The following is a 144,179-nucleotide window of genomic DNA, read 5'->3' as shown; positions in this document are numbered from 1 at the left end:
TTTTTCCTTCCACATTCTAAAAATTCCAGTGAAGCACCTGAAGGGTTAATAAACTTCTTAAATGTGGTTTTGAGCACCTTGAGAGGTGCAGTTTTTTAGAATGATGTCACTTTGGGTTTTTGCTGTTATAGATCCTTCAAAGGTATTGTGGTTCCTAAAAAAATGCTTTTGTACATTTTTTTTTAAAAAAAGAGAAATCACTAGTTAATATGTTTCAAAAATTGTACTGATGTAAATTAGAAATGTGGTAAATGTTATTTATTAACTATTTTGTGTGACACAACTCTGACTTAAGGGCATAAAAATTATTTTAAAAAAATTCTACATTTTTGCCAAATTTCCAACGCAAGTCATATTGAAGAAATTTTACCACTGTCATGAAGAACATGTCACGAAAAAAAAACAATCTCAGAATCAGTGGAATCTTTTGAAGCGTTACAGAGTTATTACCACATAAAGTCACACTGGTCAGAACTGGTCATGAATGTGGAAACAGCTTGGGGGTAAAGGGGTTAATCAACGTTAACTAAAAGAGTAGATTTTGCCACAAAAACAATGAAACATTTAAAGAAGCCAGCACAGTTCTGGAATAGCGTTATTTGCACAGATGAAACTAAGATCAACCTGTAACAGAATGACGGGAAAATGACAGTATGGAGATAGCTTGGAGCAGCTCATAATCCAAAGCACACCAAATCCTCTGTAAAACTATATTCAGGATTGAGAGTCCTCAGTAGTTGATACCTTTTAATGGCTAACTGAAAAGATGGTAATACATTGCAAGCTTTCGAGACTACTCAGGTCTCTTCATCAGGCTAGAGTCTAGCCTGATGAAGAGACCTGAGTAGTCTCGAAAGCTTGCAATGTATTACCATCTTTTCAGTTAGCCATTAAAAGGTATCAACTACTGAGGACTCTCAATCCTGAATATTTTTCTATCCACTGGCTAACACGGTACAAAGATATACATCTTTCCTGTATCTGTAAAACTAGTGTTTATTGATGATGTGACTGAAGACAGAAGCAGCCGGTTGAATTCTGAAGTGTACAGGACTATACTTTCTACTCAGATTCAACCAATTGCAGCAAGGTTGATTGGATGACACTTCTCAGTACAGATGGACAATGACCCAAAACATCCTGTGTAAGCAACTCAAGAGTTGGTTGCAATTATTAAACATTTAATGGGATATTTTTGTTCAACTCCTTTAATTAAACTCGAAAGTGTACACTTCAATTGCAACTCAGATGTTTCATTTTAAATCAACTTTCATACAGAACCCAAATCACGAAGATTCAGACACTGCCCAAATATTCCTGGATCTAAATGTTTATATATACTATACGCATCCTCTTGTTACTTTGACTAAACTGATGTGAATTCAAGAAAACTATTTTGATGTGTTTTTATATAAACAAATATAAACCAGCTACTGAAATCCCTAAAATATTGAAAAATCTTCATCTGTATCTTTCATCCATGTTCCCTCAGAACAAAGCAAACAGACAGATGTTCCTCTCATTTTGCCTGATCTTGTGTTTTTTTGACCATACAAGATATGCCTCTCTATTAGATAAGGTGCAAGTATGTCAATCACTGAGGAGACACAAAAATAAAAATCTGCTCTGGTGTCAAATGTTGTTCACCTGGTCTCTAAATTCTCTCCACCACCAGCACTTCCACCTCCATGTTTTATACGGGTGCAGTGAAATCTTGAGATGCCTCGCTTGCTATTTCAAGAGCCAGGAGAAAATGCTGAGTGTTGATTTAGTTTGCCCTTCACTATTCGACCGACTGCAAAGAAAAATTGTAAAATGTAAATTTATTGAGCAGTTCTTTCAAGGGAAAAAATGTATAATCAAATCAGCTATATAAATTATGAACACACTGTTACCTCACTGGAGTCAGCTTGAATCATTAACCCTATAAGCGTTACTTGAAATATTAGCCAGCTAAATGGCAGATTATTTCAGAGAGCATTTGTTTCCATAAGGTTTATTACAGTTTAATGAAAATCAATGTACTTTACCTGTCTTTATGTGCTGCTTAGCAAGATTAAGTTTAGCTTTAACCCCTTTACTCCAAAGGGTGGTTTGCATGTTAATGCCCGGCCCAATTTTTACAGTTCTGACCACTGTCCCTTTATGAGGGAATAACTCTGGAACGCTTCCATGGATCGCGGTGATTCTGACATTGTTTTCTCATGACATATTGTGCTTCATAATAGTTGTAAAACTTCATTGATATAGCTTGCGTTTATTTGTGAAAAAAATGGAAACTTGGTGAAAATTTTGAAAATTTCGCAATTTTTCAACTTTGATTTTTTATGCCCTTAAATCACATAGATATGGCACAAAAAACTTAATAAATAACATTTCACACATGTTTACTTTACATCAGCACAATTTGGGAACCAAAATTTTTTTTGTTAGGAAGTTATAAGGGTTAAAAGTTGACCAGCGATTTCTCATTTTTACAACACCATTTAATTTTTACGGACAACATCACATTTGAAGTGACTTTGAGGGGTCTATATTATAGAAAATACTCAAATTGATACCATTCTAAAAACTGCACCCCTCAAGGTGCTTAAAAACTACATTCAAGAAGTTTATTAACCATTCAGGTGCTTCACAGGAATTTTTTGAATGTTGAAAAAAAAAATGAACATTTAACTTTTTTTTCACAAAAAAATTACTTCAGGTCCAATTTTTTTATTTTAGCAAGGGTAACAGTAGAAATTGGACTGCAAAATTTATTGTGCAATTTGCTCTGAGCACGCTGATACCTGATATGTGGGGGGGAACCATTGTTTCGGCGCAAGGGAGAGCTCAGAAGGGAAGGAGTGACGTTTGACTTTCTGAACGCAAAATGGGCTGGAATTCAGATCGAACGCCATGTCACTTTTGGAGAGCCCCTGATGTGCCTAAACAGAGGAAACCCCCACAAGTGACCTCATTTTGGAAACTAGACCCCCTAAGGAACTTATCTAGATCTAGATATGTGGTGAGAACTTTGAACCCCCAAGGGCTTCACAGAAGTTTACAGCGTACAGCCGTGCAATTAAAAAATCATATTTATTGTGCAATTTGTCCTGAGTACTCTGATACCACATATGTGGGGGTAAACAACTATTTGGGTGCATGGCAGAGCTCGGAAGGGAAGCAGCGCTGTTATGATTGGGTCACCGATGAGGAGAGCAAGACCAAGCTAAGCCACAGACAACCAGAGAGGTTGGTAACCAAGCGGATTGCAGACCCCTGATCCTATCCACAACAACTAGCAGTAGCCGTGGAGCATACCTACGATGATCCTAGACACCTCGACACAGCCGGAGAACTAAATAAGCCTAAAGCATGAAAAGCCCCAGAGCAGACCCCAAAGGAAGATAGTCCCCAAACATATATTGTCGGTGAGACAAGATGAAAACACAAACGCAGGTAGGAAAATAGGCTGAGCAAATGAGGGGGCCCACACTAACTAGACAGGTCAGGAAAGGAAAGACACTGTCTGCAATCACGCAAAAAACCCTGCAAAAGATGTCCAACACGTCTGATAGAAAAATACTGAAGTCACTTCGACTTCGCCCACTATATCAGCACTCTGGTATATTCTGAAAGCAGAGCAAAAAAGAGGCCAATCTAATAAGGGACAAAAACAAACTGGCACAAGCAGTAACATAAGGATGGAAATTCAGCACAGCTCCAGCTGGAGCTGGATAACCACACAAAACTGAAATAGACAAAACCTGATCAAATGTGAACAATAGCAAAAGAACACTTAGCTGAGCATGCAGGGACTGAGCTGGAAAACAAGACCTCAGGAGGCAGGAAAAAATCACCAGCAGGGATAGAGTGAGTCGGCTGTCTTAAATCCAGTCAGAAACTCCAGATGTCCAATCATCCTCCTCATTTTCAGGTGGCAGGCCTCTGTTAATTAGATCAGCTCCATTACCTCCAGTAACCACCAGAGGGAGCCCGGAAAGAGAACTCGTGACCCCTCTGTCAATATAACCAGCTCCACTACCTTCACTAGTAACCAGAGGTAGGCCAGAAAGCAAATTCACAACACAGCACCATTTGACTTTTTTGGCTGGAATTGAGATCGGATGCCATGTCGTGTTTGGAAAGCCCCTGATGTGCCAAAACAGTGGAAACCCCCCACAAATGACACCATTTTGGAAACTAGACCCCCCAAGGAACTTATCTAGATGTGTGGTGAGCACTTTGAACCCCCAAGTGCGTCACAAAAGTTTATAACGCTCGGGCGTGAAAATAAAAAAATTATATTTTTTCAACAAACATGATCTTTTAGTCCCCAATTTTTTTATTTTACCAAGCATAACAGGAGCATGCTGATACCCCATATTGTTTTCCGAAAGGGTTAACTAAAGGGGTTATCTAGCAGGACAGTTTTATAGGCCGAGTCATTACGGACGCGGCTATACTAAATATGTGCATTGTTATCGTTTTTTTTATTTACAAAGAAAAAATTTATTGGGGAATAAATTATTTTTACACTTGTTTTTTTTTTTTTACTTTATCATATTGACATCACTATAAGGTGTCAGATCGCTGATCTGACACTTCACACAGTGCTGTGTCAGATCAGAGATCTGACAGGCGCTGCTGCAGGCTTCCTCGTGCCTGCTCTCTGCAGGCACTGTGGAAGCCGCCTCTCTGCAGGTCCCAGAAGGCCCCCATGGCCATATTGGATCCGGGTGCCTGCAGACAGGAGACCCTCGGAGCGACACAGCACATTGTGCCCCTCTGCGGGGGTTAATGTGCCGGGGGCGGTCTGTGTCATATATTCACCCTCCGATGGCCCCAGGACTCTTTCCCGCCTCTCCTCACGTGCCCAGCACCTTCTGGTCCCAGTAATGCTTTACGTGAAATACCATTGATGACATCGCGCTCTCGCGAGCGTGACTTCATCTTTGGTCCTTTGCGCTAAGCATTACTGGGACCGGAAAATGCCGGGAGCGCCGCGGAGGAGATCGGGCCATCGGAATTATTATTTTTTACATTCTATCTTTTACTATTGATGCTGCATAGGCAGCCTCAATAGTAAAAAGTTGGCCACACTTGTCAAACACTATGTTTGATGAGTGTGACCAACCTGTCAATCACATTGCAAGCAATGCTTCAAATCATTTGGAACGCGCTTGAATTCCGCACTATTTTTGGAGAAACGCACATTGGTAGCAGACTTCATCCTTTCTAAATTTACATTTAAAACATATAACTCTGCTCTTCACCTTGCAAAAAAGCCTAATTCACCACCCTCATCAGTTCATTATTCAATATCCAAAATAACCCTTTGACACATATCAATTGCTTCTCAGTCCTCAAGTGCAAAACCAAATATCTATTATCTCAGCACTGATGATCTGGCCATTTAATTTAAATTAAAATTTGATAATATCCAAACTGATAATACCATGGTTACCCTTTTTCCCACACTTCATCTAGTTTACTTTTCTGCTTTTGAACCAGTTACAGAATACTTTTCCAGGCTCCTCTCTTCTTTTCGCTCTATTACCTGCACCTGTGACCTTATTCCCTTGCATCTCTAATAATTCCTCTCCACAGCCATCACTACCTATCTAACTAATATATTTAACTCTCTTTTACTTCTGACTTCTTGCTTTCCTATTTCAAACATGCTGTCATAACTATAGATGAGCGAACGTGTTCGGAAAACATTCGACAATCTCAAATTCGGCACAAGCAAAGCACATTCGGATTCGTGTTTGCTTTAAATAGCATTTTTACTCAAAGTTGGGAAAAGTTGCTCACAGTTCGGTAAATCATGGCGTTTCCACTAATGCGTTTATATTATTTTAGCTAGGATAGGGGTGCTCTATGATGAGCAGGGTGTACAGGGGAAAGTGTTTGATGAAGGGAGGGGGTGTAGAGAGGTTAGAGGAGCGTCTGAAGAGATGACAGGAGCGGCGCACAATTTTTTTTTCCCCGTAATTTATGAGTGTTGATTCCGGCAGCCAATCATGGCGCAGAAACCATCCACAAGGTCTTCTGTGATAGACTGCCAAAATCACATGTCCCTGGCCATATAAATAGCAGACATCTTGTTTTGCTGGCGCCATTTGCTCAGTGTCCAAGTGCAGAGAGATCGCTCCTGTGCTAGTTCTGCTGCTGAAAGTGAGCTTGTCAGTGAAAGAGATCGGATCCTGTCCTGTGTGAAAGCGATCTTCCAGCATCAAAGTAGATTGTGCAACAACTGTGTGACAGTCCCTGAAAGACCCATTTGCTACTCCAAATCATGGAAGGCCAGATTTCCACTTCCTTAGGCCTACTATAGTGTTGCAGCCACGAGGCCCAATTACCTACTCCAAATCGTTTGTGCTAAAACTGTGTTTCAGTGGCAAATCTGAAGGCCAGATTTCCACTTAAAAACCATTAGGCCTAATATTGTGGTGCAGCCACAAGTCCCAATTAGCCACTCAAAATCATTTGTGCTAAAACTATGCTTCCGTGTCAAATCAGAAGGCTAGATTTCCACTTAAAAATCATTAGGCCTAATATTGTGACACATCTGCAAGTCCTAATTAGCTGCTTCATATCGTTTGTACTAAAACTGTGTTTCAGTGGCAAATCAGAAGGCCACATTTCCACTTAAAAATTGTTAGCACTAATATAGTAGTGCAGCTATGAGGCCCAATTACCTACTCCAAATCATTTGTGCTTAAACTATGTTTCAGTGGCAAATCAATAGGCCAGATATCCACTTAAAAATCATTAGAACTAATATTGGGTTGCAGCCAAGAGGCATAATTAGCTACTCCAAATCGTTTGTGCGAAAACTGTGTTTCAGAGCCAAATCAGAAAGTCAGATCTCCACTTAAAAATCATTAGGCCTAATAAAGTGGTGCAGCCATGAGGCCCAATTACCCACTCGAAATTGTTTGTGCTAAAACTATGTTTCAGTGGCAAATCAGAAGACCAGATTGCCACTTAAAAATCATTAGGACTAATATTGGATTGCAGCCACAAGGTGTAATTAGCTACTTAGCTACTCCAAATCATTTATGCTAAAACTGTGTTTCAGTGGTAAATCAGAAGGCCAAATTTCCACTTAAAAATCATTAGGCCTAATATAGTGGTGCAGCCATGAGGCCCAATTACTAACAGATCTAACAAAGTGGCAACCCAGTAATCAGCATTATGTCTAATCCTAAGAATACGGCCAACAATCATGTTGCAGATAGTGCAACAAGACGGCGCTCATGTGTCGGCCACTTCCATGAGGTACATGGTGTGTTGGTGCTGGGGAAAGACTTGAGCTTGCTTCCTCCATCCTCTCCCACTAACCACGGTCAACAGAGAGGTGATAATTATCATCTTCATCCCCTGACTGTTGTGTTCCCATCACCTCCTCCTCCTCATCCTCCTCCATTTGTTCCTCACCTCGTACACCTTTATTATCAGTTTGTCTGGTACCTTGAGCCCCCCCTTGATCACTATAATCCACTGTCCCATGGCACCCCCTATACGATGACAGTCCAAAAGTAAGAGATATTGTTATCACTTCGGCATCCTCCTCTGCTTTCTCCTCTTCCTCTGTGACCACCACCTCCTCCTACAGACTATTGAAAGTATGCTGCAGCATGTAAATGACTGGAATAGTGATGCTGACGATGGCAATATCAGCTCTAAGCATCTTAGTGGCCTTTTTGAAATTGTGCAAAAGGATGCAGATGTCCTTCATCTGTGCAACCTCAAGAGTGATTTGTTACACTTCATACTGCGTTGGGCCAGATTGTGAAAAATGTCATACTTTACCAGGGGTCATCGCTGCTGCCACAGTAGTTGCAACATTTGCAGAGTGTGATTTCATGGTGTCGGTACAAAACATATCAACCGGTTAACCTCCTGCTCCCTCTTTGACCTCTTACAATCTGGCTTCCAAACGCACCATTCTACTGAAACAGCCCTGACTAAAGTCAACAATGACTTACTAACTGACAAATCGAAGCAACGCTACTTTGCTCTCCTCCTCCTGAACCTGTCATGTGCTTTCAATACAGTGGACCACTTCCTCTTACTACAGACTCTCATCTCTTGGCCTCACAGACTTGGCACTATTCTGAATATTTTCATACCCTAGACAGGACATTCAGTGTCTCCCACTCACACACCACCTGCTCATCTCACCCCCTATCTGTCAGTGTCTCCCAAGGTTCAGTTTTAGGACCCCTGCTCTACTCTATCTACACCTTCGGCCTGGGTCAGCTCACAGCTTTTAGTATCACCTCTATGCTGATGACACACAGATCTACTTCTCTGGACCTGATATCACCTCCTTACCAGAATCCCATAATGTCAGTACTCTATTTAATTTTTCTTCTCTGCTAGAATTCTAAAACTTAAAATGGATAAAACCAAATTCATTATCTTTCCACCTTTTCATTCAACCCCCCCAACTGACCTGTCCATCAAAATAAATGTCTTGACACTGATCTCCTTTTCAAATCTGAGATCCAAGCCCATTCTCATTCCTGCGGACTCCAACTCAAAAATGACTCCCAAATCCGCAGATTGCTCAATCATGAATCTGGAAAACACTAGTTCATGCCCTCATCATCTCCTGCCTCAACTACTGCAATCTCCTGCTCATGGCCTATCTTCAAACACTATTACATCCGTTCAATCTATCGTAAACTCAGCTGCCCATCTAATTGACCTGTCATCCAGCTATTCCCTTGCTTCTCCCCTCTGTCAATTCTTCCACTGGCTCCCCATTGCCCACAGACTCCTGTTCAGAACCCTAAGCTTGGCATACAAAGCAATCCAAAACCTGCCTCCTCCATACATCTGTGACCTAGTCTCCTCGTACTTACCTGCATGCAACCTCTAATTGTCACAAGATCTCCTTATCTACTACCTTTTTATCTCCTCTTCCCACAATCGCATACTAGATATGATATTTCCAGTATGTTGATGCTGTCTATTTTTGCTGTATCAATGCACTGTCTTGCAATTTCAGTAAAGTGGATGAGATTTATAGAAATCTCATGTCCATTGTACTTTTTTTTACTCAGCGTAAACTTATAAGGAGATAGACAAGTGAGAAGACACACTCAGTTAACAGAGTGTGTGCAATTGAACAACACTATCTGCTGGTCAAAGATGATAGAGAAAGTGAAAGCAGAAAGAATTGCATTAGCAGGATCTCAAGAGTGCAGTGCAAGTTCCTTTGGGGAAGAGTTTGGAGGAGATATCAGGTCAGGGGATAGCTGTGCTGCACTAAGTAAATATAAAAGGCCAAAAGGACAGAGAAGGGGAGGAGTTGGAGCCCAAATTTGCAGCAGGATGGACGTGCCATTACGAGAGACAAGACGAAACCTGAGAGACCAGACTCGAATGATAATCCGAGATAGACCAGACCAGAGTGAAGACTCAAGAGCGACCAGACCTGGGTGATGACCTGAGAGAGACCCGAGCTGGGAGAGCTGAGCAAAGTGGGCAGAGTCAGAGCCGAGAGACAGATGACAAGGCCGCACTGGAAGGACGTTCATGTTATCCGTCACTTCCAGTTTAGTAGTGCAGCTATTTAATGGTAATAATAGAATGATAGTGTGTAAATAGCATTGTGTCAGTATCCTGTGCACATGAGTTACTGTATGCTTCTTGTAACATAACTTGTTTCATTTTTACCATTTGCCCTATTCCCTGATATTGTATCGAAGGCATCCCTTTAATTGTGTTAACTGAAAAAATTGCTGTTGGTTTAAGTACCATTATCTACTAATTTTCGACGTTGTTGCATCCGCGTACCTGTTAACAAACTGACCCGTGGTGCGTGTTTAGAATCCCCAACATGTCAGCTTCTCTTGTGAGTATGCTGAGTTTTAAGTGCATATCTGCTGCACTGCTCATATACAGTAGGAACTATACAAACACATTATTTCTCTAATTACTGAAACTAACATTGAACACATGATAAATTCCCTTTAAAATCCAATATTACATTTGAATGAAAAACTGCAGCAAATGGCTTATTGAGAGTATTGACTAGTGTTCCACATCAAAACACCTCAGCTTAAGTAGGCTTGCTGGTCCAGGTCCAATTATTTCTTATCAGTTTCATGTTTGCACAATTCCTACCTACCAATGTTATAGGGCTACGTCTGTAACAGAGCTCAGATTGAAATCAGACATCTTTGTGATATATTTTCTGTGGTTTTACCCTGTACTGCAGGTATAACTACTTCATTACCTAAAAGATAAGAATTGACACTCTGCAAAATAGTATATGTAAAGCTTTGTGATGGTTATGATGGAGATAAGCAATTAAATGGACTTTCTCACAAGATAAGCTGCTAGTTTATCACAGATTCTAAAGTATGTATGCTTACATTCCCATAATTGAGGATGACCAATCAATAACTTAACTGGGACTGTAAATCAATACAAGTTTATTACAACCAGTGTAGCTCTCTGAGATTAATTGCATATGTGTCCCTGATTTATTATTTAATTTGATCAACTTACCACGGTTGCAGATTACGTAAAATAACGGCAGCAACACAATGGACAATTTATGCATGTTTTATAAACCATAGCGACATATGCCTGCAGAGGCGGACACTGACAGCTTAGGGCCCCTGTGCAAGAGGTGAGTCTGGACCCCTCTCTTTTAATGGCGACAAAGCTACAGATATATATAGAGCCACACACAGACATATATATTTATATATAGACATATATATTTATATATCGGCGCGCGAATTTTGGCTCATCTTTCATCGTTTTTAAGAAATCTCAAGATGGAAGAGGCCAGGAGCCATTTGGTGAGCTGCATTTCTTGCTACATGTTCACAGACTTACCAGTGGAAAAGCCAAATTTCACATGCCACAAATGCAAGCTTGTGTCCCTGTTGGAGGAAAAGTTGCAAAATCTCGAAGAGAGGTTGGCTACGTTGAAGATCATTAAGGAAGGTGAAGAGTTCTTGGACAGAGCAGAATTATCTCTTCATGTTACAGAAAGAGAAGAAATTCGAAGTGCACCTGAAGAAACAGAGGAATGGAGACATGTGACCCAGAGAAGCAGGAGGATCAGGAGGCAGTCAGCACCCATACTGCTCAGAAACCAGTACCAGGCTCTCACGCAGGAAAATGATGAAGAAATACATCAGGATAAGACTTTGCCAACAAACAGCAACCTTGTACGCCTTCAGAGTCCTCCTGGATGGAGAAAGAAAAATGTTGTGAAGAAGAAACGGAGAGTGGTGGTCATGGGGGATTCCCTGTTGAGAGGAACAGAGGCCGCTATCTGCAGACCGGATATAACTTCAAGAGAAATGTGCTGTCTTCCAGGTGCAAAAATTAAAGATGTGTCTGACAGGATATCAGGACTCTTCAGACCTACAGATGATTACCCATTCCTGCTACTACATGTGGGGACAAATGACACCGCAAGAAACGACCTGGAAACCATCTGCAGAGACTTTGAAGACTTAGGCAAGAAAGTGAAAGAACTGGGAGCGCAGGTGGTCTTCTCTTCCATCCTCCCAGTGGATGGCCATGGAACAAGGAGGTGGAATAAGATTCTGCAGGTGAACAACTGGCTACGTCGATGGTGCCGTCAGCAACGATTTGGATTTCTGGATCACGGAGTGAACTACTTATACGATGGACTACTTGCTAGAGATGGGGTGCACCTTACGAAGACTGGAAAGCATGTATTTGGAAGTCGCCTTGCTACACTTGTAAGGAGAGCTTTAAACTAGAACAACATGGGAAGGGAAGCAAAAGACCAGAAAAAGCCATACACCTGACAAATGCTATTGAGAACTCTGCTAATAGAAGTGGAAAGGAAGAACAAAGACGAAAGAATCTAATTAATAAAAATATTGGAGAAAGAGAAACCAATCACAAACTAAAATGTTTCTATACTAATGCACAAAGCATGGGCAACAAACAAGGAGAATTGGAACTACTAACACAGGAAAAGAAATATGATGTCATTGGAATCACTGAAACTTGGTGGGACGATACACATGATTGGAATACAAGACTAGAAGGATACAACTTATTTGCAAGAAACAGACTTGATAAACGAGGAGGAGGTGTTGCATTGTATGTTAGAAATGCGTATATCTGCACAGAGATTGAAGCTTCAGAGACTGGGAGTTCTGTGGAAACTGTTTGGGTAAGAATACAAGGACAGAACAATGGAAAGGACACCATTGTAGGCATTTACTACAGGCCGCCTGTGCAAGCTGAAGATATGGATGAACTCTTTATGCATCAAATGGCCAAGTTCTCCAAAAAATATGACATAGTTGTCATGGGAGATTTCAACTATCCAGACATTTGTTGGGAATCTCTCTCAGGCAAAACTAACAGGTCAAAGAAATTCTTATCCTCTCTTGCTGACAACTTTATCTTCCAAAAGGTAGGGGAGAAAACAAGGGGAACTGCTACCTTGGATCTAATCCTTATAAACAGGGAGGAAATGGTTGAGGAGGTAAAAGTGGCTGGAACCCTAGGAGGTAGCGACCATGCTATTTTAGAATTTTGGATAACTAGAGGCGGAAGACCTGTGAAGACTCAGACGTCAAGGTTAGATTTCAGAAAGGCAGATTTTAAGGGATTCAGAAAGATAATTGGAGGGATCCAATGGCTGGATATCCTTAAAGACAAAAATGTCCAGGAAGGATGGGAAATCTTGAAAAATGAAATTCTCAAAGCACAGTTGTTAACAATTCCGAAAAGAGGGAAGAATAGGAAGCATTTAAGGAAACCAGGATGGGTGAACACAGAACTTAAGCACATGCTAAAAAGGAAGAAAAAAATGTTTATAAAATGGAAAGAGGGAGGCATATCTAAAGAAGAATATAATGCTGTCTGCAGAATCTGCAGGGCACAAATCAGATTAGCTAAAGCTGAAAATGAATTGAGGCTTGCAAGAGATGTCAAAAGCAATAATAAAGGATTTTGGGGATATGTCAAAAGTAAAAGAAAAGTCAAAGATGCTATAGGATTTTTACAGGATGAAAATGATGAAATGGTAAGACAGGATGTTGAGAAGGCTGAACTTTTAAATTCCTATTTTGCATCTGTTTTCTCTCAGAAAGGAAATGTAACACCAACTGTTCTTCACTGTCCTATTAAGGGAATAGAAGAATCCAGGATATCTATAAACAGAAAGCTAGTGAGGAAACACTTAGCTAACCTAAATGAATTCAAGTCTCCAGGTCCAGATGAATTACACCCCAGAGTACTGAAGGAGATAGCAGAAGAAATTTCTGAACCACTCTCCACAATCTTTGAAAATTCTTGGAGAACAGGAGAAGTGCCAGAAGACTGGAGAAGAGCAAATGTTGTTCCTATCTTCAAAAAGGGGAAGAAGGTGGACCCAGGCAACTATAGGCCGGTGAGTCTGACTTCTATACCAGGAAAGATCTTTGAACAAATTATTAAACAACATGTAAGTCAATACCTGGATAAGAATGAAGTGATCAAACAGAGTCAGCATGGGTTTGTAACTAATAAGTCATGTCAGACTAACTTAAATTCCTTCTATGACGGTATCACTGATTGGGTGGATCAAGGAAATGCTGTAGATATAGTATATCTTGACTTCAGCAAAGCATTTGACAAAGTCTCTCATACAATCCTTATTGAAAAAATGACTAAGTATGGAATGGACAAGGCAACTGTTAGGTGGATTCATAGCTGGCTTAGTGATCGGACCCAAAGAGTGGTCGTAAATGGCTGCACATCCAGTTGGAAGAATGTCTCAAGTGGGGTACCACAGGGCTCTGTCCTGGGCCCTGTATTGTTCAACATCTTTATCAACGATTTAGATGAAGGAATTGAGGGTAAACTGATTAAATTTGCTGATGACACAAAGCTAGGAGGGATAGCTAATACTAGAGAAGAGAGAGAGAGGATTCAAAAAGATTTAAATAAACTGGAGAAGTGGGCAGTAACTAACAGAATGGTTTTTAACAGGGAGAAATGCAAAGTACTACATCTGGGCAATAAAAATGAAAAAAGCATATATAGAATGGGAGGAATAGGGCTAAGTGACAGCACATGTGAAAAAGACTTGGGTATACTAATAGATCACAGACTGAATATGAGTCAACAGTGTGATGCAGCAGCAAAAAAGGCAAATGCAGTTCTAGGATGTATTAACAGAAGCATACAGTCTAGATCACGTGAAGTCATTATTTCCCTCTACTCCTCTTTGGTCAGACCTCATCTGGAATATTGTGTCCAGTTTTGGGCACCACATTTTAAAAAAGACATCAACAAACTGGAGCAAGTTCAGAAAAGAGCGACCAGAATGGTGACCGGTCTGCAAACCCTGTCTTATGAGGAAAGGTTGCAGGATTTGGGAATGTTTAGTTTGCAAAAGAGAAGACTGAGAGGAGACTTAATTGCTGTCTACAAATATCTAAAGGGCTGTCACATTGTAGAAGGATCAACTTTATTCTCATTTGCACAAGGAAAGACTAGAAGCAATGGGATGAAACTGAATGGGAGGAGACACAGATTAGATATTAGAAAAAACTTTTTGACAGTTAGAGTGATCAATGAGTGGAACAGGCTGCCACGAGAAGTGGTGAGTTCTCCTTCAATGGAAGTCTTCAAACAGAGGCTGGACAGACATCTGACTGGGATGATTTAGCGAATCCTGCTTTGAGCAGGGGGTTGGACCAGATGGCCCAGGAGGTCCCTTCCAACTCTACGATTCTATGATTCTATGATATTGTATATGTATCTTTCATAGTCTCCTTTACTATGTATATTGTTGTCCCTTATTACACAGTGCCCTCTCTTGTTATGTACAGCACCGTCCCTTACATATTGTATTATTTATAGTGCCCCCTGTCTTTATTACATACCGTCCTGTCTTGTAAGATATATAATGAAATGACAGCTGATGGAGCATGGGAAAGCTTCTTTTCTAATGGAGGAGCTGATAGACCGGTCGTCTGTTCACCAGCTGCTCCATCAGCAGTCATTTTATATCTAAAAAGAGAGGGGACTATGTAATAAAAGAGGGCGCTGTGAATAACAAAAATAACAAGACTACACTATGTAAGAGACAGCATTGTACATAACAACAGAGGATGCTATATAATAAAGGACAGCACCATATATAGCTAGAGAGGATGGTACATAATAAGGGATGGTGTTATACATAATAAAAGAGGAAACTATGTAACTAAGGATGGTGTTGTACATAATATATGAGTACACTGTATACTAAAAATCAGACAAACTGAAAATTTTGCAGTGGTCTCTTAATTTTTGCCAGAGCTGTATATATTTGTCATGATCCAGTCCAGAGTTTGTTTTCTGCTGTATTCTCTTTGGACTGGTCATGCGGGAGTTAATCCCCTCTGCCTCATTCTGGAGCTGGCTGGGCTATTTCAGTCCTCTGCAGCCTGCAGGCCAGCGTCAGCTATACTGCAAGCTTCCAAGCTAGTGCCTCTGACCTGTATTCCTTTAGTGTTCCTCCAGCCCCTGATTACCTGGACCTGTGTATGACTCGGCTTGATCTCTGGACTCTGCTTCTGGTTTTCCGTTTCTGATACCACGACCCTCTTGCTTGTACTCTGACAATGGCTTACGTCTTACATTTCTGATACCATGCTCCTGGTAGGTCCTGACTTCTCGCTCATCCCTGACTACGCACTTGCTGTCTCCCTTGGTACTTCTGCTCCTGACAGTTGCTTACTTCGGCTAGTCTGACCACTCTTTCATTACCTGTGACACCTGTGCTGTTGCTCTGTGTTACTACACGGTGTGTGTGTGTGTGTGTGCAACCTCTCTTCCCTCACCATAGCCCCATGGTGGAGTTTGCGCTGTACTACCCTGCAGCAGCACGTTACAATATTTACATGACTAGTCACTTGAGCCCATACAATATGTACACAGTGCACTGTCCTCTTTGTGAACGCTCAGAGCGGACACGCTGACAAAATGTCCTCAACAGTAAACAACTGGACTTGTTATTCTGACTTCCGGCCACTAGATTTAATCAGCTTCCTAAGCCACTAAATTCTATGATAAAGGTGCAGATCAGTCCCTGTAGTATTTCACGGAGCTCTCCTATGGCATTCACGTTTTTTACCAGAATCTCGATACACAGGAGTTCACACAGTCTCCATCAGTCCATATGCAATCTCAGTAACAGGAATGTTCTTGGAAATGCTGAGAATCCTACCTAATTCTCTCTAACAAAACAGTTGGTGACTGGTCACATATCCCAGTTTACTCACGGGAGCCGGTCCTTCTGGGTCACACTGTCCAATTTGGGTCACTTCAGGTTCCCAATCTCTCCATGTCTCAGGCAGGACTTCTTCTCTCCATTTTACCTCACAAGCTCCAGTCTCTAACACTTCCTGTTTCCAGAACTTTCTTCTCTTGTTCAATGGTGACCTCTAGTGGCCGAACTAAGCTACTGTAACATCATTTCTTATAGCAGGAAACATTAACATGCTACAGAGAGAGAGAGAAAATTTTATATATTCGCTAATTGTGAATCAATTTCTCCTGCTGTCCTGCAAATGGAAAAGACAACAGGTAGAAATGATAGGCAATTAGCAAGACAACCCCTATAAATGAGGGGTTCTGTAGAGGTGACTAATGACCGTTTCTCTGTTCTCATCCTTTTTAGCTGTTATTTTGGTCACTTTTGCATTTTGTCACTGCTCGCAATACAGCAGTATAGCCCTCGTTCTGATAAATACACAATTTTCTTTGTAAACCTCAGGCCCAGACTGTCCAGCACATATAGATGTGTTCACCTCTGCATACACAGACCATTGTGGAGAAGCTCAGCTGCCCTTTTTTATCAGCTGTAGCTCCTGAACAGGAAGATGAGAATGACCAGCTACGCCCAGATCTTCCAGTTGTTCCTAAAGCCCAGATCTAAAATCTATGGCCATTAAAAACCCTCTTAACATTATCAGAGCTGGAGCCTTCCTACTGGGTTTCACGTCACCAAAACTAGCCACCTTGGTGATACATATCTCCCATCCAGGATCTTGCCAGCTGCTTCCTTACGATATGTATATTGTAAGGGATCGGCTCTCTGATAGACGCTGGTGCGCACGCAAAGATCTAGTTTATTGGTCCATCAACCATACAGTTTAACAAACCAAAGCAGCCTCTTCTGTGTACAAAAGGTAAAAAACCTAAGGAAATTAACTGGAATATTAGTTGGTGTGCGTGCAGCGTGTGGGCATATGTTTACCCTGGCCATTAAACAAACAAAGCCTAAAATAAAATCATAGTAAGCAAATCCCTACAGTAAATAAATGAATAAATAGGAATAGTGCATGAAAAACATATAGGGTGCTTAGTTAACATAATTTTGCTTAAAAAAACATACCAGCCATCCCACCACGTCATGGTGACCCTCGTCGGGACTGTCCTAACCTCTAGTACTAAAACCTTACCATTTGTCAAAAGATGTACATGTGGATATGGGCCGAGAAGGACTGAGACCTGGCTAATGGTTACAAATATATATATATATATATATATATATATCTATTATATAATGCTCAAGTGTGTGTATGTATGTATGTATGTCTGAGATTGGCATCCACACCGTCGCAGCTACAGCCACAAAATTTGGCACAGTCACACGTCTGGACCCCGAGAGCGTCCTAGGCTATGTTGTGAGGCAAAATTTTAACCCCGCGTGTTCCAATTCACCAAACAATTTTGCCCCTATCTACATAATGGGGAAAAAGTGTGTGTGTATCAAGCCCCGCCCCTCATTATGATGTCACAATGGTTGCCATGGCGACACTGATGTCATCATAGGTTGCAAGCCCCGCCGCTCATTATGATGTCATAATGGTTGACTATGGTATGGAGGATGTGTGATGGGTATATGGGTACTGGACTATGGGATGGAGGATGTGTGATGGGTATATGGGCACTCGACTATGGGATGGAGGATATGTATGATGGGTATATGGGCACGGGCCTATGGGATCGTGGATATGTATGATGGGTATATGGGCACGGGACTATGGGATGGAGGATATGTATGATGGGTATATGGGCATGGGACTATGAGATGAAGGATGTGTGATGGGTATATGAGCACTCGACTATGGGATGGCGAATATGTATGATGGGTATATGGGCATGGGCCTATGGGATGGAGAATATGTATGATTGGTATATGGGCATGGGACTATGGGATGGGGATGTGTGATGGGTATATGGGCACTCGACTATGGGATGGAGGATAGGTATGTTGGGTATATGGGCATGGGACTATGGGATGGAGGATAATTATAATTTGTTATAACTATCCACAGTTAGTTACTATGCCCGGGCAGCGCAGTGCTCTTCAGCTAGTATACATATATTTCATTACATTTATTTGGTTCTTAGACATTTATGGTTCATTTACTGATATGCCCTGAATGACTAATTGATATGGGTTTTACAAATCTTAGACTCTTGTTGTAACTGGTGAAGTGACCTCAGGCTGCAAATTTCAAGAAGAAGAAAAAAGGGAAGGTGGTGGCCCCTCTGTCTATTTTCTTCTATGTGAGCCATTCTCAACCCTTTCCATGACTCTCATAGAAGTGGATGGAGACTGCAATGCGTCTACTTCTTAATTTCACTTTTGCCTGCATATGGATGACAGAAACTATGCCATCAGTTGGCATCTGGCACAAGAGGATCTCTATTCCGGAGATAGGAAAGACTCCCAGAGGTGAGATCCACATATTTACATTTTTACCTGGTAATTCAATAAAAGTCCAAGATGGAAATATCCCATGGCAATTCTTAAAGGAAACGATTGCAGCCGGGTGTATCATTAAAATATATGAAGAAGATCAGGCCATACTAAGAAGATCGCTCCCTCATGTGTACATATGGTATACTGTACATTTGCCTTTTCAAAATATTTTATTTAGGTCATGTACAGTTTTCAAGAAAGCTAGGAAAACCTAATAACAAACAATACATTGACTATACCAGTAATGCATGAATCATATTTTATTGGCTAACTGTTACTATGAGCTGGGCTATTATTACTGTCAGAAGACTGATTCCGATACATTTGCACGACCCAAGAGCATAAGCTATAGGAGTTCTTGCTAAAGGCAATTAGATGATATGAGCATGTTGAGAACACTTGTTACTTATAAGACATGTGTTGCAAATGAGCAATGGGCTTCCTAATTTCTCGTTTCATAGATCGTCTGGAAGTGTCTGGATGGCTCAGCAATGCACAGCAGCAAGCTCCACTCAACAACTAAGGCGTGCAAAGAGCGTTTCTAGAGCTCATTTTCTAGATTGATGCCTTTGTATTCGGTACAGCGGGATATTTGAGCTTTAGAATAATGATGTACTGATTCAAAATATTTAGCCATTAGCATTCAGCTTTATGTCTCCATCATCCTGTAAGGGGAAATATCATTTCTAAGACATCAGGGTTGTATTATGTTATACATTGGGTCATTTAATTTCTCTACAAAATCTTTGAATTTATGATTGATGTTATTGTACTTTATGAATAAATCAACTGAAGCACGTGAAGTATTTTCTACATTCGATGTGCATTACTGTATGAATGAATTTGCGCATAGTAATTGATTTGTTGTATTTGTATTTGCTTTCTCTGTATTTGTTCTATTTTTTTGTCTCTGAAATGAGATTGTTTTTGAGTGTTGGTTCTGTTTTTATGAAAATCTCTTGATGTCATGAGTTAAATATTGGTTAAAGAGGAGATAATTTTTAATGTTTTTACAACCAGTAAAATTAAAATGGACATTTTGAGCTCCCTTTCTTCAGCCTGGAACACAAGGCTAACCTTACACTACATGGTCTCTTGATGCTTTTTTTTTTCCCATTTTTTCAATAGCACAAAATAGAAAGGAGATTTTGATATTAGGAAAAGACAACATGATCTTTCTGTTCTGTCCATTTATTATTTCCTACGTATTTTTTATCTTAGGAGAGATATATGTTTGAGTTTTAGTTCACTTACTGTTAGTTTTCCAACTACATACCGTATGCTGAAGGCTTGTTTCAAGCATCTATTATATACCTGTAGATGTGTGAATCTGCCAAACCTTATGGTATATTTGGCAGTTCACTTAAATTTGGCAGGGAAATTCGATTTGCATAGAAGTTATTCGATGCAAATAAAATGTTCCTCATTATGCTCTTGGATCTATTAAGACCTCAGAATATAATAAACTTAGAGGGTATAAAAAACCATAATACATCGCTGCTTACCTGTCCAGCTGCCAGTACTCCCCTCAATTTCGGTTTGTCTTTCTTCTTATACATGACGTCCCATCCAGGTGTCTTCATGCTGTACTGAGGATTTAGGCATCATGTAGGCCCCTTTCTTCATGGTGCATGTCAAGGCATCATAATGTGCAATACGTAAGGCTCAGTTTTTGTAAAATTGATGAAGGTAAATAGGCATTGGTAAATGTTTAGCATACTGACATAGGCTAAAGAGGTCAGCTGGTAGGTGCTTTTAAATAAAGGTAAGTAATTTTACTGTATGTACATATGAAAGGGTAAATGTACAATATATTGAATCATCCATATAAAATATGTATCAATGTATACCAACAAGTGATGCACGATTATACTTGTTGCTCGGGGGACTTCCGAGTATTTTGGCGTGTTCGGAGATTTAATTTGTGTCAACGCAGCTGCATGAATTGTGGCTTCTGGGCAGACTGAACACATGTGGGGAATGCCGGTTTGTTAGGGAATCCCCACGTGTATTCAGACTATCTAGCAGCCGCAAATCATGCAGCTGCATCGACACACACTAAATCCCAGAGCACGCCAACATACTCGGAGGACCTGAGCAATAAGTACACTCATTCATCACTAATAACAACCATATAAATACCACAGAATATACAAAAATATACAAAGCAATAAAACAAATTCAAAGTCAAAGAAATAAATAAAAAAAGCTTAAAAAAATCAGAAAAATAAAAAAAAATCATTTAAAAATGCTGCTGGCTGGTTGGAAACGTGCATTGGGGTGGACACACATCCATCCAGGAGACTCTGCTATCATCATTTATCATGTGATATACTGTATAATTATATGCCCATGCTCCTGATTTCTGCGTCCCTGTTTTCTCAGGTTTTTTTATATCTTCCCCTTTTCCCACTATCCTGAGTTTTCCAATAATACAAATTTTTTGTATATTGACTATTACCTGGGGATTTTGATAGTTATTTGTTTCTCTATCAACGATTTGTCCTGATATTCATAAGTACTGCTACAGTAAAACGATGTTGAATATGTTATATATTTTTGGGATAATTTCATGCACATTGTGTTTCAGACATGCTACCTAATCCCATGAGTAATTTCTGTTATATGTTTACTGTGTTTTGCACAGGTCTTGTCATCTCTGCGGACATGGACTATAAGGCCAAGGAAATGTCTAAGCTTGGCCAAATTGACCAGAGATTTGGTGGGAATGTGGATGATCCACAGCAGACCAGTGCTCACAGATGGGACGTTCAAGCCTTCTGACATACAAAATATGTTGTTAAACTGTGATAGTCAACGTGTGACTGGACACACCGCCTCCAGCTGGGCGAATTTCTATGGCACACGTGACCCTGGATACACCGCCTCCAGCAGGGCGAATTTAAATAATATAATGTGCAGTCGGACACACCGCCTCCAACAGGCGAATTTCAGAATTACACGTATAACAGGATACACCGCCTCCAGCAGGGCGAATTTAAATAATAAAGGGAAACACCATGGAAACTGATACAATGAAGGGCCCTGCGATAGGGAACGGGGACGTGGAGACCTCCTGCACTCCCCAGAGTCAGTGTCTCTACACTCCTAACGATCCCTAGGCCGGTTCCGCACCAGGCGCCGATCAGGAACCTAAAATCCCTAGCTCGCCCTGAACCAATCCCTTACTAGTGAAGTGGACGGTGCAGAAACTAATCCCACCAATGCACTAAAACACACATTGAGGAAAGTGACAAACAGGGAAACACGACTTAGCTTTGCTCTGTTGCTAATGCTCCAAGCAACAGAGTCCGACACCTGAGTGCATCTTTTCCTCCAACCGGATTCAACACCTGAGTGCAGCTTTCCAGCAACAGAGTCCCGCATCTGAGTGCAGCTTTCCAGCAACAGAGTCCAGCATCTGAGTGCAGCTTTCACCATAGCTGCCACTCCACCAAGCTTTGCAAGAACTCCTCGCTGACACCATAGCTGCCACTCCACCAAGCTTTGCAAGAACTCCTCACTGACACCATAGTTGCCACTCCACCATGCTTTACAAAAACTCCTCGCTGACACCATAGCTGCCACTCCACCAAGCTTTGTCAGAGCTGCAAGGAACTCTCTCTAGCTCCTTCCACACCAGGGCTCTGACTGAGCTGCCAGGAACTCTCTCTAGATCCTTCCTCCACCAAGGATGGTTGAAATGAGCAATTTCACCAACAGTGATTGCAACACCTGACACTCTTTTATAGCAGAGCCAGAGCAATCACACCTGCTTTATAATCACATGCACTAAACTAAAGGAACCAGAGTGCAATGACCCTAACGGCCACCGGGGGCAAAACTAGAACTGAAACCACCACAGTGCAATGACCCTAATGGCCACCCAGGGCAAAAGTATCTTTAAGCACCACAGCTTAAGGAAAAAAAAAGGTTACTAGTGCATTTTATCTGTAATGATCCAGCATGGATCAAGACATGAACTGTACTAAATTATGGTGGAATCATGTATTCCTAGAAAAATATGTGTCTTGTAAACTAATACCCAGAGGATTACGAGTACGTGTTATCCCCACCTTTCCTGTGGACGATGAGGCATTCGTTACCAAATGGGAGAAGGAGTGCAACAACTGTTCTAATACTTTAATGCAGCTACTTATTGATGTTGATATCAGCACAAACACCAACTTGGATAAACTTATTGATGCAGCACAGACAAATCTCAGATTGGCCTGTCCACCTGAGAGGTTGCAGATTTTTGATACTCAGATGTAGAAGACTTTAGATACGTGTGTCAAAAAGATCCATGAGACACATTCCGCTAAATTCTGTAAGGATCAAAGAAATTTCCATCTTAAATCTATTTATTTTTGGAAAAAATCTTTTACACATGCATCTAGACCCCAATCTACACCTTCAAGTGTGCACATCAATCTCATCTTTCAGTGACCAATTTGATATACCTTCTACATCTATGGTTGTCAGGGACATTACCCAAGATGACAAGGAACTTTGATTACCATCCTTTTAGACACCAACATTTTAGCTCACTGGAGCAAATAAAGATGGATAATAAGGTAATTAATCTCAGCAAACATACTTTTACACCTATTGAAATTCTCTACTGAGCAAGGGACACCCTTTTGCCTCAACGTCTAGATTTGATACTTTCGCAGCAATTAAAGACCTTCCTATCTTTGCACAATCTTTGATATTCAAAAAACATTTTTATTATTATTAAATTGCATAATTTATTTCCTACAGAGGACGATCAGGTAGCACTATGAACATTGGACGATATATCCACCGAATATAACACCTCAGAAGGAGGTAAAGATACTCTCTTCCATCCTTTCACACTCCATGAAATTGCCCCCTCTCTCCACCTATACCAATGTGGATTTATCCATTCAGATTGTTACGAGGGATGTTTTACAAATCCCTCATCATATCAAACATGACAATCTGACGAGATAGGAATGTAGTCGCTTACATATTTTGCAAAATTAACCCTATGTAGTACTGATATCATGCACAGTGTGGGAAGACTAAGTGTAACACGAGGGGAAGAGGGGAAGGAAGCCCAAATGCTAGTGAAAGGAGGAGTGGAGACCCCAAGGTAGATCTAAAAGCACCCTGCCTCACCTTCTTTCCTTATATTGTTTCCACACCAATCGCTGAGAAGCCCTGTATATCCCTAGAGCTAGGCCCTGAAAAGGGAAGGGAGGATGAGCACTGTTCAGTCCCCACTGAACACTAAAGATAAGAAGGGAGACAAACAAGGAAATGCAACTTAGCTTGAGAACAACAGCACCAGAGAGGAAGTATGCCAACTGCTATAGCTTCACACCTTCACAAGGGAAAATATGAATATCACCGACAACTCCCTGAAGCAGACTGTGAGTCTATAAACACCCAGGTCCAGGTATGTCATTTAGAGGCGGAGGGAGGTTGCCACAGGGTCCAAAATTCAGAAGGATTAAGAAGGCATCTCCAATGCCAAACACAGAGACCTTCTACAGCCAGATGCAGAGCGACTGGAGGAAGATCTGGCTAGTCCCGTGTTTGAGACTCTTAAATGAGGCTCCACTGACTTTATTTGCATATTCGTTTTTCCCAGGGAGCATTGCACCTAGGATTTCACTGATTGAGCGCCTTTGCTGGCTGCCGCAGTGTTTTCTTTGACTGGTCTCCCTGAGGTCAGTGATTGTTTTGTGATGTTGGTCTACTAGGCATTGCTCCCACCTAGCCAGAATCCTACTCCACACTGATGAGGGGCAACACCCTGAAACAGCTGTCTGTGGATGGATACCTGGCCTTGGTATTTCACTTGTCATATCTGTAAACTTGTAAAGAGCTGGATATTGACTTAAAGGGCCACTTAATATGGTGGTAATGGTGGTTTCCGAAAGGAGCCACCCCTTGGCTGGGTCATTCCTTGGAGGAAGATCTGGCTAGTCCCATGTTTGAGACTCTTAAATGAGGCTCCACGGACTTTATTTTTCTGTAGCATCTGACACACTCGTGCCAGTACCTCCTCTTCTATGAGTGGCCTCCTGATACTCAGGACCAGGTTTCTCAGGATAATAGATGTGGAATGAATGAACCAGCCTGGGGGCATTCAACTCAGATGCTGAAACCCACATTCTTTCATCTGGGCCATAACCCTTCCAGTGCACCAAGTATTGTAGGGAACGATGTTGAAGGTGAGAATCCACAATCCTCTAAATCTGAAACTCTAGATTTCCATCAACTATCATTGGGGGCAGTGGTAGGGGTGAGGACTCAAGAGGTTCCACATATCTCTTGAGCAGAGACCAGTGAAAAACATTGTGGATCTTAAGTGCTTGGGGTAGCTCAAGGCGAAACGCTGCTGGGTTAATGACAGCGATAATTTTATAGGGGCCAATAAATCTAGGACCCAACTTCCAGGAAGCAACCCTCAACTTGATGTTCCTGGTATACAACCACACAAAGTCATTCACATTCAGGTCCAGACCTGGCAAGCGTTTTCTGTAAGCCATACATTTGTACCTGTCTCCCATGATCTTCAAATTACCCAGAATCCCCCGCCACACTAAAGAGAACAATGAAGCAAAACGTTCCTCCTCAGGAACTCCCCCACTTAAAGTACCAAAATGTGTATGGTAACCGTACGCACCAAAGAACAGTGACCTTCTGGTAGACTCCTGATGATGATTATTAATAACAAATTCTTCCAGACGTAAGTAGGATGCCCAATCCTCCTGACTCTCAGAGAAAAAACACTTGAGATAAGTCTCCAAATTCTGATTAACACGCTTAGTCTGACCATTTGACTGGGTATGGAAGGCAGAGCAAAAGGACAACTGTACCCCCAGTCGAGAAAAGAATGCCCTCCAGAACTTGGAAGCAAATTGGGTTCCCTGATCTGACACCAAATCGTAAGGAACCCCGTGAAGCTTAACAATCTCTTTTATAAACACCTGAGCAAGAGCCTTGGCATTCAGAACTGCCGGTAATGCGATGAAATGAATCATCTTACTGTTACGGTTCTTCAGCACAGGACTAGGGTAGGAGGGGGAAAACTGACCCTGCGCTACGACTAGGCTGATACCCTATGATGGAGTGCGCGACCCATTTCTGCATATAGACCCACTGATGATCCTAGGTTAGTCTCAAGCGAAGACCTATAGAAAGGGGGAAGGGGGACCCTGAAAGATCTAAGGACTGGGTACAAAAACACGTCACCTCCTAATAGAAAACAAAGAGAAGGCTGCAGAAACAAACTGAAAACAGAAACTAAGACTAGCAGAACCAGAGATCCCAGCACTGCACTAATTAAACACACAGAAGGCAAAGCAAAGCTCCAAGCCAGAACTCAAGCAAATTGACACTGTTATCTAGCAAGGAGTGGGAGACAGGTGCAGGTTAATAAAGGGTGATACAATCACCTGGAAAAAGACCAGCAGCCAGAACACTACAAGAAAATGGCTGATATTCACAAACTAAACCAATTCTAACACTTAATCAACCTATCTATAACCACCAAAAGCACAGTGTTGCCTGCACATACCAGTAGGTCAGTAATAACATCCATTGACAAGTGCATCCATGGCCTGCTAGGAATAGGTAGCAGAAGAAGAGTACCAGACGGACAGGTATGCGATACCTTAGAATGCATGCAGATACTGTTCAACCACATCCCGATGCAACCCCGAACACCAAAAGCAACGAGAAATGAGGGCAGCAGTTGTCTTACCACCTGGATGGCCAGCAAACACAGAGTGTCAATGACTACCGTTGACGTCACTTAGGCTGCGCTGACTCCTCGCCTGACACGTGGTGAACTGACAGCATGGGAAAATGTTCAGAAACTTTCCCACGTTAATCAGTTCATCTTCAGTCAGGCGGGGAGGCTGTGCAGGCAGCTTTTCCTTCATTCCTCTGTGGTTTACAGTCAGGCCATTCGCATTACCACCACTCCCGGTTGTAAACTATTTAACCCCTTGAGATGGATTGCGGCGTGGGACTTGACTGTACTGCAGACACGTATGGGATATTGTTGATTTTTCATTTTGGATTTTTTACAGGAGAACAATGGCTTCGATTGGATTGGGAGTTATTTCCCGACCTGTGACACAGCGTATGCGTCATGAAAGTCAGTGCCAATCCGACCCATGACGCATACCCTGTGTCATGCCTTCAAAGCCCCCCTGCAGGTCGGACACGTATGGGATATTGTTGATTTTTCATTTTGGATTTTTTACAGGAGAACAATGGCTTCGATTGGATTGGGAGTTATTTCCCGACCTGTGACACAGCGTATGCGTCATGAAAGTCGGTGCCAATCCGACCCATGACGCATACCCTGTGTCATGCCTTCAAAGCCCCCCTGCAGGTCGGGTGACCGGGGTCACGGAAAGGTCACCCGACTTTCAGTGACAGGACCCTTTGTGCTTCACCACAGGGGTGGTGGCTTAGCCCCCCGTGGCTATGATCGCTCTGATTGGCTGTTGAAAGTGAAACAGCCAATCAGAGCGATAGTAATAGTTTGATGAACTATTACAATCCAGCCATGGCCAATGCTGAAATAGCATCGGACATGGCTGGAGACACTAAGTTAACACCCCGCCGACTGACGGCGCCGATCGGCCGCCGCCACTGACTGACGGCGGCGATCGGCCGCCGCTGTCACAATCTGCCCCCTTCCCTCCGCTTCCCCCCACCCTCCGATCCCCCCCACGATACTCACTAACCCCCCCATGGCCGTCCCGCCGTCCCACCGTCCCGGTCCATGGGCGCCTCCGTCTTGGAAAATGGCGGGCGCATGCGCAGTGCTCCCGCTGGCATTTCCCGGTGGCAGATTCATTTTTTTTATTTTGATCACTGTGATAAACTCTCACAGTGATCAAAATAAAAAAAAAGTAAATCACCGCCCCCCTTATCACCCCCCATAGGGAAAAATAATGAAATATTTTTATTTTTCAATTAGGGTTAGAAATAGAGTTAGGGTTAGAAATAGGGCTAAGGTTAGGGCTAGGGTTAGGGCTAGGGCTAGGGTTAGGGTTAGGGCTAGGGTTAGGACTATGGCTAGGATTAGGGCTAGGGCTAGGGTTAGGGCTAGGGCTAGGGTTAGGGTTAGGGTTAGGGCTAGGGTTAGGGTTAAGATTAGGGTTAGGGGTGGGCTGGGATTAGGGTTAGGTTTGTGATTAGGGTTAAAGTTGGGATTAGGGTTAGGGGTGTGTTGGGGTTATGATTAGGGTTGGGATTAGGGTTAGGCGTTATGAATGAGTCACCGTAGGAGGCAAAAACAGAAATACTAGCTAAGTCCAGAAAACCAGAGAAGTTGGCAGCTATCGGATTGCAGACCCCTGAACCTAACAACAACAACTAGCAGTAGCCGTGGGGGGTTCCTACGGTGTCCTAGACCCCTCGATCACAGCCGGAGAACTACATAGCCTAAAGACAGAAAGGGAAATCTAAACTGCCCCAGAGCAGACCCCAAAGCAATAGGCAGCCTCCAACATATAATGACGGTGAAGCAAGATGAAAAAACACTCACACAGATAGAAAGATAGGCTGAGCAAATGATCGGGCCCAAGCTAACTATATAGGACAGGATAGAAAAGCTGCTGTCTGCAATCCGCCAAAACCCTCTCAAAAACAAAAGCCAACAGACTGATAGGGAAAAAAGCCCTGAAGACGCTAGCTTTTGAGGAGCAGGAATCAGACTGGTCTCCAAGAATCCCTCAGAGAAATCACCCGCAAGGCAGAAGGGCGTCGGCTGCCTTATATCCAGTCAGCAATTCCAGTCACCCAGTCATCATCATTCTGCTCAGGTGCTTTGTAATCAGCCTCACTACCTTCTTTCAACAGAAGAGAGAGTTCATCAGACCTCAATGGTGAAGGGGAAAATGAACTCACAACAGTTAGGGGTGTGTTGGGGTTGGGGTTGTGGTTAGGGTTATGATTAGGGTTGTGATTAGGGTTAGGGGTGTGCTAGCGTTAGGATTGGAGTTAGAATTGAGGGATTTCCACTGTTTAGGCATATCAGGGGGTCTCCAAACACGACATGGCGCCACCATTTATTCCAACCAATTTTGCGTTCAAAAAGTCGAACAGTGCTGCCTCCATTCCGAGCCCCGACGTGTGCCCAAACAGTGGTTTACCCCCACATACGGGGTATCAGTGTACTCAGAAAAAATTGCACAACAACTTTGGGGGTCTACTTTCTCCTGTTAACCTTGGGAAAATTAAAAATTGGGTGCTAATTAGTGTTGAGCATTCCGATACCGCAAGTATCGGGTATTGGCCGATATTAGCGGTATCGGAATTCCGATACTTAGTTCCGATACTTTTGTCATATCGGATTCCGGAATCGGAATCGGAATCGGAAGTTCCCATCATGCTATGAGCCTGCTTGCTTTGATTAAGCCAATGGGAATCCTCCGAAGTGTGGGCACATCCTGTTAGGCATGTAGGCATGTTAACTATTGGCATGGCTGTGATTGGCTGCCGAAATGATGTCATGATGCACTATAAAAGCCACCGCAGCCGCCATTTCTGGTCACTCTGCTGTGAATTCAGTTAGGGACAGGCTGCTGTAGAAGACTGTGAGGGACAGTTAGAAATAGCGATTCCACCAAACATCTAGTGCTTTACCCAGGCTACATAAACCACCACTGTAGCCTTCTTTGCCCTAGCAGCAGTGTTCACAGCTGTCTGCAAGGGCTGTGTGAGTGCAGCTCACGCTGTGGAGTGGGTCCTGCAGCCACGTCAGGCTGTAGGCCACCCAGTGTGATCACTGCTGCCTCATACATCTTTTATTTTTTGAGCTGCATTTTTTACATAATTTCAATCTAGTGTGCTTCCATCCGTATCCATATACGTTGGTTGCAAACACTAGTAGTAGACAGCGGAGCCTTTCTGCAGCCTTTCAGTGCTAGTGTCCACTTTGCTGCACTGTTCACGGCTGTCTGAGAGGTCTCTGACTGTGTGTGAGTGCAGCTCACGCTGAGTAGTGTGTCCTGCAGCTACGTCTGGCTGTAGGACGCTCAGCGTGCGTCAGTGCCTCACACATATTTTTATTTGAGTGCAGCTCATTTTTTCTTCTATTAGTGTGCATCCATCCGTCTCCATCTACGGTGGTTGCAAACACTATATAGGAGTACACAGCGGAGCCTTTCTGCAGCCTGTCAGTGCCAGTGCCCACTTAGCTGCACTGTTGACGGCTGTCTGAGAGGCCTCTGACTGTGTGTGAGTGCAGCTCACGCTGAGTAGAGTGTCCTGCAGCTACGTCTGGTTGTAGGACGCTCAACGTGCGTCACTGCCTCACACATATTTGTCTTTGAGTGCAGCTCATTTTTTATTCTCCTATTAGTGTGCATCCATCCGTATCCATCAACATTGGTTGGTTGCAAACACTATATAGGAGTAGATAGAGGAGCCTTTTTTTCTGGCTTGTGCCCTGCCGGCGCAGCCAGATTAGTATTACCCAATTTTTTTGGAGCCTCATCTTTTGCATTGTAGGTTACCTGCCTGCATTGTAATAGCTCCAAAAAGTTGGTGATACTATCAGTTTCAATTCTTTGTTCACATACTTTGAGTTTGTTTCCAACAAAGAAACCACAAAAAAAGTTCACCAAACACTACATTTTGAACTTGTGTAGGCCACATCAGCTCCTATTAAAGTCTAGTCCACACACACACACTTCATAAAATTAGTGTTTCTTGTACCTGTAACCAGCTGTTCAGGAATAAGCACACTAAGGCCCCCCTTTGTACTTTTTTGCCTATCTTAAGCAGTCTTGCAAGATGAAGAAGGCAGGGAGTATGGCGCGTGGGCGTGGGCGTGGGCGTGGAGTTTCAGCAGGGAGAGGACGTGGGGATTCTGCAGGGAGAGGACGTGGGGATTCTACAGGTAGAGGACGTGGGGATTCTGGGCCTGCTGCGGGCACCAGTGGATCAGCATCCCCCAGTTTTAGCAGGCAACAGTCCTTTATGCGCAGCTTTGTAGGACCTCAACGTACCCCACTGCTGCGGGAGGAACAAATTGAAGCCGTTGTCGGATGGATGGCAGCTAACGCATCGACTTCAATTACTTCCGCATCCTCTCAGGGTCAGAGCACCGAAGAGCAACCATCTGTCTCTTCACCACCTGCCAAAGTGCCCAGGCAGTCAGAGAGACATGGACAGGAGCCATCACAGTCTCTACTTCTGTTCTCGGAATCTGTTGGCTTGGAAAGAGGGGGCCAGCCAAGCAGCATTCCTGAATGTGAAGAAGAGGGAGTATGCAGTGATGCGCAACTTCTTTGTCCCTCTGAATCTGAAGAGGCGAGTGGGCCAGTGCCTATGGTCAGCACACCTCAGTACGCATCAGATGATGACGAGACTCAGTTGCCACTTTCTGGTGCGTACGGTGCTGGCGAGACAACCCCGGAGAAGCAGCTGTTTGAAGAGGGGAGGGAAGATGATGAGGTCCTTGACCCATCATGGCGTGAGCAACAGGAAGGTGGTGGGAGCAGCTCGGAGGAAGAGATTCCCCTACCGGCCAAAACAGGAGGCAGAGGGAGGGGGAAGACTTGGTTGCCTGTACCCTCCACTTCGGCACCCGTTAGGAGCATTCCTCCTTCCAAAGGCAAACCGGGCGCTCACAAGAGTTGCAGTGCGTGGTCCTTTTTTGACACAGTTGCAGATGACATTTGCTTTGTCAAATGCAAGCTGTGTCATCAGAGAGTCAAAAGAGGGAGAAATGTCAGCAACCTCAATACCACAAATATGTGGAAACATGTGCGCACCAAGCACGAGTTGGAGTTGCAGAGACACCTTGAAGACGTAGGCCAACGTACAGCACCACCTACCACCTCTTCAGTTCGTGTTGGGCCCTCTTCCTCCAGCTCACACACTGCTGGTTCGGCTTCCTCACAGGATCGCCAAGGAAGAACCTCTGCCACTGTTGTCCGGAGACCCTGTCAGATTACACCCATAGCAGCACGTTCCCATCCATCACAGCCATCGGTAGCACAGGCATGGGATAAAAGGCGCCCTTACTCGGCAAACCATCCCCGAGCACAGTGTCTGAATGCTGGCATTGCCAAACTTCTGGCAGTTGAAATGCTGTCATTCAGGCTGGTGGACACTGACACCTTCCGGGACTTAATGGCATTGGCAGTCCCCCAATACAACGTGCCCAGCCGCTTTTATTTCAGCAGGCGAGCCGTCCCTGCCCTGCAGAAACATGTTGAGGGCAAAATAAAACATGCGCTACTAAACGCCGTTAGTAGCAAGGTCCACCTGACCACCGATGCGTGGACCAGTAACCATGGACAGGGACGATACCTTTCCCTCACTGCCCACTGGGTCAATGTTGTGGAGCCGGGTACGGATCTGGAGAGTGGCGCTGTACGTGTTCTTCCAACGCCACGGATTGCAGGACTCCAGTCTGTACACATAGACTCCTCCTCCTACTCAAGTTCCTCAGAAACAGCAGAGCAGGAGCCTGTTACGACCGATATGAGCACAGCCGTGGCCAAACGTCAACAGGCTGTACTCAAATTAATTTATTTGGGGAATCGAAGCCACACAGCGCAGGAGCTCTGGAATGCTATCAAGCTGGAGAGCGATGTGTGGTTTGGGCCAGCGAATCTCCAGCCGGGCTTGGTAGTGTGTGACAATGGCCGAAATCTGGTGGCAGCTCTTGGCCTAGGCAACCTCACACACATCCCATGTCTGGCACATGTTCTTAACTTGGTCGTGCAGAGCTTTCTGAGGGACTATCCGGATCTTGCTGCACTGTTGCACAAGGTCCGCATAGAGTGCACTCACTTGCGACGTTCCAGCACGGCAAGATCGCGCCTCGCTGCTCTGCAGCGACGATTTGGCCTTCCGGAACATCGCATCATATGTGACCTACCCACCCGGTGGAATTCAACGTTACATATGTTGGAGCGGTTGTGTGAGCAGCAGGCAGCAGTTATGGAGTACCAGCTGCATCAGGCGCAAACAAGTCGCACTGTGCGCCGTTCACACTTCAGCACCATTGAGTGGGCCTCTATGAAGGACATCTGCCTCGTTTTGCGTGCCTTTGATGAATCCACGCGGATGGCGAGTGCAGATGATGCACTACTCAGCATGACTGTCCCCCTTATCTGCCTGCTTCAACAAACACTGCAAGCACTAAGGGATGAGGTTTCAGAAGAGGTGGAGGATGAGGAGTCCCAAATGCCATCTGCTTCTGGACAGTCTGCGCTACGTGTTTCCTCACAAAGGCCTAGGCAGGGGACACTTTGTGAGGAGGATGAGGAGGAGTCGATGGAGGAGGAAGACATCTCTCCAGAGGAGGGAGGTACACAAACCTCTACTCAGTATGTACAGCGAGGGTGGGGTGATGCAGAGCAGGCCGAGGTCACGCCTCAAACAGGGGACAGCGGTTCTTTGGCAGTTGGGAGTCTGCAGCACATGGTTGATTTCATGCTGCAGTGCCTGAGAAACGACGGCCGTATCGCCCACATTCTCGTCTCGGCTGATTATTGGGTGTACACCCTCCTAGATCCTCGCTACCGGGACAGCGTACAAAGGCTCATACCAACGTTGAACCGGGAGCGTAAAATGCGGGAGTACGAAGAGTCACTGGTGCAGTCCATAATGTTTTCCATTCCACCCGACAGCATTGTTGCTAGTGCTTTACAAAGCAGCTCTGTGCGTCGAGGCAGTGGAGGAAACTCTGCACAAAGAGGGAGCAGAGGCAGCGCCGCAGCACAAGGCAAGACCACTATGGCCCAAATGTGGCAAAGTTTTGTGTGTCCACCACAATTGTCTACACCATCAGCGACGCCTCGAGTCAGCAGGAGGCAACGCTTCCGTCAGATGGTGTCAGACTACATGTCTTGCCCTGTCGCTGTACTCCCAGATGGCTCTTCCCCCTTCAAGTTTTGGGTCTCTAAGCTGGATACATGGCCAGAGCTTAGCCAGTATGCATTGGAGGTGCTGACTTGCCCTGCTGCCAGTGTATTATCGGAACGTGTCTTTAGTGCCGCAGGTGGTGTACTAACAGACCGTCGCACGCGACTATCTTCCGATAATGTTGACCGGCTGACTTTTCTGAAAATGAACAAGGCCTGGATCTCCAAAGACTTTGCCATTCCTCTTACAGACTAAATTAGTGGTTGGCAACTGTATCCAGGTCTGCTGGTGTGTTCATTTTTCTACCACCTGAACTATAATCCCTGTGCTTCAACACAGCCAGTTGTCGCTCAGATGTGTCGTCTGCACAGAGAAACACACTAGCTCCTGTGTTAGTGGGGTTCAGTAAAGCCAGCTGATCCCCTGCTGTGTGGACGGCAAAGTCACCAGCTCCATCAACATTCAAACCACTACTGATTTTTAACCGTGCCCAACTTAGGTCTCTGGCTCCACTGTCTCTACTATTTCCCCTGACCTCCAACCCCGCCATCTACATCTCTGAAGTGGCGTCAGCACAATCTACACTTGTTCCTGTGTTCCTGTGGCTCAGTCCCATCAGTTTATCCCCTGATGTGTGTCCGGCAAGGTCTCCTGCTCTGTCCACATTCCCATAACCAGTAGTGGGAATGAGGACAGAGCTGGCGAACTTGCCGGACAAACATCAGGGGATCAACTGACGGGACTGAGCACCAGTAACACAGGAACAAGTGTAGATTGTGCTGACGCCACTTCAGAGATGTAGCTGGCGGGGTTGGAGGCCAGGGTAAATAGTAGAGACAGTGGAGCCAGAGGCCTAAGTGGAGCATGGTTAGAATCAGTAGTAGTCCACAACCTCCATAAAAACCGCTGCCCATTGGCCTCTGCATGCGGCATGCGTAATCCTGGGCTCCAACAGCGTCAGTTGGTGTTCAGAAGTGTCGTCTCCACAGAGCCAAACACATTCGTTAGAGTGTTAGTGGGTTTCAGCACTGCCAGCTGTTCCCCTGCTGTGGAGATGGCAAGTCTCCTGCTGCCTTCACCTGCCAAAATCCAGTAGGCCCCAGCCTGCTCCTCGCCTAATCCTGGGCTCCAACAGCGTCAGTTGGTGTTCAGAAGTGTCGTCTCCACAGAGCCAAACACATTCGTTAGAGTGTTAGTGGGGTTCAGCACTGCCAGCTGTTCCCCTGCTGTGGAGATGGCAAGTCTCCTGCTGCCTTCACCTGCCAAAATCCAGTAGGCCCCAGCCTGCTCCTCGCCTAATCCTGGGCTCCAACAGCGTCAGTTGGTGTTCAGAAGTGTCGTCTCCACAGAGCCAAACACATTCGTTAGAGTGTTAGTGGGGTTCAGCACTGCCAGCTGTTCCCCTGCTGTGGAGATGGCAAGTCTCCTGCTGCCTTCACCTGCCAAAATCCAGTAGGCCCCAGCCTGCTCCTCGCCTATTCCTGGGCTCCAACAGCGTCAGTTGGTGTTCAGAAGTGTCGTCTCCACAGAGCCAAACACATTCGTTAGAGTGTTAGTGGGGTTCAGCACTGCCAGCTGTTCCCCTGCTGTGGAGATGGCAAGTCTCCTGCTGCCTTCACCTGCCAAAATCCAGTAGGCCCCAGCCTGCTCCTCGCCTAATCCTGGGCTCCAACAGCGTCAGTTGGTGTTCAGAAGTGTCGTCTCCACAGAGCCAAACACATTCGTTAGAGTGTTAGTGGGGTTCAGCACTGCCAGCTGTTCCCCTGCTGTGGAGATGGCAAGTCTCCTGCTGCCTTCACCTGCCAAAATCCAGTAGGCCCCAGCCTGCTCCTCGCCTAATCCTGGGCTCCAACAGCGTCAGTTGGTGTTCAGAAGTGTCGTCTCCACAGAGCCAAACACATTCGTTAGAGTGTTAGTGGGGTTCAGCACTGCCAGCTGTTCCCCTGCTGTGGAGATGGCAAGTCTCCTGCTGCCTTCACCTGCCAAAATCCAGTAGGCCCCAGCCTGCTCCACGCCTAATCCTGGGCTCCAACAGCGTCAGTTGGTGTTCAGAAGTGTCGTCTCCACAGAGCCAAACACATTCGTTCAAGTGTTAGTGGGGTTCATCATTGCCAGCTGATCCCCTGCTGTGGAGATGGCAGTCTCTCCTGCTGTCTCCGCATTCCAAAGACAGTAGGCCTCTGCCTACACCCTCCTATTTCCTGGGCTTCAACTCAGCCAGTTGTAGCTCGGAAGTGCCATCCACACGGAAAGAGATACTTGCTCCCGTGTCTCAGTGGGGTTCAGTAACGTCAGCTGATCCCCTGCTTTGTGGATGGCAGTCTCTCCTGCTGTCACCTAATTCAAAATACAGTAGGCCTCTGCCTACACCCTCCTATTTCCTGGGCTTCAACACAGCCAGTTGTAGTTCGGAAGTGCTGTCCACACGGAAAGAGATACTTGCTCCCGTGTCTCAGTGGGGTTTAGTAACGTCAGCTGATCCCCTGCTGTGTGGATGGCAGTCTCTCCTGCTGTCACCTCATTCAAAATACAGTAGGCCTCTGCCTACACCCTCCTATTTCCTGGGCTTCAACACAGCCAGTTGTAGTTCGGAAGTGCCGTCCACACGGAAAGAGATACTTGCTCCCGTGTCTCAGTGGGGTTCAGTAACGTCAGCTGATCCCCTGCTGTGTGGATGGCAGTCTCTCCTGCTGTCACCTCATTCAAAATACAGTAGGCCTCTGCCTACACCCTCCTATTTCCTGGGCTTCAACACAGCCAGTTGTAGTTCGGAAGTGCCGTCCACACGGAAAGAGATACTTGCTCCCGTGTCTCAGTGGGGTTCAGTAACGTCAGCTGATCCCCTGCTGTGTGGATGGCAGTCTCTCCTGCTGTCACCTCATTCAAAATACAGTAGGCCTCTGCCTACACCCTCCTATTTCCTGGGCTTCAACACAGCCAGTTGTAGTTCGGAAGTGCCGTCCACACAGAAAGAGATACTTGCTCCCGTGTCTCAGTGGGGTTCAGTAACGTCAGCTGATCCCCTGCTGTGTGGATGGCAGTCTCTCCTGCTGTCACCTCATTCAAAATACAGTAGGCCTCTGCCTACACCCTCCTATTTCCTGGGCTTCAACACAGCCAGTTGTAGTTCGGAAGTGCCGTCCACACGGAAAGAGATACTTGCTCCCGTGTCTCAGTGGGGTTCAGTAACGTCAGCTGATCCCCTGCTGTGTGGATGGCAGTCTCTCCTGCTGTCACCTCATTCAAAATACAGTAGGCCTCTGCCTACACCCTCCTATTTCCTGGGCTTCAACACAGCCAGTTGTAGTTCGGAAGTGCCGTCCACACGGAAAGAGATACTTGCTCCCGTGTCTCAGTGGTGTTCAGTAACGTCAGCTGATCCCCTGCTGTGTGGATGGCAGTCTCTCCTGCTGTCACCTCATTCAAAATACAGTAGGCCTCTGCCTACACCCTCCTATTTCCTGGGCTTCAACACAGCCAGTTGTAGTTCGGAAGTGCCGTCCACACGGAAAGAGATACTTGCTCCCGTGTCTCAGTGGGGTTCAGTAACGTCAGCTGATCCCCTGCTGTGTGGATGGCAGTCTCTCCTGCTGTCACCTCATTCAAAATACAGTAGGCCTCTGCCTACACCCTCCTATTTCCTGGGCTTCAACACAGCCAGTTGTAGTTCGGAAGTGCCGTCCACACGGAAAGAGATACTTGCTCCCGTGTCTCAGTGGGGTTCAGTAACGTCAGCTGATCCCCTGCTGTGTGGATGGCAGTCTCTCCTGCTGTCACCTCATTCAAAATACAGTAGGCCTCTGCCTACACCCTCCTATTTCCTGGGCTTCAACACAGCCAGTTGTAGTTCGGAAGTGCCGTCCACACGGAAAGAGATACTTGCTCCCGTGTCTCAGTGGGGTTCAGTAACGTCAGCTGATCCCCTGCTGTGTGGATGGCAGTCTCTCCTGCTGTCACCTCATTCAAAATACAGTAGGCCTCTGCCTACACCCTCCTATTTCCTGGGCTTCAACACAGCCAGTTGTAGTTCGGAAGTGCCGTCCACACGGAAAGAGATACTTGCTCCCGTGTCTCAGTGGGGTTCAGTAATGTCAGCTGATCCCCTGCTGTGTGGATGGCAGTCTCTCCTGCTGTCACCTCATTCAAAATACAGTAGGCCTCTGCCTACACCCTCCTATTTCCTGGGCTTCAACACAGCCAGTTGTAGTTCGGAAGTGCCGTCCACACGGAAAGAGATACTTGCTCCCATGTCTCAGTGGGGTTCAGTAATGTCAGCTGATCCCCTGCTGTGTGGATGGCAGTCTCTCCTGCTGTCACCTCATTCAAAATACAGTAGGCCTCTGCCTACACCCTCCTATTTCCTGGGCTTCAACACAGCCAGTTGTAGTTCGGAAGTGCCGTCCACACGGAAAGAGATACTTGCTCCCGTGTCTCAGTGGGGTTCAGTAACGTCAGCTGATCCCCTGCTGTGTGGATGGCAGTCTCTCCTGCTGTCACCTCATTCAAAATACAGTAGGCCTCTGCCTACACCCTCCTATTTCCTGGGCTTCAACACAGCCAGTTGTAGTTCGGAAGTGCCGTCCACACAGAAAGAGATACTTGCTCCCGTGTCTCAGTGGGGTTCAGTAACGTCAGCTGATCCCCTGCTGTGTGGATGGCAGTCTCTCCTGCTGTCACCTCATTCAAAATACAGTAGGCCTCTGCCTACACCCTCCTATTTCCTGGGCTTCAACACAGCCAGTTGTAGTTCGGAAGTGCCGTCCACACGGAAAGAGATACTTGCTCCCGTGTCTCAGTGGGGTTCAGTAACGTCAGCTGATCCCCTGCTGTGTGTATGGCAGTCTCTCCTGCTGTCACCTCATTCAAAATACAGTAGGCCTCTGCCTACACCCTCCTATTTCCTGGGCTTCAACACAGCCAGTTGTAGTTTGGAAGTGCCGTCCACACGGAAAGAGACACTTGCTCCCGTGTCTCAGTGGGGTTCAGTAACGTCAGCTGATCCCCTGCTGTGTAGATGGCAAAGTCTCCTGCTGCCTACACAGTCGTACCACTACTGATTTTTAACCGTGCTCCAATTAGGCCTGTGGCTCCACTGTCTCTCGTATTTCCCCTGTCCTCCAACCCTGCCAGTTACAGCTCCGAAGTGGCGTCTGCACAATCCACACTTGTTCCTGTGTTACAGGTGTTCAGTCCGGTCAGTTAATCCCCTGATGTGTGTCCGGCAATGTCGCCTGCTCTGTCCACATTCCCATTATGGGAATGTGGACAGAGCAGGCGACATTCCCGGACACACATCAGGGGATTAACTGACCGGACTGAACACCTGTAACACAGGAACAAGTGTGGATTGTGCAGACGCCACTTCGGAGCTGTAACTGGCGGGGTTGGAGGACAGGGGAAATACGAAAATCAGTGAAGCCACAGGCCTAAGTGGAGCTTGGTTCAAATTAGTAGTCTACAACCGATCTTAAAATTTCTTCAATGCAGCCTCAGCCTGCTCCGTGCTTGTCCCTGGGCTTCAACACAGCCAGTTGTTGCTCGGAAGTGCCGTCTTCACAGAGTAAAACACTAGCTCCTGTGTTTGTGGGGTTCAGTAACGTCAGCTGTTCCCCTGCTGTTTTGATGGCAATCTGTCCTGCTGCCTCCCAATTGACAGCACATCAGGCCTCAGCCTGCTAAGTGCTTGTCCTGGGCTCCAACATCACCAGTTGCTGCTCATAACTGACTTTGGCACGGGTACTCCCTCCTGCCCAGCTTGGTTCCAGCCCTGCCTGCTGTTTCCGGGAAGTGTCAATGTCAGTTTGCCACCCCAAGTTGCCATGTCGTGTTGCGGTTGGGTTAGCCGAGGCTAGGGTGCCAGCAGTTTAGGTGCTTCCTATGTGGACTGCGGGTTCTGGTAAGAAAGGCTTGTTCCATAGTGCCAGTAGGACAAGCACCCCCTGTAGGACTGTGTGATTCGGTAACTGCGGCCAGCTTGCGGCATGCCAACTTTGCTTTTCAGGGGTAACTTCTGATACCCCTCCGGGTTCCAGCACCGTCAGCTGGTTCTCGTCAGAGCCTTTGGCCTAGGTGCCTCCATCTCGGTATCCGAGTTCCGGCAACGTCTGCTGGTCCTTGGTAGTGCTTTGTAGCACAGGTACCTCCTGCTTAGTAACCGGGTTCCAGCACCGTCAGCTGGTCCTCGGTTGTGCCATTGGCTCTTATTCCTTCTGCTGCCCCTCCGGGTGCCAGCACTGTCAGCTGGTCCTCGCTATTTCCATTTGCTCTTGCAGCTTATGCTACCACTCCGGGTTCCAGCACCGTCAGCTGGTTCTCGTCAGAGCCTTTGGCCTAGGTGCCTCCATCTCGGTATCCGAGTTCCGGCAACGTCTGCTGGTCCTTGGTAGTGCTTTGTAGCACAGGTACCTCCTGCTTAGTAACCGGGTTCCAGCACCGTCAGCTGGTCCTCGGTTGTGCCATTGGCTCTTATTCCTTCTGCTGCCCCTCTGGGTGCCAGCACTGTCAGCTGGTCCTCGCTATTTCCATTTGCTCTTGCAGCTTATGCTACCCCTCCGGGTTCCAGCACCGTCAGCTGGTTCTCGTCAGAGCCTTTGGCCTAGGTGCCTCCATCTCGGTATCCGAGTTCCGGCAACGTCTGCTGGTCCTTGGTAGTGCTTTGTAGCACAGGTACCTCCTGCTTAGTAACCGGGTTCCAGCACCGTCAGCTGGTCCTCGGTAGTGCCATTGGCTCTTGTTCCTTCTGCTGCCCCTCCGGGTGCCAGTACCATCAGCTGGTTCAAGAGGACAAAGAACAGGAAGACAACCACCAAGATGCAGAACAACAAGAGAGAGAAGACAAAGAAGCATAAAAAAAACAAAGCAGAAGAACATTAAGCATAAGACTAATACACTGAGCAAATGATATTATCTTATTTATAAGCAGAAGAAGACTAAGCAGTGTATGGGGGTGAGTCCGTTCCTCCTCGTGGTGCCCCTGGAAAAGGCCTGCTGCTGCAGGCCAAACTGAACGCGGACAAATCCTGTTGTAAATCTTTTGTGACAGGCAGAACGGAAGGTGTAAACTTCTAACTTTTCTAGATAACAACTACAGGAATGCCTGACACAAACAAGAATATGATGAAGAAGAATAGGAAGAAGATGAAGAAGTTGAATATGTAGAATAATAATTGTTGAATAAGAAGAATATGAAGAATGTAAGAAAAGGAAGAAGAAGAAGAAGAATGTAAAAAAAGGAAGTAGAAGAATTTAAAAAAGGAAGAAGAAGAAGAATGTAAAAAAAGGAATAAGAAGAAGAATGTAAAAAAAGGAAGAAGAAGAATGTAAAAAAAGGAAGTAGAAGAATGTAAAAAAAGGAAGAAGAAGAAGAAGAAGAATGTAAAAAAAGGAATAAGAAGAAGAAGAAGAAGGTAAAAAAAGGAAGAAGAATAAGAAAGAAGAAGAAAGAAGAAAGAAGAAGACATACATGTCTGGCAAAATATAAATGAGGCTAACATAGTCAATATCTTTGTAACTCCTAACATCTTTAAAAAAAAAGTTTAATTCCTGCTATTCCATTTGATTGGGCTAAACCTCTATGGCTTTAATGTCTCCTCCACCTCCCACAATACATTCTACATTATTCTTAGTTGTTTTTCTTCATGTAGAATTAACCTACAAGGAAAGAAAGGGTTTTTTTTAATTCCGATATTTTGGCCCCATTGACTTGCATTGGTTCCCGGTATCGGAATCGGCGATACCGATACTTTTTTTTAAGATCGGCCGATCCATTCCGATCCGATATTTTCAAGTATCGGCTGGTATCGCTCAACTCTAGTGCTAATTAATAATTTTTGTGGAGAAAAAATTATTTTTTATTTTCACGGCTCTACGTTATAAACTTCTGTGAAACACTTGGGGGTTCAACGTGCTCACCACACATCTAGATTAGTTCCTTGGGTGGTCTAGTTTCCAAAATGGGGTCACTTGTGGGGGGTTTCCACTGTTTAGGTACATTAGGGGCTCTGCAAACGTAACATGACACCCGCAGACCATTCCATCAAGTCGACATTTCAAAACATCACTACTTTCCTTCCGAGCCCCAACGTGTGCCCAAACAGTTGTCACCCCCCCCACATATGGGGTACCAGCGTACTCAGGACAAACTGGACAACAACTTTTGGGGTCCAATTTATCTTATTAGCCTTGTGAAAATAAAAAATAGTGGGCTAAATATCATTTTTTGAGGGAAAAAAATATTTTTCATTTTCACGGTTCTGCGTTATAAACTTCTGTGAAGCACTTGGGGGTTCAGAGTGCTCACCACACATCTAGATAAGCTCCTTAGGGGGTCTAGTTTCAAAAATGGGGTCACTTGTGGGGGAGCTCCAATGTTTAGGCACACATGGGCTCTCCAAACACGACATGGTGTCTGCTAACGATTGGAGCTAATTTTCCATTAAAAAAGTCAAATGGTGCTCCTTCCCTTCCGGGCCCTGCCGTGCGCCCAAACAGTGGTTTATGACCACATATGAGGTATCGTTGTACTCAGGAGAAATTGCCCAACAAATTTTAGGATCCAGTTTATCCTGTTGGCCATGTGAAAATGAAAAAACTGAGGCTAAATGAATATTTTTTTAAAACTAAGTCCCTTTTTTTTACGGATCAATTTGTGATGCACCTGGGGGTTCAAATTGCTCATTATGCATCTAGATAAGTTCCTTGGAGGGTCTAGTTTCCAAAATAGGGTCATTTGTTGGGGAGCTCCAATGTTTAGGGACACAAGGGCTCTCCAAAAACGTCATGGCAACAGCTAAATATTACAGCATATTTTCCATTCAAAAAGTCAAATGGCGCTCCTTCCCTTCTGAGCCCTGCCGTGCACACAAACAGTGGTTTATGACCACATATGAGGTATCAGTGCACTCAGGAGAATTTGCCCAACAAATTTTAGGATCCATTTTGTCCTGTTGCCCATGTGAAAATGAAAAAACTGAGGTTAAAAGAAAATGTTTGTAAAAAAAAAAGTACTTTTTTTTTACGGATCAATTTGTGAAGCACCTGGGGGTTCAAATTGCTCATTATGAATCTACATAAGTTCCTTGGAGGGTCTAGTTTCCAAAATGTGGTCACTTGTGGGGGAGCTCCAATGTTTAGGCGCACAGGGGCTCTCCAAACACGACATGGCAACCGCTAAATATTCCAGCATATTTTCCATTCAAAAAGTCAAATGGCACGCCTTCCCTTCTGAGCCCTGCCGTGCGCCCAAATAGTGGTTTATGACCAAATATGAGGTATCGTTGTACTCAGGAGAAATTGCCCAACAAATTTTAGGATCCATTTTATCCTGTTACCCATGTTAAAATGATAAAATTGATGCTAAAAGAAAATTTTTGTTGGAAAAATTAAAATGTCCATTTTTTCCTTCTATGTTGCTTTAGTTCCTGTGATGCACCTGAAGGGTTAATAATCTTCTTGAATGTAGTTTTGAGTAGCTTGAGGGGGTGCAGTTTTTAGAATGGTGTCACTGTTGGGTATTTTCTGCCATATAGACCCCTTAAAGTGACTTCAAATGTGAGGTGGTCCCTAAAAAAAATGGTTTTGTAAATTTTGTTGTAAAAATGAGAAATCGCTGGTCAACTTTTAACCCTTATAACTTCCTAACAAAAAAAAATTGTTTTGAAAATTGTGCTGATGTAAAGTAGACATGTGGGAAATGTTATTTAGTTAGTATTTTGTGCGAAATACTTATCTGGTTTAACAGAATAAAAATTCAAAATTTGAAAATTGCGAAATTTTCAAAATTTTCACCAAATTTCCATTTTTTTCACAAATAAATCGACCTAAATTTACCACTAACATGAAGCCCAATATGTCACGAAAAAACAGTCTCAGAATCGCTAGGATGCGTTGAAGCGTTCCTGAGTTATTACCTCATAAAGGGACACTGGTCAGAATTGCAAAAAATGGCCAGGTCATTAAGGTCAAAATAGGCTTGGTTATGAAGGGGTGAAATAAAGATGGAAAAAATGTGTGTTTATTTATTTCATTAAAACTCTTTATTCTTAATGTGTGTGTTTTTTAACCCTTTCAGACTAGTGGATTAATAATGGATAGGTGTCTTATAGACACTTCTCCATTATTAACCAGGCTTAATGTCACCTTACAATAGCAAGGTGACATTAACCCCTTATTACCCCATATGCCACCCGCTACCAGGCAATGGGAAGAGAGAGGGTAAGTGCCAGAATTGGCGCCTCTGTAAGAGGCGCCTTTTCTGGCGTGGCTGGGAAAAGATTATTTTAGCCAGGGGGGACAAAAACAAAACAATGGTACCTCGTTAGGCTATTAATTTCTGCCCTCAGTCACTGGCTTGCCCTCTCTGGCGGAGAAAATTGCACTGGAACCCACGCAAGTTTTCTGTGAATTAATCCTTTAATTCAACACCTACAGCTCCAAAATTTTACACACATGCACTACTAACATTATTAGTTAGGGACATATAAAAATCTAACTGATATGCAATGGTTTACTATATGTAAACCATGTGTCCTATTCTGTCGACTTTTGCAATTATTTTACAAAAGTCAACAAATGAATTAACGGCTATTCTGCTATCTATATCTCTTTCATATATATATATATATATATATATATGTGTGTGTGTGTGACACATATATATACAGTGCCTTGCGAAAGTATTCGACCACCTGGAACTTTTCAACCTTTTCCCACATATCATGCTTCAAACATAAAGATGCCAAATGTAAATTTTTGGTGAAGAATCAACAAGTGGGACACAATTGTGAAGTTGAATGAAATTTATTGGTTATTTTAAATTTTTGTGGAAATTAAAAAACTGCACTCGTCCGTTTTTTCGGTCCGGAAATTGGACCTTTTTTTTATCTCGCTAATGGGTATGAGCCCTTAGGTGTAAGATCTCCCTGGTGCCAACATATCTTTGGTTATATTAAACCTTATGCATTTGGACATCTGTTTCAGGCATGCTATATACTGCATTGTGCTTTAGTATCTTGTTCATGGATATTATTTTCAGATCTCATTGAGTTCTTATCCTTGAGCAACTAACTTTGAGAGCCATATGATACATCAGGTATCGCCCTGGTATTCCTCTCATATATGCAACACAAGACTAAATTTCAGTATGACAATGTTCACACAATGTGTTTTAGGGCCTCTTTCTTCATTTCGGCCTTTGGGAATTGATTTCTATGGGTATCTGTGAGTGGTATTTGCTACTTTATGTATGTACCTTTAACCTGTACATGTGCTATATTGAATTTATATATATTTCTTTGAATTTATGTTGCAATATCTGTCCTGTTCATATTTCCACAGAAGGTGTATAGATTTATATACTTCTTGTTTCTATTCTTGTTGGGAACGATACAGCTTCATTATTTAGTATTTCTTGTATGGCACACAGTATAACTTTTGGATGCAGACCTGTATCCTACAACTGTTCTCATACTTTTACATATCCACAAGCTATTTTTGATCTAGTGGTTTAACCTTTTCAATTGTTAAGATATTTTAGGTGCTTCCATGTCCAGGGGGATTAACCCCAACATGGGGTTAGCATTACCTGTTTTTAAATGTTTTTAATTGTTTGGTTTTGGACTCTAATAAAATAAATTTTTGAATATTTCTTAGGAGATCCCTGGAATATAATATGTTTCTTTCCCTTTTGGCTCATACATGTGTCTCTCCAGCACTGCGCCCCTATGTACCCCACCCTTAATATGCTATTAGCCAAGCACCAATCAAAATATAAAGTGATATGGAGCACTGTGCCCCCATTAACTGTAATCTCCGCCGCCTAATAAATATAAATTATTCGGTCTCTGTGACTCTCCCCAATTAACTGCAAGACTATGTGCACATGCTACATTTTTGTTACGAAAACATGCAAGGTTTTATAGTACAGCAAAGTGAATGAGATCCCTAAAATTTCATGCACACGTTGCTAAATTTTTCCTTTCAGATTTGCAGCAGATTAAATGTCAATTCTTTAACGCAAAAAACAAGGAGTAACAATCCTTTAAAAAATTATTACAGAATTTATTCAAAAAAGTACATATATAGAAAGATAAAAAACACATGTACATTACATATAAAGGCAAGAAAAAAATGAAGGGCTCAGTGGGAAAAGGAAGACTAGCTCATCCTAAAAAAACGTATAGTAGACATAGGAGGTGGAGCATGGAAAAATATTTTTCCAAATAGTGCAAGCAATATTTATTCATAAAGTGCCAGTGCCTCAGTATTTCAGCTGTCCTGTAGACTGCAGGCTTCACCACTTTACCACCTTGGGTTTTTCGATTTTTGCATTTTCCTTTTTTCTCCCCTTCTTCCCAGATTTATAACTTTTTTTTTACTTTTCCATCAATATGAGGGCTTGTTTTTTGCAGCACAAGTTGTACTTTTGAAGAATACTGATTTTACCATGTAGTATAATGGAAAATGGGGAACAAATTTCAAGTGGCATGAAATTGCAAAAAGAGTACAATTCAACAATTGTTTTTTGGGATTTTTTTAACCATGTTCCCTAAATGCTAAAACTGACTTTCCATTATGATTATTCAGGTCATTACAAGTTCATAGATACCAAATATGTATAGGTTCTGTTATATTTCAGTGGTGACAAAATCCAAAGTTTGTAAAAAAAAATAAAAAAAGGCACCATTATCTGAGACCCATAGTGTCTCCATTTTTCAAAATCTGGTAACTGGGTGAGGGCTTATTTCTTGCATGCCAAGCTGATGTTTTCTATTGATAGATACAATGTTTTTATCGCCCATTATTGTATTTTATTGTAATGTTGCAGTGACCAAAAAAATTCTTGTGTTTTGATTATTTTTAAGGCTGTACCGTTTACCGATCAGATTAACTCTTTTTATATATTGATAAATCAGGCATTTTAGAATGCAGTAATACCAAATGTGATTTTTTTTATTTATCTATTTTGCGAATGGGGCAAAAGTGGGAGTGATTTGAACTTAAAAACTTTTTTTTTACATTTTACATGCTTCAATAGTCTCCTCAGGTGACTTAAAACTGCGATCTTCTGATCACTTATGCTACACATTACTGGGTTGCAGCTCTGCTATGTGTAGCAAAAATGCTCATTCCCTATGAACACCGGCTCATAGCAATTCGGAAATGGCAATCACAGTGCAGACCATGGGTTGTCATGCCAACCCACTGGTGCCCCGAAGTCATGTTACAGTGCCGATAGATCTGGAGCTAATGATGCACATCTAGTTTGCACAAGTGAAAGGCCGCTGTCAGAGATTGAGAGCAGCATTTAACATGTTAACAGCCATGGCTGTATCTCGATTCCACCTGCGACTGCTAGAGGCACATGGGAACTGATCAGATCAGCTGTCATTTGCCAAAAAAGATGTAGGCTCAGCGCCGGAGCTCGCACCAAAGAGAGGGAGGTGACCTATGATGTACCTGTACAGGTCATAAGGGGTTAAAGTGACCTGTGGTCTACAGAACAGGAAGCAATAGTGTGGGGAGATACCAGAGCTTAACTACAATTAAGGCCTGTTTCACATTTCCATCTTTCAAGGTCAGTCCAAATCCGCCAGGTGGTTAAACAACGGATCCGTTTCTGTCATGGATGAAACTGATGCTACTGGATCTGTTTTCTATACGGATCTGCTGTAGCCAGCAAGAGGGTGAAATTTAAAGCAATCGCGGACTGGAAAAAGAGAGAGAGAGACAGAGAGAGAGAGAGTTTCACTTCACGGTCTTTCCAGAAGGCTATTCAGGGTTAAAATCCCTGGCAGAGTACATCTTGCGGGCATGCGCAATAGAAAATAGCGGACCGTCGCTCAGAAAAAACGTTTCAGAGTCCATCTCCTCCGCCCGGGAGCCGCTAGAATTCTGACGGATCCGTCAAAAAACGGATGCGACGGACAACCGTCAGTCAAAACCGCCGCTAATGTAAGTCTATGGGGGGAAAAAATTGATCAGCCAAAAAAGGGGAGTAAACGGATCCGTTTTTTAACTGCCTGGCGGATTTGGACTGACCTTGAAAGACGAAAATGTGAAACAGGCCTAAGGCTAACGTGGCTCTTGGTGGGCCTCTCTGAGCGCGGGGCGAGGGGCAACTGCATCCTCTGCAGCAGTACATTTTTCAATCAGCTTGATTATCAGATTTGTGATGCACAGTTTTATTATCAGTGTAAAATATCCATTAGGATTTATATATTGTTCCTATACTGGAAAATAGTAACAATACACAATCATCATTCCATATTTATGCCACACTGGTTTGGAGAGTCAGACATATCTATGTGAAACAGGAAATTAGAGTCCAGTGCAGTTCTTCTGCTGTTGTGAGATTCTGCATCATACTTTTAAATAAAAAAACAGCGAGTACAAGTTAAATCACAGCAAAGTTAATTTTTCATTTATTTTTCTGCTTCTATATATATTAAGAAAAAAAAGCAAAAGAGGAAAGCATGTACAATACTTTTAAGAAGTATTTCTGGCAACTTCTACAGAGCTTATCATTAGAGTTCTAATTCAGAATTCGCCAGAACTGCTAAACCGTTTGCAGTCAATGTAAATGTGCATCATATACTGTATTAATGGTTATTAAACAGCTGTGTTTTGATTTTACTTTATTTGTGAAATAGCCAATGTTTCAGCTGTTAAAAATTTTAAAGAGTAACCAGTTTTATTTTTGTATTTCATGAATCAATAGTACAACTGAAAATCAGAAACTTTGTAATATATCTTATCAAAGAAATATACTTTGTTTTCTTCTAAATCTGTATTCAGTGAAGACTACTTTCTTATTACTAAGATAAGAAAGGACAGTTGATGCTCATAAGATTCTATGCAGATGGGAGGAAAGAAGAGTGAGAATCCTTGCCTCTATATCGTCCCTCCTCCTCTCACCTACCCCTCTACATTGAATCTTATCAGTAGCAAATGTAATTTCCTATCCCAGTAATGTGAAAGTCTACCTTCACAAATTTTACAAATTTGTAAATTTACAAATTATGAATGCAAGTTTTACTATTAGGCTGGAGTCACACTAACCTGCGCAAAATACGGTCCGTAGTTTACAGGCGTAATACGGATGAATGACCCCTAAATAGTGCTCCATAGGTCATCCGTAAGCAAGGTGCTGTCGCGTATTTTGCGCATGTCAGCATCCGTATGTAATCCGTATGGCATCCGTATGGCGAGATTTTCTCGCAGCCTTGCAAAATGGACATGTAACGGTTTTGAGGCCTAATAAATATTTAAAACATTAGCCTGCACTGTATTTATTGGCTCAGGAACAGGTGGCAGCCTCCATTCTGTCCATTTGTCACCTTGCCTTCACTATGTGTGTTGCTGTGGTATGTGCAACATGGCAGACAGTCTGACTTTCAACACAACTGAGCAGGTTCTCTTCAACTGGCTTTTGTCTTGGTGCTTTGGCAAGCCATACCCTGTGATAGTGGATACGTGGAGGAGGAGACGCATGTGGGTACATCCACTTTTGAGGCAACGACTCACAAGAGGTCATTTTCACCGCCTCTATTATTCTCTGTGGGAGCATCCTGTCAAATTCTACCAATACTGTCGCATGAGCCTTGCAACATTTTCTACACTCTTGGAGACAGTGCGCCCTTGGATAACCTTTCAGGATACAAGGATGCGCAAAGCTATATCTGCAGAGGTGCGACTTGTACTCACAATACGGTATGTACTACACAACCACATTCTCTATGTTCATGATGTGTTGGGCAAAGTTTGAATTTTTGCCTTCTTGGAGTAAGTTTTAGGCCCTCATCTTAGTCCACATATGTTTCAACTTACAGACATCGAACGTTGTGTGTAATATGTACTGAATATTACTTACTCATTGTGCAAAGCAAGATGTGTGTGTTATTTGCTCTGAAATCTTACCAAGTTTGGTATGTATGGACCTGTTTGTTTTTTAAATATGTGCATTCGACAATCATCCTTTTCTGTTGTTCTTCAGCTTCCTGGCCACTGGCCTGTCTTATGCTGCCCTCCACCATGAGTTTGGGATTGGAAGATCAACCACATCTGGCATAGTCAGGTCAACATGTTTTGAAATATGGACAAGACTATATTAAGTCGTCATGCCCGAGGCCAGGATGGAAGACTGGTTGAGGATATCAAGGGACTTTGAGGAAGAATGCCAGTTTCCAAATTGTATTGGGGCCCTTGATGGCAAACATATCCGGGGGCGTAATCCGCCGAACTCTGGCTCCCAATTCTTCTATTATAAACAATACTTTTCTGTTGTATTGTTGGCTCTGGCCGACCCTCAATACAAGTTTATAATTGTTGACATTGGGGCCTATGGAAGGACGGGAGACTTCAATACTTCCATTATGGCTCGGCGGCTACGCACCAACCAGTTGAATCTACCACCACCACGCTAGCTACCAGGCTCCACTCAAGAATCTGTCCCTTATGTTCTTGTGGCAGATGAGGCCTTTCAGTTAACGCGCAATGTCATGAGTAGTGTTGAGCATTCCGATACCGCAAGTATCGGGTATCGGCCGATACTTGCTGTATCGGAATTCCGATACCGACTTCCGATATTTTTTCAATATCGGAATTCGGCATCGGAATCGGAAGTTCAGTTGATTGACGGCCTGACGTCATCATGATGCGCGGTGTGTGCGCATCATGATGCGCCGTCATTTCGGGCCTTCCGGGGGTCTCTGCCGGCCTGCCGGGGGGCTGTGCCGGCCTGCCGGGGGGCTGTGTGGACTGCCCGGGGTCTGTACCGGCCTGCCGGGGGGCTGTGCTGGCCTGCCGGTGGTCTGTGCACCCTGTGGGGGTCTGTACCGGCCTGCCGGGGGGCTGTGCCGGCCTGCCGGGGGGCTGTGCTGATGTCCGGGGGTCTGTGCAAGCATCGTCCGATGGGACTACAAGTCCCATCGGGCGATGCCTGCTACCATGACAGTGATTGACACATTAGCCAATGATGGGACAGTAGTAGTCCCATCATCCGGCTAATGTGTTAAATGTTTAAAAAAAAAAAAAAAAAAAAATACTACATACATACTACATGCTACATACATACTACATATATACTACATACATACTACATACATGCTACATACATACTACATGCATGCTACATACATACTACATGCTACATACATACTACATGCATGCTACATACATACTACATATATACTACATACATACTACATACATGCTACATACATACTGCATGCTACATACATACTACATACATACTACATACATACTACATACATACTACATGCATGCTACATACATACTACATATATACTACATGCATGCTACATACATACTACATGCTACATACATACTACATGCATGCTACATACATACTACATGCTACATACATACTACATATATACTACATACATACTACATACATGCTACATACATACTACATGCATGCTACATACATACTACATGCTACATACATACTACATGCATGCTACATACATACTACATATATACTACATACATACTACATACATGCTACATACATACTGCATGCTACATACATACTACATACATACTACATACATACTACATACATACTACATGCATGCTACATACATACTACATATATACTACATGCATGCTACATACATACTACATGCTACATACATACTACATATATACTACATACATACTACATACATGCTACATACATACTGCATGCTACATACATACTACATACATACTACATACATACTACATGCATGCTACATACATACTACATGCATGCTACATACATACTACATGCATGCTACATGCATGCTACATACATACTACATGCTACATACATACCACATACATACTACATACATACTACATACTACATATATACTACATGCATGCTACATACATACTACATGCTACATACATACCACATACATACCACATACATACCACATACATACTACATACATACTACATACATACTACATGCTACATACATACTACATATATACTACATGCATGCTACATACATACTACATGCTACATACATACCACATACATACTACATACATGCTACATATATACTACATGCATGCTACATACATACTACATATATACTACATGCATGCTACATACATACTACATGCTACATGCATGCTACATACATACTACATACATACTACATGCTACATACATACCACATATATACTACATACATACAATACATTCATACAATACATACATAGACATACAGTACATATAACATAGAGTAACATACTTACCAATACTTGTCACATTGTTCCCCGAAGCCATTGTCTTTTCCGGAATAAATATTAACATAACAAACCACAAAAATACTCACCCACGATCCGAAGCAGTCCACGAGTGTGTCCCACGACGATCTTGGGTAGAGAACTGCAGCATCAGATGATGCTGCCGTTCTCTACGGGCTGCAGGAATCCAATGACGGAAGGTAGGTATCCTTCCGCACTGTATTCCTCCGCCACTTAAAAAAAAAAAAGTCCCTAGTCTCACTTTATGCCATTGCTGTGTGGGAATTTCCCACACAGCAATGGCATAAAGTGAGACTAGGGACTTTTTTTTTTTTTAAGTGGCGGAGGAATACAGTGCAGAAGGATACCTACCTTCCGTCATTGGATTCCTGCAGCCCGTAGAGAACGGCAGCAACAGCTGATGCTGCAGTTCTCTACCCAAGATCGTCGTGGGACACACTCGTGGACTGCTTCGGATCGTGGGTGAGTATTTTTGTGGTTTGTTATGTTAATATTTATTCCGGAAAAGACAATGGCTTCGGGGAACAATGTGACAAGTATTGGTAAGTATGTTACTCTATGTTATATGTACTGTATGTCTATGTATGTATTGTATGAATGTATTGTATGTATGTAGTATATATGTGGTATGTATGTAGCATGTAGTATGTATGTAGTATGTATGTAGCATGCATGTAGCATGCAGTATGTATGTAGCATGCATGTAGTATATATGTAGTATGTATGTGGTATGTATGTAGCATGTAGTATGTATGTAGCATGCATGTAGTATGTATGTAGCATGCATGTAGTATATATGTAGCATGTATGTAGCATGTAGTATGTAGCATGCATGTAGTATATATGTAGTATGTATGTAGCATGTAGTATGTATGTAGCATGCATGTAGTATATATGTAGTATGTATGTAGCATGTAGTATGTATGTAGCATGCATGTAGTATGTATGTAGCATGCATGTAGTATGTATATGGTATGTATGTAGCATGTAGTATGTATGTAGCATGCATGTAGTATATATGTGTTATGTATGTGGTATGTATGTAGCATGCATGTAGCATGCATGTAGTATGTATGTAGTATATATGTAGTATGTATGTAGCATGTAGTATGTATGTAGTATGTATGTAGCATGCATGTAGCATGCAGTATGTATGTAGCATGCATGTAGTATATATGTAGTATGTATGTAGCATGTAGTATGTAGCATGCATGTAGTATATATGTAGTATGTAGCATGTAGTATGTATGTAGCATGCATGTAGTATATATGTGTTATGTATGTAGCATGTAGCATGCATGTAGCATGCATGTAGTATGTATGTAGTATATATGTGGTATGTATGTAGCATGCAGTATGTATGTAGCATGCATGTAGTATATATGTAGTATGTATGTTGCATGTAGTATTTATGTAATATGAATGTAGCATGTATGTAGTATGTAGTATGAATGTAGCATGTATGTAGTATGCATGTTGTATGTATGTAGCATGTAATTTTTTTTTTTTTTTTTTTTTTTTTTACATTTAACACATTAGCCGGATGATGGGACTACTACTGTCCCATCATTGGCTAATGTGTCAATCACTGTCATGGTAGCAGGCATCGCCCGATGGGACTTGTAGTCCCATCGGACGATGCCTGCACAGACCCCCGGAGCCTGCACAGACCACCGGCAGGCCGGCACAGCCCCCCGGCAGGCCGGCACAGCCCCCCGGCAGGCCGGCACAGCCCCCCGGAGCCTGCACAGACCACCGGCAGGCCGGCACAGACCACCGGAGCCTGCACAGACCCCCTGGCAGGCCGGCACAGCCCCCCGAAAGGCCCGTACAGACCCCAGAGAGGCTGTACAAGGGCAGGAAAGGGTTTTTCTTATTCCGATACCGGAAGTCCCATAGACTTGAATGGGACTTCCGGTATCGGAATCGGCGATACCGATACTTTTTTTAAAGATCGGCCGATACCATCCGATACGATACTTTGAAGTATCGGACGGTATCGCTCAACTCTAGTCATGAGGCCATATCCCCGGCGCAACCTTCACCACAGGCGCAGGATATACAACTTGCGCCTATCACGTGCTCGGCGACTGGACACCGCATCTGGAGGCACGTTTGCCCCTCTCTTATATACTGACAAGCTCATTACCTTAGAGAGAGCATTCTCCTCAATGCCTAAAGCACCATCGTCCTTTCTGATAGATGCCTATAAGCTCTACACAATCTATATACCACACGTAACTGAAGAAGGTCACATTGACCGAAACGTCTTTTTTCGTGTACTACAATAAACCGCCTTACAAATACCTTTAAGTTGAGTGCTAGGTTCATATTTGTTGATTTAACGGTTTGGGAACCTAACCTTAGCACCATCTTGAGTTGTGCTCACGGTGTTCTTTCTATATGGTACATCTGGCAACAGATGCGCCTCCATGACGCCTCCTTTCTTGCCTGGTTTGAATAATTGGCATCGCGTTGGTCCCAGATTTCGGGACGCTCCTGCACCAGGACTGTTAACATCTCCACATTTATGTAAGTGGACGCCATGCTGCTGCTGTACTCCGTGGAGGCGTACTTCCTGGATGTCTGGAGCGCTTTTTGAGCTCATTTGCATGTCTAGGCTTCCTGATGATGGATTGGCCCATTTCCTGTCACCAGCCAAAAGACCTGCGTATTGCTCGCAGGTCACACGTCTGGTCCGTGTCTAATCCATATTTTTTGCACACCCATAGACTTGCATTGGCGTACTACGGCCGTAGTACGCTGACAATCGCAGCATGCTGCGATTGGCACGGAGCATAGAATACAGATGAGAAATATACGCCTGGTGCGAGTGACCCCATAGAGGATCATTGGTCCGTGTCTAATGTGTGCTTTTAGCGCCTCTCACTCTGCCGTATTCCTCGCCAGTATGACCCCGGCCTTAAGCTGAGAATTTTGAGAGTGAGGGCTCAATCCCACTTGCAATTCAATCGAATGCATCCCGCAAGTCAATGGGTGCAAGAAAAAAAAATTGCACAGCACTCAGAACATGCAAGTGATGTCCGATTTTTACACACCGATCTCCTTGGAAAAGACGGCAATTCATATGCCGCGTACAGTAAAATCACAGAGTGACAGGAACACCGTGTGTCAGTGTCTCCCTGTGAACTCCAATTCCCTGTCTGAGCACACCACAAGCGTAAGAAAGTTCTCCTGCTCGTGGTGCCATCAGATAGGTCCAGAGAGTTCACAGCCAATTAACTCTCTTCACCTTTCTGACGTCAATGCGAGTTCCGTGGGAAAATCTCCCATGGCGCACGCACTGACATCAAAAAGGTGAAGTGAGTTCACTCGCTGTGAACTCCCGGGACCTGTCTGATGGCACAGCAAGCAAGAGAACTTTCTCATGCTCACAGTGACATCAGACAGGGAATAGGAGTTCACAGGAGGACACTGAGAACACGGTGCTCATTGTCTCTCCTGGATGGTAGGCTGTATGGTCGCATCATGCAACCATGCAGCCTTCCATCTAGATGTAGCAGAGCTAGACCCGTGGGACAAATTGATTAGCAGCATCTCTGCAGAAAGATGAGGAATATTATTGTTTTTTATTTTTATCTTTTTTGCAGATGACAAGTGCTTCAAGGGAATGGGCAAGGTCGCAAGTATGGTTTAATTAAGATTTATTAAAGGAGTCTGTGTCATTCTTTCAATTCAGGGACTTTATTCTTTGTGTTTGTGTTTTCATACAATGTGACAATGGGGTTAGTAATGGGGGTGTCTTATTGACGCCTCTCCATTACTAACCTCGGGACTTGATGTCACCTGACAATACAAAGGTGACATCAACCCACCCAACTACCACTCCACTTGCCACCGCAACAGGGCAAGTGGGAACAGGAAGCCTAAGTGCCAGAATCGGTACATCTTAGAGATGTGCCTTTTCCTGGGGCGGCTGACAGCTGATGTTTTTAGTCTGTGGGGGGGCCAGTATCCATGGCCCTTCTTAGGCTATTAATAACAGCCCACAGCTGTCTGCATAGCCTTTAGTGGTTATTAATTATAGGGAGCCCCACATCATTTTTTTGGGGGGTCATGAAAAATGTTTGACACTTGCAATACACTCGTCCGTCTTTGCAGGAACAAAATCGGACCGATTTTAAAATTGCTAGTGTGATTCCACTGAAAGACAAGTCCTGGCAGAGAACGAAGCAGATTGGCACATGGATCAACAGACAAGAGGAGCAGGTAAAACAAGAAGACACAGAGTTAGGTATGCGGATATAGAAACTGTTTTGTTTTCTCAGATCACATTGTCCACAAGAGCTGGAAGCTCTGCAGCACTGCCTAAGCAAAATGGCAACAGGCTCTGCTGAAGACTTAAAGGAATGAGAGACCAGACAGATTTGTGGCTTTTGCCGTGGAACCTCAAATCAGGCATGATCGTGTGTAACAATGGGCATAACCTGGTGGCATCTGTGAAGCTTGGCAAGCTCACAAATCATGCTTAGACCATGTACTCAACTTGGTAGTTCAGCGGTTTATGGAAACCTACTCAGATTTAACAGTTTCTGGTAAAGGTGAGACATGACAGTGTCCATATCCGCAAGTCGGCTACAGCTGCCACCACTCTGGCAGTGCTGCAGCAGCCCATGTAAGTGTCAGCTCAACGACTGGTCTGCAACCTGCCCACACACTTGAACACCACATTGCACATGCCGGCAAGGCTTTGTGAGCAGCACAAGCCAGTTGTTAAGTACTAGCTCCAACACGCCCATCGGTAATCTGGTCAGCCACCACACATAACACCTGAAGAGTGGGTATGGTGGTTTGACATTTGTGTAGTTTTCCAAAAGTTTTTAGGACTCCTCAAAGATGATTAGCAGCAATGACTACATAGTTAGTGCAACGATTGGGCTACTGTGCTTACTTAAAAAGTCGCTGCTCTCAACATGAAGTTAAGCATGCGGACCAGGTGTAGATTTATGCAGACATGAGACAGGGTGATTCTACCCAGCCAAGCCTCATCTCAACTGCTCAGCGTGGATTGGGTAACAATGAGGAGGTGGAGGCAGAGGATTTATGGAGGAGGAAAAGGAGCTGTTGGCTAAGACAACAGAGGCTAGTACCCACACATCCTTTGTCCCGTCTCCCCTACAGAGGAGGAGAGGATGGAAAGTTGCCATCATGGTGGAGACAGGGAAATGTTGGCTGGAGGGAGCTTGGCAGATATGGCCGACTTTATGTGCTGATGACTTTTCTGTGACCCTCTTATATTTATCTTGGTCAAAAAAAGTAGTGGTTGTTCACCCTGCTAGACCCATGCTTCAAGGAGAATTTTGCATGTCTACTTCCTGAGGTGGAGATGTCTTCTGAAATGTTTCTATACCCAAAGGCCTTTGTTGAAAATATGTTGAAAAAATCTCCATCAGACAATGCTAGCAGCAGGGGCCAAGCTTCCTCCTTGCCCAACCAAGGAGGAGAGGCAAGGAAGGCACAGCAGAGGCAGGGGTGCACTGTCAAAGGACTGGGCAAATTTCTTTACACCATCAAAGCGTCCAGGGCCTGATGACTGATGACTGGATATTTTTGACAAGGAAAGAAAGGTTTTTAAAGATAGTCAAGCAATACCTGACCAATAGAGATGAGCGACTTTGCCTTTTTTCGGGTCGAGTCGGGTTTCATGAAACCCGACTTTCGCAAAAGTCGGGTCGAACGCAATCGGCCGATTATCGTGAAAAGTCGAAGGCCGACTGAAACACGAAACCCAAAGCAAGTCAATGGGGAAGAAAAGTCGGCAGTGAGTGGAGGACAGGAAACACACCTATACAGTGCCCATTTTAATGCCAAAAACATCAATTCTTATTACTTAACCTTGTCAACCTTAATTTACTTTATAATAATAGTTAGGCATTGAAAACTGGGGGTTATTTGGCTAAAGTTGTGGGGAGGGTAGGGCTGGCTCCAGATTTTCGTGGGCCCAGGGCCAAAGAGTGTCACTGGGCTCCTTTAACACATGCCACAATTCATGATCCTCTGATACGGCAGAGAAATAGCGGTATAGTACAATGAAAAATACTTCACTTCTTACATCACATGACTGATATCCATTTTAAATTCTCCAATAGCTCCAAAAACGGACAATATATTACTCCATACAGTATTATGGCCACCGCATAGTGCGCCATACAGAGTAATGAGGCCCATATATTTCTCCATACAGAATCATTGGTCCCATATAATGTTCGATACAGTATATGATGAGCTCCACATAATGATACAGTATATGTTGGTCCCCATGGATGAAGCTCCACTGTCTTATGGGCCCAAATAATGCTCTATATATAATGGGCTCCATTTCTAATGCTCCAGTGTATAATGGGACTTGTAAATGCTGCTCCAGTGTCTGATGTCCCCCATTTGGAAAGCTCCAGCATATGATGGGCCTCACGGATGATGCTCTAGTGTACGATTGGTCCAAATAGTGCTCCGTATATAATCTGCCCCATTTACAATACTCCAGTATATGATGGGTCCCATGGATGATGCTCCAGTGTCTTATGGGCCCAAGTAATGCTCCATATATAATGGGCCCCATTTCTAATGCTCCAGTGTATAATGGGCCCTGTAAATGCTGCTCCAGTGTCTGATGTCCACCTTTGGAATGCTCCAGAGTATGGTGGGCCCCATATATCATTCTCCAGAGTATAGTGCTCCCCAAAAATTGCTCCCAACCTTTAAAACAATTAAATAAGTCTCCTCGCTAGGGAATCTCTGTACTCTGGACTCCTCGTCATCCCCATCTTCCATCTCTCTGCACTTGGACTGTTTAGGCAGAGGGCGTACAGACGTGATGTCATTGCGCTCTCTGACCAGAATGTCACTGTCAGGAAACGCGGAATACGTCACGGCGGTGGAGCAGGGAGAGGTAAGTATTTCAACTTTGCAAGTGCTGTGATCCTGAGCAAGCAGGGGGGCCCACTCGCTGGCGACGGCACTGGCACAGGGCCCCTCATAGTACGGTGGTGTGTCTGACGGCGGGTGGGCCCTCCTCCCACCGGCAGAGACACTTTTGCGTACTATGAGGGGCCCTGTGCCAGTGCCGTCGCCCATGAGTTTGCCACCCCACCTGCTCAAGGAAAAGGAACCTGCACTTTCATCTGCACCTTCCTCTTTGTCACCGTGTAAGGTGATATAGTATGCGGGGGGGGCAACCTGAGTTTCATCAGGGTCAGATTCTGGCTGTGTAGAGTGCGAGGGAAATGTAGTGGTCTGGGTCAAAGTACCAGCAGAACCATCTAGCAGTGGCTGGACATCAGTGCACTTGTGGCGCCCCCAGGAGTATGGTCACCACAGTGGCATTACCTTCCTCCTAGGGAGTGTGATGTCATGCTTGGGAGCAACGAAGGATCTCTCTAGCAGTTAAACCAACACACAACACCGTTCCCACTCCAGGCCAGCAGGGAGAGCTCTGAACCTGACTGCTGAGGAACTGCTGTCTGTGGTCAGGAGGAGGGAAGTTAGGGCAGTCTGTGAAGGGAAGGGGAAGTGTGTGGACATGAGAAGGGGAGATGGAGGATGAGCAGAGATAAGGCTCACTCCTAGCTGGAGCGCATGGTCCGGATTCCAGTCTCCGAGTTTGTAGGGACACTGACGGTCCTGCAGCAGAAACCGGAGGAAGTAGCAGCTGTAAATGCTCTGTTTCCAACTAAGGCTCGGAGGCCCCAGCAGCGACGTGTGTGAGCCAGAAGGAAAAGGCTACAGCTGCCTGCCATACGAGAAAGTTCCAAAAGAGAGTCAGCAGGGGGAACTTCAGTGAACTCAGTACTGCGAGTACCTCAGATAAGCGCTAGAACGGAGGCCACACTACCTATCTGCAGAGAGAGAATTCCTAATTTGCTTCCAGGCTGACCAACTCCTTCTCCATCTGTACTCTGGGTGCTGGACGGCACTTACCAAGTACAGGTAAAGGAACTGCACGACTATGTCTGTCATCTTTCACCTGCGCCTGGCGCACGGCTCTGCTACATCCTGCACTGCACACCATCTACCAACTCTTTCATCTGCCCTGTGACTACGGCCCTACTTGTGCAGGGCTTCTACAGCTTAGCTGCACCACAACATCTGTCCCAGAGAAGCGCTGGTCAATCTGATCAGAAACCACAGGTGGCGTCACGTATCATTCACCTATAAACGTTATTCACCCCTTTGCATGGACGCCCAGGGCCACGGGCCGGGTCACCACCACCGTGACACAACCCTCTGAGACACCGGCCCGGTACCGATTAACCCCACTGCCCTGGCTGGTGACCCACACTCCATGTCAGATTCATCTTGGACTGGGGAATTCACGATTTGACTTGATAACCCAGGCATGGTATGTGAAAAGAGCTCCATGGAGTAATCTGTAGTGTGGCCTGCCGCATCCTTCACTTTTGGTAGGGGTGAAGGATACAAGGAAAGGTGTTGTTCCTGACCAGGAGCCTCCAATGACGACTCAGTGCTTTTATTTTTTGAAACTTCAGAAGAGGAGGCGATAGAGCTGGAGGCTGTGTCAGCAATGTAAGCCATAACTTGCTCCTGAAGCTCCGGCTTTAAAAGCGGTTTACCTACTCCCAGAAAAGGGAGCCTTCGAGGCCTCGTGGAGCCAGATGATGACGCAGGCTCAACACCTCCTGCCTTAGGTGCTATTGTGCTTTTGCCACTACCAGCAGATGCACCACCACCACCACCTCTTCCACCATACTTCCTCATTTTTGGGAAAATGTACCCAAAATACCACCAGCTATATGGTACTGTAAAACAAGGTACAAGGTGTATATAGTATTGGGGAGAATTTGAATCTCCCTAGAGATTTTAGGAGGCTGAACAATTATCCCATGCCCACTATAGATTACACCTCAATTTAACAGGCTGAAATAGGCTGGTGTATGACAAAGTACAAGGTGTATATAGTATTGGGGAGAATTTGAATCTCCCTAGAGATTTTAGGAGGCTGAACAATTATCTCAGGCCCACTATAGATTGCACCTCAATTTAACAGGCTGAAATAGGCTGGTGTATGAGAAGGTACAAGGTGTATATAGTATTGGGGAGAATTTGAATCTCCCTAGAGATTTTAGGAGGCTGAACTATTATCTCAGGCCCACTATAGATTACACCTCAATTTAACAGGCTGAAATAGGCTGGTGTATGACAAGGAACAAGGTGTATATAGTGTTATGAATGATTCACCGTAGGAGGCAGACACAAAAATAGAAGCTACGTCCAGAAAACCAGAGAAGTTGGCAACTATCAGATTGCAGACCCCTGAACCTATCAACACAACTAGCAGTAGCCGTGGGGGGTTCCTAAGGTGCCCTAGTCCCCTCGATCACAGCCGGAGAGCTAAATAGCCTAAAAACAGAAAAGGAAATCTAAACTGCCCCAGAGCAGACCCCAAAGTAAAAGGCAGCCCCCAACATATAATGACGGTGAAGCAAGATGAAAAAACACTCACACAGATAGAAAGATAGGCTGAGCAAACGATGGGGCCCAAGCTACCTAAACAGGACAGGAAAGGAAGGTTGCTGTCTGCAATCTGCCAAAACCCTATCAAAGACATAAGCCAGCAGGCTGATATGGAAAAAGACCCTGAAGCAGCTAGGCTTCAAAAAACTATATCAGCACTCAGGTATTTTCTGAAGACAGAGCTAAAGGAATTCAGCTCACCCCAGCAGGGAATGGCAGAAATCCAGAAAAACAAAGCAAAACAAAGTCAAAGCACAAATGCAAAAAGCAGAGCAGAAAACTTAGCTTTAGAAGAGCGGAATTCAGACTGGTCTCCAAGAATCCCTCAGAGAAATCACCCGCAGGGCAGAAGGGCGTTGGCGGCCTTATATCCAGTCAGTAACTCCACTCAGCCAGTCATCATCATTAGGCTCAGGTACTTGATAATCAGGCTCACTACCTTTCTTTACCAGAAGAGGGAGTTCATCGGGCCTCAGTGGTGAAGGGGAAAATGAACTCACAGCAATATAGTATTGGGGAGAATTTGAATCTCTCTAGAGATTTTAGGAGGCTGAACTATTATCTCAGGCCCACTATAGATTACACCTCAATTTAGCAGGCTGAAATTGGCTGGTGTATGACAAGGTACAAGATGTATATAGTATTGGGGAGAATTTGAATCTCCCTAGAGATTTTAGAAGGCTGAACAATTATCTCAGGCCCACTATAGATTACACCTCAATTTAACAGGATGAAATAGGCTGGTGTATGACAAGGTACAAGGTGTATGTAGTATTGGGGAGAATTTGAATCTCCCTAGAGATTTTAGGAGGCTGACAATGATGCTCTCAGTCCAACTATGGCAGCAGGCAGCTTAATAAGCAGGACTGCTGCACACAAAAGTGTGGAAAAATGAATGCTTGGTAACTGTGCAGAAAAGAGGAAGAAAAGTATTTTTGCTTTTAAAAAAGCAGTTTGCACAGCAGTGTGCAAACAGCAATGCAGCTATCAGGGAGCCTTATGAGGCAGCCTAATAACCAACAGAGCTGATGCACAAAAATATATCCTCCCCTGTCACTGCACGCAAACTGTTGTGTTGTACAGTGAAAATCGCTACCAGCAGAAGCAGTTTTTTTTTTCTTCTTCCCTGCCTAATGCTCTCTCTCATTCAGAATCAGCAGCAGCAACCTCTCCCTATACTAAGATCGGTAGAAGTAAGATGGCGGTCGGCGTGCACGCCCTTTTATAGCCCCTGTGACGCCACACAAAGCAAACCAATCAGTTGCATGACCTTCTCAAAGATGGTGGTGACCGATGCCTATGTCATCGCGTTGCCCACAGTGTATGTCTTCCATCATTGGCTGAAAAAGGGCGCTGGAAGCATCATTTGAAACGCGACTTTGGCGCTCTGGTCGCTGACCTCATGGCCGACCTCATGCTATGGTCGGGTTTCGTTTCATGAAACCCGACTTTAGTGAAAGTCGGCGACTTATGAATTTGACCGACCCATTTCGCTCAACTCTACTGACCAACTAAATCAGTGTACTCTCTAATTGATCTGTGACCTTCAGCTATTGGACCTCAAAGCTGGACACCTGGCACGAGCTGTCCCTCTATGCCTTGTAAGTGTTTTGCTGCCCTGCCTCTAGTGTCTTTTCTGAAAGGATTTTTAGTGTTGCCGGGGTGGGGGGGTCATAATAGTCACACACTTTCACTTGTCAGCAGAGAATGCTGACTGATTGTCTGATAAAAATGAACAAAGCCTGGATTACCCCACTTTTCGACACCACCAGATGACAGCAGCACAAAAAAATCTGTTTTTAATGTTCAATATTTAAATGAGGCTCTCCAGTTGTTGCCGTCAAGCTTGTATGGATGAACTCCTTATAGTTTTTAATGTGTAAAGCCTTTATGACTTTAGTAGTACAGCAACAACACTTTGTTAATGTTTTTTTGATGCACTACACTTGGTGTCTTCAAGGTTGTATGGATGACCCTCGCTATATTTTTTTCCTGGTTTTATACTTTGTGACTTGTGTGACTGTAAGAGTACAGCAATTACACTTTTAAAAATATTTTCATTAAATAATTTTTTCTGGATTCAATTAGTCATTCATTCAGTTCATAGCGGTTATTGTTACATTATGGTGGTATGTAAAACTACAAAAAAGCATTGAAAAATATTTATGGATTCAGTTACTCATCCAAATACTATTACATGCTCTGGAGTATATTTTGGTAATGTATCTACCCCTCGAAAAAATTGTTAAAAAATTTAGCGGTATTATACTGCTCATCCATAGAGTATTATGTCTTCTTGGATTCATTTTGAAGGTATCTAAACCTCAAAAAAAGTTCAAAAATTTTTTGGTGCCAAATTGCTCATCGATGGAGTATTACATCTTCATGGGTACATTCCAGTAGTATCTAAACCTCAAACATATTGTTAAAAAATGTATTGGTATTTTATTGCTCATCCATAGATTATTGCATTTTATTGGGTACATTTCAGTTGTCTTTAACCCTCAAAAAAATTGTTCAACAATTTATAGGTATAATATTGATCATCCATAGAGTATTACATGTTCTTTCGTAGATTTCGATGCTGTATAACCCTCAAACCAAGTTGTCAAATTTTTTCCGTTATTCTATTACTCATGTATACAGTATTACAAGTTCTTGGGTATATTTTGGTGGTATATATAGTATAACACTATAAAAAAGTAGTGAGAAATTTGTCTGGATTCAATTACTCATCCATACCGTTTTTCATGCTTTCTGTTACACTTCTTTGTTACATAAAACTTGAAAAAAATTGATAACATTTTATTGATTCAATTATTGATCCATACATTTCGTTGGTATATTAAACTCTAAAAAATGGTTTCAAACTTTTTATGGTTTCAATGATTCATCCATACACTGTAAGGTGGTTCTTGTTACATTTCGCTGGTATATTAAACTGTAAAAAAACCTTCCAAAAATATTTATGGTTGCAAATATTCATCCATATATTGTAACGCAGTGATTTTTACATTTCGCTGGTATATTAAACTCTAAAAAAAGCTCCCAAATATGTTTATGGATTCAATGATTCACGTATACAGTTTAATGTGCTTTGTGTAAAATGCTTAAAAAATGCTTGGCCTGGTATGACTATTGTCATATATAATTGTAGAACCTGCTTTGTGTGAAATTTCGTTGGTTGGAAATAAAGAACAAAATTGGCCTGCTACAGGTGTACACTTTCTTATTATTTTAATGAGACCGTCCACTTGTTGCCTTCAAGGGTGTATGGATGACCCTGCTTGTAATTTTTGGAATGTTTAGCAGTCTGCATAACTTTAATGAGCGGAGGAGTACCACAACTATAATTTGCTCTCAATATCTGAATGAGGTACTACAGTTGGTGCCTTGAAGGGTGTATAGCTCACCCTGATTGTAATTTTTGGAAGACTTTGCACTTAGTGCATAGTCTTTATGAGTCTACGAGTACCACTACATGACAATTTGAACAGAATGTGTGTGAAGCCTTTCTTTATGTCTAATATAGGGCTATCTGAGGCCCTCTTACATCACATGTTTCATAGTGCTTGCTTGCTTCCTTTGTAAATTACACTGAAATTTCCTATTTTTAACTAAAAATTTCAATTTTGGTTTACTTAAATTATTTCTTAAAAAATACTTTTTAAATTTTGCCTTGTACAAAAGTCATTCTACAGAAAAGAATGCTTTTTAACTTTTTTTTTAAGTGAACTCTATTTTCTTGTCGATGTTGAATATTTTATTGTCAGTTCTTAAAGTGGAGTAAAAGTATGACACCATCTTGTTATCCTTCTATTCAGCATTTTTTCCATCCATTTCAACATTTTCACTGCTCCCCAGACCCCTTTATAGGTTCTGCTGGAAAAATGCTCAGATTTCCCATTGACTCTCATTATACTCATCACTCAAAACGAGCATTTGAGCTCGAGTAATGAGCATTTTAGTGCTCACTCATCTCTAGTTTACAGGAAAAAAAAAAATAAGAAATATTCTTTCATGTAAAATGACTTGTATGTAAAGCAAAATGTAAAAAATATTTTAAAAAGATAGTTTAAGTAAACCAAAATTTAAATTTTTATTAAAAAATTGGAAATTTCAGTGCAATTTATTAACAAAGCAAAAACTGCCAAAAATTAGATAAGAGAAGGAACTCAGATGCACCCTGTAATAGACATAAAGGCGGGCCTCATAAACATTCTGCTCAAATAGTCATGTATTGGTACTCCTAGACTCATAAATGCTATGCACTAAGTGCAAAGCCTGTCAAAAATTACTAGCAGGGTCATCAATACACACTTTAAGGCATCAACTGTAGTGTTTCATTCAAATAATGTGAACAAAGTGTAGTTGTGGTACTCCTACACTCATAAAATCCCTGCACACAGTGCAAAACCAGACTAAAATTGCAACCATGGTCATCCATATAACTTTGAAGGCACCAAACATAGTGCTTCATTCAAATATTGTGAGCAAAGTGTAGTTGTGGTACTCTTACACTCATAAAAGCTTTGCACACAGTGCAAAGCCTGTCAATATTACAAGCAGTAGATATACCCAAAGAAAAGGGAAGTGCCAGACAAGAATAAAATACTAGAAATTTATTAATCAAAATTAAAATATATCAAATACACATAGATGTACGGAACAAGGCAGAGTGTACTCCAAGCGACTATCAAGTTAGATCAAGTGAGCCAGGTAAGTAGGACAGCAAAAAATGAAGACCAGAAACAAATAACCACTAAATATTAAACAAAAAAACACAATAAACCCATGTGGGTATAAAGCAGTGGACTGGAACTGGTATATATAACAAATGACAATAAATAATTCATGAAATGCCATATAAAGTGCACTGTGCCAAAATATTAGATGCCATGAGTCATAATGCCATATAAAGTGCGCTGTGCTAGAGTATAAGATGTCATAATATAGTAAGCCTATAAGCCCTAAGAGTATTCCACTGTGTAGTGCCAAAATGCCAAAGTGCTGCAGAGTGCAAACAAGGGCCAATATTAATAGGTTAAACAAGAGGCTACCAGCAATGCAAAGAAATGTATACATGGTAATAGTGGCGGGGAGAGAGGAACCCCGACGCGCATTTCGCTGATGTCGCTTCTTCCAAGGGGAAGAAGCAGAATTTTAGTAAGCAAGGAAAAAAGTACCTGGGAGTAGGCCCCAACTGCCGACTACGGCGGGGTAACGTCCACTGTGGCCGATGATGAAGAGGCCACAGTCGCGGACTGAGGTGGGGCGGCAGCAGGCAGGCCGCTGCTGCGGGCTGGAGTGAAGTGGCAGCGGCTGCGAGGGGCGGCAGACCAGCCACAACAGGCTGAAGAACAGCGGTAACAGCTGCGGAAGACCGTGGGCAGGGAGCGACCCCAGATTGGAGTAAAGCACAAGTCTCTGGTTGGTAGGTTCGTCGCTTACTCTCCGCAGGCCACTGAAAGTCTCCCCTCTGCCGCTGGTCTCTTCTCAGGTCACCGTCTGTCACTCTGGTTCTCCCAAAGTCGACGAACCTACCAACCAGAGACTTGCGCCTGCCTGCTTCCGCCCCGCCTCAGTCCGCGACTGTGGCCTCTTCATCATAGGCCACAGTGGACGTCACCCCGCTGTAGTCGGCAGTCAGGGCCTACTCCCCGCCTACAGGGGAACTCTTCGCCTAGGCCTAGGCTGTGCACGTGGCCTGCCAACTGCCACTCCTGGGAACTGCGACACAACCCTGCTTGGAGACTGGAGTCTCATTAAACTCGCTCACAAGCCGAACCCCGCTGTGTCTACAGGGGGTCAGCTCATCAAAGGACTCCTTCTGGGCCTGTTGTGCCCCATCTCCTCCAGGGCGCTGGGGCGCCCGAAGGCTACGACAGATCTTCAGCAGCTGGGCCCAGCGGCTGCGACGCCAACGCAGCCTCATCAGAGACGCCAAGGGACGTCAGGATGGATAAGTGACACTTTAGAAAATAAGGACCCGTAGTCGGCCATATCGTGGCCCTATAGCAACCGGCTGCTGCCGGATTAGTCGTGTTCTCATTTAGAGTGCTTGTTTGTGCATAGTCCCTGTGAGGACAATATCTGTTATTGTTTTGGTTTGGTTGCTTAGCATAGCCCTAGAGGCTCAAATTTATAAAAGTTTCTTTAGTCAAAGTTCAACCCAGTCTCGCGTCTCGTCACTGCATCCTGCGTACCTGATGTTACCTACTTTGGCAACCTCCTCGATTGCTACCCAGACTCAGTCATTTTCCTGATGGCTTCATCGAAGAAGGGAAAGAGGGACAGTCCCTTCTCCAATGTCCAGAGGCTCCACAGTAAAAGCACAGTTGGTTGTTTATACGGCGTCTCCTCTCTTTCTCCTTCAATGAGGTGGCACCAACCTCCATAGGCTCAGGACTAGATGCAGAGTCACTCAGGTTGGAGAATAAAGAGGTCTCCTGCAGCATGACCCCTCTCACCCGCAGCCTATGGTCCATGCGGACAGCCTGGATCATAGCATCCTCCAAAGAATCCGGTGGAGGATGAAGGGCCAGGGCATCTTTCAAATGTTCAGACAGGCCTCTACGGAACAAACTCCGGAGGGCAGCATCATCCCAGGAGACCTCTGCGGCCCATCGACTGAACTCAGAGCAGAACCACTCGGTCGAGTGTTTCCCCTGACACACACTCATCACCATATCCTCGGCCAGACTCACACGATTGGGTTCATCGTAGATGTGCCCGAGGGCACTCTCACACTGACATTCTCTCAGGGGCGGTAGGGGGAAGGGAAAATGCCCAAGCCTGAGGGGAGCCCCTTAACAAAGACATAATGACCCCAACCCTCTGACTCTCATCCCCAGAGGAATGTGGCCTTAGCAAAGAAAAAAGAGTTTGCACCCCGCTTTAAAAACCTTAAATGTTTTTTTTATCCCCAGAGAAAAAGTCAGGCAATTTAACAGGTGGTTCGGGGGAGATTAAGGAAAGATCTGTGGTACTCTCACCCCAGGCCCAAGAAGGAAAAGAACCCTGCACGGCGTCAGCAACCTCCCTCTGAACCTGTTGATGCGACTGAGCCAGGGTTCGCTGTTCAACAGACAGTTTTTGCATCATTTGAGTGAGGCTATTCACTTGCTCAAAGAGAGTATGCAGTGGATCCATGACCAAAGGGAAAAAAATTGCAAAACCTCATTTAAATGTTCAGGTCAGCTATAATGTCAGGATATCCAGAACTGACATCCAGTCAGTGTCTGGACCCTGAGAAATCCGTGCTGCTGCGGGGGCTTAGCGGGGTCCCTAGGGACAGGAGCACATCCCAGCGAGGCTGCACACTAGCAGGACCTGTACCACGTGACTACCAGGGAGCAGAACCGGCCACAGGTCTCCCAGAGGAAGCAGGAGCAGAGAGAGATGCTGGACCGAGAATAAAGACTCTACCAGCAGGTATAACACAATCAGAAGCACCAATGAGAGCTAGACAGGAGGGATGTCTGGTACAGGCTAAGGGTCACAACCATACGGACAGCAAAAGTACCAGGGGCATAGACAGGAGAATCACCAGAGACGTAGCCGAAGTCAGAAACCAGGAAAATAGACACACAGTACCGAATCAGCAGGCAAGCGCACAACAGGGACAGACCGTGTCAGAAGCCAAGATATCAAACACAGAAGCATGCACACTGCACAAGACCCAAACATAGAGGGGTCACTTAAACTAAGCCAAAGGCAAAAGTATAGCTGACAGAGAACCCTGGTAAAGAGTGAGTATAAATATCCCTCCCAGATCCAGAAAGAGGCCACATACACTTAACCCTGCAAGTGCAGGGCAAAAACCCTGCCCAAACCATGACAGACCAATAGAAAAAGTTTCACTCTAGAACCTCAGGTAATGATAATTTTAATACTCAATAAAACACCATTTGTAAAAAAAATATGCAGGGTAGCAGTAAGTATAATCAAGAGTACAGGGAAAATGAAGGGGGTTTTGGTGTCTGCATCTTTGATACCAAGACATTTAGAAACCCCATCTTTAACCTTAGTGTATGTGCTTCCGAATTTCCAATGCCATTTCAGTGGAGTTTTTAAATAATTAGGTTAGGTTTGTCAACAGCAAACAGTCAGTAATTAGTCAGGTATTAAAAGGATTGTCTAACACAAAAATAATTTTGGATGGGTATGGATACTGCTTAAATACCAGCACCCGTGTACCCTTCTTGGTTCAGTGCTGGCCGCTCTGTAGGCCCTCCCCTCACTATCTCCAGAAGCGATGCCTAATTCTGAAGTCACAGGACCGCTATAGATTATGATTGGCTGCATTTGTCAAGTGACTGGAAGAGCACACCATTAGATGCTTCTCTAATTGTGTGCTCTACTACTCAGGGATGGACATACCAATTTGTGCAACCTATGCGACTGCACATGGGCTCAATATTTAGGGGGGGCCTGCTTCTACCTCAAAAGCAGCAACCAGCATCCTTCACAGACACCTAAAGGACTGTATTACAATGAACTATTGAACAGTAAGAGGTTGATCTACTGTTCTTGCAAAAGGACCTGCTTCTGTCTATGTCTGCCTCTGCTTCTACTCACCTCACCTGACTGCTGCAGCATGTCATAGGCTTTAGTAGTCCTGTGACTTCAGGATGGAACAGGTATCACCTCCAGAGCTGGTGCACTCCTATAGAGTGGCCTGGTCTGGATCAACAGGGCTGCCGGTAGGTAAGTAATGTTTTCATTTTTTTATGTTAAGAGCTTCCATGCCTAATAAATATTAGTTTTGTGTCTAACAATCCTTTTATGAATTGCCACTTCTCTATCATGCCTTATCTTTTACTTGAATTGAACACAGAGCCTATTTAAAAACATGAACGTACTGCATATTTTTTTTCACTACTCTGCTGATGGATAGAAGGAAAAAGAAAAGTAATCATATACCGCAGGTAGACAATTAAAAAGCCTCCGGTAGATTTCTTAATTTTGCATTTAGTAAGAGTGATTTGTTTAAATAACTGAGTAGCCACAGGGAATACTGGAAATATGTGTGTTCATTTTAATAGCTCCATTCACTTCCCTGCCTCTTAATGACTATGATCAGCAAAGGCCGAAATTAATATAGTCTTTAGAAGCTTGTTTTAGTTTTTTCCCTAGGGTAGTGTTTGTGGATGTGAGCATTCTCATGTATAATGTATTTAGAGACACATGCAATACATTTACAGGTGCATACATGCAACTTAAAGAGAACATATCACCTTCAGACATACAAAGATATATCATAGTAAGGAGACTGTTTGTACAAATAAACATGGAATAAATCACATTTGAAAGCATAATATCTGTGAAGAGAAGAATTATGTTTAGAGAATCACAGTTCATGGGAGCGGCCATCTTGGGATTGGCAGCTCAGCATGCTGTGTTCCAAAGAGATCCGCCCCCAGATTACATGCTGGTTGTTAGGTAGCGCCTGAAACTACAGAGTAAAGCACAGCATGTAATGACCATAACAGTTCAATCTTTAGTAACCTGTAAGCCAGTTTACATGCGCTGCTCATTCCTCTGATGAACGTTCAGCAGTTAATACATTAGTCAGTATGTTCCTAGCCCTAGGAAGTGGCGTTGCTTACCCTGTGCAGTAAACAGTATGTATCCCTAACTGCACATCAGAAGCACTCAGCATATGCAGTATTACCAATGTCACAGGGCTGGCCGGGCGCAGACTGACTGCTGCATCGCTGATGAGCATTCAGCACTAGTGTTGAGCGATACCGTTCGATACCCAAAAATATCGTATTGGATGGTATCGCCCGATACGAAAAAAATATCGGGTATCGCCGATTCCGATACCGGAAGTCCCATTCAAGTCAATGGGACTTCCGGTATCGGAATTAAAAAAAAGGCCTTTATTTCCTTGTTGGCTAATTCTACATAATTGAAAACAAATAAGAATCATGTAGAATGTATTGTGGGAGGTGGAGGAGACATTAAAAGCATAGTGGTTTATTCAAATCACATGGCATAGCATTAATTCCAATTTTTTTTTTCAAGACGTTCAGAGTTAAAAAGATATTGACTATGTTAACTTTTTTATATTTAGTCAGATATGTATGTTTCGCAACTTCCATGCTCTTCACCTTCTTTTGTACTTCTCCCACACTTTCTCCTTCATGATCCGCAGCAGTAGCATTTTTTTCATCAACTTTTTCTTCACCTTATTCATCTTCTTCTTCTTCACCTTCTTCCCATTAATTTTTTTTTTCCATTCTTCATATTCTTCTTATTCAGCTATTATTAATTTTCATATGCTATTTCTTCATCTTCTTCCTATTCTTCTTTTTCTTCATTTTCTTATGGTGACAGGCATTCCTGTAGTACTTATCTATAAAAGTTATAAGATTACACCATATGTTCTGCCTGTCACAAAAGATTTACAACAGGATTTGTCCGCGTTCAGTTTGGCCTGCAGCAGCAGGCATTTTCCAGGGGCACCACGAGGAGGAACGGACTCACCCCCATTTACTGCTTAGTCTTCTTCTGCTTATAATTTTGATTTCTTCTATGCTGATTTTTTGTCTTATGCTTAATGTTCTTCTGCTTTCTGTTCTTCTGCTTTTGCTTCTTCTGCTTCTTGTTCTTCTGTCTTTTGTTCTGTATCTTGGTGGTTGTCTTCATGTTCTTTGTCCTCTTGGTCTTATTATTTAGGGTCATATTTCTGGTCTTCTTTGGTGTGGTCTTCAGGGTCGTCATCATCAGGGTCATCGTCATGGAGATCAATAAGGATTACCAAAGACAATTTCAAAAAGCTTGATCTTGGAAATGTAGCAGAAGGTACAAGAAGGCTGAGAAACTGGCGAGAACCAGCAGACAGTGCTGGCACCCGGATGGGTAGCAGAAGGAACAAGAGCCAATGGCACTACCGAGGACCAACTGACGGTGCTGGACAACGGTTACTAAGCAGAAGGTACCTGTGCTAAAAAGCACTACCAAGGACCAGCTGATGGTGCTGGACCTCGGATACCGAGATGGAGGCACCTAGGCCAAAGGCTGTGGCGAGAACCAGCAGACAGTGCTGGCACCCGGATGGGTAGCAGAAGGAACAAGAGCCAATGGCACTACCGAGGACCAACTGACGGTGCTGGACCACGGTTACTAAGCAGAAGGTACCTGTGCTAAAAAGCACTACCAAGGACCAGCTGACGGTGCTGGACCTCGGATACCGAGATGGAGGCACCTAGGCCAAAGGCTGTGGCGAGAACCAGCAGACAGTGCTGGCACCCGGATGGGTAGCAGAAGGAACAAGAGCCAATGGCACTACCGAGGACCAACTGACGGTGCTGGACCACGGTTACTAAGCAGAAGGTACCTGTGCTAAAAAACACTACCAAGGACCAGCTGACGGTGCTGGACCTCGGATACCGAGATGGAGGCACCTAGGCCAAAGGCTGTGGCGAGAACCAGCAGACAGTGCTGGCACCCGGATGGGTAGCAGAAGGAACAAGAGCCAATGGCACTACCGAGGACCAACTGACGGTGCTGGACCACGGTTACTAAGCAGAAGGTACCTGTGCTAAAAAGCACTACCAAGGAGCAGCTGACGGTGCTGGACCTCGGATACCGAGATGGAGGCACCTAGGCCAAAGGCTCTGGCGAGAACCAGCAGACAGTGCTGGAACCCGGGTGGGTAGCAGAAGGTACCCATTCAAAGCAAAGTAGCCAGGCCGCAAGCCGGCCGCAGTTACCGAAACCCACAGTCCTACAGGGGGTCCATGTCCCATTGGCACTACGGATCCAGCCTTCAGTGCCAGTTCCCGCAGCCCACATAGGAGTCACCTAAACTGCAGGCACCGTAGAGTCGGCTAACCCGGCCGCAAGACGACAGGACAACGGATTGGTGGCATAGTGACCTTGACACTACCCGGAAACAGCAGGCGTGCTGGAACCAGGCTGGGCAACAGGGAGTCCCCGTGCCAAAGACACTGCCGAGCACCAACTGGCGTTGTTGGAGCCCAGGGACAATCATGGTGTAGGCCGAGGCCTACTTGGTGGTAGTTTTAGATTGTTTGTAGGCTACAACAGACTGTCAATGTGCTCCAATTAGGCATCTGTCTCCACTCTGTTTCCAGGATTTCACGTGACCAACAACACCGCCAGTTTATGCGTACAGCAGCCGTCTGCCCAATCCACACGTGTTGCTGTGTTACTGGGATTCTGTAATGTCAGCAGATCCCCTGATGTGTGTCTGCCACTGTCTCCTGCTCTGTCCACATTCCCACCGCTTGCAGTGGGAAGGTGGACAGCGCAGGAGACAGTGGCGGACACATATTGGGGGATCTGCTGACGTTACAGAATCCCAGTAACACAGGAACACGTGTGGAATGCGTGGACGGCAACTGTGAGCAGGAACTGGCGGTGTTGGAGGTCAGGGGAAATACTAGAGACAGAGTGGAGACAGAGGCCAAATCAGAGAATGTTTAAATCTGAAGTAGTTACAATTTGGAGGCAGCAGCATTTTGCCCTCCACACAGCAGGGGATCAGCTGACGTTACTGAACCCCACTTTCACATGAACGAGTGTGTTTTTCTGTGTGGACAGCACTTCCGAGCACCAACTGGCGGTGTTGGAGCCCAGGGACAATCATGGAGCAGGCCGAGGCCTACTAGGAGCCAGGTGTAAAGCTGAGGTATTTTGACTTTGGAGGGAGCAGGACACTTTGCCCTCCACACAGCAGGGGATCAGCTGACGTTACTAACCCCCACTTTCACATGAACGAGTGTGTTTTTCTGTTTGGACAGCACTTCTGAGCACCAACTAGCGTTGTTGGAGCCCAGGGAGAACCATGGTGCAGGCCGAGGCCTACTTGGTGGCAGTTTTACATTGTTTGTAGGCTACAACAGGCTGTCAACGTGCTCCAATTAGGCATCTGTCTCCACTCTGTTTCCAGGATTTCACGTGACCAACAACACCGCCAGTTTATGCGTACAGCAGCCGTCTGCCCAATCCACACGTGTTGTTGTGTTACTGGGATTCTGTAATGTCAGCGGATCCCCTGATGTGTGTCTGCCACTGTCTCCTGCTCTGTCCACTTTCCCACCGCTTGCAGTGGGAAGGTGGACAGCGCAGGAGACAGTGGCGGACACATATTGGGGGATCTGCTGACGTTACAGAACCCCAGTAACACAGGAACACGTGTGGAATGCGTGGATGGCAACTGTGAGCAGGAACTGGTGGTGTTGGAGGTCAGGGGAAATACTAGAGACAGAGTGGAGACAGAGGCCAAATCAGAGAATGTTTAAATCTGAAGTAGTTACAATTTGGAGGCAGCAGCATTTTGCCCTCCACACAGCAGGGGATCAGCTGACGTTACTGAACCCCACTTTCACATGAACGAGTGTGTTTTTCTGTGTGGACAGCACTTCCGAGCACCAACTGGCAGTGTTGGAGCCCAGGGACAATCATGGAGCAGGCCGAGGCCTACTAGGAGCCAGGTGTAAAGCTGAGGTATTTTGACTTTGGAGGGAGCAGGACACTTTGCCCTCCACACAGCAGGGGATCAGCTGACGTTACTGACCCCCACTTTCACATGAATGAGTGTGTTTTTCTGTGTGGACAGCACTTCCGAGCACCAACTAGCGTTGTTGGAACCCAGGGACAATCATGGTGCAGGCCGAGGCCTACTAGGAGCGAGGTGTAAAGCAGAGGTATTTTGACTTTGGAGGGAGCAGGACACTTTGCCCTCCACACAGCAGGGGATCAGCTGACGTTACTGACCCCCACTTTCACATGAACGAGTGTGTTTTTCTGTGTGGACAGCACTTCTGAGCACCAACTAGCGTTGTTGGAGCCCAGGGAGAACCAGGGTGCAGGCCGAGGCCTACTTGGTGTCAGTTTTACATTGTTTGTAGGCTACAACAGGCTGTCAACGTGCTCCAATTAGGCATCTGTCTCCACTCTGTTTCCAGGAGTTCACGTGACCAACAACACCGCCAGTTTATGCGTACAGCAGCCGTCTGCCCAATCCACACGTGTTGCTGTGTTACTGGGATTCTGTAATGTCAGCAGATCCCCTGATGTGTGTCTGCCACTGTCTCCTGCTCTGTCCACATTCCCACCGCTTGCAGTGGGAAGGTGGACAGTGCAGGAGACAGTGGCGGACACATATTGGGGGATCTGCTGACGTTACAGAACCGCTGTAACACAGGAACACGTGTGGAATGCGTGGACGGCATCTGTGAGCAGGAACTGGCGGTGTTGGAGGTCAGGGGAAATACTAGAGACAGAGTGGAGACAGAGGCCAAATCAGAGAATGTTTAAATCTGAAGTAGTTACAATTTGGAGGCAGCAGCAGTTTGCCCTCCACACAGCAGGGGATCAGCTGACGTTACTGAACCCCACTTTCACATGAACGAGTGTGTTTTTCTGTGTGGACAGCACTTCCGAGCACCAACTGGCGGTGTTGGAGCCCAGGGACAATCATGGTGCAGGCCGAGGCCTACTAGGAGCCAGGTGTAAAGCTGAGGTATTTTGACTTTGGAGGGAGCAGGACACTTTGCCCTCCACACAGCAGGGGATCAGCTGACGTTACTGACCCCCACTTTCACATGAACCAGTGTGTTTTGTCTGTGCAGAGAGCACTTCCGAGCACCAACTGGCGTTGTCGGAGCCCAGGGAAAATGAGGTAGTAGGCCGAGGCCTACTTGGAGCCAGGTGTAAATCTGAGGTTGTTTGACTGTGGAGGGAGCAGGACACTTTGCCATACACACAGCAGGGGATCAGCTGACGTTACCGAACCCCACTTACACATGAGCGAGTGTTTTGTCTGTGCGGACAGCACTTCCGAGCACCAACTGGCGTTGTCGGAGCCCAGGGAAAATTAGGTAGTAGGCCGAGGCCTACTTGGAGCCAGGTGTAAATCTGAGGTTGTTTGACTGTGGAGGGAGCAGGACACTTTGCCATACACACAGCAGGGGATCAGCTGACGTTACCGTACCCCACTTACACATGAGCGAGTGTTTTGTCTGTGCGGACAGCACTTCTGAGCACCAACTGGCGGTGTCGGAGCCCAGGGAAAATCAGGTAGTAGGCCGAGGCCTACTTGGTGGCAGTTTGCGATTGTTTCTAGACTACTACTAACTGTCAACGTACTCCAGTTAGGCCTCTGTCTTCACTCTGTTTCAAGTATTTCCTCTGGCTTCCAACCACGCCAGTTGCTGCTCTGAAATGCCGTCTGCACAACCCACACTTGTTCCTGTGTTACTGGGGTTCTGTAACAGCAGCTTCTCCCTAGAGGTGAGTCAGGCAATGTCTCCTGCTTTGTCTACATTCCCACTACAGGAGACATTGCCGTGCTCAACTCTGGAGATGAGCAGATGTTACAGGACCCAGGTACCACAGGAACAAGTGTGGATTGTGCAGACGGCACTTGAGAGCAGAAACAGGCGGTGTTGTAGGCCGGAGGAAATACTCAAAACAGAGTGGAGACAGAGGGCAAATCAGAGAACATATTAAATCAGAGGTAGTCAGAACTTGTAGGCAGCAGGAGAGTTTGTCGTACACACAGCAGGGGATCTGCTGACGTTACCGAACCCCACTTACACATGAGCGAGTGTTTTGTCTGTGCGGACAGCACTTCTGAGCAACAATGGGCGTTGCTGTAGCCCAGAAAATAAAGTTCAGGTCATAGAAACATGAACACAACAGGAGACCTGGATCCTGTTGCCAGCCAATTATTTATTCTGGAAGAGGACTGGCAAATTCAGGTGAGATCCAGGCCTTGTTCATTTTCACAAAAGTAAGCCGGTCAACATTATCGGCGGATAGTCGCGTGCGACGGTCTGTTACCACACCACCTGCAGCACTAAAGACACGTTCCGATAATACACTGGCAGCAGGGCAAGCCAGCAACTCCAATGCATACTGGCTAAGCTCTGGCCATGTATCCAGCTTAGGCTACTTTCACACTTCAGGTTTTCGGCGTCAGGCGCGATCCGGCGTGTCCGGCTTTTTCGACGGATACAAAAAACGTTACAGTCACCGTTTTTTCCAGACGCCGGATCGCGTCACATTGCCGGATCCGGCTAAAATCGGATGAAACGCATGGCCATCCGGCTCGATCCGGCTCTAATGCAAGTCAATGGAGGGGAAACCGGATCCGGCATTGCATTTCGACGGATCCGGTTTTAGTCAAAAGCGCCGGATCGCGCCTGAAGCAGAAAACCTGATGTGTGAAAGAGGCCTTAGAGACCCAATACTTGAACGGGGAAGAGCCGTCTGGGAGAACACTAACAGGGCACGACAAGCAGTCTGTCACCATCTGACGGAAACATTGCCTCCTGCTGACTGGAGCCGTCTGTGATGGTGTAGCCGTTTGTGGCGGTCCCACAAAACTTTTCCACATTTGGGCCATACTGGCCTTGCCTTGTCCTGCCGCACTGCCTCTGCTACCTCTTTGTGCAGAGCTTCCTCCACTGCCTCTACCCACATGGCTGGTTTGAAAAGCACTACCAGCAACACTTGTGGGGGTAATGGAGAACATGATGGCCTGCACAAGTGTTTCTTGGTACTCCCGCATTTTTCGCTCCCGGTTCAACTGTGGTATGAGGCTTTGTAAGTTGTCCTGGTAGCGAGGATCTAGGAGGGTGTACACCCAATAATCAGCCGTGTGGAGAATGTTGGCGATGCGGCGGTCATTTAACAAGCACTGCAGCATGAAATCAACCATGTGCTGCAGACTGCCAACTGGACCGGAAACGCTGTCCCCAGCTTGAGGCAGCATCTCTGCCTGCTCAGCATCACCCCACCCTCGCTGTACACACTGACTACTAGAGCCTTGTGTACCTCCCTCCTCTGGAGAGATGTGTTCCTCCTCCTCCATTGACTCCTCGTCATCCTCCTCACTAAGTGTCCCCTGCCTGGGCCTTCGTGTGGAAGCACGTTGCGCAGACTTGCCAGAAGCAGATGGCATTTCTGACTGCTCATCCTCGACCTCTTCAAAAACCTCCTCACTTAGTGCTTGTAAGGTTTTTTGAAGCAGACAGATGAGGGGGACAGTCATGCTGATTAGTGCATCATCTGCACTGGCCATCCGCGTGGAGTCATCGAAGGCACGCAAAACTTGGCAGATGTCCCTCATAGTGGCCCACTCAGTGGTGGTGAAGTGCGTCCGGCGCACAGTGCGACTTGTTTGCGCCTGATGCAGCTGGTACTCCATTACTGCTGCCTGCTGCTCACACAACCGCTCCAACATATGTAACGTTGAATTCCACCTGGTGGGGAGGTCACATATGATGCGATGTTCTGGCAGGCGGAATCGGCATTGCAGAGATGCAATGCGCGATCTTGCCATGCTGGAACGCCGCAAGTGAGCACACTCTAGGCGAACCTTGTGCAGCAGTGCATCAAGATCCGGATAGTCCCTCAGAAAGCTCTGCACGACCAAATTGAGCACGTGTGCCAGACATGGTATGTGAGTGAGGTTGCCTAGGCCCAGAGCTGCCACTAGATTTCGGCCATTGTCACTCACTACCAAACCTGGCTGGAGATTCGCTGGCACAAACCACACATCGCTCTCCTGCTTGATGGCATTCCAGAGCTCCTGTGCTGTGTGGCTCCGATTCCCCAAAGAAATTAATTTAAGGATGGCCTGTTGACGTTTGGCCACACCTGTGCTCATATCTGGCCTAACAGGCTCACGCAGTGCTGATTCCGAGGAACTAGAGTAGGAGGAGGACTCAATATGTACAGACTGCATTCCTGCAATCCTTGGAGTTGGCAGAATACGTACAGAGCCACTCTCCAGATCTGTACCTGGCTCCACAACATTGACCCAATGGGCAGTGAGGGAAAGGTATCGTCCCTGTCCATGGCTACTGGTCCACGCATCGGTGGTCAGGTGGACCTTGCTACTGACGGCATTTAGTAGAGCATTTTTAATTTTTCCCTCCACATGCTTTTGCAGGGCAGGGACAGCTTGCCTGCTGAAATAAAAGCGGCTGGGCACATTGTATTGTGGAACTGCCAATGACATAAAGTTCCGGAATGTGTCAGTCTCCACCAGCCTGAATGACAGCATCTCAAGGGCCAGTAGTTTGGCAATGCCGGCATTCAGAGCCAGTGCTCGGGGATGGTTTGCCGGGTATGGCCGCTTTTTCTCCCATGCCTGTGCTACCGATTGCTGGTGAGTGGCCTGGGAGGGTGCTGATGACTGCGAACGTGGTTCAGTGGGTGGAATTTCACTGGGTCTCTGGACAACAGTGGCAGTGGTTCTTCCATGGCGTTCCAGTGAGGAAGCCGAACCAGCTGTGTGTGAGCTGGAGGAAGAGGCCCCAACACGAGCTGAAGAGGTGGTAGGTGCTGCTGAAAAAATGCATCCACATTAGTCAGAATAGGATTTTCAGGTGTCAGAGAAAAAGCCCAATCCTGGGGATCGCCGCGCAGCAAGGAGATGACAATTTTAACCTGCTGCACAGAGCTCCCCGATGAGTTAAGGCCAGAAATAATTTACAATTATTCTTAAAATTCAGAAAACACATCAGGAGTAGGGATCTTAGGTTCAGCAGCATGTGACTGAATGAGGTAGGTGGAAATTCCCTGCACTTCAGCAGCCAGCTGCTCCACACGATCAAACAATTGCTTAATCTCCATTAGGAAAAAGGAAAAAAATCCTCCTACGGCCCCAGAGAAAAAAGAGGAAAAAATATTAAAAAAAAAAAAAAATTCTGACACTTTTTTTTATTTTTTATTTTTAACAACTTTTTCCTGCTTTTGAGTACCCTAGAATCTGCGGTATGGCTGGTGATTCTGTTATGAATGGGTCACCAAGGAGAAAAAAGCAAAACAAGCTAAGTCACAGAAAACCAGAGAGGTTGGTAACTATGCAGATTGCAGATCCCTGATCCTACCAAACAACTAGCAGCAGCCGTGGAGCGTACCTACAATGTTCCTAGATGCTTTGTCACAGCCAGAGGACTAAATAAGCCTGAAGCATGAAAAGGGGAAAGCTAACTGCCTCAGAGCAGACCCCAAAGGAATAGATAGCCCCCACACAAGTATTGACGGTGAAACAAGATGAAGGCACAAACATAGGCAGGAAAATAGGCTGAGCAAACGATGGGGCCCAAACTAACTAGAAAGGAAAGGAAAGGAAAGACACTGTCTGCAACCTGCAAAAAACCCTACAAAAATAATGTCCAACACTTCTGATAGCAAAATTAACCCTGAAGTCACTAGACTTCTCCCACTATATCAGCACTCTGAAATATTCTGAGACAGAGCAAAAAGAGACCAAACTAGTAAGGGACAAAAAGCAAATTGGCAAAATACTGATAAATAAGTGTGGGAATTCAGCACAGCCCCCAGCCGGGGCTGGCTGACCACACAAAAAACTGAATAGACCAACAAAATCAAGTGTGAACATTAGCAGAAAAACTTAGCTTTAGATGACTGGAACAGAGCTGAAAGCCAAGAGCTGACAAGCCAGAAGGAATCACCAGCAACTGAATAGGGCATCGGCTGTCTTAAATCCAATCTGAGACTCCTGAGGTCCAATCGTCATCCTCATTCTCAGGTGGCAGATCTCCACCGATCAAATCAGCCTCACTACCTCCTGTTACCACCAGAGGGAGTCTGGAAGGAGAACTCACAACTGGTGAACCAAAGAATGAACTCACAACAGTCCTCCAGCTAATAATACTTACATTAATCTTTACAATTTCTGGTGTTTTGCTAATGCAACTACATCCGCATATCTTTTTCTCTTCTATAGCAGTCAGATAGGTGTCTTGGTCCGATTTTCCCATGGTTCCTAACTCCTTCCCCTATTCTTCTTCTAGATAAACCATTTATTGTATATAATATATTCTTTATTGAGAGACAAGATAATTTTGTTTCTTTTCTCTGTTTCTTTATTACAAGTCACATGACATATAGATATATATTTTTTTTGTCCTGTTTTCTGTGTTATAACAGACTGATGAAGGTCTATGTATGACCGAAAGGTTTTTTGTTATATTAAACAGGCTGCATTAAAGTTTCTTCTGGATTTATTTTTGAAGTTGAGTGTCAAGTTTTACTTTCATTCACATTAGTTTGGGAACCTACTTGTGCACCATCACAGTAGTGCCACGGTATATTATATGAGAAAATGGAAAACGGTCATAGGAGCGCAGGAAAGAGACTCAGACAAGAGATGGGTTTAAACCACAACGCGTTTCGACGGAGGATCTAGTAGATGTGCCTTTTCTGGCCAGCTGCGGGCTGCTATTTTTAGGCTGGGGGAAATATCCATGGCCCCTTACCAGCCTGAGAATACAAACCCTCAGCTGTCTGCTTTAGCCCCTCGGGTTATCAAAAATGGTGGGGGACCCACAAGCCATTTTTTAATTATTTATTTAAGTAAAAAAAACTACTGGGGTTCCCTCTATTCTTGATAACCAGCCTTGTTGAAGCTGACAGCTGAGGGTTGCAGCCCCCAGCTGTGAGTTTTGCCGGACTGGTTATCAAAAATATAGGGGAACCCACGCCTTTTTGTTAAATTATTTACATACAGCACAGGAGTCAGCTAATGTTGGATGATGGGAGTTATGTTTATTATTTTCCTGGGTTGGAGAGACCCCAGAGCATACTAAGGGCCATTAAATTAATAGAGACTATCTTTTCTGCAATTTGAGTTTCACAGTAAAATTTGCATGAACAAGCAAAATTGCAATTTTGCCCGATCTACTTATCTATAAAAACAGCATAATTAATGTATTTGCATAATTTCCAAGCAGCTTGGGTAATTATTTGGGACTAAAATCACAACACAGTCAACAATCATCCAACTTAAGGTACATTTGCTTGACATTCTAGAAGATGACAGTGAGGTTGGAGTAGCATAAGACCTTCACTTTCAACTTTGTTTTATGGCAAATTTGCAAACAGCCGTAAGTCTGGTTCAGATGTGATGGAATCGATACTGATTTCTGCTGCGTATTCCACAAAAAATCTACAACAATTTACAAGGTGAATAATGTTTCTAAGTTGTGATATATTTCATCTCCAAACATTACAAATTCTCCCTTATTGTTGCTTCTAGTTCTAGTAGAGAATGTCTCCCATATATGTAGCATGGTACATAGGCACACAAGTCACTGCAGCTCATTAGCATATATAAATAAATAAATAATCTTTATTTTTATATAGCGCTAACATATTCCACAGCACTTTACAATTTGCACACATTATCATCACTGTCCCCGATGGAGCTCACAATCTAAATTCCCTATCAGTATATCTTTGGAATGTGGGAGGAAACCGGAGTACCCGGAGGAAACCCACGCAAACACCGGGAGAACATACACACATATATTTGCATCTATTTGCATCAAGCCTTAAAGGGAATCTGTTGGCAGGTTTTTCTTATGTAATCTGAGAGCACCATAATGTAAAAGCAGAGACCCTGATAACAGCAATGTGTTACTTACTAGGCTGTGTGTTGGTGTTTCAAAACAATCAATGTATTATCAGCAGGAGATTATCACTACAGGATAACTGGACTTGTACCTCCTAGTCCAACCCCAACACTGATTAGCAGAACTCTATACAATGTATGCAGAAAGCTGGGGCATGACCAGGGTTATACACAGCTCAACAACTGAGCTCTGCTAGATCTGCAGCACAAAAAACTGTGACTCTGTCATAACTGCTTCACACTATAAACTAAGTGATATATCACTGGAATCAGGATCTATGTCCCTACCTCATGGTGCTGTCAGATCACATAGCGAAAACCTGCTGACAGATTCCTTTAAATTAAGTCTTTCCAAGCAAAGCATGTGAAATCATTCACTTTCTTGATTCTTTCCTAATGAACAACCAATTTTGTAAATGATGAATTATTTTTTTCATTCGCCATGGATTATTTTGCTCATTTTCGCAAGGTAATTATTGCTATGAACTCTCATAATAATCTGCAGCGAAATAATTGCTTCATGTAATTCTACGGCGGCCTGTACAGTCTAATACCATCAAGCCGCCCAGAAATAAGACCTGTGCCTTGTTGTTTGCTCTCCATCTCAGAAGTGATTTGTCTTGTAGCTTCACATGATTACAGTATTTCAGCAAAAATGAAATTGTTGGTTCTGGGATTTATTTCTTTTGTCTCCTTAGTTACAAACATATCACTTGGGACCGACCGTGGGCTTTAAATGGTTGAAGATTTCAACGCACGCTTGATTTTTTTTTTTTCACTTCGTTCCGAGACCTTCGACTAAAGGTAAAGTCATTAGAAATTTGCAGACGAATTCAGAAATAGACAGGTGAACTTTGCAAGTATCATTCTAATGGCCTTTGACTTCCACGAGAAAGCCTACACCTTGACATGCGAGGCACCACGGACCCTGACCAGCAGAGAATCAGGTGCAGACTTCACTAGGTGGGATTCATTGGTATTCATAAAGGATGGGTACATTTCCATGGCATCTGGGATCTTTCTTTTCTCCATGGCGCCGAGACAAAATGGTATGGTAACGAATCCCTCAGAGGAGCTTGTCATTGTGCAGGATGAAATGCAGGTGGATCAGAAAACAAGTGAGCGTATCACGGATACATTTTCATGTGTCATCCTCCCTTTCATCCTCCTCTCCCGAGCGCAAGGCGCGAGCGGAGGTGACAAGTGACAACGCTGTGTTTCTCCAATTGTACCATTGCCACCCAGAATCTGCACACAGAAAACCTCCCTATTAGGTCACATACACAGCAAACAACCTGCGTCAATGGCAGAATGGGATGCAGAGCTGCCGTTAACGTTAACGAGGCAATTGTCGGGCAAGTCATTTAATTTGGTAATAGGAGGATTTAATTAGCAGTCCATGTTTGAGATTGCAAGGAGGAAAGTCATTTTAGTCCTCTCTGAATGTGATCCGCTGGTCATATCCATTCATCTGTGGCTCAGTCAGTCTGTGAGCGTGAGGCTTAACAGGTCATCATTGATCATGTCACTACTACGCCATCCATCACCGGAATATAGAGTCCAGAACAGTCATTGTTCTTTAGAAGCTTTTTATGAAGGCACTAAACAGCAACCAGCTTCTGGATGGAAATCTGCACCTCCGATATGGATGCAACTGCTGCCATGACATGATATGACATCATTTTTTTTAAAGCTGTGTGTGATTTGTCTATCTGTCATGCTATGATATCAATGAATAAATCAATAAAGATCCACAGGCTTAGCAGCAAATTGAGATCAAGCTACTTTGAACATTAGGCATTTTGTATATTTATGAGTCTATATTTGAAGAGTTGCGTTGTTGTTTGCCTCAATTAAAACTTTTACAGCTTTGTGTCTAATTAAAGGATCACCTAATGGGATATTTAGGGCATTTACCGAAGTCGCATATAGACGTATGGCATTACCCTGACATCTAGTGGCCAGTCTAGGCTCTACATCTTAAGTGAAAATCATGCAGTCCAACCTGTCTTTGTGTACGCATTTAGAGACGCTTTCATATGTTTGTGCACAAATCTAGGATATATTACAGCTGTTCCGTAAATGGCTTTCTTCCCTATGCAATGGTACTACTGATTTTACACTTTGGGCTGCAATCACTGTACAACAGTGCACTGTTAATAAAGTGATTTATAGACTTGTATTTCCCCAATCGAATGGCAGTCTGAGCAGGGATTCAGGTTGAAATTGAATCAAGGGTGAACACTGACAAAAGAAGTTCCCTGTGCAAAAACACTCTGGGCCCCTCTTTGTGTCTGTGACACACCAGGTGCTAGATTGTCGGAAGTGGCCGCCTTACCTCTTTGCCTTTTGGTGGCTTCACAGGTTGCACCAATGGTCTATCTGCCCCTGACTTGAAAATATGGTTGTCATTTATGGTGGTATCTCATTGTAACATGTAACAAAGTAACATGTACTGTAGCAACGGCGCTTGCATGATAAATATAGCAATAATTGGCTTGTGAGTTTTAGCTGCAATGACCCATTAATTATAATTAAATAGCATATGACGCACAATTGAACTTTTTCTCTAATTCCTATTTTGGATGTCATATAGTGGGTGCTTTATAAAAAGCATCTTAAAAGCGCGTGATGTGAGGATGTGCCTTGAGCGGCAGGCACATGAATCTAAGCATGTGATTTGCCTATATGTAATCACCTGCCAACTAGATGGGCGCAGCTTTGCTCAATGCAAGTGTATTAAGCAAGGCTGAACACAGTCTAGTCGGAATGTGGTCGGCAGTATGCAAATCACATACTTGCAGTCACATGGCTACCAGCTCCTGGCACCAGAGAACCCTCACAGTGCACAGTATTCCCAATGAGAGGATTCACAAGTCTGCAGTGTCATAGAGTGTCTGCAGAATTGTAGCTTATGACTGGAAAAACCATTCAATCACCCCAGAATTTCTGTGTGATTCAGTTTGCTCCTCTGTATAGGTATTACAATTCTTCTGTCCATCATCTTTTCCTGCTGATGTAAATGTGTAGCTGTGGCTATGAAACTATGTAGCACAGCTCTGTTCTAGCATCATGCCTAAGGGCCCCGTCACACATAGCGATCTCATTTTGTGACACAACAGCGATCTCACCAGCGAGATCGCTGTGTGTGACAGCGATCAGCAACCGGCCCCCCTGCCGGTACCGCTGATCACTGCAAGAAACCTCAGGACATTTTTTTCGTCACTGATCTCCCGCTGGCCAGCACGCATCGCTGCGGGAGACCAGCGATCAGCTGGTAACTAACGTACACATCGGGTATCCAAGGGATGCGCGTCCCTTGGATACCCAATGTGTATGTTAGTTACCAGCGAGTTACAGGTGCCGCCGCCTCACGCTGGGGACCAGGAGCCCGCGGAGTGTGTACCTGCCGCCACCGCCGCACGCTGGAGACCAGGAGGCAGCAGGATGCCGCCAGGAGAGGCCGGGGATGCAGGCGCGCCCTCTGCTGGTGGAGGACTGGAACAGCAGGCACACTTGTCTGCTGCTCACGGGCTCGCTCCTCACCTCAGCATCCTGATCGCTGGTGAAGCTATCTGTGTGACAGCTCACCAGCGATCACATAGCGACTTACCAACGATCCTGACACGTTGATATCGTTGTCGGGATCGCTTGTAAGTCGCTATGTGTGACTCCAGCTTAAATAGACATATTGTTAGTATCCAAAGGCTGCTAAAACAATAGTAACTCACATTTGGCTGAATAAAGTAGTCAAATAGTGAACAAAAGAGGATAACTCAATGATTTATATCTATTAAACAATTGTTGTTTTAGAGGCTCTTTAAGAGTGTCATGACAAGCAGATTGTTTTTGTGCCCACATGTCATATTTTAAAGTGGCTTCCTCCCCTGGGTCATGATCCTCCTTGAACAAGCAGGGGGACTTTGTGCTGTGCATTGTGAAATATTTAAGATTATTTTCTTTAAAGCTAAAAACTTTTCTCTGCCCAATTCATAAATCATAAAGCCAGAGATTGTTTGAACATGTGCGTGAGGGATTGCAGTGTGCATAATAATGCTGAGCTTTATTTTAATAATGACGAAGGAGAACCTGGTAGGAACTATTGTATACCATGCTCCCACTTCGTTTCATAGCCATCCAATTAACTAAAGCTATCTCTAAAATCCATCTTTTTCATATTTGTAATTGTTTATTTTTTCTGCTTCCCCGTGAGATCTTGCACTATCTGTTATCAGGTTCTTTCCCTAAATGTTTTAGATTTATGGGAGCACTGGGAATCTAGCAGTGGGGTAGGTTGCTATCATTTTTATTCATAATCATTTATAACAAAACAATGGAAAATAAATCTTTAGTGAATGAGCTGGCAGCTTCTCGTTCTATACCAAACTTTTATTTTCCTTCTGGGAATGTACAAGATATGAATGAAAAATTCAGTTTCTACATTCATTATAGCAAATCAACTGCCTTTGATCGTTAATCACTACAGAAATCTTTAGGATACCTTTGTATACAAACCTGTCTATATTGCTGCTGTCCTTGTTGCTGAAAATGATGACTTTTTTATTGGTAAAGTTATAGAATCATAGAATGGTAGAGTTGGAAAGGACCTCCTGGGCCATCTGGTCCAATCCCCTGATCAAAGCAGGATTCACTAAATCATCCCAGACAGATGTCTGTCCAGCCTCGTTTGAAGACTTCTATTGAAGGAGAACGCACCACCTCTCGTGGCAGCCTGTTCCACTCATTGATCACCCTAACTGTCAAAAAGGTTTTTCTTTTCCAATAATTTTTATTGAACATTTAAATACAAATAAGAAAGAAGGGGAGTGGGAGGGGGAAGGGGGAAAAAGGGGGGGGCAAGGGGGAAGGGTAATAACAAGGAGAGGACCACAAGGTCTGAACAGGCTCTATATGCAGTAGTGTCTACATTAAACATATAATCATATAGTCATACAATCATACAAACATGTAATCAGATGGTTTGAAATTAGTTTGGTGCACATTAATAAACTAGTTCAGTGCGTTGGATAAGTTTCCAGCCACTTCACCCATTTCTTGGCATATTTGTTGAAATAGTCATGGGTAATAGCAAACCTATACTCATATGTTTTGTGTAAATTTATTTTATTTATCATGTCAGAGAAGATAGGAGGATCTGGACTTTTCCAGGGGTAGGCAGTTTCATTTTTGATGACCAGAAATATATAGATTATAATAGCTCTCATAGAGGGAGTTATATTTTCTATTCCTAGGGACAGGAGTGCTAGCTGCGGAGTGAAAATGATTTTGCTCTTGTAAATTTTGTTTATCAACTTGCCAGCTTGGGTCCAAATGTGCTTAATTTTGGGGCACTGCCAAAACATATGAAGCAAGCTCCCATGGCAGCCGCATCCTCTCCAGCAGAGAGGGGAGTTGTTTGGATCTATGTGTGACATTCGTGCAGGGGTGTAATTGTAGGGTTCAGCAGGTTCGCAGGATGCAGTGACGAGACACGAGAGTTAGTGTGGTTTGTGGAATAAACTTTAATAAACTGTAGCCGCTGGGGCTATATTGAGCAAACCAAAAGTGTTAACAAAAAACTAGTCCACACAGGGACTCAACAATCCTAACAACACTTCCTTATTGTAATGCGATTAACCCGGTTTGCCCGGGTGCTATAGGCCACGTATGACCAAACTATGGGTCCTTATCTCCTATATTAAACTTATCCTTCCAGGAGGTCTATTAGGATGAAAAACGTGGCCGCGTAGGGGTCGCTGATGCGGCTGCCTTGACACCTCGATATTCTGGGACGGAACTGGGCTCGACAGGCCCTGAAGAGACGATACCGGTGGGGCGCAACAGGCCCTAAAGAAACAATGCCGGTGGGGCGCAACAGGCCCTGAAGGAATGGTGCCGGTGGGGTACACCAGGCCCTGAAGAAACGATGCCGGTGGGGCACAACAGGCCCTGAAGAAACTATGCCGGTGGGGCGCAACAGGCCCTGAAGAAACGATGCCGGTGGGGTGCAACAGGCGTCTCCTTGCGGCTCTCGTCCCACCGCGGAGTTATGACGCAGTCTCTAAATATAACCGTTCACCAACCTCTGCTTAGGTCTCCTTAGCAAACCGGACGGGCGCCTATCCTGCCGCTTGTAGCGAGGTGGTGCCTCCTGGGCCCGGTGATGACAGGGCCGCAGCTGAGGGAGAAGGCAGGGGGGCGGTGTCCTGACCACTGTAAAGGAATGGTCTGTCGTCGCAGTGGATAGTAGAGGTCGTGGACTTGCCACAACAGGGTGGGAAACAGCGGAGGCGGCTGTATGTGACCGTATGAGGGGAGCGGCAGCCGTTGACCGGCTCTCAAGTCTCACGTGTCGGTGAGTCCGCAGCTTTCCTTTCATAGGCCCCTGTCGGTTTCTCCACAACACACCGTCCGCTCCCTCCGTTCTCTCTGTCTCACACGGCTCCCTGTCTGTTGTCTGGCTCTCTGTCAACTGCCACTTCAGCGCGCCCCCTGCTCCCTTTAAACTTGCCCCGCCCCCTGTTTCCATGACAACTTCAGTCAAGTCGTTCCTTTTACTGTCCTCCCAGTATCATTCCCTCAGGAACCCTGATGGTGGTCCCCTGGGTACCTGCCCATTCACTGTCTGGGAGTCCTCCCCACATAATACCATCTTGTAAGTGTCTTGAAGTATGTCTCCTGCAGAGACATGGAAATACTAGCCCCATATGAATAGTATATAGCGTTTTCCCATTGTTCAGTGGTGTGTGAAGTATTCATTTCTTTATCCCATTTAACCATATATGGCAGCTTAGTTATTTCCGTATCGTTATTGAACCATTTATATATGTTCTGGTTGCTCCAGAAGATTTTGTGTTTAATATTCCCTAGCAGGTTAATTGTTGCTTCAGTTATTAAAGGTTTACTGCTTAGGCCTCTTTCACACTTCAGTTATTTGCATCAGTTATAATCCGCCAAAAAGGCAGACAAGCGGATCCGTTCTCAACTGATGTGAACGGATGGCACAGGATCCGTTTTGAGACGGATCCTGAAAATGAGGAAATTTAAAGGAACTGCTGGCCGGGAAGGAGAGAGAGAGAGAGAGAGAGAGAATTTTTTTTTTGTCCGGCACCCAGACAGATTTTGGGGTTAATTCAGTGTCTGGAGGATCCGCCGGCCAAAAAAACATTGCAAGCTCTGTTTGGAAATCTTTGAGGATGTTGACGGACACTAACTTTGTGGTGGATCCTCAAAAAAAGGATGCAACGGACGGCAATCAGTCAGGATCCGCCAATAATGAAAGTCAATGGGGAAAAAAACGGATCCGCAAAGAAAAATAGCGGATCCGATTTTTTTAAAAATTGGCGGATCTTGACTGATTGTCAAAAATGGAAGTGTGAAAGAGGCCTTAGGAAGTTCTGTATCTGGTCTCTTTCAGGAGTATAAATTGCATAAATGCGGATGCAGGATTAAAGTTATTTTTCAAGTCACTAAAAGTGGTAAATGTATTCCCATTATGAATGTCTCTGATCCTTTTGATATTATGATCTGGCCAGAAGGGGTTAAGAGTGAGGTATTTTATTTTTACCGCTAGGGATATTGGGCACTTTAAAAGAAATTTAGTTCTATTCATACCTTTTTGCTTTTAGATAATTGTTTCCAAGCGTATATTGCTGCTTCAAAAATGGGATGATTTAGGGTCTTACATTTTTAATTGAGCAGGATTTTTAAGAGAAGTTCTTTCGGGCATCTATGATTATTTATCATGTATTCTAGTTCCAGCCAGGCCGGTGTATCGTCATCGCATAACCAGTAAACAGTTTGTTTTATGAGGTTTGTCAGGTAATATGCAGAAATGTTAGGCAACCCCATTCCTCCAAAGGCCTTGTTTTTATATAGCAATTTGGTAGAGGATCTGGCTTTTTTTCTGAACCAGATAAATGAATTGATTGCCATCTGAATACTAGTGAGGTATGAGGTCAATATTTTAAAGGGAAGAGTCCTAAAAATATATAGTATCTTCGGAAGGATGAAGGTTTTCGTCACCAAATTCCTTCCCCACCATGACAAGTCCCGAATTTCAAAAGAATGGAGATGTCTAGCTATAGTATCAGATAAAATCCTTAAATTGGTGGGCATCAGAACGTTAATGTTCTTAGTAATAGTAATTCCTAAGTATTCAATTTCATTGTCTGTCCAGCTTAACTCTGAGGTTTGGCTTATTTCGTGAATTTGGGATTTATCCATATGGAAATGCAAGATTTTTTATTTTTTTTCGTTAATTTTAAAAAAAGAGACTTCCGAGAAGGCCTTAAGGGTACTTTGCAATTCTTTGAGGGATTTTTGGGGATTTGTTAGAGTTAAAATCATATCATCAGCAAAAAGGCTGATCTTGAATTCACGGGATGGGGTTTCAATTCCTTTTATTGCCTTATTCTGCCTTATAATTTGTGCCAGGGGTTCAATCGCTAGAATAAAGAGAAGTGGTGATAGGGGGCACCCCTGTCTAGTCCCCTTAGATATCTGAAACAGATTAGAGGAATGGTTATTCAGGTAAATCTTAGCTTTTGGTTTTGTATATAAGGCCATAATTGTTGTTATGAAGTTTTCTGAGAAGCCATATTTCCTAAGCGAATGCCTTAGGTAATCCTAATTTATGCGGTCAAAGGCCTTCTCAGCATCTAGGGTCACTATAACGGTGGGATTTTTTGAGGATTTGATTAGTTTAATGGAGTTGATTATTCTTCTAGTCCCATCCGTGGCCTGTCGGCCTTTAACAAATCCAATCTGGTCTTTGCCTATTAGGCTGGGAAGAAGATTTTTAATTCTGTCAGATAGGATTTTCGAATATATCTTCAGGTCAGAGTTGATGAGTGAAATGGGGCGGTAATTGGTTACTTTCGTTAAGTCAGCATTGGGTTTGGGGATTAGGATAAGTGTAGATTCTAGCATTTCCTCTGGAAATATACCAGATGTGGAGGCCTTGTTGAAGATTATTGAAAGGTGTGAGGATAGGATTTTGTTGAAGGATTTATAATAGTCGTTCCCAAAACCGTCGGGGCCCGGGGATTTAAATAGTTTTAATATTCTAATAGTGTCCTCGATCTTTTCCTGGGTAAAGGGCGATGTTAGTGTCTCTAGATTTTCTTGCATTAATTTAGGTAGGTTAATATTTGATAGGAAATTTTCTGTGTCCACGTTTTTAGGTTGGAGTTTCAAGTTGTATAGTTCGTGGTAAAATTCCGCGAATGTGATTGCTATATATGCTGTGGGTGGGATAGAGGGGTTCCTTCGGGTGATAAAATTTTATTAATTCTGTTATTCTGCCTTGCTTGTTTGATTCGGCTCATCATAAAACGTGTTGGCTTATTAAGCGATGAGTACTGTTTGAATTTTAGGTTTTTGATGACCGAATCGTAAGAGGAGAAAAGGATTGCTTTGAGTTCCTGTCTTAGTTTTAGTAATTCTATTTGGATTATTTCACATGGGTGAGTGCAGGAGAGCTGTTCGATTTCTTTATCTGTGATCTTAGTTTGGATGGCTTTAATTTTTGATCTATTTGCTTTTTTTTCGTTGGATGAAATTTGAATGATAACTCCCCTGTTGACCGCTTTGTGGGCGCACCGCAGGGTAAGTGGGTCAATGTTTTCGATATTATTTTCTTTGAAATAGTTTTCCAATGCAGACTTTATTTTGTCTCGGTGGATGGGGTTACGTAGTAAATTTGGATTACATTTCCATTGTGGGGCATTGTTTGTGGGAGGGCCTAGTAGAATGTTGGCACTATGCTGTGAGTGGTCTGATATAGTCCTTTTTTCAATTGATAGTTTTTGAAATTTTGATAGGGTGAATACATCAGTTAACATCAGATCTATCCTAGAGGCTGTTTGGTGGGGGTCGGAGTAGTGAGTATATTCAATTGATGTGGAGTTAATACAACGGAATACATCGAACAGTTTGTTCTTGTGAAGCCACCCATTCAAACAAAGTGTTTGATCGCGACCTGTTAGGTGAGGATGAATCCATGATGTTATCTGGGACCATGTTGAAGTCCCCCAACCATATCAAATCTCCTTTTCTGGTTGTAGCTACTTTCTTTTTTAATTTGTTTAGAAATCTAGTCTGTCCATTATTTGGGGCGTAGGTGTTGACGATTGTGCAGGTTTTGTTATTAATGACACAGATCAGGATGTGAAATCTCCTTTTTTCATCTTTTTGCTCCTTAATAAATTCAAATGAGAGACTATTTTTAATAATTGTGATGACCCCCGCCTTTTTCTTATTATTATCTGATTTAAAAATGTGTGGGAATTGTTTGTGGGAGAGTACTGGGTGGTTATCTTTTTTAAATTTGGACTCCTGTATGCATATGATGTCTGTTTGAGATTGAGAAATTTCTTTCCATATTGTGAACCTCTTTCGTGGACTGTTTAGTCCTCTGATATTGTAGGATATTATTTTTGTGCTCATGACTATTTGTATGGTGGCGGAAGAAATGTGCACTTGTAAAGCTCAACGGTAGCGTGAACCTGTTTATTAAACTCAATAGAACTATTAAGCTCTAAGAGCCAGTTACCTATTAATTTTAACTAAGAAACCAGTAGTACAAATAAACGATTATAGAATACAAATATCAATTATCAAATGTCCTCTGAAAGAAGGGTGGCTCACAACTTGTGAGTACTTCTTCCTGTAACTTGGGGGAAGTTCGTGCACATGAGGCCTGAGTGAAACCTCCTATACAGTGTCATAACAGATAATGTAGCATATATAATAAAACATTAGTCTTAACGTAAGCCTTTGGGTGAAGCAAAAAGGTTTTTCTAATATCTAATCTGTGTCTCCTCCCATTCAGTTTCATCCCATTGCTTCTAGTCTTTCCTTGTGCAAATGAGAATAAAGATGATCTTTCTTCAATGTGACAGCCCTTCAGATATTTGTAGACAGCTATTAAGTCTCCTCTCAATCTTCTTTTTTGCAAGCTAAACATTCCCATATCCTGCAACCGTTCCTCATAGGACATGGTTTGCAGACTGGTCACCATTCAGGTTGCTCTTCTCTGAACTTGCTCCAATTTGTTGATGTCTTTTTTAAAATGTGGTGCCCAAAACTGGACACAGTATTCCAGATGAGGTCTGACCGAAGAAGAGAAGAGGGCAATAATGACTTCACGTGATCTAGACTGTATGCTTCTGTTAATACAACCTAGAATTGCATTTGACTTTTTTGCTGCTGCATCACACTGTTGACTCATGTTCAATCTGTGGTCTATTAGTATACCCAAGTCTTTTTCACATGTGCTGTTGCTTTGCCCTATTTCTCCCATTCTGCATATGCTTTTTTCATTTTTATTTCCCAGATGTAGTACTTTGCATTTTTCCCTGTTAAAAAAAAAATTTTGGTAGTTGCTGCCCACTGCTTCAGTTTATTTATATCTTTTTTTTGAATCCTCTCTCTTCTCTAGTATTAGCTATCCCTCCTAGCTTTGTGTTGTCAGCAAATTTAACCAGTTTACCCTCAATTCCTTCATCTAAATCAGTGATAAACATGTTGAGCAATACAGGGCCCAGGACAGAGCCCTGTGGTACCCCACTTGAGATATTCTTGCAACGGGATGTGCAGCCATTTACGATCACTCTTTGGGTCCAATCACTAAGCCAGTTATGAATCCACCTAACAGTTGCCTTGTCCATTCCATACTTAGCCATTTTTTTCATATAAGGATCTTGTGAGATACTTTTGTCAAATGCTTTGCTGAAGTCAAGATTTACTATATCTACAGCATTTCCCTGATCCACCCAGTCAGTGATTCTGTCATAGAAGGAAATTAAATTAGTCTGACATGACTTATTAGGTACAAACCCATGCTGACTCTGTTTAATCGCTTCATTCTTATCCAGGTACTTATATATGTTGTTTAATAGTTTTTTTTTAAAAAAAAAGATCTTTCCTGGTATAGAAGTCAGACTCACCAACTATAGTTCACCGGGTACAACGTCTTGCACTTTTTAAAGATAGGAACAACATTTGCTCTTCTCCAGTCTTCTGGGACTACTCCTGTTCTCCAAGACTTTTCAAAGATTATGGAGAGTGGTTCAAAAATTTCTTCTGCTATCTCCTTCAGTTCTCTGGGGTATAATAGATCTGGACCTGGAGACTTGAATTCATTTAGGTTAGCTAAGTGTTTCCTCACTATCTTTCTGTTTATAGATATCCTGGATTCTTTTATTCCCTTAATAGGACAGTGAAGATCTGTTGATGTTACATTTCATTTCTGAGAGAAAACAAATGCCAAACAGAAATGTAAAAGTTTGGCCTTCTCAACATCCTGTCTTACCATTTCATCATTTTCATCCTGTAAAAATCCTATAGTATCTTTGACTTTTCTTGTACTTTTGACATATCCCCAAAATCATTTTTTATTGCTTTTGACATCTCTTGCAAGCCTTAATTCATTGTCAGCTTTGGATAATCTGTTCTGTGCCCTGCAGGTTCTGCAGACAGCATTATATTCTTCTTTAGATATACCTTCCTCTTTCCATTTGATAAACATTTCTTTCTTCCTTTTTAGAATGCGATTAAGTTCTGTGTTCATCCATCTTGGTTTCCTTAAATGCTTCCTATTCTCCCCTCTTTTTGGAATTGTTAATGATTGTGCTTTGAGAATCTCATTTTTCAAATTTTCCCATCCTTCCTGGATATTTTCGTCCTTAAGGATATCCAGCCATTGGATCCTTGCAATTCTCTTTCTGAGTCCCTTAAAATCTGCCTTTCTGAAATCTAACCTTGACGTCTGAGTCGTCACAGGTCTTCCTCCTCTAGTTATCCAAAATTCTAAAATAGCATGGTCGCTACCTCCTAGGGTCACAGCCACTTTTACCTCCTCAACCATTTCCTCCCTGTTTATAAGGATTGGATCCAAGGTAGCGGATCCCCTCGTTTTCTCCCCTACCTTTTGGAAGATAAACTTGTCAGCAAGAGAGGATAAGAATTTCCTTGACCTGTTCAGCTTGCAAAGGCGGCCTATAGTAAATGCCTACAATGGTGTCCTTTCCATTTTTCTGTCCTTGTATTCTTACCAAACAGTTTCCACAGAACTCATAGTCTCTGAAGCTTCAATCTCTGTGCAGATATATGGTTTTCTAACTTACAAAGCGACACCTCCTCATTGTTTATCAAGTTTGTTTCTTGCAAGTCTGTTTCCTGCATTAGTAGTTCCAATTCTCCTTGTTTGTTGCCCATGCTTTGTGCATTCATATAGAAACATTTTAGTTTGTGATTGGTTTCTCTTTCTCCAATATTTTTATTATTTAGATTCTTTTGTCTTTGTTCTTCCTTTCCACTTCTAATAGCAGAATTCTGAATAGCATATGTCAGGTGTATGGCTTTTTCAGGCATTTTGCTTCCCTTCCCACATTCTTCTAGTTTAAAGCTCTCCTGATGAGTGTAGCAAGGCGCCTTCCAAATACATGTTTTCCAGTCTTCGTAAGATGCAACCCATCTCTAGCACGTAATCCATCATATAGATAATTCACTCCATGATCCAGAAATCCAAATCCTTGCTGATGGCACCATCGACCTAGTCAGTTGTTCACCTGCAGAATCTTATTCCACCTCCTTGTTGCATGGCCATCCATTGGTAGGATGGTAGAGAAGACCACCTGCACTCCCAGTTCTTTCATTTTATTGCCTAAGTTTTCAAAGTCTCTGCAGATGATTTCCAGGTCGTTTCTCATGGTGTCATTTGTCCCCACATGTATTAGCAGGAATGGGTAGTCATCTGTAGGTCTGAGGAGTCCTGATATCCTGTCAGACACATCTTTAATTTTTGCACCTGGAAGACAGCACAAGTCATTGGTATACATAGCAATGTGCAGACATCAAAAAATTCCTCATCACCACCATCATTATGATGCCAAATTGCTGGTATTTGTTTACTGAATAATGACTTTTGTTTGGTAAATTTCCCACCTGTAATTTTTATCATAGGTATACTTCAACTGTGAGAAAGAATCTTAAAATTAATTCCGAAAATCACATTGTATGATTTTGACATAATTAATTTGCATTTTATTTCATGAAATAAGTATTTGATACAATAGAAAAAAAGAACTTAAATATTGGTACAACATTTTTTTTGCAAAAAATACAGAGGTCAGATGTATACTGTTGTTCGGGACCAAATTTGCACACACTGCACCAGGGATTTGACCCACTCCTCCATTCAGATCTTCTCCAGATCTTTCAGGTTTTGGGGATGTCACTGGGCAACACTGAGTTTCTATTGGATTCAGGTTTGGTCTATTAGGCCACTCTAGGACCTTGAAATGCTTCTTACAGAGCCACTCCTTAGTTGTCCTGGCTTTGTGTTTCGGGTCATTGTTATGCTGGAAGACCCAGCCATGACCCATCTTCAATGCTCTTACTGACAGAAGGAGGTTATTGGCCAAAATCTCACGATACATGATTCCATCCATCCTCCCTTCAATACAGAGCAGTCATCCTATCCCCTTTGCAGAAAAGCACCACAAAGTATGATGTTTCCCCAACCATGCTTCACGGTTGTGACAATGCTCTTGGAGTTGTGTACTGATCCCTTTTCTGCCTCCAAACACGGCGAGGGGAGTTGATACCACAAAGTTCTCTTTTTGTCTAATCTGACCTCATGACCTTCTCCCATACCTCCTCTGAATCATCCAGATGGTCATTGGCAAACTTCAAACAGGCCAGAACATGTGATGGCGTGAGCACGGTGACCTTGCATGCCCTGCAGGATTTTCTTCCATGACGGCATTAATGGTAATTTTTGAGACTGTGGTCCCAGCTGTCTTCAGGTCATTGATCATTGGTCCTTTCATGTATTTCTTGGCTAATTCCTGACCTTTCTCAGAATCATCCTTTCCTCACAAGGCCAGATCTTGCATGGAGCCCCAGGCGAGTTAGACTGACAGTCATCTTGTGTTCTTCCATTTTCTAAAAATTGTGCCAACAATTGTCTTCTCACCAGGCTGGTTTCCAATTGTCCTGTGGCCCATCTCAGCCCTGTACAGGTCTACAATTTTGTCCATTGTGTTCTTAGACAGCTCTTTGGTCTTGGCCATGGTGGCGAGGTTGGAGTATGATTGATTGAGTGTGGACAGCTGTCATTTACCGTATTTTTCAGACTATAAGATGCACGGGACCATAAGACGCACCCCAAATTTTGGGGTGGAAAATAGCAGAAAAAAGATTTTTATAAGATGGGGGTCCGTCTTATTGTCCAAATTTAAGGTATCTTACTTGAGGGCTGGAGGTAGTACAGTAGGGTCACAGGAGGCATGGTCCATTCCGTAGGATAAGAGATGTGGGGCAATGCTGCAATCCCGGGGTCCGGTGTCGGCGGTGCGGTGATGCTGATGTTCGATGTGGGCTGTGGGGAGTGCACCTTAGCAGGGTCCCTTCCTTTGGGTGCCAGAAATGTGCAACGCCGCGGCATGGTGTCCACGGGGGGTTGCGGCAGTGGTGTGATGGTGACAGAGGTGCGGTGATGCTGAGACTCTGTGGGTGGTACGGAGTGCATCTGGGCAGGGTCCCTTCCTCAGGTGAGGTGATGCCGTGGCCTGGTGTCCAAGGCGAGCAGAGCCGGGTTAATCACAGGTTTCTCAGTGGTAGCGGCCATCTTCCTGAGGCCACCCGTGCGCAGATTGAGTTCTATGCTTTCCGAGGCTTCAGGAAAATGGACGGGGGAGGCCGCGCCTGCGCAGATGGAGATCGCGGTGGCCATTTTCCTGAAGCTGAGTGAAGCTGAGATCTCAATCTGCGCACTTGGCTTCAGGAACATGGCCACCACGATCCCAATCTGCACACGCGCGGCCTCCCGCAGCCATTTTCAGGAAGCCCCGGGAAGCAGAGAACTCAATCTGCGCATGCGTGGCCTCAGGAAGATGGCCGCCACCACCGAGAAACCCGTGATTCACCCGGACCTGCTCTACGTGGACACCGGGCCACGACGTCACCTCACCTGAGGAAGGGACCCTGCTCAGGTGCACACTGTACCACCCACCGCCCCTCAGCATCGCCACACCCCTGCCGCCGCCACACCACACCACTGCCACAACCCCCCGGTTATCCTGTGTTCGCACTATAAGATGCATCCCCATTTTCCTCACAATTTTGGGGGGGGGGGAAGTGTGTCTTGTAGTCCGAAAAATACGGTATACAGGTAACGAGTTCAAACAGTTAAAATTAATGTGACTGCTCATAACATTTTCATATTTACAATCACATGCCAACTGGATTTTCTTTCTGATTCTCTCAATGCAGAAAGGGAATCTAGTTGGCACATGATATATAAAATTTGCATGTGAATGGTAATATACTGACAGCTCGAATTAATGCTCCTAACATTACTAAAGGTGGGGTAATTCTTAATTTGTCAGACAGCACAATACTATACTAACATAGCCATGTGTCACAATATCTTACAAGTTATGGTTTATTACATATGTACAAGATCAGAACTAAATATCAGTACAGGAATATAACATCACAAACATCACCAGTGCAGAAATACAACATCATAACCATCATCAGTACATGGCACCAAAAGCACCAGTAGTACATGAATACATCACCAACAGCACCACCAGCACATAAACACATCACCAGAAACACATCAGTACATTTATGCATCACCAGATCCACCATCAATACACGAATGCAGCACCAGAGCCATCATTATTACATGAATGCAGCATCAAAACCATCATCAGAACATGATTAACGCATAAGAACCACCATCAGTACATGAATACATTGCCAGTCTTTCTACATTGACCAGTATATCCTTATCAACAGTAAAAAGATATCGGGTGTTGTTGTTACCAACCATAATTGGACTGCGGACCATGCAGGAACCACAGTACTGATGAGACATTGCAGTATCACAAATAAATATTTACATGCAGGTGACATCTTCTCTGATTGAAGTCATTCTCTGTCTTTTTATTCTCCATCTTTTCCAGACACTATGATGACTTTTCACATCTACAGGTCATCTCTGCAGACTTCCATCTTTTCCGGTCTTCTGCAGCATAGCCCGACATCCAGACCTTAAGAATAACAGTCAAGTGAGAAAACTACTCAAATTGCAGTGAATAAACCAAATTATTTTATGCCAATAGAAATAGTTGTTAACGTTTGGGTCCTAACATTGAACGTTCATCAGAAATAAAATGGAGTTCCAAAGTCTATCACAAGGTGGCAGCATGATTATCGTGTGGAGTTTTTCTTATTCTCTGCCAGGTAGCAGCGCTACAGTAATTGTGACCTGTGGAATGAAAGAATTTGTTTAATTCACTGCAATTTGAGTGTCAAGTTTTCTCACTTGCTTGTTAACATGTTGGAATCCTACTTGAGCACTGTATCTCCAAAAAAGGAGCTCCATGTACTTCTACAGTACATTAAGAATAACAGTGTCATTATAATGTCCCTGAATAAAAATACCAGCCCTATGCTGGGCTCGTGAATAAATTATTGCACCTCACTGTGTGTCCTTCACCACACTATCTATGCTGATTAGATTAACCACCACACTGTCCACCCTGATTAGCTACAACCATCACACTGACCTCTTTTATTGGCTAAAACTGCCACACTGCACATCCTTATTAGTTATAACTGCTACACTGCCCACCCTTATTAACTATAACTACCACACTGACCACCCTTATTAGCTAAAAGTACCATACTGCCCACCCTTATTACCTTAAACCACCACACCACACCGTCAGCCCTTATTAGCTATAACCACTGCATTATCCACCCTTGTTAGCTGTAACCACCACACAGTCCATCCTGATTAGCTATAACTGCCTCACTATCCACCCCAATTTCCTATAACTGCCAGAGCTCCCTGTCAAAATTAGGCAGTCTGAAGTAACATAGCACTCTATGTGCAGATTTTTGTCCCAAACCTGGACAACACCTTTAACTTTCTTACTACTAATGTCATCTACAGGTTGTCGTAATACATATCTTTTCATGACTATATCAATACCGCCATTTAATATTATTCATGTCGGAATATTTATTTTATATTTTGTGGATTTTAATGATAAGTGCATGTGATATTTTCACACAATAGGCTGAAAGATTATGCAAATGTCATTCACTTTATCATAACCTATATTGGAACAAGTTATTTTCTGTTGATCTAATGTATCACTAATAAATTAGAAAAATGTATAGAAATATATTTACTAAAATGTATTACAGTGGCAACGGGTTATTATCAGTACATAATAGTGTATGTATGTGGTCTGCTTCTGGTTTTCCCTTTTAGTCTGTGGTGCAATTCACATGTTCATGACGTTTGTTTGTTTTTTTAAAACCGTATGCCGCAAAAAGAGGTATATTCACTTTTTCATCTGAGTCATGAACCAAATTGTTAGAGGTTGATGTTGGCTGTGAAGTGCAGCCATTATTGTATCTGCCAAGTATGACCTGGGCACCATCGGTGATCCCGTAGGATACACCCACTCCAGACTGACGCTGTTATGATTGGGTCACCGAGGAATAGAGCAAGACCAAGCTAAGCCACAGAAAACCAGAGAGGTTGGTAACTAAGCAGATTGCAGACCCCTGATCCTATCCGCACAACTAGCAGTAGCCATGGAGCGTACCTACGATGATCCTAGATGCCTTGACACAGCAGGAGAGCTAAATAAGCCTAAAGCAAGAAAGGGGAAATCTAAACTGCCCCAGAGCAGACCCCAAAGGAATAGATAGCCCCCAAACATATATTGTCAGTGAGACAAGATGAAAACACAAACACAGGTAGGAAAATAGACTGAGCAAACGATGGGGCCCACACTAACTAGAAAGGACAGGAAAGGAAAGACACTGTCTGCAATCACGCAAAAAACCCTGCTAAAAATGTCCAACATGTCTGATAGAAAAATACTGAAGTCGCACGACTTCGCCCACTATATCAGCACTCTGGTATATTCTGAAAGCAGAGCAAAAAGAGGCCAATCTAATAAGGGACAAAAACAAACTGGCACAAGCAGTAACATATGGATGGAGATTCAGCACAGCCCCAGCCGGAGCTGGCTGACCACACAAAACTGAAATAGACAAAACCAAATCAAATGTGAACAATAGCAAAAGAACACTTAGCTGAACATGCAGGGACTGAGCTGGAAACTAAGACCTCATGAGGCAGGAAAAATCACCGGCAGGGATAGAGGGAGTCGGCTGTTTTAAATCCAGTCAGAAACTCCAGATCTCCAATCATCCTCCTCATTATCAGGTGGCAAGCCTCTGTTAATCAGATCAGCTCCATTACCTCCAGTAATCACCAGAGGGAGCCCAGAAAGAGAACTCGCAACCCCTCTGTCAATATGACCAGCTCCACTACCTTCACTAGTAAACAGAGGTAGGCCAGAAAGCAAATACACAACATGACGCCATACATGCACGGTGGATGTTTTGAAGGTGTTAAACTTTCCATATACACATGATTGTGTAACTAAGCTGACCTGCCAAGATTGGTATCAAGGAGGGCAGCCGCACTGCAAGATCATCTCAGCACCAACAGAAAGAGGTCAAATTTGTTTGTGAACCAGCTTAGTTTCCCTTCACAAATTTTGGCTTGCGTTTGTAAGTTTCTGTTTGTTCAAACTTTTGGGCTGTCATTTTTATAAAATGTATTATCTCCTTTTACATTTGAATAAACTTACTTGTCAAAACCTCACTTTAATCGTTATTAAATGGTAACCTTGCACCAATTCATATACATTATCTACGTTACATTTTGTCCATTTCTGTTCTTTAAATCAAGTGTTGCGTTCATGCAAGGATAGGCTTATTGCTGCTATATTTCCGTGGCTGTGTGAACATGATTTATAGATGGTTCTTCGTATCCTGATAATAGGGCTTTCTCCAATATTACATGATGTTAGAACATGTTATTTTGTTGTTTTTGAGTCAACATGTTACAATTTCATGAGATATTTTTATTTACTAGCATCCAAGATGACAGGCAAATGATGTATGCAGAGTGCATCAAACTGTGTCTGAGATTACAGTATGGGAGGCTGTAATTGAAAAATGTTATTCAAAGTAGTTGCTTGTTTTTGGAAATACTTCATGAAACTATTTTTTTTAACAGGTTACATTTTTAAATATTTTACAAATTGTGAAAATGTTTGTATTTTAGAACCAATCTGTCACAGGAAGAGACCTCAACTGAAACCTATGTTTCCAACCTGTTTGCAAACCCTGTCTCCTAGCCAGTTCTAATGGAGGAGTGTGCCACTGCTGGGCCTGGTACCACAAGTTCTGGACAAACAGGACAAAAAATGTTGAACGATAGGAAGGGAGTAATATACAGCAGCTGATATAGACACCCACCTTATATAATATCTCAATAGCAATGCCGAAGAAGATGTGGATGACAACTTTGCACTTAGTTTGGGGCCATATCTACAAGTTCCAGGGAATTTAAGGCCATGTAATTGTTATTCAATTCACGTGATCGTGTTAGAGATTTGGAGCGTTGGCATTACATGGGACACACTGGTGCTCCACTCTTTATACCCCCAGCTCATGGACTACCAACTTCAGTAGGTCATCACATGAACTACTATGAGATAAACTCATGTATGTGCAGTAACCTTGCTCATGGATGGTAGTCCAAGCCCAGAATGAATTCAAGCTTGAAGATGCAATGCGGCAGAGAGGCACCGAGAACCAGACTGTGAACAGGTAGGAAGCCGGAGACCTCATTACTCAGCACTTCACCAGCAACTAGTACAGTAAGCGCCTCACTGGTTCAGATTGAAAAGCAATGGAGATGTAGGACGTAGTGCTCCTGGATTGAAATCACCTTCTGAGAATGAAACTAGAGAAAACATTTAGGTAAGGAGGAACTAAGAGGCCGATTCATTAAGACTGGGACTCACTGAAGTGCGATGTGCTTAATTCGTTAAGAGGCTCACTCCACCTAATGAATTAGGTGCATCTATTAAATTGACATAGCCATAAATTTACTTCAGATAGGGACTGGATTTCTGAATTACGGTACACATTTAAAGTGGCAGAAATTGTTGTTTTGATTGGTGGGTGTAGGCACGCCTGGTCTTGACCATGTCTCACCCATGCTAAATATGTAAATGCCAAATATCTCAACACTTTCTGCGACTTCCAGGTTGCTCAAAAATACTGAGCAAACACCTTAATAAATTGCCTAAAAAAGATTCACCTGGATCCTCCTGTTATCGTCCTCATTATTCCCTACCTACTGTATTTCCAGGACCAATTATAACACTGGAACTTGCACCCATTACCCCTTACTGATTGCTGCATTTGGCACTATTTCAACTGTGGAATGTGGTGTATGAACTCTGACTCAAAAAAGTCCTGGAGATTGACTTGCTAACATAACACCTTGTTTCATATAATTTATTGCTTATTTTGGTTGCTCAATTCCAACTAGCCGGCTCATTTTGGTTGCTATGTATGAACTGGATGTCTCTTTTACAATGTAAGCCTATGGAGCCTCATTCTGACTCACCATGGACTTACATTATAAAAGCATCTGCAGATGGGTGACGTAACTCAGAAGAGGACAAGAAAGTCGCTGGACACCGGCGAGGGCAGCTGTAGGTGAGTGTGAAGAACCCATACCTCACAGCTATTCACCACTAAGTAGTACAAAAGTATTAGCTGCTGGCTTGATGTTCGACCATGTGAGCTCGACCACATGCAGGGTGTGGGGTGCCAGATGTTTCCATTTCCTTCTAGCATGCTACATGACCTGACCCTCTTTAGAAGTTAAGAGTAAGCATGACAAAGAGACAGCACATGACCTTACCTTACACAAGGATTTAACCACTTGGTCTGTCACTCCCTGTTTTGCCCTCAGGATGATCCTAATCCCCCTACACTGGGTGTTTGTAGCTAAAACTTCCAAAACCTATGAAGGACCATAACTTCCCAATATAAGATCATAGGGTGATGGCTCTGGTGCTATAGGATCCGGCTGGGCCCCGTTACGCTTGGAGAACAAACACAGTTTTGCAACCTGGCTTCTACTAGCCGTTCTGCATATCTCCCCAACCTGGGATGCTAGAATGGATCGAGACCCTGGAAGGTATTCGGCCTATTCCAGAGATCTCGAAAATGTAACTGGTATACAGCTATGACTTACAATAATTTCATAATATCCTTATGAAATCCTAACTTACTTGGGAGAGTTTGAAGGTAGCAGTTAGACAGCGTGGGCTCTGCAGGGGGTCATTCTGTCCTGAGTTGAGCTGGTGGGGTAGTAAGTTTTTACTTTGAATCTTACGAGGCTGGACCACCTACTAAGCCAGATGTCCTGTAACAGCTATATATTATGAAGGAGGATTGTAATCTGCCATTACATACCCCCATATTCTTCACACCACCCCCCCTTTCAGAGGGTGCTATAACTTTCTGATATTCCCCTGGCACCCATCTGCAGCCTTCCCACTTCAGGATAACCTGTTGGTGTTGTCTTGGTCATGCCCCTTCTTGTGGCGAATGGCAAATGTCAACTGTTTTATGGCTGCTGACATCAAGCCCATAGGTTTGTAATGGATAGTTGTCTATTAGACACCACCATTACAAATCCCATAGTTAGGTTATAAAAAAAACATAGCCAGAATTAAATCTTTATTTGAACGAAAGATACAGACTCTTTTATTTGAAGCCCTTGTCACCTGTAAAAAAACAGAAAATAATAAACAACCATGATACTCACCTTACCCCTAATCCACTGATGCCCATGATCCCTGTTAAAAAGCAAAATAATAAACCACCATATTGCTCACCTGTCCGATGTGAAGATAATCTATACTGTCCCACAACTATTCAGATGATTTCCCCTGCAGCTGAAACATACTGTAATCTCTCCTCCAGTGTCTACTGCTGAGCTCCCATGAGAAAGTTCATAGCTAAATCCTGATGATCTCAATTACAGCACTGCTCGCTGCATGAGGACTTTCTAATGCAGTGAGCGGTGGCTTAAGTTAGGATAAAGGTAAACTTTCTCACAGCAGCTCAGCATTAGACACTAGAGGAGCGATTATGTGCCTGTCAGTGTGTTCTAGCTTGCGGGGATAGCAGTCGCAACAGTGTTGTGGCAACTATCTAAATCATCCGGATCGTCGTGGAACAGTATGGATTATTTTCACATCGTACAGGTGAGGAATATTTTTTTATTATTATACTTTTTTTTACAGAGGATAAGGGCTTCAATTGATTAGGAGTAAGGTGAGTATAACTTTGTTTTTATTTTTAAATAGATGTGTATAACAGGATGTTGATTTTTATTTCAAATAAAGGATTTTATTCACATTGCGCATTTATTTCCAAACTTACTATGGGGTTAGTAATGTGGGCGTCTTCTAGAGGGCTTGATGTCAGCTGCCAATACAAATCTGATATCAACTCAACAACTATTATTCCACTTGTCATTAACAGAAGGAATGAGCGAGGATAAGCACCAGATTTGGCGCATCTTATTGATGTGCTATTTTTAGGGCGGCTGAGGGCTGATGTTCTTAGCCTGTGAGGAGGGCCAATTTCCCTGGTCACTTCCCTGACTATTAATATTAGTCCACAGCTGTCTGTTTATCCTTTGCTGGTTTGAAATCATGGAGGGTCCCTACGTCAATTTTTTTCTAGTGTTTCTCATGCTGTCATTGGGTAGCACCAGTTCGACTCCTCCAATCCTGGAGAGAGTGAGGGTTTTCCCGGGTACCAAATCCTGTGGGGACACCAGCTCAGGCCACACTCTCCACTTCCACCACTGTGTCATTCCGCACCCCTTTGTTAATACGTAAGGTCAGCTTGACACAGTTTCACACAGACACCCCCTGTCCACATTGGTCCAGGGAGGCACAGGGAATGAGAGAATGTGGCCCAGGCAGCTGTTGATATGGCACAACACTCGCTCACAAGCCTGACAGGCTGAAAGGCCCCTTTCAGTAGCACCAGTAAAACAGAGACTTGCCAGCCCAGTAGGACTGCCACCAGATCCTCATTAGATATTAGACCCATACATTAAAGGATAATATCAGGCTTGAAGCTGGCCCTGGTACTATGGGAAGTTAAAACCATGAACACAGATGTGGGGATTCGAGGATCGAGATAAAAAAGCAGCCCAAGGTTAAATTATATATTTAGTTGCCTTAAGGGCACACTAGACAAAGCACTATACACACAATGGTTAAACGTATTCAATGGTTAAATATGCAAATACAGGTAGTAGTATAAAGGCATAAGTAGATGAACATGACAGTTACTGGCTTGATGTTTGACCATGTGATCTGGACCTCATGTGGGGCGTGGGGTGCCAGATGTTTCCACTTCCTTCCAGCACATTACACAACATGACAGTCACTTTAGAAGTGAACAGCAAGCATGACAAAGAGAGAGCACATGGTCTTACACAAGAACTTTTACCTTTGGTCGGTCACTACCTGTTTCGCCCCCAGGATGGTCCTAATCCTTCCTTCCCTCGGTGTTTTGTAGCTAAAACTCCCAAAACCTATGAAGGATTTGGGATCTTGAAAACGTAACCGATATACAGCTATGACGTACGATAATTCCATTATCTCCTTATGAAATCCTATCTGACTGGGGGGAGTTTGAATGTAGCAGTTACACAGTGTGGGATCAGCAGGGGTCATCGTGTCATGAGCCTGGATACTAAATTAGAAGGTGGGGTTGTGAGTTTTCACTTTGAAGCTGATGAGGCTGGACCACCTGCTGAGTCAGGTGTCCTGTTACAGTTACACATTATGAAGGAAGATTGTAATCTGCCATTAAATCCCCCCATATTCTTTACAGTGAGTATATTAATACACTCACACTACCCTGCATGCACATAACCGAACATTTAATTAAAAAAATATAGATGGGAAAGTTCCTTTAAGTGTAACTACGCACAATTTTGGGAAGGTCATAGTGGCATGTCAGAACAATTATTCAGTCAATGGGGGTTGAGTTCTTAAACCCCCACTGATTGCTGAAGCAGAATTACTCAGCTGTGTGCTCCGCTCCTCAGGTAGACAGGATTAGCTGAAGATGGGTTTATAGAGCTTGTATGAACTCATCCGAGGAGAGCATCTCTTGTATGGGTGCCTATGTCGCTTTATTTCAGCAATCTGTGCAGGGCTTTAATGGATTTGACATGTTGGCAAATTCGACTAATTAGTGTAAGGGAAGAAGGTTTAAAAATCATTTTTTTTCTTTTGTGTTAATTTTCTGTTTATGTAAAAAGAACCTTGGAATAACATGGATTTTAATTTGGAGCAGCAATGTCTTCCTTCTATTGTTTTCTTAATTGAAACTTATTTACACATACAGTGAAAAAGCGGTGGGTGTCATCTGAACTTCATTCAGTATATTTTCCATTCACTAGAGGGGTTTGGGTATTTTTATATCCTAATGTTCATTACCCAGGAAATTCATAAAGAATAAATGAAAAAGCAGATATATAGCTCTATATTTAACCACTTGTGGGTTGGATTGAGTCTTAGCAGTGATTTATTTCCTATATTGCCAATTAAATGAATAAATATATGCTGAAGAACAGCTAATATTCTATGGCACTTGACATGGCCAGTAGACATTGGTTCTGTACAGTGCCTCTCCACTCACTGGGTTTATATTTGAGTCACGGCTTCTACCACCTGATTGGTGCATTTGCCAGGTAACGAACGTCCACCGATCTGATGTTGACGACCAATGCTATAGAGAGGTCACCAATAGTCTTAATAGAGAATGCCCTTAACTGAAAGCTATTTGGACATAGAGGATTACGTTGCTTATATGTTCTCCTCTGCAGATTCTACTGAGGAACTTTTTAATACTGTCATCGAAATACCAGAAAGAAAAATGTCTCTGTTGCAATATACTTTTACATAAAAAAGGCACAGCATTAAGTTAACTGAGGGATGGGAAAGGATAAAAGGAAGGGGTATATATACATCCATAATGCATGATCTAGTCTGCCCTAAAAGCTCATTTTTCCCTCCTTAAACCAATTGTCAATCTACTGGACGGAACGTTCAGAAAAGAGCTTTACATATTTACTTTTATGTTTAAGTATTTGAATTATTTTCTTGTAAAAAAAAAAAAGCATCTAAGCCCTTTTTGAAACAATCTATGGTTCCTGCTGTAACCAGCTCTTGAGGTAGTCTATTCCACATAGAACATAATAGTTCTTTTGGTAAAGAAGCTTTGTCTCCTCTGGAGATTGAACCTTTTTTTCTCCAGATAGAATCGATGCCTCCTTGTCGTCGGAGAGGTTTTGCCTGAAACAACTTTTGACTTTTGGCATGAGTCATTAACGTACTTGTAAAAGTTAATCATATCCCCCCGAGACGTCTCCTATTATTAAATAAATTATTCAGCTAATCACAGCAATGATAATGTCCTTATGATAAAACCGTCATAGTAGGTAAACAACAGCACACAGCTTGATACGTGACACATTATCGAATTCTGTGTGTTAACCCCTTCATCATACTGTCCTCAAGACACATAACAAAAGCCTGTTGACATATTCCCTTTAAATCTTTTGGAATACTGGACAGACATAGACATGGCGGCTTTAGCTCAAGGCACTTCAAAAATGGGTTATTTATTTGTGGAATGGAATTACATTCAATGCAGTAGATGTAGGTAAGATATACAAAAACTAACATAGGCATTGTGCATGTAGAGGTAGCAGCTTCACCTTGATCTTCTGTGGGTCCAAATGCCCTTTTGCCACATAAAAAAGCAGTATTAACAATGAAACAAAAATTTGGGGGTCCTTCTTGCATTAAGACTCAATATCTATGAGTTATACCTCTGGACATGAGCCTTGCCCCAACACCACCCTCCCAGAATGCCTTCTTCACCGCTTCGGGTAACACCTCAACAGACTTTTAACCTAGAAGTTGAATTTGAGAAATGTTTTACTTGTTTTATTTGTGACCTGTTCATATTTTTCCCTCACTTACTTGGCAGCAGTGGACTCGGATTCTACTGATGCATTAAGCTTGATAAATGTGTTTATCCACATTAAACTGTTTAATATATAATAAGAATGACTTTTTGTTGCTGCTGGTATATAATGTTTCTCATTGGGAATTATCAAACGCATGATTACTCATATTTGCAGCATTTTAATGCTAGGAAGTTGAGCCCATCAGTCTACCGCTGTGAATATTCTGAATATGTGATGAAATCCTAAAAGTTATTTCAGTTCTAATTAGAGAACACGAATGGTATAATAATAACAAGCCTGTCTTCTTCTTTGTATAAATTGTGTCATTTGCCATAGGAAGCAAACATGCAGCAGCTGTATTAGTCTTAAAGGGTAATTCCTTTTGGGATTTTTTTTTACTTATATGCCTGAATTTGAGGCTAAAATTATTTTTTCATTTGCGTTGTATTAAAAAATTTACACTGGCTGCCTTTTACAGCATCTGTACTTTGTGTTGTTGCAAGACGAGTTAACTGAGAATCCATCAGTGAGCTTATGTATCTTCTTCAGCTAATTTATGACCAAAGGCCACATGAAAGACAAGGAAAACAATTAGCCAGTAAAATAAAAACTCATATAGTGCAAGATTTTTAATGATATACAATTTGAAAAGTTATGTTTAGCCTCCAAATACATGGATTTTGATAAAACAAAATGATCAAATCAATAATCCCAAAAGTGGACATCCCAAATAAGTTTTAAGCTATCTTGTGTGGCTGAACCATCATGGTACCTACTTTGTCATCTGCTCAGAGCAGTAGTTGCTTCACTTTTGTGATGCCGCTGAATATTACAAGAATGAGTTTGTAGGTTATGACAAAGAATATTGCAATTTCTATGGCTCATTTCGTTCCTCATAAAACTTGCCAAAAACCTTACTGACTATGAAAGTAGTAGGTGACATTGCCAATAATTTACAGACCATTCGGATTCTGTATTCTTAGCGTCTGATGCATAAACCAGGTAACGACACAATCACCTTCATCTATGGCACCAACACATCATCATTTTACGGGGTACGTTTGAATATATACCGAGCCACTTAATAATAAGGACTTACAATGTTATTCTGAGCCCTACAGTAGGTCTCAGAGACAATTCTGTAGTTGAGCAGGGAATGAACATATACTATTCAGACAGCTCGTTCCCCTCGAATGGCGCTATAAGGTCCAGATTAATAAGGATATTAGCTGAATAATACCGTGATTTAGGCTAAGGGAACTTCTGGATTCATTTTAATGTTATATCTGCATAATCATATCCACCATGAAAGTCATCAAAGGGCATTATGAAATAACTGATTAGCATGTAATTGTCAGAAATTATTAGGTATTATATACCAGGCTAGGACAACATACCTTACACGGACAAAGAATTATCCTGGTGGGGAAAATGTCTAGTAGCCAAATCAATATTCCTTCCCAAATTCCTTTATGTTTTCAGATCCCTTCCCCTGCTTGTTTCCACTTCTTATTTAACTAGTCTGCAGTCACGCCTTAATTTCTTTATTTGGGGAAATAAAAAGGCCCGTATTGCTTCGAATCAGTTACACAAACATAAGTTACGTGGAGGTAAGGACTGCCTAACATCTCAGCTTATTATTACTGTAATCTTATTAAGCAAAGTCTATGTTGGTGGTCAACCGGCCATATACCTTCATGGGCAGACTTGGAATTTTATTTTAATAAAAATTCCCCTCCTTGTTCTCTTTATTTTGAATCTATTGACATCTAAGCATTTATCTCAGTCTAATCATCCAATTTTTATGGCTGCTGTTGTGGCTTGGAGGAAGTTTTTTAAATTTAAGAGTGGTTTTTCTAGGATTCAACTCCTGTTGAGGCTTCCTCTCTCTTTTCTGGCCTCTCTTTATTCATTCAATTTGCATTCTACTTGGGCTGACTGGGGTATTTCTAAATTAAATGACATCTTTGATGGTCATAAATTTGTATCTTTTTCTCATCTTAAGAATAGGTTTGGGGTTCCCTCCTCTGCTTTTCTACACTTTAATATGTTGAATGAATTTTTGACTCCACTGGTGACTCGCTGCCCTCCGCTATCGGAGCCAGCGATCAATATTTTATGCAACTCTGGCCATAATATTTATTGGTCCACTCGTTATATCTACCAGTGGTTCAACAACGATTCTGCATTTATAAAATCCCCATATATGAAAAAATGGGAATCGGTTTTGAATTTTTCTGTTACCCCAGATGTTTGGGAACGGACCATGTCTCTAACCTATTCTGCTACCATGTCTATGGCTCTCCATGAGTCCTACTTTAAAATCATATCGAGATGGTACTATTCGCCATCTCGTCCAGCTTTTATCAACCCTTCCACCTCCCCTCTCTGTTGGAGGGATTGCGGGCATCATGGTAGCCTTTCCCATCTATTTTGGTTTTGTCCACGTCTTTGGCATTTTTGGGACGACATCTCCTCTCTTATTTCTCATATTTTAAATCAATCAGATTTTTCACTGACTCCTCAGTTCGTCCTGCTCTCGTTGGATGCAAGTCGTTTGAATCCTTCTGTTAGGAAATTGGTTATTCATTTACTTTTGGTTTCTAAAATTGAAATTGCGTGTTAATGGAAATCCACTCGAGTGCCCTCTTCACTCGATATTATTGCAAAGCTGACTTTACATAAGTCATATAATAGTGAGCATGTGCAGCTACCCCCAAACTGGAGTAATAGTGAGCATGTGCAGCTATCCCCAAACTGGAGTAAAAGTGAGCATGTGCAGCTACCCCCAAACTGGAGTAATAGTGAGCATGTGCAGCTACCCCCAAACTGGAGTAATAGTGAGCATGTGCAACTACCCCCAAACTGGAGTAATAGTGAGTATGTGCAGCTGCCTCCAAACTGGAGTAATAGTGAGCATGTGCAGCTACGCCCAAAATGAAGTAATAGTGAGCATGTGCAGCTACCCCCAAACTGGAGTAATAGTGAGCATGTGCAGCTATCCCCAAACTGGAGTAAAAGTGAGCATGTGCAGCTACCCCCAAACTGGAGTAATAGTGAGCATGTGCAGCTACCCCCAAACTGGAGTAATAGTGAGCATGTGCAGCTACCCCCAAACTGGAGTAATAGTGAGCATGTGCAGCTGCCTCCAAACTGGAGTAATAGTGAGCATGTGCAGCTACGCCCAAAATGAAGTAATAGTGAGCATGTGCAGCTACCCCCAAGCTGGAGTAATAGTGAGCATGTGCAGCTATCCCCAAACTGGAAAAATAGGGAGCATGTGCAGCTACCCCCAAGCTGGAGTAATAGTGAGCATGTGCAGCTATCCCCAAACTGGAGTAATAGTGAGCATGTGCAGCTACCCCCAAGCTGGAGTAATAGTGAGCATGTGCAGCTACCATCATAATGGAGTAATAGTGAGCATATGCAGCTACCCCCAACTGGAGTAATAGTGAGCATGTGCAGCTATCCCCAAACTGGAGTAATAGTGAGCATGTGCAGCTATCCCCAAACTGGAGTAATAGTGAGCATGTGCAGCATAATGTAAGAGTTGACACTGATTCCAGTGATGTATCCCTTAGGTTTCTGGGTGCAGCAGTTATGAAAGAGTCCCAGTTTTCCTTGTTGCAAATTTAGCAGTGCTTAGAATGTTGTGCCCTGTATAACCGCACCTAAACTACTGACTGGCAGCTGTCTGTGTACAATTGCATAGTAACAGAATGCATTCAATCCATGGTGGGGGCATGGTTGGACTAGGAGGTTTGAGATATCTAGTCCTGTAGTGATAATCTGGTGCTGATAAAAAAAATGATTTTATTGAAACAGCAAAATAAAGCCCATTAAGTGATGCATCACTGGAATTAGGGTCTCTGCCCCTACATCATGCTACATAGATTACATAGCTGACATATTCCCAATATTTACTTGCATTTCAATATCCCATCCATGTCTTCTCAGTGAAGGTTCAATCTTTATAAGAGCCAATCAAAGGTGTTGTACACTACCTGAATAACCCCTTTTTAAATTAAGTAGAATCAAAATAACATATCCTCAACTCCCTCACTTGCAAATTCACAGCGTTGTCAGAGCTTGGACTCCCAGGACATTGTTTTGCTTAACGAGTCCTGAACCTAATCAGCGGTTGCTATTGGCCTGTTGCGCCTTCACTTTTTATTCTAGTGTGGAAATGAGAGCATGCGGACAATGATTGGCTGCAGGGCTCATGTGGCATTAGGTTAAGGCGCAAGCAGTGAGAGAGCTGGCGCCAACATCACTGGGAAGGCACCTGTGCAGGCGATGAGTATCTGCTGTAAAAAATAAAAACAAGGGCGATTACTTCATTTAAACAGGGGTTGTCCATGTAGTGATCAGATCAACCCTTTAATATCTATAGCATAGGACTATGACTTGACATATGTCAGCACTCCATTTTAGAAACAGTGAAGCATCACCATTGGGGGCGGATTATTAATTATACGTTCCTTATAGCACCATTAATTCCATAGCACATTACATACATCATTATCACTGTCTCCACTGAGGCTCACAATCTAAATTCCCTATCAGTATGTCTTTGGAGTGTGGGAGGAAACCGGAGAACCTGGAGGAAACCCACGCAAACACGGGGAGAACATACAAACTCGTTACAGATGTTGTCCTTGTTGGGATTTGAACCCATGACTCCAGCACTGCAGTGCTAACCACTGAGCCACCCAATACACCATTGCCCTTTGTTAGTTACACTGAATAGTGTATAGTAGGGTCCATAATCTGATTTTGACCTTTTTTTTACATTTTATGCCTTTTTTCTAGTTGCTTCAGAAGATGGCACTGAGTTACCTGATGTGAACTTGTTTATTGTTTTGCGTTGAAATAATACAAAAACGTCGCTCCTTCTGCCGGCCTTGGAAACCTTCTCATCTTAATCACGTTACTAAAAAGTGTGCCATGCACATCCTATAGTTTCATGTGAATATTAAGATTCATGTCAGGAGGCTGGATGTGGTACAAGCGCTTGTTTAAGAACAAAGTCATTTTCATTTGAATTCATTTACTTGCCGATTTGAAATTCTTTTTGAAGTGAAAAAATCCACAATGCAACACGCGGCAGCCACAATTTTCCCTGGCTTTCTTTTTTTTATCTCTCTGTAATTTGAATAGAAACTGGAAGAGGTTATAAAATCAAATTTCAATGACACTTCAGAAATGATTAGATAACTCATCACCTTGAACTTGTTCTATTTTCCCATCTCCGATTTGACAAAACAATACATGAATAACTTGAATAAGGAAGAGGCTTAAACATGGCTGGGGAATTAGCGGATGAAGAGTTTAATAGACTTTCTCTCTAATAGCTTTAATTATTTCATGACAGATAGCACATATAATAGGAGGACATCCAGGTATTAAGGCTCTTTCATTCTCTTGTTGTTTATAATTTTAGTATTATAGTGCTAGTTGGTATAAAAAAAAAGTCTGGTGGTTTTGTATCATTATGTGGGTGTGAATCTAATGTAATGAAAATCGCTCAGGAGACTCTGATTTCAGACATGCATCAGTGATATACTGACTTTCCATGCTAATCGCTAGCTAGTATTTTGCTTCTGTAGACAATTGCTCAAAGTGTGGTCTCATGTGAGCCAAGGCTATATGAGGATTAGAATCCAACAGGAGAGAGTAGGTTCGGCACTGCTGCACCATCACTACCTCTGCGTTATGCATAGAGGTGAAATCACACACATTTATTCAACACCATAAACCCTCATAGAACGGGTGCTCTATCCTTGAAAACAAACAAGTCAAGTATGCATGTAGATGTAAGGTAATAGCAGGTACGCAGGATGCAGTGACGAGACGCGAGACTGAGTTGTACTTTGGGGAGAAACTTTTATAAATTTAAGCCACTAGGGCTATACTAACCAAAACAAAGTAACAGCTATTGTCCTCACAGGGACTCAGCAAAAACAAACACTTTTAAAGAGAGCACGACTAACCCGGCAAAGGCCGGTTACTATAGGGCCACGATATGGCTGACTACGGGTCCTTATTTCCTATAGTGTCACTTATCCATCCTGACGTCCCTCGACGTCTCTGATGAAGCTGCTTTGGCGTCGCAGACGCTGGGCCCAGCTGCTGAAGATCTGCTGTAGTCTTCGGGCGCCCCAGCGCCCAGGAGGAGTGGGGGCACAACAGGCCCTGAGAGAGTCCTTTGATGAGGTAACTCCCTGTAGAAACAGCGGGGTTCCACTAGTTAGCGAGTTCAATCAGACTCCAGTCTCCAAGCAGGGTTGTGTCGCAGTTACCAGGAGTGGTGGTTGGCAGGCCACGTGCACAGCCTGGGCCTGGGCAAAGAGTTTCTCTGTAGGCAAGGAGTAGGCCCCAACTGCCGACTGCAGCGGGGTGATGTCAGCTGCGGGCGATGATGAACAGGCCGCAGCCGCGGGCTCAAGCGGGGCAGCAGCGGACAGGCCGCAGCCGCGGGATGGAGTGAAGCGGTAGCGGCCACGAGAGGTGGCGTACAGGCCGCAATGGGCAGGAGCACAGTGGCAACGGCTGTGGACGACCGCAGGCAGGTCGTGACCCCAGATTAGAGTGAAGCGGCAGTCTCTTGTCGGTAATTTCAGCGCTTCCTCTCCGCAGGCCACTGTAAATCTCCCCTCTGCCGCTGGTCTCCTCTCTGGGCTCCGTCTGTCAATCTGGCCCTCTCAAACTCCCACAGTCTCTTGCTTCGTGTCTGCCGTTCTGCCAACTGACTCCCCTGTGCGCTCCCTGTCCCTTTTATACTCGCCCCTCCCCTTGCTGTCCTGTCACTCCCAGCAGTCCACTCTCCTCCTCCATCCCCTGGGTACAGTTCCCTTAGGAACCTAGATGGCGATCCCCTTGGTTCCGGCCCGGACACTCTGTGGGGGCCCTCCTCCCTACATAGAAGAGAAATAAAGGATGGCACTCACCGTTGCAAAATAGTAGACTTTATTGCAGGATAAAAGTCATCTGCACGGGAGCAATGTGCTGAGTACGAACTAAGGCAGTTTCGCGCTCCTGCGCTGAAACGTAGGAGCTCAAAGCGGCCATAGTCCGTACTCAGCAAATTGCTCCCGTGCCGATGATTTTTATCCTGCAGTAAAGTCTGCTATTTTGGAACAGTGAGTGCCATCCTTTAATTCTCTTCTACATGTCTACTATACACTCACTGGCCACTTTATTAGGTACACCATGCTAGTAACGGGTTGGACCCCCTTTTGCCTTCAGAACTGCCTCAATTCTTCGTGGCAGAGATTCAACAAGGTGCTGGAAGCATTCCTCAGAGATTTTGGACCATATTGACAAGATGGCATCACACAGTTGGCGCAGATTTGTCGGCTGCACATCCCTGATGCGAATCTCCCGTTCCACCACATCCCAAAGATGCTCTATTGGATTGAGATCTGGTGACTGAGGAGGCCATTTGAGTACAGTGAACTCATTGTCATGTTCAAGAAACCAATCTGAGATGATTCGAGCTTTATGACATGGCGCATTATCCTGCTGAAAGTAGCCATCAGATGCCTGTTCTTAGCTGAGAGGAGTGGTACCCAGTGTGGTCTTCTGCTGCTGTAGCCCATCTGCCTCAAAGTTCGACGCACTGTGCGTTCAGAGATGCTCTTCTGCCTACCTTGGTTGTAACGGGTGGCAATTTGAGTCACTGTTGCCTTTCTATCAGCTCGAACCAGTATGCCCATTCTCCTCTGACCTCTGGCATCAACAAGGCATTTCCGGCCACAGAACTGCCGCTCACTGGATTTTTTTTCTTTTTCGGACCATTCTCTGTAAACCCTAGAGATGGTTGTGCGTGAAAATCCCAGTAGATCAGCAGTTTCTGAAATACTCAGACCAGCCCTTCTGGCACCAACAATCATGCCACGTTCAAAGGCACTCAAATCACCTTTCTTCCCCATACTGATGCTCGGTTTGAACTGCAGGAGATTGTCTTGACCATGTCTACATGCCTAAATGCACTGAGTTGCCGCCATGTGATTGGCTGATTAGAAATTAAGTCTTAACACACAGTTGGACAGGTGTACCTAATAAAGTGGCCAGTGAGTGTATGAGGATTATATTGGCATAGTGATGGTAACAGGAGTGCTAGCCGCATCCTGTTTGGTTAGCCACAGAAACGACGGCACATGTATAATAAGTGCAGGATGAGAAAGGACAGGATCACGGGGTAGGATATTATAATAATCGCTGCTAGTGTTTTGGTGGGATTCACCATTATGACATGAGCTTTAGTTTTATGTATCGCTCTGCTGGCTAAAAACTCAACAAATGTGGATACTCATGAATTTCTTTTGTTCTAGTATTGCTTCACTTTGACAATGTTTGGTAATGCACGTAGTAATGACGTAACTGGCCTGAGCAGGAACGAGCCTCTTGACATGTTCCTGCATCCTTCCTGAAGTATGTTCCTGTACAGTATGTACTTCATTTTATTTGCGTTTCACGTGATTTCTTGCACTAGGATTGGTTTCTCAGCTCACCACTGGGTCCATCACTTCTCCAGTTAGACCTTTGGATTGGACGTGACTCAGCCTCCTCTTATGGGTTTGTCAACTTTCACTGACCACCCTGTTCTAACACAAGATTATTATTTGAATACCATCCTGTACTGTCATCGTTATCTCAACTCACTTGCAATTGATGACTATACTGAAGACCAAGACCTGGGCATTAGTGATGAGTGAACATGCTCTGATAAGGTGTTATCCAAGCATGCTCTGGTGCTAACCGAGTATCTTGGGCGTGCTCGAAAAATATGTTCAAGATCCCGTGGCTGCATGTCTAGTGGCTGTTCATCAGCAGCATTACATACAGGGATTTCCTGTTTTTTAGGCAATCCCTGGATGTGTCGAACAGCCACGAGACATGCAGCCGCGAGGTCTTGAACATATTTTTCGAGCACTCCCAAGATACTCAGTTAGCACCCGAGCATGCTCGAATAACGCTTTATCAGAGCACATTCGCTCATCACTACTGGACATCCAACCAGTTAAAAGGATATTCTCAAGATTAGAAGTTATCCCCTAGTCAATGAATTCAATGAATGGATCAGCAGTGCACGTGATGAATAACCATTCCATTCACAGAATGCTCTTCAGAGCCCTGGCTCTGGGGATTGGTGGAGGCGCCAGCAGTTGGGCCACATCAATTGGGAAGTTATTCCTTATTCCTAGTATAAGGAATAGCTTCCAATCTTGAGTGTACCCCTTTCAGTCTAAACTTTTTTGAGGGTATTCCTGGATTAAAAAATTTGAGCAATCCTCTAAGCATCATACAAAAAGTATAGTAAGCTCAAGACCAATTGCAGAACCAAAGTTCTACTTTTCAAGGTAAGTCTACCTAACATTATGAAATATATAAAATATAACATTTCCCATACTTTCCATGATGATGCAATGAGTGCATCTAGGTTTAAAAAGTCTGTCAACATCACAGTGCTCTTCAGAAGACACATAATAGTATGAGTTGAAAGTATTGCCAATGTTGTGCACACAGAATACAGTATATACAGTACATAATAGGAAGGGAGCGATAAGGGCAATTCTTTACCTTTATTAGGGAGTGAAGAGGAGATTCATTATCACATACTAATAACTGTATTACATACTATGTATGGGTCTTTGTACCTAACACAGTTGCCCATATGGATGAGCCACACTGTGTTCATAAAATTAGTAAAGGGAATGTGACCTATTCTTCTGATAGGACTATGTTAAAATGCTGATGGTTTGTTCTAATGTAATCATTTAATGGGGTTTTCCACTACCAAACAAGTTAATCTTAATTTTCCTGGTGTAAGAAAACAGAAAACTATATATACTCACCCCCTGGATCACCATTACTTCTCTGTACCCCCTAACTGTGTCCGCCGCTGGTCTGCTAGCATCCATATCAGGCCTTGGTCATCATGTGACCACTGTAGTCAATCACTGACTGCTGATTGACTGGAGGCAGCTCTCTTATACTAGCCAAACGAGAAGAGATTGTGGGATGGAATGTGAAGATTGAAACCAAACAGATGATCAGTGGAAAACCCTTTTAAGTAAATGTGTTGCATGCAACATCTCAAAAATCTGTATTTTTCTAATTACAGTGGCATGTAAAAGTTTGGGCACCCCTGGTAAAAATTACTGGAAGATAGAAGGTGGTTTATGCTGTATGCTAGAGTGCACACCGCCTCAACATGTATGAAGGCAGAACAAGGATTATAGATTATGGGTTCAAGGTTCTCACCACACAGCTACCAGCCAATTTTGCATTACAAGAGTCAAATGGTGGTCCTTCCCTTTCTAGCTCTAACAGTAGTTTCCCCCTACATATGGGGGTATCAACGTACTCAGGAGAAATTGCACAACAAATTGTATGATCCATTTTCTCCTGTTAGCCTTGAGAATATGCAAAATTTGGGGCTAAAGCAACATTTTTGAGGAAAAAAAGTAAAATTTTCATTTTTCTCTTTCAAATTGCTTTAATTCCTGTGAAACACCTGAAGGGTTAGTAAACTGATTACATGTGGTTTCAAACGCTTTGAGGGGTGCAGTTTCGAAAATGGTGTCACCTTTGGGTGTTTTCTGTCACGTAAGCCCTCAAAGACATTTCAAATCGGATGTGGTCCCATAAAAAATTGGTTTTGTAAACTTTGTTGGAAAAAACAGAAGTTGCTGATCAACTTTCAACCATTCTAACCTTTTCAACCAAAAAAATTATGTATCAAAAATGTTACTGATGTAAAGTAGACATGTGCTAAATGACATTTATTAACTATTTTGTGTGATATAACTATCTGATTTAAGGACATACAAATTCAAAGTTTGAAAATTGCTAAATTTTTGCCAATATTCCGATATGTTCACAAATAGACGCAAAACTTCGACCTAAATTTACCACTAATATAAAGTACAATGAGTCATGAGAAAACAAAGTCAGAATCACTGGGATGCCTTGAAGTATTCCAGAGTTATTACTGCGTAAAGTGATACTGGTCAGAATTATAACATTTTGCCTGGTCAGGAAGGTGAAAACAGGCTGGGGGGGTGAAGGGCTTAATATACCAAAGAAATATTGTTTTTAGGTGGTATTCTCTTAGCCTTTTGTATTAATCATATGATATACAGCTCTGGCAAAAATTAAGAGATCACTTTCATATTTTCAGTTTGTCTGATTTTACTCTTTATAAGTATATTTTTGAGTAAAATGTAAATTGTTCTTTTAGTCTATAAACTTCTGACAACATGTCTCCAAATTTCCAAGAAATAAATTTCGTATTTTTTTCTGACAAAGAAAAAAGTCAAAATAAAAAAAACAGTGCTTTCAGACCTCAAATAATGCAAAGAAAACAAGTTCATAATCATTTAGAAACAAAAATACTAATGCTTTACCTCAGGAAGAGTTCTGAAATCAATATTTTGAGGAATAACCATAATTTTTAAAAACACCTTTCATGCGTCTTGGCATGCTTGCCACCAGTCTTTCACACTGCTTCTGGCGCAAAAATTTAAGCAGTTCTTCTTTGCTTGATGGCATGTGACTATCCATCATCCTCTTGATTACATTCCAGAGGTTTTCAATGTGGTTCAGGTCTGGAGAATGGGCTGCCCATGATAGGGTTTTGATGTAGTGGTCTCTTAATTTTTGCCAGAGCTGTATATACGTATATATATCATATTGTAACCTTTTTTTATGGCAATGATTTGGCCTGTGCATGGGCATAGCTATAGTGGGTAGATTGCAAGTAAATGAGCTGATGCCTGAGGAAGCTAAAGGCCCCACTGACACATAAAAAAGTACCAGTGTTAAAGCTAGCACATTACAGAGTGGATGGGTCTGACCGCTCACTACCTCTTAATTATTTATACATCCAAAAGCAGGGACAGTGATGCCAGTCCTGATTGGGCTCACATGTTATAATTAATGCACGTAAGCCCTGGGAATGCAAGTATCAACTCCGCTGGAACGGTGTCAGTCCAAGCTCATCTACTAAATACAGTCTGTATACACCCCGGCCCCTTGTACATGTAATCTGGGATGGATTCAGTCTCTCCCCTAAACAAAGTTACCTTCTCTTTCTCCAGGTCACAGCAGTCCAGGCAATTAAGAGTCTAGGGATGTAGCTGTATTCCAACAGGGAACAGTAACTTGTTTTATTGTACAGGGATGAAGAAGGTCATGGAAGACAAATACAACATGGGTTTTCCTGCTCTTTCCGTGACGTTTGCTGCAGTTGCACTCAAAACGGCCGCAGCAGCCAATGTTCACAGTCAAACTGCTCGCTAGAATCTGGGTGCCTGACACCCCTTCAGGGAAGGCCTCCTTACAATCCTGGGGTCCTGTTTGGCAGTCCTTCAGTCCTCTAGCCTGAAGCAACAGACCTCTCCCATTTGAGGGTCTGGCAGTGCCCCATCTGTCTGCATGTCTGCTCTGGTCCAAGATCCCAGCAGTTCTGAGGAAGCTGTAGCTTCCTTTCCACCTCATGGCTGCAAGCACAGCCCACAACTGTTAATCATTGCTGTCCCTGAACTAGCAACAGTGGGGTCTTGGTCACATGATCCAGTAAGGGAGGCACCAACAGGTGCAAATAAAACTGGGAGGTGGGGAAAATAAGCAATTGAGGCCATTAACATGGGGCCACATCAGGTGCCATTGTCTTTTTTGAGCCATGCAGGGCTAGCTGCCCTCTTGGGGATGCAGAACAGTCCCTTAGAACTGCTGAGGTGCAACTGGCACCTATAAACATCACTTCCTTAAAGGGACCACATTAGTCTGGACATGGCCACTGTGCTGCATAGTGGGCCGCATGGCGACCCTGCACTACCACATACACATTGGATGAGGACCCACTGGATTAGGAGGAGTCCCCACTATTCTTCTGGTTTCACGATCCTTCCAGTGGTTGTTCTGGAGCTCCTTGAGCCTCTGGCTCTGTAAACACCTCTGGGATCCTGTCTTGCAGTCCTTCAGTCCTCTAGCCCGGAGCAACAGACCTCTCCCATTTGGGGGGTCTGGCAGTGCCCAGTCTGTCTGCACATGTGCTCTGGTCCAAGATCCCAGCAGTTCTGTGGAAGCTGTAGCTTCCTTTCCACCTAATGGCTGCAAGCACAGCCCACAACTGTTAACTATTGCTGTCACTGAACTACCAACAGTACATTACAAAATGGCAGATTACAGCAGATCAAAGGGGAACACATTACACCAGGGTGACACAGATGGAGGAGAGGGTGCAACTGAGTGGAACTGCCACCTCCTTACATGTGCAAGACACTTCAGGATTGTCATTGAATTACCTTGCATAAGGTTTTCATAGCGTTTTTGACCCATTTCCGCAAGGAAAAAAACTTCATGAAAATGCATTAAAAACGCACCATGTGCACACAACCTTAGGGGTAATACTGACATCCATGAATCTTGAAAAACAATATAGGTTGCACCATGTTTTACCAACAATGATTACTCTAGAACATTGAAACTGCATTACCACCTTAGAAAATGGGGAAAAAGAAAAAAAAAGCGCTATATAATGTATAAATGAAATATTCATCTCCAAAAATTGCTATGAAAAATACAGTGAAAAAGAAGTTACTTAAGTATTTAGCTGGTCCATTCCTGCCCCATAAATTGTAGGGATTTTTTTGCCCAGGAGAGGTGACAAATCATGACAGGGACCCAACTTTCGAAGGGCACATTGACATGGCAGTTGGACTCACAGATATTGGCCAATCTATGCTCTAAGTACCTTCTTTTTTACTTTTTTTTACTTTCTCCCCATTTTTTATGGCAGTAAGGCAGTTTCAGTGTTCTAGAGTAATCATTCTTGGTAAGTCATGGTGCAACCTTTCAATTTATATGCTTTTTATAGTTGACAACTGTTCACACTAGCTTGGATGTGCTGGCCATTTTCTCTTTTTGCATCCATGAATCTTGGTCAGATCACGGACCGCAGTGCACGGACTGGCCCAGATCTCCCGACCCAAGAATGACAGCTTAATATATTTAAATGAGATTGTCACGCTCGGGTCAGGAGAACTGTTGTTAGTCCATGCACTGCGGTCCGTGAACAGACCGAAAGCCACAAATGTCTGCTAAGCCTTAGGCTGCTTTCACACATCCGTCTTTTTGAATCCGGCACGATGCGGCAAAAAGTGTGAAAACCGGATCCGGTATTGGATCCGGTTTTGTCACATAGAAAGTAATGATTGCCGCATTGTGCCGGATGTACATGCGGCGGCCCCAGTTCTTTCCAGATACGGCAAAAATGCGCCGTCCGCTGTCTGCAAAAAACGTTCCCTGCAACGTTTTTTGGCAGCGCCGGAACGGCTTTTTAAAGTGCGCATGCCCGGACACTGTGTGATTTAACCCCACAGGTGCCCGGCAAGCGCAAGACTCTCTCTCTCTCTCCATACCTTTCTTTGTCTGACTCACTCGTGCCCCCGCTCTCTTCAGATGGCTCTCATCGCTGCGGCTTCCGTCTCTACAGCGCGGCTCCCGTCTCTACAGCTGGCTCTTGTCGCCCGGTGCGGCGGCTCCTTTAAATTTTATCCAAGCCGCATCCAGCGACGCATCCACATCCGGTGTCTCCGCTACAGGCCGGTTCTGGCGGCACGGCTTTTCGCCGCAGGCCGCCGGAACCCTGAAACTGGATGTGTGAAAGAGGCCTTAAGGTGGGAATTTTTTTTACTGAAATCAATCTCTTCCTCTTTTTTTGGAAGAGAATTTCCACAGTCTAATTGATAGGGAAAGTGGAACCATCAGTATATAAACAATGCACAAATAAATAGTTTGCATGAATACCACATTAATATGAAGCTTAGTCTAACTATTATATACATTAATTAACAGTTGTAAAAACATTGAATGAACAGTCTGCACTACCACATTTCTGAAATGCCATATTTATAGAGATCTTTAAAACTGACAGTGATAAATGTCAATTACATTTACAACATTTTTATATGGCTTTCTAATGTTTTTGTTCAGTTTAGTACAGAATGTACTGCAACATAAGGCATACTGTATGACACTGATTTTCTATCTACCATTTACTATTTTTATCAAATAGCCTCTTGCAAAAATAACACTGTGACTTTTTTGCTATTTCTTTTTTCTTATGGCAGAAATAAAGAAAACATGCCTAAATAGCTTGGGGAAAATTAAACTTAATTTACTATAAAATAGATGGTCAGTATTAAAATGAAAGCATTTTCATAGGCTGTCATGATTTGTGAATAAAAAATATGGGCTTAACTGCTGCTTTCCCAATGATTGCTAGAATGCAAGGGAACTTTTCACCAGGATATAAATCACATTCATCACCTTTCAGTGCACTTTTCTGGCATGCCTGTATGGGCTCAGCTGCCAGATATACCTTCAAAAATGATTTTTATAGTCATCTCATCACTATATGCTAATAGGTGGTGAGAAGTCCGATGGGCACCATTGGACTGTTCTCAGCACCTCCTGAGCTTTGATTGACATTGATGATGTCTCCTACCTGCGCCGGTCCTCCTCGCTATTGAGGAGACATAAGAGTTGAACAGGATGTGTGGAAGGTCTAGGAGACATCATTTACATCAATAAGGGCAAGAGACGTGATGATTGCGGTCAAAGAGGAGATGCCAAGCATGGACAGATAGATGATCATCTGACCATTCATGAGGATGCCTTGGCCTTGTCCTCATGGAAATCAGTGAAGATACCATCAGTCAAACCCGTCCTTATCAATATGGGACAGTGTACTTTAGCTATATGCTGTCACTTTCTCAGGCTGGATTACCTTTTCAACCATGCATAGCTTTATTGTGCATTAAACGGTTATTAATAGACTCAATGCTGGAATTCACTTCTACACAGTGTGTAAAATGGGTAACTACTGTACTGTTTTAATGTATTTGCATACTGTATATCTCATGCAAGAGGAAATCTGTCTTTTAGAACAATTAGGATATTGATCAATAGGCTCCTCAGAAAAGTGACAATTGACTAAATTGTTAGTATTATATATAGCACCCAGGTGAAATATCATTTGATAACAGAAACCCGGTAATTAGCTGCCTGATGTATTGTACTATATCAGTAATATATTCAATAGTCTCCAGCTAAAAAGCGTTCTGTCAAAAATTCAGACGGTCCCAGCATCTCTGGTCATGATCTCACTTGAATTTATTGTAAAACAATTTTTATGTCTAGTCAAGCATTGAAATCAAAGATCTGTCAGTGACCTAATGTACTTGTAGGTCAGGTACTACTTATAATAAGCGATTTTAAATTGCTCATATGACTATACCTGAAATTAATAAAGTTGATATTTTCTCAGCATTTCATGCAAGGGCAAATATATCGTTGAAATAGCCAATATGGATGCTCGGAGGGCATTAATTTATATTAAGAACAGACATACTATATCAGGACAACATCCTCTAAGGATCACAGGATCAATAAACACGTTACTGATAAGTAAATGATAAAATGGAAGCACATTTTTCAAAACATCCTGATTTATTCACTATTAGATATGAGCACCACATACAGAAATACAATTACAAGCTATCAATGAGTTTGCCAATAGTTGTCTAAGGAATGATCTACTATCCTAAATGCACTTGAGCACACAGATCATCAAGATCCACTGCTAGCAGCTCTTTGCAATTGTCAACCACTGATGTTTCAGATGTGCTCGTTGGAAGACAACTCCAGAGACACTGAAGGCTGTTGTAGTGTAACAAGGGCAACCAGGGGGTAGTTGTGACCAAGTTACTTAAAGACACAGTACTTAGAATGAGTCCACGGAGCAAACGGCCACCGAGCACCCCTGGTCCCTTGCACATAGACAGATGGGTCCAACACAGTCCTTTCCCCACAGATTACCTTCTCTTTGGGTCACAATAGTCAAGGCAAATAAAGGGTCCGGAAGGCAGCTGTATTCCAACGGGGAAAATAACTTTTTGTTGAACAGTGATGAAGATGAAAGGCACAAGTACACCACTGGTTTTCCTATTCTCTCCCTGTCACGCTTTCCAACAACACTCACAGCAGTTGCAGCAGCCAATGAGTAGTGGAATTCCACATGCCCTACAGAAGCGGGGGCCCTTCTTGAGTCCTGGGGCCCGTATTGCAGTCCTTAACCTTCTTTGTCTCTGGAACCCTTCCTGAGTCCCTGGGGTCCCTTAGTCCTTGATGTCCCGGGCATCAAACCTCTCCCGTTCGGGGGGGGGGGTCTGGCAGTGCCCCGTCTGACAGTTACTTGTGCCCTGGCCATTTGAAGTGAGCTTGGGGGGGTCAATATAACAGAAAATACCCGCTGACACCATTCTAAAAACTGCACCCCTCAAGGTGTTCAAAACCACGTTCAAGAAGTTTATTAACCCTTTAGTACTTCACAAGAATTGAAGCAACGTAGAAGGAAAAAGTGAACATTAAACTTTTTTTCCCAAAAATTTTTCTTTGGGCACAATTTTTTTATTTTGTCAAGGGTATCAGGAGAAAATGAACCACAATATTTGTTGTGCAATTTCTCCTGAGTACACTGATACCCCATGTGTGGAGGAAAACCCATCTTTAGGCACATGGCAGTGCTCAAAAGGGAAGGAGCATCATTTGAGATTTTCAATGTCAAATTGGCTGGAATCCGAGAGTGGATGCCATGTCGCGTTTGCAGAGCCCCTGATGTGCCTAAACAGAATTAACAAAAACCAGCAATTCAGGATTTTTTTTTCTCCATTCCGCGTGTGGTAAAATTAGTATGGCAGCTTTATTCTTCAGGTCACTACAATTACAGCGATACCTCATTTATATCTTTTTTTATGTTTTGGCGTTTTTTACACAATAAAAACTTTGATAGAAAAAATAATTATTTTTGCATCACTTTATTTTGAAAGCTATAACTTTTTTATTTTTTCGCTAATGATGCAGTATGGTGACTTGTTTTTTGCGCGACAAGATGACATTTTCAGCAGTACCATGTTTATTTATAGCCGTCTTTTTGATCGTGTGTTATTGCACTTTTTCCAAAGTGGTATGATGATAATGCTTGGAAAAAGTATAATTTGCTACCTTTTTGCGTTTTTTTACGGCATTTCATTATTTTATTAGCTTTTAATATATTTTTTCTACATATTTTTAAATTTTTTTTTTTCCAAGTCAATTTATGGGACTTTCACTTTTGTTGCAGGTATAATACATTGCAATGCTCCAGCATTGCAATGTATTATACCCTATGCTGAAAGCTGCTGGGACCATGCTGTGAGCATGGTCTCAGTGGCTTTCCGTAGCTGAATGACCCGGAGGTTGTCATGACAACCCCCGGGTCATCATGGCAGAGATCGGGCCCCACGATTACATCGCAGGGATGCCGATCTGAGACAGAGGGAGCCCCCAACTCTCTTGCTCCCCCCTGAACGTTGCGATCGTGCTCGATGCAGCAGTCAGGAGGTTAACAGCCTGGGGCGGCTTGGACGCTGCTCCTGGTGGTCAGTGAATGAAGCTCAGCCACTGCAGCACTGAGCTCCTGCACTGATCGGGCAGGAGAGGATGAAATTTTAACCTCTCCTGCTGGATTGCGCTGTGTTTGGTCAGTCAGATTGACTGACCAATCACAGTGCTCTGGGTGCAGGGACTGACTGCAAGGGTCCCTGCACCCCTTGCCGTGCCTGTCAGCTGTCATAGACAGCTGTCGGCACTGAACTGTCGTTGCGTGTTTACACGCAGTGACAGTTCAAATGCATGACATGCACAGTCCGTCATGGTGCAGTAAATTACCCCTGGCCATGACGGACTGTGCACATCAATAGGCATTAAGGGGTTAATAGTGAGTATGTGCGTGCTACACACCTGTCCGGCCCCATTATTCCCCATTTCCTAGCTACTGTTTATAAGGTTCTGATTTCTTATGACAAGCTTCCTCTACTTCCCAGTTCTCATACCTCATACATTTGTAATTAGCTCGTTATGGGAATATGTACAATTGATACAATAGGTATGTAACATCAGGTTATTTATAAGGAAACCTTTCTCTTTTTATCTAATTCAGGTTTATGCTATTATTTATTGTACGAGAATAACGAGCGTAATTTGGGAATCAATTCATGTAAGTCTGAAATAAGAGTCATGTAATTCAGAATAGTGATTGTAATGCTATCTCTATAAGTATGTAACAATGAATTTCAGTTGTCTGGTGTCCATTATTTATACACGGCCAACTGCCTGGACCAACTGACTGGCCAGTACGATTACAATGATTCCAAACCTGTATTTCTTTTTATTTAAAGAAAATCTGTCAGCAGGTTTTTGCTATATAAACTGAACACAGTTTGCTGCCAGGGGTTAATACACAGATGTCAGTGATGCATTTCTTATAAATCTCCATGCTGCTGTGCTTACAGTGATGTATTATTGCCAATAGCTTATCATTGCTGGGACTAGCTGGTCCCTGAGCCTTGGTCCAACACGCCCCCTCCTGTGACAGGCAGCTCACTGTCTATGGACATTGTACATCCTGAGCCTGGTGTGGGTGGGGTTAGCTGTGGTGTGGATGAGGTTAGCTTTCTCAGCTCTGCTGCATTACGAAACCTAAAAAACTCTGATTGTGTGAGAACGGCTGCACCCAGTAATCTATGTGATACTTCGTTGGATTCAGCTTCTCTTCACCTACATTAGACCGCTCACAGATGAGGTAACAAACCACTGCTGACAGATTCCCTTTAAGTTGTAAAAAACAAAACAGAATTTCACAAAAAAAAAATAGCTTGAGTTATAATTTTTGAATGCCAGTAATATTTTTATTTTTTCGCTGATGGAGCTGTGTGAGGGCTTGTTTTTTGTGCGGTAACCTGAAGTTTTTATTGATACAATATTGGGGTAGCCACAAAGCTTTGATCGCTTCTTCATTTTTATAGATTGGGTCAATTCATTTTATATTTTCATAGATTGGACTTTTCTGAACATGTTGATACCAAATGTGTTTTTTTAAATGCTTACCCTTCTTTAATTTTAACTGGGTGATTTGAAATATGTTTTTTACATTTTTTTTATTTTTTCTTAGATCCCTTATAGACTTGAAGCTGCGATCATCTGATCGCTTGTGATGCATACAGCAATACAGCAGTATTGTGGTATATAATAACAATCACTGTCTTCTATGATGCCCCACCACAGGCTGGCGTCACTGGAGAAATCACATACCAGGCATGGGGGGCATATAGTCGGCTTTTGTCTGTCATAGCAAAACATCGGCTTTATGCAACCACGTCATGCTTAAATACCGCTGTCAGAAACTGACAGCAGCATCTAACAGGTTAATAGCAGCAATCAGTGGGCATGCCAACTGCTGGCGATAGAGGATGATGACATCTATATAATATAGCTGACATCTGCCCAGTGTAGAGGGAGCTCTGCTTCTGAGACTGCTCCTAAGTCGCTGACATGCTCCATGATGACTATATTCATCATGGGGCATTAAAGGGTTAACACTATGTATCATGCATCCCCCCAATAAACACATCTCTTATATTTAGGCAGGGGTCACACTTGCGAGAAACTCTCACGAGTCTCGCGTCCCAATACCCGACACTGCCACCGGCACTCGGGACCGGAGTGTGCGGCTGCATGTATTTCTATGCAGCTGCACACTCCGGTCCCGAGTGCCGGCGGTATTGATATGAGAGACTCGCATTACACTTGCAAATCTGACCCCGGCCTTAGGCAATTTAGCAATGCAGCTCTGCCAGTTTCCCCCATAGATTGCCGTAGAATTAATAAATCTATCTTGTGCGATTATTTGAAACCCCATTGATTATCCAGTGTAAGAGAATAATATACATAAACCCAGACTCATATTGAAAGGTTAGCCAAGAACTTGAACTTGGCACTTAAAAAAACAACTCCAAAGATATCATATTTCAAAAAGGAGGACAATAGGAGTGTTTAAAGGGAATCTGTCACCTCCTTTTTCAGCTATGAGCTGCGGCCACTGCCTTTCGGGGCTTATCTACAGCATTCTAGAATGCTGTAGATAAGCCCCCGATTTAACCTGAAAGAGAAGAAAAACAAGTTTTTTTATTTTTCACCTGGGGGCGGTCCAGTTCGATGGGCTTCACCGGTCCGGGTCCGGCACCTCCCATCTTCATACGATGTCGTCATCTTCCTTGCTTCGTGTCGTGGCTCCTGAGCAGGCGTACTGATCTGCCCTGTTGAAGGCAAAGCTAAGTACTGCAGTGTGCAGGCACTGGGAAGATGGCGTATCTGTCTCTGAGGGGTGCACTTATCGAGTGTTGGGCAGCCCACCTTCCCTAATTATATGGGAGTGACCAGGTTCTAAACCAGGATGGTGCACTATATGTATTTGTGTGACTGGCACCTATACAAGCCTTATCTAAATGCATTTGAGCAACCAGGCAAGCACCCTCCATGATTGGTAGGTGTGAGTGGTTGTTTTTTCAGTATTTTGCACCTGCTCTGAATCTGCCTTTTAATACTAGGGTTTGCTGCATCCTGCAGTATATTAATATTGTGATCAGGCATTAACAAGTACGGCTGACTTTTTTCTATTTCCTGTAAATTTGTGAATAGGGACAACTGTGGCAACAATAATGTAATTATCATTACCTCATGTCCATCTTGGAAAGAACACAAATTAGGATGCAAAAGTGATGGAAGAGAAACAGTAACTTGCATGTACTCAACACCACCCTAAGGCTGTCTGTCCATGTTATATGCAGCAGGATGTGGAGAAGGGGCAGCAGTGACAGGTGGAGGTGGAGGGGGACATTGACTTTCCCAGGCCTAAGCACAAAACAAGGCTGACAAAGTGAAAATAATGAAGACACTGGACAAGACCAACCATTGCAGTGGGACGTAGAAAGTGAACTAACGGTACCTTGAGTCATGTCATCGAGCATGGCAAGCTGTATGTTGGACTGCTGTTTTATGACAGGCATATTACTACCGTCAAGAAAAGGCATGTCTATTGTATAGTCAAGATTTTATACCCTCTGTATAAAAATAAAATGGGGAATGATTTGCATCTTCCAAAAGGGAGCCCAAATTGGTATATTACCAGAATAATCTGTGTTCCCTGCTCGGCAAAGCTTCCAGGGAGCAGATGCCTGCTGAATGCATGCCTGACCGTAAGACTCTTCCCCACTCCCTAAAGAGCCAACGCTTTCCTACCTGTGCCAACACTAGGCTAGAACAAGCAGCAAAGGCAGCATCAGAATACTTATTTCATCAATATAATCACCTTTCAATTCTATGCCTTCATTGCATCAAACAAAAAGTAATTCTAAACTCTTAGAAAAAAAAATGTTATCCTGTTTTTAAAACCACAACTTTACAAGATCAATTTTTTTCCTTTCGATTATTTCTTTGGTTTCAGAAAGAGATAATATCAAAAAGTGCCAAATCAAGAGAATATGGCAGATGATCATCAATTTAAAAGCTGATTTCATTGAACTTTTGCAAAGCAATATGAGACTTGTAGGCGAGTGCATTATCATACAAAAGCAAAATGCATTTGGCAATTTTTTTGCAGAAGCTCCAATCTTAACCTGACATTATCTTTTGTTAATCACAATTACAAAATTATGTAACCTTTTCTGCTAAAACTTATATACTTATACACATATACTTGTTAACATTGTTTCCATAGCAACAGGATTTATTTTTGTCTGCTGGAAAATATTCAAGGACAATTATTTATCAATACCTCCGTACCGAAGCTTTGAAGCGCACCCTCTTCAGAAGACACAAATAGGAATCTGTTCCCAAAATAGGGAAATTTTTAATGGCTTTTTGAAAAATCATTGGTTATTTCCTTTGAAAACTGCTAACTAGAGATGTGCAGACACCTGGAAGTTCAAATCCGGCGGGTTCTGCAGAACAGCTACAAAAAGTTGGGTTTGGGTGCCAGAACATTACCTGAACCTAGACCTCATTCACTTGCATGGAGGGCCCGAACATCCAGTGTTTGCCAGGCTGTTATGTGCATGACAGCGTGGCAAACATCGCTTCTGATCATCAGTTCAAATTACAGCGTAAGCCTGTAGCTATAATCAGAGGTATAAAGTTTACTTCAGGTCACTTGTGTCAGCTGATGGGACTACTGCTCCCATCAGCTGATGCCTGCTGCCACTATTAACAATGAGAGCAGGAGCGGCTGATAGGAGTATTCATCAGTCGGTGCCTGCCCTCTAAATAAATTATTTTAAAAAAGTTCAACGCAGTTCACCGAAGAATTTCACTGTGGTGAACTTGCCTCTGATCTCACCGAGGTCACCGCAGTTCACCAAGTTCACTGGCAGTAACCTTGATGACATCACTGCTAGACACTGATGCTGCACTCGCAGCAGCTAATTCACCAGTGGTTCTCAGCCTAAACGGTCACATTTTGGCACCGTCCAGGTCAAAAACTGTTTATCTCCCAGACATGGAATATGACGTGAGACAGAATGATGGAGAGGTGTGGGATATTGTTGATTTTTTTTTTATTACATGTGACAAAGGATTCAAATAAATTAGGCTTTAGATGAGTACAACTGTGTTTGTTATTTTTAAATAAAAAAGAAAGAGTGTTTTATTTTATTTCAAATAAAGGACTTTATTCTGGCTGTGTCTTTATTTAGTATACAACTATAGCATTGGTAATGGATAGGTGTCTTATAGACACCTCTCTATTAGTAATCCGTGGGCTTGATGTCACCTGACAATACATAGGTGACTTCAACCCCACAAATATGAACCCCACTTGCCAGCGCTACAGGTCAAGTGGGAAGAGCCAGTCAAAGCGCTATAATTTTCTGGGCGGCTGCAGGCTGCTATTTTTAGGTTGGGGTGTCAATATCCATGGGCCCTTACCAACCTAAGAATACCAGCCCCCAGCTGTCTGCTCTAGCAAGGCTGGTTGTCAAAAATAAGGGGGACTCCATGCCGTTTTCTTAAATTATTTATTTAAATAGTTAGAAAATACGGTGTGGGGACACCTCTATTCTTGATAACCAACCTTGCTAATGCTGAAAGCTAAAGGCTGCAGCCCCCAGCTGTGAGTTTTGCCTGGCTAGTTATCAGAAATGCGGGGGGAACCCATACCATTTTTTAAAATTATTTATTTATTTAGAGCGCAGGCGCCAGGTGACGAATATTCCCATCAGCCACTCCTGCTCTCACTATTATTAGCAGCAGCAGGCATCGGCTGATGGGAGCAGTAGTGCCATCAGCCAACACCAATGACTGGAGGTAAACTTTGTACCTCCATCACAGCTGTGGGATCATGTTGTCTTTTGACAGCATGGGAACCGCGACTGTCTGACCGGCAGTGATGATTTTACCGCCGATCAAAAGTGGTGTTTCCCGCACTGTCATGTGCGTGACACCCGGTGTTTGGGGTGCCGAACCCAACAGTAGCAAACACTTCCTGGTAAAGTCGGTGTTCTGGGTCCTTGTCCGAACAGCAGGTGTTCGGTACGGAAGCTGAACTTTACTGTTTGGGTCTGCCCATCTCTACTGCTACCCCATACCTCCCAACTTTTCAGTGAAGAAAAGAGGGGAAAAGATGACATAGTGCTCCGGGGCAAATTTTTACACCACACCCATATTCACACCCTTAACCACACCCATTCAGCACTGCCGATCATATTGGTTTATAAACCATAATTAAAAACAGAAAAAAAATGTATTTCCAACAAAATGTGCATAAACATAAAAGCATCTCTTAGCACTGCACATAATTCATTACAGTTTTTATTCATTACCTGCTCATCTTATGTCAATTTGGTCACTGCCTATGCACAATGCAGCAGATGAGGAAAAACTCAACTCGACTATTGTTCTCTGCATTGGTGCTGGCAGCACCGACCAAGATGTCAGAGCTGCTGCTGATTGTCTTATTCATCCACTTTGCCTTAATCATAGAGTACAGCATTAACTTCCTGGATTATTTGGCACTTGGGGTGCAAGGAGGTAAATTTTGCTCCACTATAGAATTTGGCACACAAGCTAACAGCACCCCCATGCTATGTGTCTGGGTCAGTGACAAGCTGGCTACTCTATATTTTATTTGTTGCAAGTCCGCTAGGTCACACTGCACATCTTGGAACTTTATTTTTCACTTATGTTTTTTCTTCTTCAAACATATACATTTTGCACCCCTCAACTCAATGGTGTCCTAGACTGTGTCTACATGCACAAAAAACACACAAGTCTTTTTACAATTATTAGGCTTGGATCACACTCACAGGCGTCTCGCACCTCAATTTCCGGCACTCGGGACCGGAGTGTGCGGCTGCCTAGAAATACATGTGGGACGCCCTCACACCCAGGGCTGTGGGGTACTCGGTACCGGGCCCGATGAGCTTTAATGGGAGATGTCACGGCAGCTGGGACCCGGCCCGTGGCCCTGGGCGCCATTTTTAAAAGGAGAATGTTCAGTGAGCTTATGGTAGTGAAAGTTTATAAGTGATTTGTGACGCCACCTGTGGTATTCGGCAATAAAGATGTAAGCTGACGCTGCAGACAGATCCTCTGGGAAAGATGGTGTGGTGCAGCAGTGATGTTATAGCCCTCCACAGGCAGGGCTGTAGTCCCAGGGCAGTGCAGGTGAAATGACACTTAGATGGTGTAGTGTCAGGCGCGAGGGATGTAGCAGGGCTGGGCAGGTTGGCGCAGGAATAAGTGGAGGACACCAGAGTATGTAGTTCCAAAGCTTTACTCACAGTCTGTTGTACAAACAGGTGCCCGCTTCCGTGCCGTGTCCTCCGGGTTAGGGACTCAGTCAACCTCCAGGCCAGATGGAATACTCCCTTCCAACACTCCGCCAACATATGTGCCTTTTCTGAACGTCTCCTCTTATAGCGCCTTTGGGTGAAGTACTCCTAGTACTGAATTACACTGGAGTTCCTCCTGTCAGATGTTCCTAACTCTACTTGTACGGCAGACAGCTGTAGCCTGCTTCGGGGACTCCTTGCTACTAAGTCCCGCCTCACTAATATGTTGATGTTGTGCCCCCAAGTCTTGGGTGGGAATAAAGCGGTCACTATTTCTATTCCTCCGGTGTCTGCTGCAGGGGGCAGGGTCGGGTATTGACATGCGAGACTTGTGTGAGTTTCTCGCAAGTCTGACCCCGGCCTTATGTTGAGGTACACTCTGCCATCCTATATGACATGTGGAGAGACACAACCGAATACTGGGCTGCAGAGTTCAAGGAATTGTTCACTACTCAGACAACCCCTTCTCAATTACCGTATTCTACTTTGTAAAATAATAACAGTCCATACTTACCTCTGGTGCTGGCAATGCTCCAGCATTATTGGCTCCAGGTCTCACATCATGTTGTGTCCCATGTGCCCTGCAGCTAATCAGCAGCTGCTATCAGGCTGCTGCACTCTTACTTCCTTTAGGTAAACCTTGGACAAATTCCAGTAGTGAGAGTGCAGAAGTCTAAAGCTATGTTCACACGTAGAGTTTTTTTGCTGCTTTTTTATGCATATTTTAAGCTGCGTTTTACAGTTCCAACAAAAGCTATGAGATTTTCAGAAATTTCATGCACATACATTGTTTTATTTTACTGACTGAATTGGAAAACTGCTGTGTTTTTGAAAGAAACAACATGTCACTTCTTTCAGCATTTTTTCAGCGTTTTTCACCCATAGGAAACAATTAATAAGTGCAAAAATGCAGGAATCAAGTTTTTGTGCATTTCTGGTTCAGAAAACTCAGGAATGTGCATCACGTTTTTATGGGGGGCACTAAACTTTATCAGCATGCACTAGAGACAAATGTACCTGAAAAAAAACACAGCAAAATCTGCTTTTTGTGCTTGCAAAAGAGGAGACAATTGTGCTTTCTGTTCAAGTCCCCTTGTGCCTGTGGCAGACACAGCATTGAAGAAGCATGACGCTGGTATTGTCAAAATGTTTACCTGAAGGGAAATGAGAGCATCTCGGCATCCCCTAGCCCCCACCAGGAGCACCAACACCGATATATATTGTCCACTAAGCTACTTGGGGATCCGCCCACTTCTGTCGGAAACTCCCCATCCACCTTTCACCAGATCACCCTCAACATACCTTTGAACGAAGGAGACCCTATACACCGAGTCTCCAAAACCAATTTCCAACCGACTTCAAGGACCCCCCCTTTTCCGAACTGCCATGACCCAAAATAAACTTGACCGTCATCACGCTAAAACAGGGAGGGAGGACAGGAGTGCTTGATCGAAGGAAATCGGGAACTGAAGGGGAGGACACCCCTACCCTTCCCCTATATACCCCTTAACGCCCCTCCTCATGGGCTACTCCCCCCCACTAAACCTTACAACTCCCCCGTCATGCTGGCCTCCGCCTACGCCTCATGTGGGAGGGTAGGGAGGCTCAGCTCCGGCCATTTCTTGACATTGGTATTGTCAAGTTGTTTACCTGAGGGGAAACGAGAGCATCTCGGCATCCCCTAGCCCCCACCTGTACAAAATTCATTATGCCACTCTCCAAGACACGGAGACTAGAAATTTCTTTGGAAATTGTATGGCCACAGCAGCCTTTTATTAAACACCAAACAACAATAAACAATGAATTATAAATCACATAAATACAATAACTTGAACACTGAGAAGGAGTCCTTGAAGCCACAAGATCTTGGTGAAGAAGCCCGAAATGCTGTGGACAAAACCCATCATATTGCTCCCAGCCATTACCCCACAGGCTCGGGAGCACCAACACCGTGATATATTGTCCACTAAGCTACTTGGGGATCCACCCACTTCTGTCGGAAACTCCCCATCCACCTTTCACCAGATCACCCCCAACATACCTTTGAACGATGGAGACCCTATACACTGAGTCTCCAAAACCAATTTCCAACCAACTTCAAGGACTCCCCCCTTTTCCGAACCGCCACAACGAGGGCCTTTGAACACCTCAACAGCCCGAGACCCCCCCAACTCGCCATGCTATGGCCCTCTCTATGCCCTCCTGCAAACCGAGAGCCCAAATATCGGAGCCGACCGCATTGAGATGGACCCCATCGGCCAGCCAAAAATCTCCCTCGCCCTTTTCCAAGTCAAAATGTCGCACGGCCACTCCCCCATTCCTAACAACGAAAGAAGACACTGCCCTCTTGACCTTTATCCTGGCCTTGTTGACCTTTGCTAAGGACCTCATGGAACGCCATCGCCTGCGAGGAACGATGTCGGACCAAACAATAGTGACCCCCTGATATATCAACCACAGCCGCAAACAATCCTGCTTAATGTCCCTTATCAATTCCAGAAACGGTCGAACCACCAAATCGTTACCTCCGACATGAAGAACCAGAATGTCCGGTGCACGGTCCGACCGATCGCACTCATGTATTTCCTGCAAAACCCTTCTCCACTCCATTCCCCTAAAACCACGCCACCGCAGCAAGGCCGTGGTCCTGGGGAAGCCCAGTTGTCTGCCTTCATTCCTGATATCAGCTCGCAATGCTCCCCAATAAACGAAGGAATGACCAAAAATCCAAACCAGCAACGGCTCGACACCTGAAACAAAAAAGGCAGTGCAAACATCAAATCTTACCAGAATTAAATGTGAATGCAACCCTCTCAGTCACCAGTCACCTCCCCCCAATGCCCTACGCAACGCAATCCCCCCCAAAGTTAAAGGCCTAATATAACTTCGGAAACGATTGGATGTCCATCCACCAATATGCTGTATAGAAGCCGAACCCAAACCCCGAGCTGCCACTTCCGTCGCCACACCTATCCTGAAAGAATGAGAAGCAAAACGGGATTCGTCCAGGCCCCACAACTGAATGGACTTCTTAAGAACAGCGCCAAATTGGTATCTGGACAAACTGGCGCCATCAACGTGACACAACAGGGAACCGTTCAAACTTGGATGAAGTTCCCAAAAATTCTGTAAACACTGAACGGGACACATTAGAGAACCAGGCACACTGCCCAACACCACTCAACGGCTTTTTCCTGACTGATCCGTCTTGGACTGCCGCAGCCAGAACTCAACGCCTCACGCGGTCAATACAACATCCCTGGCCTGTACGCCACCAATCGACTCTTTGTTGCCCGACACGAGCTCCCCTACCCTTAATGCGCCAAAGAATGCAAACGAAAAAGCTAGATGAAACAACAAAACCTCGTAGCGCGAAGAACACACCGACTCCAAAATGCGGCCCAACTGATCCAATACATTAAAAGATATTGGACGCCTCAGATCGCCCCCGATTTTGAAACGGCAAAAACTCTTTGCTGCCTGTTTCACCAAGAATGTCTTTGTCAAATCACGACAGCCGCGCCAGCGAAAACCAAAAGACAACCCCGCCAGATCCCGCATGGCTTTCACACCAGACCAACCCTCAGAGACTCCGCGCCCCAACCAAGACAACAAAATTCCCTCCAGATCCAGCCCGGGCCCACCAACCGCGCCAGCTGTGAGAACCTCCTCCCACTTGCGCCAAACTGCCCGGTAAGCCTCCCGAGTTTTCGGGGCTATAGAAGATTCAATCAGCGACTCCGCGGCCCATAAGCCACTTTCCACAGCTCCTCTGGACAAGCTAAACCCATGATCTCTGCCTCAGGCACCAAAGAGCAGAACCGATCCCACTGCAAACGAGAAAAAGAGTCAGCTATATCATTCTTGACTAGTGTTGAGCATTCCGATACCGCAAGTATCGGGTATCGGCCGATATTAGCGGTATCGGAATTCCGATACTTAGTTCCGATACTTTTGTCATATCGGATTCCGGAATCGGAATCGGAATAGGAAGTTTCCATCATGCTATGAGCCTGCTTGCTTTGATTAAGCCAATGGGAATCCTCCGAAGTGTGGGCACATCCTGTTAGGCATGTAGGCATGTTAACTATTGGCATGGCGGTGATTGGCTGCCGAAATGATGTCATGATGCACTATAAAAGCCACCGCAGCCGCCATTTCTGGTCACTCTGCTGTGAATTCAGTTAGGGACAGGCTGCTGTAGAAGACTGTGAGGGACAGTTAGAAATAGCGATTCCACCAAACATCTAGTGCTTTACCCAGGCTACATAAACCACCACTGTAGCCTTCTTTGCCCTAGCAGCAGTGTTCACAGCTGTCTGCAAGGGCTGTGTGAGTGCAGCTCACGCTGTGGAGTGGGTCCTGCAGCCACGTCAGGCTGTAGGCCACCCAGTGTGATCACTGCTGCCTCATACATCTTTTATTTTTTGAGCTGCATTTTTTACATAATTTCAATCTAGTGTGCTTCCATCCGTATCCATATACGTTGGTTGCAAACACTAGTAGTAGACAGCGGAGCCTTTCTGCAGCCTTTCAGTGCTAGTGTCCACTTTGCTGCACTGTTCACGGCTGTCTGAGAGGTCTCTGACTGTGTGTGAGTGCAGCTCACGCTGAGTAGTGTGTCCTGCAGCTACGTCTGGCTGTAGGACGCTCAGCGTGCGTCAGTGCCTCACACATATTTTTATTTGAGTGCAGCTCATTTTTTCTTCTATTAGTGTGCATCCATCCGTCTCCATCTACGGTGGTTGCAAACACTATAAAGGAGTACACAGCGGAGCCTTTCTGCAGCCTGTCAGTGCCAGTGCCCACTTAGCTGCACTGTTGACGGCTGTCTGAGAGGCCTCTGACTGTGTGTGAGTGCAGCTCATGCTGAGTAGAGTGTCCTGCAGCTACGTCTGGTTGTAGGATGCTCAACGTGCGTCACTGCCTCACACATATTTGTCTTTGAGTGCAGCTCATTTTTTCTTCTCCTATTAGTGTGCATCCATCCGTATCCATCAACATTGGTTGGTTGCAAACACTATATAGGAGTAGATAGAGGAGCCTTTTTTTCTGGCTTGTGCCCTGCCGGCGCAGCCAGATTAGTATTACCCAATTTTTTTGGAGCCTCATCTTTTGCATTGTAGGTTACCTGCCTGCATTGTAATAGCTCCAAAAAGTTGGTGATACTATCAGTTTCAATTCTTTGTTCACATACTTTGAGTTTGTTTCCAACAAAGAAACCACAAAAAAAGTTCACCAAACACTACATTTTGAACTTGTGTAGGCCACATCAGCTCCTATTAAAGTCTAGTCCACACACACACACACTTCATAAAATTAGTGTTTCTTGTACCTGTAACCAGCTGTTCAGGAATAAGCACACTAAGGCCCCCCTTTGTACTTTTTTGCCTATCTTAAGCAGTCTTGCAAGATGAAGAAGGCAGGGAGTAAGGCGCGTGGGCGTGGGCGTGGGCGTGGAGTTTCAGCAGGGAGAGGACGTGGGGATTCTGCAGGGAGAGGACGTGGGGATTCTACAGGTAGAGGACGTGGGGATTCTGGGCCTGCTGCGGGCACCAGTGGATCAGCATCCCCCAGTTTTAGCAGGCAACAGTCCTTTATGCGCAGCTTTGTAGGACCTCAACGTACCCTACTGCTGCGGGAGGAACAAATTGAAGCCGTTGTCGGATGGATGGCAGCTAACGCATCGACTTCAATTACTTCCGCATCCTCTCAGGGTCAGAGCACCGAAGAGCAACCATCTGTCTCTTCACCACCTGCCAAAGTGCCCAGGCAGTCAGAGAGACATGGACAGGAGCCATCACAGTCTCTACTTCTGTTCTCGGAATCTGTTGGCTTGGGGGCCAGCCAAGCAGCATTCCTGAATGTGAAGAAGAGGGAGTATGCAGTGATGCGCAACTTCTTTGTCCCTCTGAATCTGAAGAGGCGAGTGGGCCAGTGCCTATGGTCAGCACACCTCAGTACGCATCAGATGATGACGAGACTCAGTTGCCACTTTCTGGTGCGTACGGTGCTGGCGAGACAACCCCGGAGAAGCAGCTGTTTGAAGAGGGGAGGGAAGATGATGAGGTCCTTGACCCATCATGGCGTGAGCAACAGGAAGGTGGTGGGAGCAGCTCGAGGGAAGAGATTCCCCTACCGGCCAAAACAGGAGGCAGAGGGAGGGGGAAGACTTGGTTGCCTGTACCCTCCACTTCGGCACCCGTTAGGAGCATTCCTCCTTCCAAAGGCAAACCGGGCGCTCACAAGAGTTGCAGTGCGTGGTCCTTTTTTGACACAGTTGCAGATGACATTTGCTTTGTCAAATGCAAGCTGTGTCATCAGAGAGTCAAAAGAGGGAGAAATGTCAGCAACCTCAATACCACAAATATGTGGAAACATGTGCGCACCAAGCACGAGTTGGAGTTGCAGAGACACCCTGAAGACGTAGGCCAACGTACAGCACCACCTACCACCTCTTCAGTTCGTGTTGGGCCCTCTTCCTCCAGCTCACACACTGCTGGTTCGGCTTCCTCACAGGATCGCCAAGGAAGAACCTCTGCCACTGTTGTCCGGAGACCCTGTCAGATTACACCCATAGCAGCACGTTCCCATCCATCACAGCCATCGGTAGCACAGGCATGGGATAAAAGGCGCCCTTACTCGGCAAACCATCCCCGAGCACAGTCTCTGAATGCTGGCATTGCCAAACTTCTGGCAGTTGAAATGCTGTCATTCAGGCTGGTGGACACTGACACCTTCCGGGACTTAATGGCATTGGCAGTCCCCCAATACAACGTGCCCAGCCGCTTTTATTTCAGCAGGCGAGCCGTCCCTGCCCTGCAGAAACATGTTGAGGGCAAAATAAAACATGCGCTACTAAACGCCGTTAGTAGCAAGGTCCACCTGACCACCGATGCGTGGACCAGTAACCATGGACAGGGACGATACCCATTATGGGAATGTGGACAGAGCAGGCGACATTGCCGGACACACATCAGGGGATTAACTGACCGGACTGAACACTTGTAACACAGGAACAAGTGTGGATTGTGCAGACGCCACTTCGGAGCTGTAACTGGCGGGGTTGGAGGACAGGGGAAATACGAAAATCAGTGAAGCCACAGGCCTAAGTGGAGCTTGGTTCAAATTAGTAGTCTACAACCGATCTTAAAATTTCTTCAATGCAGCCTCAGCCTGCTCCGTGCTTGTCCCTGGGCTTCAACACAGCCAGTTGTTGCTCGGAAGTGCCGTCTTCACAGAGTAAAACACTAGCTCCTGTGTTTGTGGGGTTCAGTAACGTCAGCTGTTCCCCTGCTGTTTTGATGGCAATCTGTCCTGCTGCCTCCCAATTGACAGCACATCAGGCCTCAGCCTGCTAAGTGCTTGTCCTGGGCTCCAACATCGCCAGTTGCTGCTCATAACTGACTTTGGCACGGGTACTCCCTCCTGCCCAGCTTGGTTCCAGCCCTGCCTGCTGTTTCCGTGAAGTGTCAATGTCAGTTTGCCACCCCAAGTTGCCATGTCGTGTTGCGGTTGGGTTAGCCGAGGCTAGGGTGCCAGCAGTTTAGGTGCTTCCTATGTGGACTGTGGGTTCTGGTAAGAAAGGCTTGTTCCATAGTGCCAGTAGGACAAGCACCCCCTGTAGGACTGTGTGATTCGGTAACTGCGGCCAGCTTGCGGCATGCCAACTTTGCTTTTCAGGGGTAACTTCTGATACCCCTCCGGGTTCCAGCACCGTCAGCTGGTTCTCATCAGAGCCTTTGGCATAGGTGCCTCCATCTCGGTATCCGAGTTCCGGCAACGTCTGCTGGTCCTTGGTAGTGCTTTGTAGCACAGGTACCTCCTGCTTAGTAACCGGGTTCCAGCACCGTCAGCTGGTCCTCGGTTGTGCCATTGGCTCTTATTCCTTCTGCTGCCCCTCCGGGTGCCAGCACTGTCAGCTGGTCCTCGCTATTTCCATTTGCTCTTGCAGCTTATGCTACCCCTCCGGGTTCCAGCACCGTCAGCTGGTTCTCGTCAGAGCCTTTGGCCTAGGTGCCTCCATCTCGGTATCCGAGTTCCGGCAACGTCTGCTGGTCCTTGGTAGTGCTTTGTAGCACAGGTACCTCCTGCTTAGTAACCGGGTTCCAGCACCGTCAGCTGGTCCTCGGTTGTGCCATTGGCTCTTATTCCTTCTGCTGCCCCTCCGGGTGCCAGCACTGTCAGCTGGTCCTCGCTATTTCCATTTGCTCTTGCAGCTTATGCTACCCCTCCGGGTTCCAGCACCGTCAGCTGGTTCTCGTCAGAGCCTTTGGCCTAGGTGCCTCCATCTCGGTATCCGAGTTCCGGCAACGTCTGCTGGTCCTTGGTAGTGCTTTGTAGCACAGGTACCTCCTGCTTAGTAACCGGGTTCCAGCACCGTCAGCTGGTCCTCGGTAGTGCCATTGGCTCTTGTTCCTTCTGCTGCCCCTCCGGGTGCCAGTACCGTCAGCTGGTTCAAGAGGACAAAGAACAGGAAGACAACCACCAAGATGCAGAACAACAAGAGAGAGAAGACAAAGAAGCATAAAAAAAACAAAGCAGAAGAACATTAAGCATAAGACTA

Source organism: Dendrobates tinctorius, unplaced genomic scaffold, assembly GCF_039654945.1.
Source record: "Dendrobates tinctorius isolate UK_male_01 unplaced genomic scaffold, ASM3965494v1 ptg000263l, whole genome shotgun sequence".
Classification (NCBI taxonomy): domain Eukaryota; kingdom Metazoa; phylum Chordata; class Amphibia; order Anura; family Dendrobatidae; genus Dendrobates; species Dendrobates tinctorius.
Note: the sequence above shows the minus strand (reverse complement) of the source record.